The sequence below is a fragment of the Acomys minous genome (assembly GCF_964271855.1).
Source record: "Acomys minous genome assembly, chromosome: 17".
Lineage (NCBI taxonomy): Eukaryota > Metazoa > Chordata > Mammalia > Rodentia > Muridae > Acomys > Acomys minous.
Window position 1 is genome coordinate 17,158,256 of NC_140500.1, and position 119,860 is coordinate 17,278,115.

The following is a 119,860-nucleotide window of genomic DNA, read 5'->3' on the forward strand; positions in this document are numbered from 1 at the left end:
TCCAATGTCTTCACCTTGCGTCTCCTCCATGGTTGGGAGCCCTCCCTCTGGTTTCCCAAGTCCCACGCGCACCCCTCCCCTACCCCCAAGTCCAGGTGCTCCCATCTGCTGGGCTCCTGCCTCATTTCCCATAGACGCTTTCATCACTGTAGGCCACATACAGAAAATAATCTTCCTCATGGTTGTCCTACAAGAGGAGAAAAGAAGACAGTTCATAAAATATTAAACATTCGCATTATTCATCATCTCTATGATTCCGAGCCTTGAGCAATCTTGTTCACAGGAAGCGTGAAAGTCACTCTTAGTCTACTTTTTTAAAAAAATGGAACAGGGTTGGGGGTACAGCTCGGTGGTAGAGCACTAGCCTAGTATATGTAGAGCGGACCCTGGGGTCAAGTTTTAGCACTGGAAAAAAAGGGGAAAGTAGACGGACGAAGAACAAGGAGCGACATCAGCTACATGCTGAGCTCTGACTTCACAAACACAGGTTATTATAGAGAATATGTATGACCAACGGCAGAAAAATAACTCAGGTAAGCCTTACTCTTAAAAAAACAATCATTCTACAGTCAGCTTCAGTCAGGTATTTTCTTTTTGCAGTGATCAACAGTGACTAGAGTCTAGTAGTTGGTCAAAGTACTGATAACAAGTGATTGTTTAATGATTGGTCACGCGCACTTCATCTAAGTTGTGGCCCCCAAAAGCTCAGGGAAGAAGAAAGAGTGTTTAAGATCCCAAGGAAGGTGACGAGAGGTGTGGAGTGCTGATTTCCTTAGATAGGATGGCTGCTGCACTCTTGACCTCACATGCAGCGTTTATTATCTGCACCAGTTCTCCACAAAATTAGTCTTCTCAACACTCCATCATGACTGGGAAGAGGTTTCTGGGGCCTGACCCCTTCCTGATGATCTGTGTGTAATTAATGGTTGCTGGGGCCAGGGACTCATTTTCTGCAGTGATTTACACATAGGAAAGGTGACCATGCTTCCTTAAGCAAACCTTTACCACCCTCCTGTAAATAGCCCCAATGAAATTCATCTAGTTAACAAAAAATAGAAATAGGAGGTCCAACTGGTAAGATAAGGAAGAGTAGGAGAAGAAAAAGACAGCGTAAAGAGGGGGGGCGGTAAATGTGATTGAAATATGTTGTATATATAATACATAATACACATAATAAAACCCTATTATATAATGAATACATGCTAATAAAAGACACTGAAAGAAAAGCTGCTGGGTGTGATGGTATGTGTCTGTAATCCCAGCATGTGGGGGACTGAGAAAGAACATTAAAATTTGAAGTCAACCTGGGCTGTATGGTAAATTACAAGCCGGCCTGAGCTTCATGTCAAGATCCTATCTCAAAAAACCAAAATGAAACTAAACAAAAAGATCCTCTAAGCTCAACAGGGATGGATAAATTTAATAAATGTAAAAACAAAAACAAAACAAAAAAAGTACAGTACAAATTTTTGGCATGTTTTCAAAGTTTTCACAAACAAAATATTGGGAAATAATCCTTATCTTGGAAAAAAAATATTATTCTAGGGCAGGAGGGGGGCTGGGAAGATGGATCAATGAGTAAAGGCTTGCCTTGCAAGCCCAGAGGACCTGACTTCAATTCCCAGAACCCAGACAAAAATGGCCAGCCTACTGGCACACTCTAAGCCAATGGGAGACCTTGTCTCAAGGGAGACATACAATGTTCTTGAGCATGACACCGCAAGTGGTACTCTGACTGCCAACCATGTACACACATGCATGTACACTTGCAATCACACACACACACACACACAAATCAAGGAGAACACAGATATCACAAAACACATATGGACATGCACATTCATGGAGAATACATGCTGTGGCTGTAATCAGGACCAGGCCGAGGTTACTAGATGTGCACATGACTACCTAAGGGAGCACAGTGGGAAGGCAGCATCGTGTGTGACGTCGTTCAAGGGTAGTGCAGTCACGTCATGCGTATGTGAATTCCTTATTACGGTTTTTCTGAAATCCAGAGTCTACCTTAACTTTACATCTTAACTCATTCACTGTACTCAGATAATGGGAACTCTTCGAAGTCTAAAGAATGTTCTAGAAAGAGAGCTTCTGGACTAACTGTGAAGACAGGGTACGGGCTGTATGGGGACGATGGACAAGCAGGGAGCGGAGTGCACAGTTCACTAACGAATTGTGCTCGCAGAGGAAGGAATAGAACGGCATGCTCCCAGTGATGCCTTGCTATCAAGAACCACCGGAGCCAGCAAATAGAGCAGCACTACAGTCACCAAGGCTGCAAAGAGATTTCGAAAGATTAAACTGAGTAGGTGTGCTCCGTCCCTAAAGGACAAGGGGTATCTAATCTCCCAGCTTCACAGGGCGGCCGTGTAAGAGGATCCCCATAAATAACCTCCTGCCCTACTTCCCACCCAGGTGTTTAACAAACCCTGGAACCCGAACGAGGGGACACCAGGCTGCTCGAGACTGTGACCAAAGCCATTACCTCATACAGCTGGCCCATGGTAGCACTGGTGGGAGGGATAGTGTTGTTGACAAAGAAGAATAAGGCGTCCTCAGGTCTCAGGTGGATCCTCTTCCGGATCAAGAAGTAGAACTGGCCAACTACACAGAGGAAACAAAGTGCAGGGCAAGAAATGAAAAAAAGATGAGTAGAAGGAGAAGTGTCAGGGGGAAAACATTATTGTGTAAGTACAAGCTTTTCAGACCCAAATACTGTTCAAGAGACTTACTGGAAACTGAGGCCTGTGCAGTCCCTGACACAGCACAGTGGGGTTGCTTTCCTTCCTCCAACTGCAGGCTGCTGCTACCCAGACTGACAGCTACTGTGGGAGACTGTGAGGCAGACTGAAGCCTTCCCATCTAAAGCAGACCCCCATGCCTTCCAGCCCCATTTGCACCTTGAGAGCTAACAAAAGGAGGAGATCCACAGGACTCTGGCCATCCCAGCACCAGGAGGGCACATACTGGGGGCAATGAGTGCATTCAATGTTCAACGTCTCCCTGCAAGCAACGGTAAACTTCTGGAAGGCTGATAAATGCATGAACACTGGAGAAAGCATATCTAAAACAACCTTTTCAAGGTACTTGGTACTGTATTAAGAACAAGGCGAAGTCTAAATATACATATGACTCAAGACAGCAGATAGGCTAAGATCTGAAGCTTTCATCCCCTGAACAGAAATATTAAAACACAGAGCACTTTGATATAAATCTCTGACATGTGATCCTCCCAAGACACTGGAACAAACCGACCTCATGGCTGATTGGCAAAGTGGTGCAAATGACCGAACTATTAGTTTTCTATTCACAGAGTGCTGCTTTGCTGTGTCTCCACGAATAAGGCACGTGAGTACTGCATTGGGAAATACCAAACAGAGCTGGAAACAGGAGGACAGAGTGTGCCCTAGCTGCACTGGCAAGCTCCTGCAGGAACCCCATGCACGGTCACAACCCATGCACAGTCACCACCTTAGACTGGAAATAAAGACCAAGACTGCTTTTGCCTAGAATGAAGGGACAGAGGGAAAGACTATTACCGGTGAGGTCAGAGGGCACAAGGTACTTCCTCTTGTCCAGATCAGGGACCCTGGCTTTAGGAGCCTTCTCCACGATGACCTGGAAGAAGAACAAAAGGGTGGGGATGCAAACTGCAGGCCCTAGCATGGCCGTTTTCCTTCCACACCCTACATTCTCCCAAACTATCTAGGCTCAATGTAATTTTTCAGTACCCCCTTCCAACGCTCATTCATCTTAAGTAACCACGAATTACCTAGAAAGGACTGTAAAGGAAATTCACCTTATGATATTTTGTTAGAGAACTGAAATAAAGCTGTTGTGTTTCTAAGAAAGTCTGATGACCTCTTAGTATTATTTGATTTTTTTTTTCTCTAAAATAGTGCTTATGAGCCAAGGATATGGCACGGGGATAAAGCACTCTCTGTCGAAGTGTCAAGTCTGAGTCCTGACTCCTAAAATCTGCACGAATGCTGGGCCCAGTGTTGGGATCCCTGGGCCAAGCTGTCTGGCTAGAGACTAACTGAAGTGGGAAGCTCTGGGTTCTCAGTGAGTAATGAGAAGAGCAACCAAGAATTGAACCAGGCATCAACCTCTGGCCTCCACATGCATGCATACAATTACACACATGGCCCCCTCGCCTCACATGTGCACACTTACACAGAGGGGTAAATGCCTTCCAAAGGCCCCTATGTTAACAAAGTGCTCCTACTTTGGTGCTATGACCAAGTGATGGACACTTTAAGGGGTGGGGCATCATGGGAGTTTTAGGTCTGATCTCCCTCTGCCAATGCTCCTAGGTGCTTCCACCATGATAGGCTGACTCACCATGGGCCCAAAGAATGGGGCCGACTGAGCATGGACTGAGACGTCTGAAGCCAGGAGCCTCTTCTTGCCTTAAAGAAGTTGACTGTCTCAGCATTGCTATAGTAAGAACTAATACACACAGGTAATCCGGCTCAGATTTCAAACTTTGCAAAAAAGTGTTCACTGCTAAGTGAAAACTACTATGAATTTTTATAATGAGTGACACTTTACGAGGACAAAGCATTGAATCATCCAGCATTATTAACTATGTTAGGATTTTAAGGGATTTTCAATGTTTACATTAAATAACTTTTTTAAAATTTTAAAAGATTATGCATTTTTGCAAGAAGGAAAAAGAAAAAATATTAGATGGTGTTTATATATTTATTTAAAAAATAGAAAGCATCTTGCAAGAATATTAACATCAGATTCTTTGTTTTGAAAAAATCAGATATAAGAAATGGGAAATACCAAAAAAGCAAAGAATCAGAAAGAGACACTGGACAAGTATCCTTAGAAACTATGTAACTTTCCATGTTTTTTTTTTAACCTCTCTGAGCTTCTGCATCAAGTTACAACCCCTGCCTGTCCTCCCCCCCATACAAATAAGTACAAATAAATGCTTGGAACTGGTCAATACCGAGACCCGGCAGCTCCCACCAAGAGGAGAGGGAAACTGTTTTCTGCATCTGTGGCAGGTGGCTCATAAGCCATAGGGCTGGATATTTAAAAACCACGTGTACAGCAGTTCCTGATGTTACAGGTTTCCAGCACTGTTATTTCAAGATCCCATGACCCACTCTCCCAAGGCCCACACAGACCTCTTCTGAGGCCAAGCTTAAGGTGTGAGTCAGACTGCCTTAGACACTTAGTGGCTTTTCTGTCAGGCACAGGAACTTCTGTCACAAGGCTGAATCACCTCTGCAGCTAAGGTTAGCGATGGAGAAGCCACTGGGCAAGAGGTTCCAACTCCACCTTTGGTTCCAACCTCAACGCTCCTCCATTTAGCACAGTTCCATGTCACAGCCAGATGGCAAGCATACGGTGTGACCCTCTCGGGTTGGGAGGCATCATGGGAGGGGGAAAAACTAGAGTAGCCATGAGGTCTGGGTGACAGAAGTAAAATACTCAACATCAAGTCGTAAGCAGGAGAAACTGAAATTTTCTGGGTGAGCCCAGTAACCAACTGAATAAGAAAAGGTACTGTCTTGGTGAAATTTGGAGGTTTTAAGTTGGAAACAGGTATGCGTCACAGCTCGTATTTCTGTTAAAAGTTCTGAGTAACAGGTAGACATTGGCTTAAGTTTCCTGGCTGGCACTGGACTACGGCTGAAACTCCAGACGGCAGAAAGAGTTAACCTAGCACCAGGGCTCAACCGTGCAAGGTGTACACTTAATTCTGGTTAATGGAACTGTACTACAGTCTGGAAAAACAAAACAAAACAAAAAAACAAAAACAAAAACAAAAAAACAACAAAAGAAAAACAACCAAAAGGCAAGGGCTCTGGAAGCCTTCGGGCATGATAAGCAGGATTGGAATTTCCCCCCTCTGCCAGGCAGCAATGTCAAGCCTTTGAGTGGTGACTTCACTTCCCTGTGCTTTGGAGTATATACGTCAACGTCAACGTAGTACAGGGATTTTAATAGTGTGAAGAGCCAGTGACTATGCAGACAAGGCATTCACAGTGCTGCCAGCTGTGTAGTTTGTGTGTCATTTTAAAAACACCAAGGGGTGTGTGTGTGTGTGTGTGTGTGTGTGTGTGTGTGTGTGTGTGCGCGCGCGCAAATTTTGAAAGCAATCCTCCAAGGCCCAGAGCTCAAGGAAGGAACACATGAAGGGTTGTGCACTGAGAAGGCATGACTAGCATGTTTCCCAGCCTTTCTGGTAGTACCCTGTATGTTATCTCTGTACTTAGCATCAAGAAAAATATTCAGAAAATATTCAGGTCAGCCCAGCTCTTTTACCCTGCAAAGTTATATTGCTAATCTAATTTAATATCATTGCCTGTACAGATAAAGAGAACACTTTTAAAAGTCCCTGCTCAGCTACCCACCATATCCAACAGTAATGTCGCCCTTTGCTTCCAATTCTGCTGCGCAGCCTTCAAGAGGAGGGGGGGGGGGCGGGCGGGGGAGGAACAAGTGCGAGGGGGAGGAGGTAAAGTGAAAAACACCCGGATGCTGGAGACTCCCTTTAGTGTTTTTCTCCTCACTGCATGAACAAGGTTTTAGCTGCTTAAATCGGCTTATATTCATGGAGGAAATGGTTCTCAGTCCTGGCTCTTGGGGTCCAAGGGCCCACCCATCACAGTTTAGGGCAAGACATCCTTTCGCAGACAGACATGATGAAGAGGCAGGCTGACTGTGGCGCAGAGAGCGTGACCTTGTTTGCGGGGAAGGGGGGGGGGGCGGAGGGTGGTGTGGGCAGTGCCTGGTTGGAGCTCCCCGCCTCCTAATTCTAAGAAAAAGAAAGGCAGAATCTGCGGGCTTCTCTAGTGTTTTCTCTTTCTTTCTTTCTTTCTTTCTTTCTTTCTTTCTTTCTTTCTTTCTTTCTTCCTTCCTTCCTTCCTTTCTTTTTTCCTTTCCTCCTCCGCTCAAGGAAAAGAGAACGAAACTCGGATCCACCAAGAACCAAGTAAGACAGACCTGGACCGGCACAAGGCTCGTCTCTCCTGCCGCACCATGGTTAGTCGGCTTCTCTACAAACGCATCCAATCGGAAGCCCCCAATCAGTCGCCCCCCCGCACACACAGGCCGCGGCACGCGCCCATCCCCACCTCCACGAGTGCTGAGTGCTGAATCCTGCTGACTCACTCACCACGCACGCAGGCTGAGCTTTCCAGATGCCGAAGGTGGGCACAGGCCCTGAGGATATGGGTTTGTTGAAACAGGTCAGGGATACGTGATTCCGGAGACCCTCCATCGCCAGGGCTACGGATCAGCACCAAGCCACCCTGCAGCTCCAGGACAGCTCGCTCCTGAACTCTCCAGCTCGCCCTCCCCACCCCCCCTCCTTCGCCCCAACTCACCGGCACCCGGTCCGGGTATTTCTTCCTAATCTTTTCACCTTCTTTTTTCCGATACTCGAAGGGGTGGTCCTCCTTGTACTGGAACTTCATGATGGACCGCAGGATTTAGGAGTTCCCCGGACGGGGCCTGCTGCTCACGCTGGGGACTGCGTCTCTCGCCTGGCCACCCCCTAGTCAAATGTCAACCTTATCACAATCACTTCACTCGCGTCAGCTCCCACGAGCCCGTCGCCGTACTACCTGGCCAGAGGTCCAGAGAGGGACCTGGAGATCTCCCGGTATGAAGGAAAAGGACCACCAGGTAAAGAAATAGGGTAGCTTTTCCCAAGAGCAGGGAAACACAAAAACACTAGGGCGGTGCTGTGACATCACGACGCCCCGCCCCCGGCACAAAGGATCTGCCAAATGGGGGTGGACAAAAACATTGCTTATTTGTCTCTGTCTTCTTTATGCCTAAGCTTTTCCCAAATTACGCCAACAAAAAGAAACCTTTGTTGGTCTGATTTGTGTTGTTGTGAATTGATATCCAAGGTATTTTGTTAATCCAAAGAATGTTCTAACAAATGTCTTCTTCCCTCCCCTTCCTGTTGCTTGCTTGATGCCCAAAACAAACACACAGGAAGAAAATCCAGCTGTTTCCAGAGCAAAGGGGTTGGGAGTCGGCTGATGGAAAAACGCCAGGCCGTCACAAGCTCTGTAGCCCAGGCTGAAATGTCCTGTGCTTGCGTTTTGACCTTTGCTTGGCTCCCGTGGCTGGCCTGGCTTCTCCGCCTCAGCTCTTCTGTCCCCCTCTAGCGTCCTTTTGTTTGGATCGGTACTAGAATTAGTACTGAGACAACATAAACAGAGCATGACTCGGGGATTTGAAGAACATGAAGTCATCAAGGTTAGAATCAGCGATAAACACCAGACTTCATGCACGTTCAGAGAGAGATGATTCCACTCACTTTATCACCCAGAAGTGTGGTCCTAGGTTGTTGAAAATACAGAAGTCAAGCAATTTAGGTGTCTCTGGTTCCCCCAACAATACATTCCTGGGGGGCGAGTATTATCTACAGAAAAGCTGTCCTGATGAAAGGGCCTCATGAGAACCAAAAGCTCTGGCTGGTACACTGATGGAGGCAGTACAGAGAGTCCACCCAGGCCCCCCTTGGACACACCAAACACTACTGGGCCAGCCTACTACTGATCCTACTGGCACTGACTCCAGACCTGTATCTTGGGAGCATCAAAAATGGTAAAGAGAGAGAGAGAGAGAGAGAGAGAGAGAGAGAGAGAGAGAGAGAGAGAGAGAGAGAGAGAGAGAGAGGTCAAGAATGTTTTGCTCTGTGCAAATGGTACTGGCAAGCTGCCCCAGTTGCCTGCCTGATTTTTTTTTCCCCCGGACTCTCAGTGCCTTGGTCTTCAAAACCTCACAAAATAAAATGAACTAAATTTAACTGTCAAAACAAGAAAATCAAATGCATAGCCCACTTTTCCTTTTCTCCTAGGAATCTTTGAATTGTCCCAACATATAAAGACCAATAAGTTGATGCGCCACATTATTATGTTTACATTAACTATTTCAGGTTTTATTTTCAAATTGAAAACCTTGACTCAAATACAATGAAGTCTTTCAGAAGATAACTTTACAACCAGTTGAGACCAATCCGGGGATTAAAATGGTAATAGTGTTGTTCTCTGAGTGACCTTCAGGTTTTTATAGATGTATGCAATATAAAAATGAAATGTTTAATCAACTCTGAGGGTTTCCTAAATGGGAGTAGTTTACATTACAGTACAAAATGTATTGGGAGCTGGAGAGATGGTTCAGTATTTAAAAGCACTCACTGCCCTTCCAGAGGGCCAGGGTTTGATTTCCAGCTGAGGACTGCCTATAACTGCAGTTCCAGGGGATCTGATGCTCTCTCCCAGCCTTTCCTGTATACTGCATACCCATGGTGCACACATATACAGGTAGGCAGAAGACTCACACAAATAAATCATTTAAAACACATTACAAAATGTATGTATTTCCACAATTTTACTGTTTATTCTCAGAAGGCTCTCTAAAATGTTGTGCAGGGGTCCGTTTATAATAAATTTAAAATAAAATAAATAAATATAAAGCCCTCCATAAGAAGAACAATTCTATGTGGATCCAAGGTGGCTTTGTATTTGCCTGCTTCCCTTCACTCTCGCTGGCAAGTGCATCCGTGTTATAGTTGTTGCATTCCTTCTGTGGTATTAGAGCCAGCTTCTCCGGGCTTCCGATATAGACTAATCCAGGCCTCCAGTGCTGCATGGGGACTGCACAGACAGCCAGGCTCGTGGGCTGAACACCTGCCTGCCAGATTCTCAGCCTCCAGCGTGAGGTAACCACTGTTTGTTTGACTTTCTACACTACATCCTGTTGTCGAGTCTAATAAATCTCCTTTAAGTATAAAAAAAAATTACTTAGCATTCAATCAGATAAAAATAGTATAAGATTCCTTTCTTCAACTAGACCAAATGCAGTATGAAAAAGATCACATTTTCTCATATAGCCAGTCCAAAGGTTTCTTGTACTGTTCTGGTTTTTTATGTTTATAAGGTTGAAACTTCTTGGTTTTTTTATGTCTACTCAGCCATGTAGAAAATTTCAGACTAGTACAAGCAATATGCCCTTTGCTTCCATTGTTTTCTTTCTATTTGGAAGTAAACTGCCCTTCACCTTTGAAGGTGAACATGTCAGGCACCACGCTGCATCGTAAAAATTACCAGTACCCACACAATTAGGTAATGCTCTCCAAAGTTTATGGACAGAGTTGTATGCCTCTCAAACACATTTCATTATTTTCCCCAGTCAGGCATTAGAATTTGGAACTGAATATAAAGTTAAGTTTCATTTCTTTCATTTATGACCATTTCTATTATCATATATAAGCCAATAAATAAAATATTTAAAGTATTGATCTAGATGTAACTAGACATAACTTACTGCCAAACATCAGACATTTTACTTGTCATGCTTGGACTTTTTAAAGGAAGGGTTTCTTTGTTTTTAGTTTTTAAGTAAATGTTTACCTAAAACAAATACTAAAGCTCTTCTGACCAAGACTGGTTGGTGCCCATGCCAGGAACCTTTCTTGTATCTCATGTTCCCTTCTAGGACACTGAGTTGAACTCTCTGCCTCTCACTGACGTGTCCAGCATCATGTGGTAACTGCTTCATAGCTTTACACACAGTTCTGCTTAGATTCAGGACAGTATCTCAGTACAGGGTAGATGTCAGAAACTCATGGATGTGCCACCACTATTACCCACACTCATCCCTAATGCTGTGCAATCTTGTTTTCCTCCCTTGAGGGTGGAGCAAAGACAGACACAAGTGCCAAGATAATGTATTAAAGCTGAGTTTTCAGTGTCCTATCCCTTCACTTTATCCAGCTGTCAGCCGGTAGTCTTTTGAAGAAAGTCCAATTCCTTAGAAAAAAAAAGCTTAATTTTTCCATGGTGACAATAGTTTAATTCTCCGCTCTTCCATAGACGTTTTTCAGATTATGCTCCACGGTAGCTTTCGCAATCAAGGCTCAACGTATACTCGCGGACACATAAACACTCAATTCACAGCTGATGACTCTGTCTTGGGAGGCTGTAAGACATCCTGAAATTTAGGAGGCAGGCCCCAAGGAAATGAGAGGTCTCTGTGTGGCCCTCATGACTTGATCATCTTCCCCAAACCTTACTTCTCAATGCCACTATCTTGGTAAATAGCAGCAGGGGGTGGGGGTGGAGGTGGAGCTAGGGTTCTTCTGCAAGTGGATTTGAAGGGACCAGAGCAAATAGCCAGTGTTGTTTTAGTCTCAGGCAGACACCAGATAAAAGAGACCAACCTGTCAGTTAGACAGGGGTGGCGGGGGTGATGGGGGGGTGGGGGGGTGGGAGGGGAGACAGAGAGAGAGAGAGAGAGAGAGAGAGAGAGAGAGAGAGAGAGAGAGAGAGAGAGAGAGAGAGTCTGTCCTCAAGGCATTCAGGGTTCTGGATTCAGGTAGCACCCACTGCTGGAGAAGCTGTCCTTCACAGGCCCAGACATCTCTAGACATAGTAAAAGCTTCCGGCAGACCAGACTGATCCTCAGACCACCACAACCAGCGTTTGCCCTCTTTGAAGACTTGGATACCCCAGGTGGCAGCACCCCTCTGCCTTAATACTCCCAGAACACCCAGAGACCACCTCAGCAATGAGAATACACTGGAAACAGCCTGCCAGAAAGGAAGCTATTCTAAAGAATCTCTCAGTCTATCAGACTGTTGGAACAACTGGCCCCCCAAATGGAAATTTCCCCAGGAATCACATGCTGGGAGGAAGAAAATGCACCAATTAGAGGAGGAATTTTTAAGGTTGACAGATTTCAAATAGTTCCAATATCTTGTTTCATGACCTTCCAGCATGAGACTGAAATCCAGATAATGATGTTGGTGTGGGGACCGTACCTCAACTGTGACTCAGTAGATGGATATATTTTGGCCCTCTATGTAAACTTTGATCTCCCTTCAGGACCCTGAACACCAACTTGAGGGGTTCACTGGAGCTTTTTGTCCCCCTTTCCCAACATGGCCACATTGAATAAACCTCCGTTCTCTGCTTTCCACTGTTGAGTTGGCTGTTTGTATTGGCTGTTAAGAATGGGTTGCTGGACTTGTGCCCGCCAAGTTTGATGACAAAATGGCATCCAGGAAGGACCAAAGACACACTTTGGGGTGCCAGCCACCCAGTATGAGCTGACTCAAAGTAGAGAAGAGGCATGGATATTCCCACGGGCTGCTGGAGTAATTTCCAACAGGGATGATTTCCTCTTCTCATTTCATCATCAGGGCTTTTACCTTCACTTGGTGAACCGAGAAGCAACTTTTTCTTGAAAATCCTACAGTTGGTAAGTCTCCTCTTGATCAGTGAGTGCACTTCAGGCTTTGCTATGTTTGCCTTTGGACTCCTTTGAGCAATTTGGGGTTCTTATGAACCATTTGGGGAGTTACCAGGTAGTGACTGGCTTTGGCTTTACGTGTTCTGTTGAAATGTCCCACAGCGTTGTAAAGCAGAAGCACGGTGACAGTGCCTGAGGCAGCTGCCTTCCCCCTTTCACAGAGAAAGACAGGCATTGTACTGAGATTCTGCCTGTGAGTCCCTCTCTAACAGACATGGCCACATTGATGTTAGGATCACAGTTCCTGCTCCACAGCCCCTTCCTTGCCTCCTGTATGGGAATTAGAGGATTTAGCCAAGGGCATATCCTATGAAATCTCCCTGACTCCCCCAGAAAGCCATAAGTGCCATCACCATGTTGGCCCCATGGGCTCTCATTTCTCTTTTCCCAGAGCCCACCACTCTTCTCTCTGTGGTACTGTCTTCTGATGAGCATTGCTTCTTGTTCCCTGGTAGTCTGCCTTAGGCTTCTCTTGAGCCCCACCTGGCCCTATGCAAAAACTAACAAACTACCAGGTATTACACAAAAAGTGAAAAACAGCTTGGAAGATTATTTAAAGGGTCTACAGGAAGATTAGAACATTTTAAAAAAGTACTATTAGTAACCTCGAGAAACAAACAGAACCCAAAGTAACAGAAAATACTGTCTCCAGAAAACAAAAATAATTTATTGCAACTACAGAAAATTGGGGGAAATTTTACCTGACAAACATAAACGTATAAGCAGGGGAAAAGCCAGAAGTATTAGAAGAAAAGTAAGGAAAGAGCCTACAAAGTTAGCAATAGGAGAGAGTGGGTAAGGACGACAAAGAACCTCATCAAAGGTCTGACATGGATGAAAGGTCTCAGAAAGAGCCAAGAAGACAATAGACCCAGAGTTCATCTAAATCCACCCATGACTTTAAAATCTAAGCCAACCTAGTCTTTCAATGTGGAGGTATGAAGGAGAGAAACCTGCCCTTTAGGATCCCAAATGTGGGATCGGAATGGTCCGGTGAGAGAACAGGTGATGTTAATTCACTAGAAGAGCAACCACCTCGTGCAGAAGCTTAATTGCTACCAGGTGAGAAAGATCCCGTGAGCAGACTCTGGGTGGAGATATATCAACGAGCCCAGAACTGGTGGCAGGAGGATGGGAGACTTGGGATAGATTTGGCTGTTCATCGCTGCCCTTCAAGACGCTCCTAGAGAAAACCGCTGGAGGGAAGGCTTCAGCACTCCAGCTCCTGCTGAGGCTCTGGGGTCTGGTTACCCCTGGTTCCAGTGGAAGAAAATCCTGCAGCTCCTGACCAGAGAATCGTTCCTTGGGACTGATATCCTCAAGGTTTTGTTGTTGTGTCAATTAAGCCTCATTTCCTACTGTTTTGGTTAATCGGGTTATAATTGACGTAGGCTCGGTCACTAAGTTGTTAAAAAAAATATTTTGGTTAAGAAAATTGAGTCTACAGAGGTAAGTCAGGACACTGGTGACATGGAGGCCATCCAAGCGTTTCCTTCTCATGCACACACTTTCAGGAAATGGTCCCAGTATACAGAATACAGAGAAGAAAGGAAAAGACACCCGATAAAGGAAACAGAACTTAGAACGATGGGGGTTGAGGAGAGGAGGGGCGTCTACAGGATAATACAAGTGACTGTACAACTGAATAATATTATGGATGTATTAATAATCAGGCAGTTCTGTAGTTTGGATTTCCATTATGTTTCTGTGGCAGTGGTATGCAGGCATACTCAGTGTGTCACTATTCAGTCATCAAGGAAGACACTGGAGCCCAGAATGATGAAGCGGCTATCCCAACACTGGGACAGAAATGAAAGGACAGGGACAGAATTTTAACCCATCATGATCTTTTTCCTGCTCTCCACTATATTGATCTGATCAAAATTATTTGTCTCTTGATAAAAATTTGTCTCCTTCCAGTTGTACTCTCAATTTATCTATTTTTGTATATATTGCTGCCTGAAGGAGAGAACAGTTCAACTTGCCCATTTATGCAATCATCATGGTTAGTGCCACAGAGAGCGGGCCAGTAGTCAAGTGTAGGAAGACACACCCCTCCACCCCCAGGCAGAGACACTTGGTTTGTACATTGGAACTCCTGAGAAGTCGAGCTTCTTGGAGCACCAGGGCCATTAGTCAGAAAAAAGGACCATGTGAGCATTCAAGCCTGAACACCCAGAAACCGAAATGGAGCAAAGAGCCTTTAATTTGCTCTGCCAGATCTCAGAACATTGACCGTTCATTGTATAAGCTACAGCGGTGGTGCCGGGTGGTCCAGCAGCCCAGTGGCCGTGCCCCTTCTGTATCCCCTCCCTGTGTTCCCCTTGTCATAAGGAACATATCCAAAAATGTAATACCATCCCCTCTCCTTTTTCACATACTTCCAGAGGCTGTCGTCCAATGCAGGACAAAGTCCAAACTGCTTATCACATTTAATATCTTTATAAAAAATAACCACAACTCCTTTTTCATGATTCCTTCCAGGTATGTCTCTCAGATACTCTATTATTTTCTGTAATTCAATTTTTCTTTCTGTTGCTTATTTATTATTGTTATTAGTTTGTTTAGTCTTGTCACAGAAACTGTCCTTCTATTGCTCAGTTGTTATTTAAAATTCTATTATTTCTGTTCTTGAATTTTTGCTACTCATTTCCTGGTATGGTTTTCAAACATTAAAATTGTGAGGAATCCAGGGGTGAGGAGTGGTGAAATTCTGGGTTGTTCAAGGTGTGTGTGCCAATGGAAGAAGGATGGTGGCCAACATTACTCAGAGCAAGTCAAATATTTTCCAGAGTTAACACCTGATGCTTCGGGAACAACCCATAAATCAATGAAGTTATTTTCCCACTCTGCTTTCTCAAGGTCAGATTTTCCATCCTGGCCTCTTTATTCCCTTCTAGCGGATGCATTTTAACCAAAGAATGGGAAAGCAAAACTTGTGAGTTCCAGACTTTGCTAAACTGTGTGTTAAACTTTGACCTACAACCATCGTATCCATAAGGCTGACCTTCTGCTAAGGACCTTGGAGCCACATGAATAGGAGAAGAATATTCAATACAGTAGCTAGCCTAGGGCTGGACCAGAGGCAGGCCACAGCAGAATGTCCTGTGCTTCTGTTTGCTCCCCCTCCATGGAGAGCTGCTCACCACAACCCTATTTACCTCATACTCTCAGCTGCCCAAAAAGCAGTCTGTGAATGAGTTTCAAGGCCTCCACACACGTAAATATAAACCTCCTCACAGGAATAAGCTATTTTAAACAGACACTGTGTACTCCCTTTGACAACGACACTATTGACATGATGTACCCCCAAGAAATTGGAAATTTCCACAGAACCTCACGATGGGAAAGGAAAAGGCTAAGAAAGCCTAGGGCCAGCCAGAAGAAGATCTGGACTGCCACATAGGAAAGACAGGGTCCAATGATGATGGTTAGGCCTCCGTCGCTTAGCCACGCATACCTCTGGTCATCTATTTATACCGACATTCAGGTTAGGACCTGGAAGGAGGATTCGGGGTGGAAAGAAAAGAACCTGCTTGTCCCTCTTCCAATGTGTTCACATGAACACACATCCCCTCTTTGCTCTTCACTATCACATGTTTGTGTAACTGGCCTATGAAGGACACAATCTCAGCCTAGGCTGTTGTAGTCGTCAGGGCGTGGCTTCTCAACTACTGATGATTCCAGTACCATGAGGAGGAAGAGGAGGAGGAGGAGGAGGAGTCTTGAGCTGTCAGGATGACTTTGTCGTAGTGTTTCAACATGGACACTCTTTCACAAAGCATCACACTAGACGCAGTTCTGATTGTTGGCAGGAGTTGTAATTTTGACCAATATGAACTGAAGAAAAAGTGTAGTCATCCAATATACTCCAGAGTAAGCAGTAGAGGGTGTGTGGTAAAGCTGGGATGTGCTTGTGTGGGCTGAGAAAGAAAAGCTGGTGGATCCCCACTGAGTCAAATTAGAGGGGAGACACTGAGAACAGTCAACCTACCTCTTTGTTTCCCAACTCATTTCAACTTGGGCACAGCTAAGAATGCTGTTGAAAAAGAGAGATAATTACCACCATTTTGCATACATACACCATAGTCTTTCATCCTGTCTCTCTCTCTCTCTTTTTTAATCTAGGATTTTATGCTGCTCCATAGAATGAAAATCCCCTTTCCTTTGCATGTCACCTAAGGACTCAAATGTTCAGTACAACTCCTTTCTAAAACACTGATCATATCACAGAACTCCACTGCCAATTAGAGTTTAAGCAGTTCCTCATTGTCTTTGAGTTCAATGTCTAAATCAAGTTGCTTAGCACTATGCCTAACTATATGTCACTTTTCTTCTCCAATTCCATGCTTCCCTCTTTCCTTTCACAGCAATGTAGTTATATGCACAGTAATGCATTTATATACACCCTACGTGGAAGAAGCTACAAAGGAAGCAAAAGCAAAAAAGAAAGAAGACAGTGAGGATGAGAAATCACCTTATTTATACTATGCATAAAAACATGGCTGAGCACCATGGGACATGCCTTCAATTCCAGCACACATAAGGCAGACATTGGCAGATCTATGTGAGTCCAAGACCAACCTGGTTTGGGTGAGAATTTCTCAAAATGAGCAAACAAACAAAGCCTCTTAACTTGGGTGTCAAATGTATATCCTCCTCTCTACATCTCAAGAATTCAGAAGGATGTGCTTGCTGTATTGAGTCTTTCCTCTCAGTTGCAAAGAACACTGGTTTGTTGGATTAGTAGTTCATTTTAGTTTTTCTTATTTATTGGGGTCGTGGTGGAGTAAGTTTTGTATGTACTACACCAGCTAATGCTTTTTGTATATTAAAGAGTCCTGGGAAAAGCATATGTCTGCAAACGCTGATTGGCTGATTAAAAAGTCATGATGTGGAGAATCTAGAATGTTGTAGAACCAGAGCCTGAGTACAGTTTATCTAGTGTTAGATTGAGCTCCCAAATCATCATCATCTGCCTCCCCCACCCCAGGTGGATCTAACGTCTTGTCACTAACAGATAAGGCCAGGCCTAACATCTTGCCATCAGGTTAAAAAGCTTTTTAAAATGTATTAATCTAACAAACCACAGTTCTATCAATCAAAGGACTACACATGTTCTCTTCCACACACACATTTCTTTATCCAACTCATCAGCCTGTTGGGGTCATCCTGTCACTGGTGCAGTGCTCAAATCCCTGAATTTCTCTGCATTCCCACCTTTGTCATCTTGGGACCAGTTTTAGTTTGCACTCTTCCTTTTGAAGATTTGATGATGTTTTTGTAGACTTTTATGGTTGGTCTTAGGTGCCAGTTTGACTAGACTGAGATGCCTAGGCCTGTGTCTAGGTGGCGGTGTGATTCCTCAAAGGTCTGACAAGAGTGACAATGACTATATGGTGGAAGTAGACCTACTCTGTGTGTGGGCAGCACATCTCACTGGGCTGGCCGCCTGGATGAAAACAAATCCAGAAAGGCGGCAGAATGAACAGGCCCTCCCTTTCCTGAGTGTCTACATGTGGCCACCATCACCTGTTGGTGTTAGGCTTCAGGCATCTTAAGCCTTTCAACACGGCATTTTTTTTGTGTCCAGACCTTCAGGAAAGTCTCATCATAGTCACCAAAGACCTGAAGAACACTGTAAGTCACCAGTTTCCTTAAAGATGTAAAATAACATAGTATAAGCCAGGCATGGGTAGCACAGGTGTGTAACCCCAATTATTTGAGAGGATGAAGCAGGAATAGCATATAGTTAAGGCTCGCCTAACCTACAAAGTAAATTTAAGGTAAACCTGGTCAACTTTGTGAGACTATTTCTCAAATTAAATAAAGAAAAACAAAAAGATAAGAGATGAGAATCAAACTCTCTGTCCTACATATACTTCTCCTCTGGCTGGGTCTTTGCTGTTTTTGGCATGGTACCCCTTAAATGAGAGTTCTCACCCTTAGTCACTGGTCGTAGGAGAAAGTACACTGACTTTAATGTGAATGAACAAAAAAATGTTAGTTTTGGGGAGCTGTGGAATAGAAAGTTATATGATGACTTTTGTTCCTTCTCCTAACCAGGGCAAGAGCCTGCCTAGAATTAGTCTATTGACAGTGGGGTGTGGGGTAAAAAGAGAGAAAGTGATCTGAGCATGACCCAAAAGGAAGACAGCAGTTGCCATGGTATATTTGGAATTAGTGTTAGATGGACCAGGAGATATTGAAGGCTGTGACTCTGCCTTTGATGAGGGGAGCTGTGAGATCTTTCTCCAGCATCATTCAGCAGTGTAGGCATTAGGACAAAGTCACCTAATTTCACCAAACCAAGACTTAAGGTTTAAAAAATGGGTATGAAGCCATTTTAAAAAGGATTAAGAACTTGAAAACAATAATGAAAGTGACTGAGGTGGTTAGCATGTCTTGGTTTGAGCAAAGAGAGAAGCTGCAGGAATTTGAATACCCAGCACCCTCTTGTTCAAGTCTGTATCATCTTGAACAATGAAAAGCCAATGACACTGAATGGAGCATAGTGGCAAACCTCTGAAATCTCAGCACTTAATGCTTGCTCTTACGAGCTGGAGTTAGGGAGGAAGTTGGCAGTTCAAGGCAAGCCTTGGCTCTATAGAAACTGGGGACTACCCTAATCTATATGTTAAAGCACCGTCTCAAAAGAAAAGATGAATAAATGAAAGGAAAGAAAGTGAAGAATATTTTGCGGAATGCTTAATGACTGGGTGGCTTTCTTGGTGGTGGTAAAGTAAAGCCACAGTAGTTGGTGTTAAAAAGTCACACAGGTCAACAGCACTCTGGCTGGTGATTCAGGAGTCTCACCACTAGCAGGTTAGACTCATTACAATGCTCTTCCCTAGGGGCTTCAGTGAACATTGCGAGAATGTATTTAATGAGGCGCAGCACTAACCAGCATCCCTTCCCCCCCATCTGATTATCTCCCCAGAGCGCCCCAGCTAGGCACATACAAAACAACCAGTTTTCTCAATTACTCAAATGTTCAGAAGAATCATTAGATTATTTTTAGCTGTTTATCTCAATCAAGATATTTTTATTGATAAATTAAAGGCACTTTAGGCTTGGCTTTACAGTGACATAGCAGGCAGGCAGAAGGACAAACCAGAACACAATTCTCAGTGGAATCACCACAGGACACTGAAGAGCAGATGACAACAGGAGGAATACATACACTACTTTACAAATTGTGCCTTGTGCGTTTGTGTTCTTTGATGTGCATGTGCGCATGAGAAGAGCCTTCTTCCAAGATTTGAGTAACTTTCAAGATTTGAGGTTTTTTTTTTCAGGGTGCATCTCACTTCCTTGATGGTAATGACAGTAGTTTGGAAGGTAGTGCTTGATCAGGACAGGTTGGCACTTACTTTATAGGGTGCTACCTTCAAAAGACCCAGCCTTAGAGTAGCCCTGAGAACTGAGAACGGAAAAGGTGCAGATGAGTGCAAGGGAGTGAATGTATTTTCAACTATAGTTCCACTAGGTGGCAGCATCCATCAGATGAGTCACTCTAGACTTTACATGCTAAAAACAGGAACTTAAGAAGCAAAGCAATGCTTTTTCCTTAGAGTCTGAAAAGAGTGGGTACATGTGTGCCTGGTGTGTGTGTGTGTGTGTGTGTGTGTGTGTGTGTGTGTGTGTGTGTGTGTGTGTGTGTGTGTGTGTGTGTGTGTGCTTGCGCACGTGCACATGTGTATGTGTGCATGTGCAGGCCAAAGCATTGAAGAGTTGGTAGACCATTACTACACTCTCTACAATGTATCCTATTTGTGAGTAGGACCAACGTGATAGGAAGGTTTTGACACGTGGCACATACTCTATTATAGTCTCTTCACTCATATCAGTACTCGTAGCCCTGCAATCAGCAAATCCAGGTGGGGATTATATGGTGTACAAAGTGGCCATCGTTGCTCAGCGTAGTGATGATGGTTGTTTCCTCGAAGGAAAGATGCATGTGTTTTGGTGCACTGATGTCAATGGCTGTGCTTATGGTCTGTTTCCCTTCAAGGTTACCACAGTCAAGCAGAGGGAAGAGCAATTTGAAGTATCATGGGGTTAAAGTTGTTAAAGGAACATTATGGGCATGCCATAGTCGAAGGAATTTGAAACACCTTAATGTTCCCCTGTTTTGGTAGTGATCACTATAGCTAGAGGTGAGATGCAAACTTCTAACTGTGAATAAGGAGCGAGAGTTCCATTAGACATTGAAAAGGCAGATTGTTGTGAATGAAGAGTGAAAACTTGAACCTTCTTGTTGACAGAACAATGTCTAGATGGCATCCTGAACCTTTCTGTGTGGTACAACACAAAGCATTTCATGTATCTGGGGACCGTTCCAGACTCCCGAGGATGCCTTGGTTATTCGGAATACCATCAGCATCCCCATCAGTGTGGTGGGGCTTCTGTCTGAGGAGACTCCTTCCCTCTAGGAGGCAGTTGCTTTTCCTCTGGGACTGAGGGTAAGTCGGGAGCTTTCTGCCCACACCTTGCCACTGTGAAGCGGCTCATGCGGAGAGCCTCATCATAGCCTGGGAGTGTGTCCACAGAGGAGGGCAGCTGGCCCAGGGAGCTGTGTGCGTGAGCCACTGCCAGGATTCTCCGCGCCGCAGGACCAAACATGGACTGCAGAGCTGTAAAGGAAGACGGAACTGGTGTAGAGGTGATGAAGTCCAAAGATGATGTCCTCAGACATGAGAGATTTATATCTCACTTAATGCCATCTCTTTGCCTTTCACTCCTGTCCAAACTCATTGCCACAAACTTTGACACAGTTTACAAACACCTTGCAAAGATTATTTATGACTGCACACAGCCAGGAGAACCTGCCTTCCCCGCTGTTGAATAAACTGAGTTGCATTTCCACAGTTCATCCCTCCTTTCAGGTTTTTTTCCTATTTTGCTGTGCTAGGAAGCAAGCCCAAGGCCTCACACAAGCTAGTCAAGCACTGTTTTGCTGAGTTCTACCCTAGAGCCCTCTTTCAGATGTAGACCCCTACTAGCCTCCCAATACTACTAACCCCTTTCAAATACTTATTTCTGACTTATTTGTCATTTGTCAGTCACAGATGTTGCTCTTCTTTACTGTAAGTGCCACTGTAACTCATCACCTGTCTTTCCAGCTTGATTTTGTGCCTCAATTTAAGAAAAGCATAATTTCACAAAGAACAGAGGGAGCTATTCTCCTAGCTGGGCTGCTTTGTCTGGCCTCTGTGGGGGAGTTAGTCCTGCTGGGACTTGATGTGCCAGGGTGGGTTGGTACCCATGGGGAGTCTCCTCTTCCCTGAGAAGAAGGGAAGGACAGCATGGTGGAGGAGGTGAGGGTGGGACTGGGTGGAGAGGAGGGAGGTGGCTTCCATCAGGCTGTAAAATGATTAAATAAATTAATGGGGGAAAATAACAGAGGGAGAGCTAGGCATAGTGGAACATGTCTTTAATCTTAGCACTCAGGAAATAGAGGCATGTGATTCTCTGAGTTCAAAGCCAGCCTGGCCTACATGGCCTATATGGGGACAGCCAGTACTACATAGTGACCCTGACTCAAATAAATAAATAGAAGATAGGTAGGTAAATAGGTATATAGATGATAGATGGATAGATATAGAGATATATAGATGATACATGGTAGATATAGTAAAAAATAAATAGGTAAACACACAGAACAGAACAGAGGATGGTAAAGGAAAATGTCCTACTATAATCATCTAAGAGGTGTTGGGGCTATAATTTAGCATCCCAAGGGTTGAAGAATAACAAATTGAAAATGTAATCCACCAATTTCTTTGGACATATAAAATAATATAGTGCAATCCAGGCCTGGTAGTGCAGGTCTATAATCCCAGCCATTTTAGAGGCAGAGGTAGCAGGATTATATGCTTAAGGCCTGCCTGACCAATGGAGTAAATTTACGGCTAACCTGCAAAACCTGCTAACTTGGCAAAACAATTTCTTGAAATAAAAACCACTACAAGTCTAGAAGATCTCAGCACTAGCATAATTGTCCATCTTGTGTGCCATCCTGGGTTCCAGACCCAACATCACTGAAAAAATTTAAGAAAAACAGAAAGAATGTAGCTAGGTATGGTGGTGGTACCTTTAATTCCAGCACTCCTGCGGGGAAAGAGGGAAGCAGAAGAATAAGGGACCAGCCTGGGCTACATGAGACCCTGCTTTGGAAAAAAGGAAAGAAGAAAGCAAGGAAGGAAGGAGGGAAGGAAGGAAGAAACAAGGGAAGGAAGGAAGAAACGAAGGAAGGAAGGAAATCACGCAAACTTTTGCTCCAGTATTTTTCTTTGTTTATCCATTTATCATCAGCCCTAAACTTGAGAATACAGGCATCGGTGACAGCCCAGATTAAAATTACATTGAGTTCCCCAAAACTCAGGGCAGGTTGGCAGGTGGCCCTACACACCCAAACCTCCTAGATTGTCTTTAAACCTGAAGCCTCCATCTTGGTGTTCTAAGTTGAGTGCACTCACATGTGATGGTACTCTGGAGAGTGCTGTCGTGGTCAAAAGCAATGACGGTCACTTCATAAGGTGGTGGGACCCCATCATCTCCGTTTTCAGGATGGCTCAGACAGCAGCGGAGGCACACTGAAGTCAAGCCACACAGGAGCAGCAGTGCACCAACTACCACCAGCAACCTGCAGGAGCCCACCCGACAAGTCTGTGCTCTGGCCAACTGGTTTCCCGGCTGTGGCATAACTACCCATTACCCTCCCATCATGATCACTGTTCAGCTTTTAGAGAACACTAATAAACTTCAATTGCGTTTTCGTTTTGCATCTACCGGTCATTGATTTTTCCAGCAAAACGATGTCAGTCATGAGAGCAAACAACACTGAAGGTAATTTGGAGGGCTGGCTCTTACTTCACTGTGCAGAAGTATTTCTTAAGTACGTGCCGGGGAAGGGCTCTCTAATCTTTTTGATGTTGGCTGAAGAGACTGTACTGAAATAGGGAACTATGGAATATTGTCACACAGGCTAGAGATGAACTAAGGAAGCCTTACTTTGAAATACAGCTGTGTTTTCTATTCACACTAATAACTAACTGGCATATGAAAAACTTAAAAAGGGGTGCATGTGTGAAATGAAGTCTCTTTGAGGGTGTTATATGACTCAAACTTACCATATATACCAGAGGTGTACCCAGTCGGTGGTCAGGCAGCTATGGAGAAAGAATGAACTCCGTTAAAAATCAACAGTGTGAGTGGCAATTATCATGCTGCTATATTTAACACTATGTTATAATTAAAAACATTGTCTCGCTTGGTAGCCTTGGCTGGCCTGGAACTCACTGTGTAGATCAGGCCGGCCCATCTGCCTCTCTGCCCCCTCAGTGCTGGGATTAAAGGCAAACACTATTGTGTTTAGCTAAAATTTATTTTTTTAAAAACCCCAATGTAACAAGCTGAATAGTTCTATAACACAGGTGGCATTGCCGTGTAAAGCATTTTAATAGTAAAAAACTGCATTAAAAAGAGTGGCCCTGAAAAGAATTAAGAGTAGGGGGAGCAGCTAGGAAAGAAGAGGAGAGAAACAAATACAATGGATTTTGTTTGAAAAACTCCACAATGAAACCTAATTCTTTCCAAGTTCATAAAAAAAAAAAAAAAAAGGAAAAGGAAATGTCCCCATGACTATTGTGAGCTGCTGTGATACAGATCGTTAAGAATTAGCAGAAGGACTCAAATGGTATATACTCATTTATATCTGCATATTAGCCCAAGGGGCATGTCCCATGAAAGTCTTCACTTACCAGGAAAGTGGGACAAAGGGGGAGGACATCCTACTGGGACTCTAGGTGAGAGAAGTATGGGAGAGTGGGGGAAATAGAAGGATCCAGAGGGTCTTAGAAACCTACAAGAAGAACATTATGATGGGCGGATCTGGGCCCAGGGGTTCTGCCCAAGCTATGACACCATCCAAAGACAGTACATGCAGTAAACTTCGAACCCTTACCCAGATCTAGCCAATGGACAGGACTTTCTCCACAGTTGAGTGGAGAATGGGGACTGACTTTCACACGAACTCTGGTGCCCCATATTTAACCACATCCCCTTGATGGGGAGGCCTAGTGGCACTCAGAGGAAGGATAGCAGGCTACCAAGAAGAGACCTGATATCCTATGAGCATATACAGGGGGAGGCAGTCCCGCTCAATCACAGTCATAGGGGAGGGGAGTAAGGGGAAAATGGGAGGGAGGGAGGAATGGGAGGATACAAGCGATGGATAACATTGAAATGTAATATGAATAAATTAATTTTAAAAAGGAAAAAAAGAATTAGGCATGCAGCTGGGCTAGGTGGCTCACAACTACAATCCCAACACTTGGGGAGGCAGAGACAGGCAGATCTCTGTGAGTTTGAGGCCAGCCAGGTCTACAAAAAGTGAGCTCAGAACAGCTACACAGAGAAACCCTGGCTGAAGAAACAAACAAACAAATAAATGAAGAAGAACTAGGCTTAGAAATGTATAAAGAGTGGCTTTGAAAACAGACACGAACATTAAACTGGTGTATCTTTAAAGACACACGCCTTTCACGGTTTTAGGCTTCTCCCATGCAGTCCTCCTTGTGAAGCTCGCTTTTCCCCTTTCTCCCTTTCTGTCTGGTCTCATGTGAGGTCAATAAAATGTACACATCAGGAAAATTTCAGTTAAGGGCTTGAAAGAAGTCATGTTTGTAATGTGTATTTCACAAGTCCTTGCCACATCCTCTGCCTAAGAAGGGCCACACATTCACATCTAAGCTCAGAACTACTGGGCACGTCCACCAAGAGCAAACAGGAAGGGGGCAAAGGGAGAGGCCAGCCTCACAAGGAGGACTGTGTAGGAGAGACTAAAAGAGCAAGTCAGAGGTGGAAAGAAGAAATGCATGTGTCTCTAGAGATGGACCAGCTTTTCATTATAATAAATAAATAAATAAATAAATAAATAAATAAATAAACAAACTTACTACTTAATTTATACTCACTCCTATTTTTGCATTCCATCTTTGGTCACACTTTCATAGAAAATGCAGTTTGTATTTTCCCGGGAACAATGTATCATCTTATTCAAAGCCTTTCACTTCTATGTTAGATTCCAAGTGGTGACAGACATCTGAATCCTCAATGTCACCTAGCCAGTATCAGATATATGTATGCCAAGTAATTAAGGTGATCCTAACTACTTAATTCTCCTTACATCTAGCAGAGTTGGTTTCAGGAAAATGATTCTATGGCAAAGGGTGTGTTTTCTCTCAGCATGAGCTGGATTGTTGTCTGTCCTTACTTGAAACCAGAAAGTGCTTTGGAGTTGAAGTGGGCATGCTTTTGTGGGAATTCACCCAAATAGATAAGCCATTGACTGGCTCTTGAACCCAGTCTGTCCTGATGAATCACTGGAAAGCACAGCTAAGGAAGCCTGTTGCAAATCTCTCTGACTACACATATTTAATCTGATTGTGCTACGTTGATGGGGAGACTGGCTTGCAAAAAAAAAAAAGTGCTTCCTGTAGTGTTATTCTGAGTACTTAAGATGACACACATGTCTATAGTGGTAGGCGGTGCCCATTTAAGTAGAAAGGGAAGTCAGGGCTATCTGCTGACATTTTAGCCTATGTTTAGGTGTTGATGCTTTGTCTGTCTCTCCTTCTTCCCCGCTTGAACTCTCAGATACGTACTGTTCAGTGTTGGCACAGTTCTCTTCACATCTGGCCCCAGGAAGCTGTGGGAAGGAAACAATTTCAGCCATGGAAATTGTCGCAGCATCACAACTGGCTTTCACAGCTACACTTGGTCAGACCTACTTGCAAAGATGAGGACAAGGACACAGGGTTGGTCTGTATCGGACTGTGACATTGATCATTCTTTTGACTGATGACAGATGCTTCTGGAAGAGCAGGGATCTTATTTGTGGTTTTGGTAGTGACTGAACATCACTACCTTTGAGAATGATAGGCACCCCCCGTATCAGTTTGTGAGCCTAGAAATCTCCTGACTCGACCCCTGAGATGCTGTGGTTGTCTCTCTTCCTTGTCCCTACCCAGTTGAGAATTGAACTCAAGTCCCTACACTGTTCTTTTTCAGCCTTACTCACCACACAAGAAGAGCAATGGAGGGACATGACGTTCTAAAGAAAGAAGGGAAAAGAAGAGAAGGAAAAGAGGAAGTCAAGAGAACAAATAAGAAAAATGTATACTGGGTGTGGTGGGACACACCTGTAATCCCAGCACTTGGGGAGGCAGAGGAAGTTTGATCTCTGTGAGTTCAAGGCCAGCCTGGTTTACAAAGCAAGTCCAGGACAGCCAGGCTATACAGAGAAACTCTCTCTCTCTCTCTCTCTCTCTCTCTCTCTCTCTCTCTCTCTCTCTCTCTCTTTCTCTGTCTTGCTCTCTCTCCAGAGAGACAGAGAGCGAGACAGAGAGACAGAGACAGAGACAGAGAGATAGATACAAAGAGAGAGACAGAGAGAGAAGAGGAGAGGAGAGAAAAAAAGAGAAGAGAAAAGAAAGGAAAAATGTTCTTTCATATATTGTTAATTTTTGTAGGAAGTAAAGTAGACAACCAGCTCCCAGCACAGGAATGTGATACAGCCTAGTTTCTGCAATGTCTTTCCCTGCTAGTCTTCCTAGCTATGTGAACTTGGCCCTGGTGTTTGTCCAGAATGCCTCAGTCTGCTGACCCTTTTCTCAGCTAATGCATGACTCACAGGCTTCTCTTTCACAGAGGGGTAAAATAAAGTGTTTAGAGAGTCCTATGGTGCTAGAGAGATGCCTCAATGGATAAATACCAGCCCTCTTGTTAAAGCAAGGTGTAACAGCATGTAACATCTCTGATTGTCTTAAATTCTGTCGCTCTTTCCACCTTTCCACAGGCATCATTCAGTCACACACACACACATACACACACACACACACACACACACACACACACACACACACACACTTCTGTGAGACCCCTCCCCTACTACCAAGAGAACAGTGTGGCACTCTTTCCTCACTATCTTCTAGTTTCTGCAGGTGTTTTGTTTATTCCATCTATTTCCTCCCAGAGTCAATATAGCTAAAAGAAATAAGCAACAGAAAGATTCTCCTCACCTTTTCACAGTTGAACTTACCTGCATGAAATACACCAGGCCAGAGGCCACTGCCGCTCGGGCCTGGGTGGCCATTAGGCTGATCACCTGGCCCAGGGAGTCACACCGGGTGCATCTGCTGTGTATTTTCCATGCTCGTTGCCATGTGGAACGTCGTGGTCCAGAATTCCTAAGGAGAACTTTTTTTTCTCAGCAGTAAATCAGTCTCCCCCTCCCCTAATTTAGTCCCTTCGGCTTTATATAATAGGGTTTATGTTCCCTTTTCCCTCTCCGTTTCCTTCTCTTTCTCTATTTCTCGTCACATGGTCTCCACATTTGCTCCCGCTTCCTTTCCTTTCTGCTATCAAACTTTCCCCGTGTATTTAATCTTTCTCTTTCTGCTCCCAACAGAGAGGCGTTCAAGAAGAATGCATTCGTCCTCTGAATTAGAGTTTTCCAGTCTATAATGAGAGTCTTGCACTTGAAATGGGTTGAAGGCCGATTGCAAGTGACCAGATGGATTCCTGTGTTCATCAGTAAACTGGTTACACTCTTGGCTCCCGGGTGACCGCTCAAGTCTGAAAGTCACTCCGCCAATCTCCCTCCACCCCCGTCTCCGTGTGATTGGCATCCTCCCTCGTGCTCCTTGGAACCTTCCCCTCACTATGTTGATAATCAACCCTGTAGATCTGGACCATTTATTGCAGCCACTCGGTAGGACTGCAGGATTCCAAGTGAGCTACAGAGCCATCCCCTCTTTACAGTAGGACATAGGTTTTTGAAAACTACAAGTTCCAGGTGCTACCAATGGTGTCAGCCTCCGATCTACTTCAGTGTCAGTTAGACACAGGGGCATAGTTTTAACAACTGGTTTCCAAGATAGCCCCCCTGTTTCTCTGTCTCTCTCCCAGTCCCCACCACTCTCAACCATGCACTGTGTGTACAACTGTGCTTCTGTCTTCAGGAGGCTGAGGCAGGAGGATCATTTGGATCTAGTTCAGAAAAGCAAGACTACCCTAGGAAACAGCAAGACTGTCATCTCAAAAAAACATATTATCAACAATGAAATAAAACTTAAAGTCACATTTTTTAAAAAGCACACCATGCAGAAAGGATATAAAATGGCTATAAGGAAAAACATTGTGTGGAACCAATGAGTACCATACAAATGACCGACATTTAAGCAGGATTCCTTTACCCAGCGCAAAGTAGTAAGTAAGAACACTCAGTTTAGTTTACAGTGACATGTCCATTTCGCAAGATTGAGCAAAAACAGATTTCAGCTGCTTTCTAATTGATGAGGAAAGGCTGCGGGGGCAGTCCTGGTGAGGGGAGGCTGTGAGGGTGGGGTTCTGATGAGAGGAGGCTTAGGGGTGGCCTCCATCGTACTCAAGCCCCCCCCACCCCCACCCTGCACACCATGTGATCACACTGTGATGATGTGACATAGCAATGAAGAATATAAACACTTTCCTTTTCTTTGCTAAGGAAATCAAACAGTATGAGAACTCCCTGGTACAATGTTGCCCTTTCCAGGCCTATCTATTTCTTTTTAATAATATAGCCTCTTGAGTGAAAAATGTTTTTCAGATTTCAATAGAACTGCCTGGCATGGTGGCACATCCATTTAATCCCCACACTCGGAAGGCAGAGGCAGGTGAATCGCTGTGAGTTCAAGGCCAGCCTGGCCTACAAAGGGAGTCCAGGACAGCCAAGGCTACACAAAGAAACCCTGTCTCAAAACAAACAAATAAATAAACAAACAGATTTCAATAGAAAATGCAATGAGACAGAAGGTATTTTTGTAGGACCAAAGAGTAGGAATTTAGTTACAGCCTTTTTGCTAGGCCTGGTCCTTACTGCTCTTTCTTTTATGGTAGGAGCATAAGAAATGACCACTGAACTTGCATCAGCTGTTGTTTCATAGAAAAAGGAAAATCGGGGCCAAGGAAGCATCTTCTGTGGAATATTTCTCTTTAAACACCATGTAGTGGAAAATCTCATGAATGCCACCCTTTTCCTTTTCTTGTAGGAAATCCAGTAAACTGCCCTGGCTAAGAACATAGCTCAGGGACTTGGGGCAATGACCCGTTTGACCCCCATTAGGTGTGGGATCTTGGGCAATTCATTCCATCTCTCTGCCAACTTAGGTTGATTTGGTATAAAAAGCAGTTTGGTTCTCAGCACCCACATGGTGGCTCATGAACTGTAGCTTCAGTTCCAGGGGGATCTGATACCCTCTTCTGTCTTCCTCAGGCACCAGGCCAATAGGTGGTAAGCAATATATACACAAAGCGAAATGCTCATACAAGTAAACTAAAAAAAAATAATAATAATAATAATAATAAATCTTTATGATGCATACTACAGTTCTAATGGCGAGTATTTGATGCTAGTTAAGATGCTTTTAATTCAGCTCCGTCTTACATGTAATGGTTCCTTCCAATATGCCAGGTCATAAACGTCCACTCTGCCTGTTCTGTTTGTCTTTCTGCTAGAGCCCTCTAGATTGCAATATGCCTTTCTAAGACTCTTTTTTTCTTGAACCGTTCCCATGGCTAGCCAGGCCATTACTTTTCCTACCCTCACCAGTCTTCACCTGCATGAACAGGTTTCCCAATGACTCTACCCCCCTCCCCATGGCGATTTCTGGCCACATGATTGCAATCATCTTTCTTGCCCCCAAGCTTCTAAACAGGCCTGAACAAAACAGGCTTCTGTTAATGACTGCCTTGTTGTTTTTCTTTTTCAGAATCATTGCTACCGTTTCTGCTTTGTCCCCTAAGGAGATCAATCTTCATTTACTTATTCTAATGTGTCAGTGTCCTCTGATGGGTTCCACCACAGCCTTTAAGTAGGAAATGATGGTAGAGGATAGATCCTTCATAGGAGAAAGCTGAAGGTTTTCGTGGTATAAGGACAGAAGGGCACTGAGCTGGGGAAGTTGGGAATATTCTCATTACCAGTCAACATAACCCCGTTCCATTAAAGTTTGTGAATCATTAGCTTATACTCAGGTTGTGAAGGATGCACACATACACTGACCTCTTCGCCTATGCTTCAGGGACTTGTTATACAACCATCCTAACAAGTGTAGCCAAAGGATTGCTAACTTGTGGTTCCTTTGATTAGTCTCCTCTTGACCTTAGCTGTCAGGTAGCACCCCCAGGACTATTGGGACTCTGAGCCACCAACATCCAATTGTACATGGCTGAGCAGTGGGTTGAGCTATGACCACGGCTTCAAGAAGAGAGAAGGTTGCAGAATTCAATTTCATTCTGAAACTCCTGGGTGTTTCACTAGGAAGTTTCTGCGTTTTAAGAGCCAAGATCATAGCATAGATATTTAGACATTGAAAATTCCTAACAGGATTAAATAAGGTTTTTTTTTCCTTCCTTGAGAAAGGGTTTCCTGTCTGACCTCGAATTGTTTATGTAGGTAAAAGTGACTTTGACTTCTGGTCTTGCCTTACCTTCCAGTGCTGGGATTACAAGCATGTGCCACAACTTCCGCTTTGTGCAGTGTTGTTGATCAGAGCTTTGTACTAAACTCATGAAAGGTAAACAAGACAAAAGCATTCAGTTTATCAAAGATTATATGGTTTATATTCCGTGGAGCTCATTCTACATATTGTATGAACAATAGTTTAACACCAGTATGGAGGAAGCTTAGCTGGATCCATTGCTTGGGATTCTACAAGGCTGGGATCAAAGTGTCTCCATAGTAACATCCTTGCTGGAAGGCTGTCTTAGCAGAGAACACACTTGTAAGCTCTCTTAGGCAGAATGTATTTCTCAGTGATTGTAGGATTAATATAATCATATTTCTTTAAATCTTTTAATTAAAATATAATTACATAATTTACTCCTTTTCTTTTTTACCCTAACCATCCTTATATACCCACTTCTACTCTCTCTCAAATATAAGTCCTCTTTCTCTTTAATTGTTCTTTAAGTATATGTGTATACTTATCAAAGGATGTATGGCTTATATTCCATGTAGCTCATTCTACAAATTGTGTGAGCAACAGTTTAGGGCAACACAAATATGTGAAGCTTAGCTGGGTCCATTGCTTGGGATTCTGCAAGGCTAATACACACACATACACAGGGGGAGAGAGAGAGAGAGAGGGAGGGAGAGAGAGAGAGAGAGAGAGAGAGAGAGAGAGAGAGAGAGAGAGAGAGAGAGAGACCCTGCTAAGTTCATTTAGTGTTACTTGTAAGTACATGGTTTCAGGACTGACCACATGATATTGGATAACTGATGAGGGCCTCATCCCTGAAGATTATTTCTACCTCTCTCAGCATTAACATCACTCATGATACCTTAAAAATACAGTGTATAAACTAGACCTGAACAAGGACCACACCGAAAGACACGCTAACATGGAAATGGGAAGTCTCACAGTCCCCACTCCTAGACAAACTAACGAATGCTTCTTTAAGTCTTTATGATGAGCACAGAGATAGACATGAAAGAAGAAGGCTTTAGCAACTACTCACGTGCCTGCAATAATTCCTTGTGTATGAGATCATGTGTGCTGTGACCTTTCTACATTTTAAGTTATAGCTCTGAAAGCAGATGTTCAAAGACAAGCAGTTCTACTGAGGCATGAAACCAGGAGCATCCTGAATTCCTTTAAGTCTGTACAGTTTCCTGGAAATATTTCTGTAGATGTTTAAGAGCATGAGAAAAGTCCAGGTGTGGTGGTGCTGTGTCACCTTTAGTCACAGAACTTGGAAGACAGAGACAAGAAGATCTCTATGAGTATTAGTAAACCTGGTCTACCTAGTGAGTTGCAAGCCAGGACTACCCAATGAGACCCTGCCTCAAAAGAAAAACAAAGCAAACAGACAAGCAAAAATCCAAACAAACAAACAACAATAATAACAACAAGCCAACCATAAACTCATACGAACAGATGAAAAGATAAATAAAGTGTGTTATACACAAAGAAAAGGAATTCTAAGCTATTCTGTAATATGGAGGAAACTTGAAGACATGATGCTCAGTAAGATAAGTCTGGTGAGGCAGAGGCAGGTGGATTGCTCTGAATTCAAGTCCAGCCTGCTCTATAAAGTGAGTCCAAGACAGCCAAGGCTACAAAGAGAAACCTACTTTCTAAAAAAGTAAACAAATAAATAAAAGAATAAATACATCAAACATAAAATGAAAACTGGTGAATGCTTCCACTTACCTGAAATATGCTGTCTCAGAGAGTGAATATTCACTGAGGCTCGTGTGTTGAAGGGCTGCTTGCTGGCTTCTGCCCATTGTTAGGAGAGTGTGGAACCAACGAGAGGTCTTGGAAACAGGTTGTTGAGTGAGATTGCTTCCTTCCCTACTTACATGGACTGAGCATCTTTTTGTGCTGATGTTCTGTCGCACTAAGAGTGAAAGAGAGCTGACCGTAGTTTGATGAGATCTCTGAAACCATGAGCCAACAAAAACCTTTTCTCTTGAACAATGATTACCTCAGGTATTTTGTTAAGGATTTAGAAATCTGACAAAAAGTGCAGTATCAAAATTCATAAAAACAGAAAACATGTGGTTGACTTCCAGGAGAAACAGGAAGTGGTCAGTGGAATTACCAGGAAGTACTCAGTAGTGTTCTTTAGAGAAGCAGAATTGAGAGAAAGTGTAGATATAAAGACAGAAGTTTCTTAGGAAATATTGTCTCATGTGACTGTAGTGGCTGAGTAGTCTACATTTGTAGCACTACCCAGCAGACTGAGGAGACTGAAGAGACAAGTGGGGGAACAATTCCAGTGTAAAAGCCACTATGGAGACCAGAGGGAGAAGGTACGGAAGTGGAGGAGGAGAGTTGCTTCTATTCTTTTTGCCTTCAGATTTTGAATCTTACCCCGAATATAAATAGATGTCTTTACTGATTACTCTGCTTATCTGTTGTGTGATGTTTCACAGCAAGATGTGAACACAATTTATTCACCCCAGATAGGGCACAAGGACAGATAAAAGAATCACTTCCACCCAAGTCTAGCTGAGTAAACCAACGGATTACTGGGGTCACTTGCAGGAACATGAGTAATTTTCAGGCAGCTTTATCACTAAAAATCCCAACCCAGTATAGGTGTAGATTTGTGAAGCTAACCTTGAAGCTCTTTGCTCACCTCGAAGGCAGCCCTCCTCTGAAGAGTCTCCCTATAATATTTCAGTTGTTGATTGTGTTTATTACATTGCAAAGGGGGTGGAGGTCTTACAGATGTTATGACTTTGATCTTCTAGCACCACGAAGCTACGGTATCTTATGAGCTTCCCCATCTCATCCATAAAGAAATGTTTTTTAATTCAGAGGAAATAGCTGCATGACATAACCTCCGTCTCCACACACTCTGCCTAGGCACCCAAGTGGTCCGGGTAAGGCATGAGCCATCACAGTGAGAGTGTTTTCAGCTAGAAAAGATGGGAATATTGTGGAGGTGGCTCGTGGTGACAGCTGCATAACAATGTGAGGGTACTTAAAGCCACATCAAGCAGCACACTTAAAATAGTTAAAACATAAGTCACTGTGAAGTTCATTTTTTGTGATATTAATAATGTCTGAGGTAAGCGAGTCTGTAGAAATAATAAAGTGCCCTTACCATTATAGTGTGATTTCAGTATTTATGAATTCATCTTCATGAGAAATTTTCTGAGATTCTACTAAATCTCAGTGAAAGTAAAAGTGAAGAGATCGCTTTGGAAATTGAATTTATCCAATGATGATCCCATCTTTTTTTTCTCTCATTCACTCCTCATCTAAGAAACAATGGTAGGGAGTAAGTAGGTAAGAAAGGGAATTGGTTTTTTAAAATGCTGATCTTTGATAAGATTGTGTTGGCTCTGCGTTTGGGCTGTTTTATGAACTGTGTAGACAAAAACTTTAAATAGCAAATAAGTTGTTTTTATCTTGTGCTAGATATCCTACATAAGAAGAGGGAAAACAAAAACAATAGGTCATGGAAGAGGGATATGGAATCCTATATACCCTGTCAATATTGGTGGGTTTACCTGTGTAACTTCCTGGATACTTCACCCATTCTTCTTCTATCTAGCCCCTTTGTGTCTCCACTTTTTCTCTCAGTGCTTTAAAACAAAATTCAGCTATCATAGAGTCTTATACACACAAACTTCAGAAAACATGTCTAGTAGGTAGGGAGTTCCTTCTACAAAAGCATAAGCAAGGCCTGGGCCTAAGTTAGGCTCCTCAGAGCTCATATAAAACCCATCTGGTAACGCATCTGTCACCTCAGTACTCCTGCTGTGAGCTGGAGGGCAGAGATAGGAAGGAATCTGGAATCTGGCAGATCAGCTAGCCTGGAGCATGGATCAGCAAACAAAAGAGCTTTACTTAAACAGTGGAAGACCAGGGCCCATCAACACCTGGGTTGTCCTCTGATTCCATATACCCCTGTGTTTTATATGCATACAAACAAACATGCATGGATTTTTAGGCACAAAAAGCCCAGGAAGCATGGGTCAGAATAAAACATTCTTTTCTGATCATCTTAACTATCCTGGATATTACAATTAATATGAACTTTAACTATATTTCTTAGTTTTATGTTTCAAGTACAAAACATTTTTTGTCTTTTTTTTTTTTTTACTATATCTCTTAAGTTCCTATTGAAACATTACCTACCCCATGTTCTGGATTTAAAAGATCATGTTACTGCACCTGGCTATTAAGACATTACCAGATATACATTATACACAAACTACAGACATACATAGATTCAATATAAGTATTTCCCCAAGATGACAGACCCAGGAAAAAAATCCAAGACTGTCTCATCTATTTCTAGTGGTCTCATGCTGCTGTTTAAAGTCACTGTATGCAGGGCTGTCCTACTGAGTCCAGTAGCCAGGTCAGCATAGCTAGAAGTGAGAATCTTACATGACTTATGTTACATTTCTAATTGCCAATTAAGACAATTAAAAGTAAAACGTACTACTTATAAAAAAAGACTTATAAAAAAGCGACAATCTGCCTTGGTGAATCAGCAAACAGATAAACATGGACAACGGAAGCAAATCATCTTGTGCAGGAACATTCCTTTCTGTGAACGTAGCTTGAAGTATGTGCTTCTTTGGGTGTCAAGCCCTTATCTGGTCCATCTACAGGGTCTTTCCTATAACTGTTATGAACAGTGCGCTTTTCCCTACTGTCTGTTTCTTGCTGAGAAGTCATGAAACACAACTGGGGTTACCACCGTCTCCACCCACGACTGGAGCCAACCTAAGAATTGGTGTTAGCCAACTTTCCAATATGAAGCAAAGCTCCCTTTCCTCCTGTGGCGATTGAGTCATCCTCGGCTAGATAAGAGCGGCTATTTAAACTGCCTCAGAGACTCGCTCACTGGCAGTCGGTTGAGCTCCTTGACTGCTTCAGTTTCCCATTTTTGGCATGAATTTGGAAATGACTTTCGATGACAGGATGAAGCCCGTGAATGACCAGCCTGATCAGAAGTCACTTGGCGAGAAGGCTAAAGGTACCAGGGGTGGGTGGGTGCTTATAGAAACAGAAAGCCAGGCTTAGCTCGGAGATGCAAATTAAATGTACTGTAGGATGAGGCTAGACAGCAAAAACGTTCAGAGAACAGGAAATACAAGAGACCAATACCTTTTCCTTAGAAGAAAAGGAAGTAGAATTCGAGAGACGAACCAGCTGCCCCTACATCTTTCCTCTAAGCTGTTCTCCGTGCTAAGGCTTTCAGTTAATGGCTTCTCCAAATCTTTACACTGAAGGCTTCAAGAGTGGTACTGATAGCATCTTCCTTCTACAGAAAGCTACCCCACAATCAGGAGGATTAATAAAGTCACTCAGTTTAATTGAACCATAGACAGAAGAGCCAAAATAGTACTACAGGTTCCCATTTGTGCGGAGCCCAGTCAATGAAACACGGCAGGAAATGCATTCCTTCATAGCACACAGTGATTATTTGTTTTTATAAGTGCTATTGAAGTACTGAAAAAATCTTAAGTGCCTTATGAATTACCTAAAGCAAATTAAGTATATTTGGCATGGCTGGGTAAACATTAGACTTTGTTGTCTATCGTTACTTTAAGAATTATAATTTATTTTTGGCCAATACAATAAGGTGAAATATTTAGGTTTAATTGATAAGCTTAAAATGTCTATTCTTCTATAAAATTAAGAGGAAAAAGTCCAGGTGATGGTGGTACACATCTTTAATCTCAGCATTTAGGAGGCAGAAATAGGTCAGTCTGTTTTATAGAGTGAGTTCCAGGACAGCCAGTGCTACACAGAGAAACTATGTCCCAGAAAAAAGGGAACAAAATGTAAGAAGGGGAAGAAAGTTAAACTTTGTTTCTTTAAGCAAGATTGGAATCTTTCAATGGGTAGCATACTGGTGAGTGTTTTGTGATTTAACATCTGAGCGGCTGAACTAGCTCAGAGTGAAAATAGTGCTGGTGTTTAGTAGTAGATTTAGAAGCTGATGTCAGTCATTGGTTTGTTCAACCATTCATTCATTTTTGTGTGTGTGTGTGCAATTAATGTTGTTTGCCTGACTTTCACCATAAATATGATTTGAGAGCCCTGCTTAGATTAGTTACCAACTGTGAATGGTATAAAGTAGGTACTAAAGTCAGTGAAGAAATATTTATTGATTGACTGAAGGTTATTTTGTGACTAGAAAGCCATGCTGAGTGAATTAGACCAATTATCTCTCTGTACCACAGAGATGGGATGAAGGTGCCTTATAGATAATAGGAGCTTGTGTCGTCTTTTAACATAGTGGCTCCTGGGATTGGAGTTTCCATTTAAAAGTTGTACACATACAATGTGAGATGAATACTGGGGTTGGCTGCAGGGGGGCGGGGGCGGAAATGTTTTACACACAAATACATGATGCCAGGTGTCAGGATAAGGCAACTACTTCTAAAAGATATTTCTGTCTTCTGTTGTCTGCCAGCTCACCACTAGTGTGGAGACAGAAATGATTCTGCCAGAGAATGAGCTATGTCTCTCCATGTCATATTTCCTATCTTTTGTTTTTGGTATCATCTGTAGAGTCTGACAAAGATTGTTAACGCATGAGAACTCTCAGTATATTTGACTGTTTGTTGACTTGGAGCCAGATTCACACTAAAAGCTTGGTACTCTAAGACATTGTAGCTTATGAGCATTGGATTAATGATCCATGTTTGGAGCCATATATCGTATTCCATGCCTGCTATTCCAGCGCTAGGGATGTTAGGGCAAGAAGACTCACCAGTCTGAGACCAGCCTTGGCTATTTAGTGAGTTCCAGGCTAGCCTGGGCTACCAAGTAAGCATTGTCTCAAACAAAAACAACATAAAACCCAAAGACCTATGTTTTAAGTTTTGGTACATGTGTGTTTTCAAGCTAGTGACTGGGGCTTTTAGTTTCTTCTGTACATGGAAAGGAGAATAACATCAATGTTCTGTTTATCTTACAAGGGAAGCAAACCACATACATGCTGTGTGATGGTTTTTCTCCAGGATTGGTAATGTCTGCCATTATTCAGTGCTGGGACAAGTCACAACATTCACAGGCCTGAGAACTGCATGACTCATTTCCATAAAAAAAAAAAGTCGACTTTTCCTCTGGGGATAAATAGCCACACCTAACATAAGTGTAAGGCAGCTATTATGATAACTCAAGTGCTTAGCAAGGTTTTTGTCCTAGTATCCTTTTGTCATTAGCTCAAGTTTTAAGAAGTACCTTTAGTGGAATAAGCATTGAATGGTAATATTACACACAGAGTTTCTTGAGGAAATCTCAGGTGACTCACAAAAATACTTTGCTTGACATCTGGCATTTGTTTGCATAATGTTTCTTACTATGTGTATTTCTGTATGTACACATCAGGCTTTCTGCACAATGGATGAAATTGTTTTGAGAGCACCTAGAAGGTCATTGTGTATAGAATCAATAATGCACAAGCTTTCAGAATCATGTATTTAGTGCCTCATACCTTGTACTCAGTCGCAGCTGTTTGCTTGTTTGTGCTTTCACGTGAGCCCATGAGTAATTTACTTCAGTTCGAGGTAAAACCATCAGCTGTCTTATCTGCACAGCTGCAGAGCCCGTGGGGTTGGGGAGGGGCTGAGGGGTTGCGGAGCACAGAGAAAGCAGCACAGATAGGATCTAGGGCCTGGCTCGATGACCTTCTTCGTCTTTGGCAATTTTCTGATTCTCCTTCCCTGCAGGCTTGCATCTTCTTTCCTCACAATGGTGGTGCCCTGTTGCTATGACTCTGGCCATCGTCTGCCTGGGGCTCTCAGTGACCCTTATTATACAATGGAAGCAAGGTAAGTGCTGAAATAGGGAACTGGAGTGAGCAGTGAGGGTTATGAGCACAGCTCGTACCAACTCAGGTCAGCCTAGATGTAGCATCATTTTAGGCTAACTGCTTTGAGAATAAGCCAAGCATTGAATGGGTATATTGTGGTTCATCCCTCCACCGGAGAGGGGGATGGAACGCAGATTATTCACAGTAGAGTGTTTTTGTTCCCCCCCCCCCCGCCCCATAATTTCGTGGAGGATCCTACTTATATCCTAGATTAATTTGGTAATAACTTGAAGTTCCCAATACAGAGGGTCATCTGAGCAACCCCAAAGCGAAGGAAATCCCGTTTAGTTCTGTTTTGATCTGATTAAATGTTAAGAATCATAATGGCCCCCTTAGTATAAGTAAAACATTGTCGGCCAAATGTACTTTGAGTTTATAGCATGTAGGAAAGTGGAGATACTATGAGGGAAAAGTAAGGGGTGAGGAAAAGGACTAGAGCACCTAAGAAGGAAAAAGTATTTTCCACGCAGCAGCCTGGGTGAGCGGGTTGCCGGGCTGAGTTATTCCACCAGCCAGGGCTAAGAAATAAGGCTTCAGAGGCACCATCTGCTTCCCAGGATCTAACACCGGGTGATTTGGGGTCATTTTCTTTAATGATCTGTGACCACCTGAGGCCTCTCCTAATGATAGGGTGGGGGAATCACACTCTGCAGAGGGTAGAAGAACCTTCCTTGGAGGTGTTGATAACTTTTCCGCATGCTCAGATTTGGCCCAGAGGCAAAGGATTTGCAGCCCCTTGCACTGAAACAGAGCTGAGTTTCAAGCACAGAGTTCTTCAACCTCACAATTGCACAACATTCCTTTCGTCTCCACCCTTTTAGACACTTCTATGGCTAAAACGAAATTAAGTTTAATGCCACTATACAAAAATTTACGTATTTCCTGGGTGGTTGCCTCAAAAATAAGCAAATGTCAGAGCTCCTAAATAAAATTAGGAAGTCTGGCAGTGTAGACAAAGTGGGAGCTACAAAGAAATTGAGTTGAAAAACAAAAAGTGCTAATGACACTTCCTTCTATGAGTCAGAGTCCAGGGGATAAGTGACTAATATAGATTGCCAGTATTTTATTTACTACATTATACTATTTCTTACCTTATCATTTCTTTAATTTTTTTTATTTTACCTTTTTAATGTTGAGAAATTCATACATGTATATGCATTTTGATCAAACACATGACCACTTTCTTCCCTCTCAATTCCTTCGCACAACCACACTTTTTCTCTGAATTTCATGTACTCTGTTTTTCATTGTAAAACCCATTGAGTCCACCTAATGCTGCCTGTTCATACATGGATGTGGGGCCATCTGCTGGAGCATAGGTAGCCTCACCAGGGTCAAAAAGCTGACTCTCTCTTTCTCATAGCCATCAACTGCCAGTAGTTCCTCAACTAGGAGTGAACCCACAACCATTCTCTGTTTTTTTCCTTTTTATTTCCAAGCTAGATATGAAACCGAGGACCCTTTGGATGCTGACCACATCCTCTGACACTGAGCATCATCCCCTCACCCCTCTGCCACTGAATTTCTAGATTACCACTCTTCATTATTACTTTGTGTGTAAATCTCAACTAAAACTGAACTCTGGCAATTTTTATTCAGAAATATCTGCATGATTGCTAATAAAAATTAAAATGAAATGGCAATTACAAAAATGCAGCTGAGTAACTTCTAATCCTGTAAATTTGGACAATATCCCAGAAGTCTTTGAAGTGTATTTATTCTTCCATCATTGTTCAAGTTAGTAAACTATTTGTGTCAACACTCATCTGTTGTCAAGATAGACTATTTGGGTCTGTGTTTTCATGTCCAGGGCATGCAGTGACAGCTTTTGTAATGGAGAGGTGAGGCTGGCACTTAATTCTCTATGATTTAGTTCTCCAGGCATCCAACCTCCTGAAGCAATACCAAGCAAACCTTACTCACCAAGACAGTGTCCTGGAAGGGCAAATATTAGCTCAGAAGGCAGCAGAAAACTCTTCCCGGCAGTCACAGCGAGAACTGAGGGAAATGATAGACACTCTCACCCAGAAGCTGAAGGAGAAATCCAGGGAGCAGGAGGAGCTTCTGCAGCAGAACCAGAGCCTCCAAGATGCCCTGCAGAGAGCAGCCAACTCCTCAGGTACAGGGGAGGGCAGTGAAGAGCAGTGGTGGGTGCTCTGCTCAGTCTTAATTAGGTTTAACAAAAGCACCGCACCTCACCCATGCCAGGCGCTCAGAGTGGCCTGCACAAGCTCTCTGTTGGTGCCATTTCCACTCCAGCCTGTGACAAGCCTTGTAGGCATCGGATCTGCGGGTGCTCTCCTTTCTCATGGCCTGGAAGGTTCTTTTCCTTCTTTCTTTCATATTCTAGCTCTGAGGTTTGTGCCGCTGTGCCCTCCTGTCCCATTGTCGCCTCTTGCCATAGATATGTTATTGTTCCATCCAAATGCACCTTAGTCACTATCTTCTTTTTCCTTTGCCATCTTCCTGTCATTGCACTTCTTTACCCCAGCTTCCGTATTAGCTTCATTCTGTCTCTGTTTCCTAAATGTGCACTACGTCTGTCTAAGCACAACCAGTGGAGGCCAGCTGACCAGAGACTTTGGTAGATACTTCAGGTCAAATGAAAGTAAGAGGTCTAGAAAGTGAGCTTATATAGAGACTGAGGTGACTTCATTTGTCTAAGGGATTCAGAATCTAAGGGATAGAGATAAGAACAGATCATGATGTCAACTTTTGTGCAATAGAGAATGTAATTGCATTTTGAGCTTTTTCTGCAGTGTGATCAGTGATTTATGTGCTTCTAAGTACAGAACTAGGTGTGGCAGAGTCTTTTTTACTATGATGTCCTTCCTAGGAAGTGCATATATGGAGGACTCTATTCTCAGAATTAGCAATTAGTTGTCACTCATAAACAAATTTCTTTAATCTGTTGCTTGTGTGGCTAACAGTTTAACTGTGTGCCTTTTTCGAATGCAGATTATAAAATATTATATAAATAGTTCACTGTATAGAGGGAAATACTGAGAGCAGGATGAGGAGTGGTTTGATGTAAAGTTATTCAGTTTATAAGTCTTTTCAGCCCCAGTATGGTGGGACACACCTTTATTCCTATTTATTCCTAAATAGGGATATGGATGCAGGCAGATCTCTGAGTTCAAGGTTAGCCTGGTCTACATGACAAATTCCTGCCAGGATCACATAGAGAAATTAAAGAAACAAAGAAGAAAATGAAAAGAGAAAGAAGGAAAGAAAGAAAGAAAGAAGAGAGGAGACTTTTTCGTATGAAAGGAATAATTTAAATTTGCAAAAATTAACAGAAATTTTTAGAAAATTCAGTTTCAACTAGTATCAAACATACATTTAATATTCATAGGGAGGGAATCTATCAATAAATCAAAGGGACCCAAAACTTCAAACCGTGTTTAAGGGAAGGAGGCTTAAATATCAAGGGCGGAAGTGTTTACATTCAGAGACAGTCATAATCCCAGCCTCTGCTTTGTTTCCAAGATGCAGCAGTAAAACAGTTTACATTAATTAGCTATGTATTGTGTGGGATTGTATCTGTGTCAGGACCCTAAAGAAGCCCTGTAAGAGATGCCAGAGATGACGAGTGGGTGGTTCAGACACAGAACTGGAATGCCCCTTTCTGACAAATATACCAGGCCTTGTGTTCCTTGACTTCTAATGTTAGATATTACCAATCAGTAGAGAACCCCATATGAAAGCTTTGACCATATGGCTTCCAGAAGAGCCTCATAAACATATCATAATACTGAAATCCTGTGTGTAAAATGACTCTAGTTTTCTCAAATTTGAGGAAAGTTTTATCTGTCCTACTAAACAGATCCTGTATGATTTATTGTAAGCTAAGGTGATGCGATGCCTTCAAATGAATAGATTTTTACATTTAGCACCAGAATTGGTCATCTTTCTTAATTTTTATCTATGAAAATTTATTAATGGAAATGGCAGGTTCCTTGTAGGCCCTCAAATCCTGAATCAACGTGTCTAAAGCCCACAGAGGGATATTTTTTTCAATTAGTTCATCCTCAAAGACTTTCAAGAGGGAGTGTGCTACAGTGGCTGTATTGGGTTTTCGGGAGGAACAGAACCAACAGGATGACTATATATTAAAGAGGATTTGTCAGTCTGGTTGACATCCTATATCCTATGTCTGAGGAATCCAATGATGACTATATCGCACTGGATGGGTGGAGAATTTGGCAGTCCATTAGTCAGTGAGCCTGCATGTCTTGGCTGTTGATGTCTGGCACTGAAGGTCTGGAGTATCCCTGAAGAGCTACTGATCTTCAGTTTGTTTCCGGAGCCAGAGGAAGAAGAAGAAGAAGAAGAAGAAGAAGAAGAAGAAGAAGAAGAAGAAGAAGAAGAAGAAGAAGAAGAAGAAGAAGAAGAAGAAGTTCTCCTATCAAGGAGGGGATGCAGATATGGGATGGATAAACTTGCATGCAGAGTAAATGCACATAGGCACAAAGCAAAAGTCCCTTCTCCCTGCTTGTCTTTGTGATGCTTCAGGACGGGGTCACCCATACTTAGGGGAGGTCTTCCTGCTTCACATAACCTGATTATGAAAACCCTTCACAGGCATGCCCAGCAGCCTGGCTTTTAGTCCATTCCAGATCCAAACAGGTTGACAAACAAGGTTTATCCATGGACATTAAATACATACTTTTAGCTCAAATTCCTGACTTCTTGATCTGTGAAATGAAAACAATTAGTGGAGTCTATCTGAGTTCTTGTATGCTAAGTACTTCCAACAGTCTGTGCACTTGGTAAATAATATTAGTGTTTATTAAGTGTTGTATGTAGTAATAGATATTGCTATATGCAAAATAGTATTTTACACAGACACACAGACACACAAACACATAGTTGATTTTAATACCACTTAAATGGTATGGACTTTTCACTTAGCCATAATAGAGCCATAATGAGCCACTAGATCAACTACTTAGTTTACCAAAACCTGATTTGTGTACATTTACAGACTAGGATGGTGCTAGGCAAATAATAGTGAAAATGGGACCTCTTGCCTTAGTTTTCTCTCTGCCCTTTCTACTTTACTCTGATTTAATTATTCTAGGATCTTCCTACTTTATCCTTTACCTATGTATTTTCATTTTCTGTATTTTTGATTAATTTTCTTTTTTGGTTGTTGTAGATAGATTCTCACTCTGTAGTCCATATTAGCCTGGGTCTCATTATTTAGACCAGATTGGCCTTGAACTTATGGAAGTCCCCCTGCCTCAGTCTCCTGAGTGCTGGAGTTGCAGGCAAGAACCACATTCTTAGTCCTACATTTGTCTTTCAGATGAACTTGCTTCTATCATATTATCAGGTGTGTTTGTGCCACAGTGAAGCTGCAATCCTACTGTAACTCTTCTTAAGGGTATTTTCCCACCTTGTCCATACTGTAGAGGAGTCACAGCGAGAACTGAGGGAAATGATAGACACGCTCACCCGGAAGCTGAAGGAGAAATCCAGGGAGCAGGAGGAGCTTCTGCAGCAGAACCAGAGCCTCCAAGACGCCCTGCAGAGAGCAGCCAACTCCTCAGGTACAGGGGAGGGCAGGGAAGAGCAGTGGTGGGTGCTCTGCTCAGTCTTAATTGGGTTTAACAAAACCACTGCACCTCACCCATGCCAGGCGCTCAGAGTGGCCTGCACAAGCTCTCTGTTGGTGCCATTTCCACTCCAGCCTGTGACAAGCCTCGTAGGCATTGGATCTGCGGGTGCTCTCCTTTCTCATGGCCTGGAAGGTTCTTTTCCTTCTTTCTTTCATATTCTAGTTCTGAGGTTTGTGTTGCTGTACTCTCTTGTCCCATAGTTGCCTGTGTTATTTTTTCCATCCAAATGCACCTTAGTCACTGTATCCCCTTTTCTTTGGCATCTTCTTATAATTGCAATTCTTCACCCCAACTTCCATATTACCTTCATTTTGCCCCTGTTTCTTTTAATTTTATTTTATTAGTTCTTTCAGATTACATCTAAATTGTTATCCCATCACTTGTATCCTCCCATTCTTCCCTCCCTCCCACTTTCACCCTATTCCCCTCCCCTAGGTCTATGATAGAGTTGCCCCTGTTTCTTCCTTTTTTTTTTCTTTTTTCTTTTGGCCCTGTTTCTTAAAGGGGCACTACATCTGCATAAATACAACCAGTGGAGTCAGCTGACAGGAGACTTAAGGAGATACTTTAGGTTGAACAAAAGTAAGAGGTCTGGGAATTGGGATTATACAGGAATTGAGGTGACTTCATTTGTCTAGGGGATTGAGAATCTAGAGGGTACAGAAAGAACACATAATGCCCCCAACTTTCATGCAATAAGAATGTAATTACATTTCTACACTCTTGAGCTTTTCTGCAATGTACTCAGTGACTTTTGTGCTTCTGAGTACAGAATTGCGTGTGGCAGAACCTCTTTAACTATGATGTCCTTCCTAGAAACTGCATATATGAGGACTCTATTCTCAGGGTTAGCAATTAAGTACCACTCAAAAGCAAAATTCTTCCATTTGCTGCTTGTGTGGCTAATAGTTTAACTGTGCGCCTTCTTTGAGTGCAGATTATAAAATACGACATAGATAGCCATCAGCTCATTGTATAAGCAGAAATACTGAGAGCAGGACAGAGTTTAACAAAATGATGAGGAGTGGTTTTATATAAAATTATTCAGTTTATAAGTCTTTTCAGGACCAGCATAGCAGGGTACACCTTCAATCCTAACTGGGGAGACAGAGGCATGTAGGGCTCTGAATTCAAGGCCAGTGTGGTTTACTCAGCAAGTTCTAGCCATCATTACACAAAGCAATTAAGTGAATACATAAGTAATAAATCCTTTCTGTATAAAAGGGCTAGTTTATATTTGCAAAAATAAAAATGTTTAGACAAATTGACCTTTGATTGGGTCAGACATATGTTTAATTTTACTAGGGAAGGACCTATAAATAAAATGAAGTGATCCAACACTTGAGACCAGATTTAAGGCAAGGAGGCTTAAATATCAAGGATGGAAGTGTTTATATACACAGACAACCAAAATTCCAGCCTATGGATTGTTTCCCAAATGCAGCAGTAAAAAAATTTGCATTTTGTGGGATTCAATGTGTGTCAGGACCAGGAAGAAGCCTCTCTGATAGATGCCAGAGATGTAGGACTCATTATTTAGACCAGATTGGCCTTGAACTTATGGAAGTCCCCCTACTTTAGTCTCCTGAGTGCTGGAGTTGCAGGCAAGAACCACATTCTTAGTCCTACACTTGTCTTTCAGATGAAGCTTGCTTCTATCATATTATCAGGTGTGTTTGTGCCACAGTGAAGCTGCAATCCTACTGTAACTCTTCTTAAGGGTATTTTCCCACCTTGTCCACACTGTAGAGGAGTCACAGCGAGAACTGAGGGAAATGATAGACACGCTCACCCGGAAGCTGAAGGAGAAATCCAGGGAGCAGGAGGAGCTTCTGCAGCAGAACCAGAGCCTCCAAGACGCCCTGCAGAGAGCAGCCAACTCCTCAGGTACAGGGGAGGGCAGTGAAGAGCAGTGGTGGGTGCTCTGCTCAGTCTTAATTGGGTTTAACAAAAGCACCGCACCACACCCATGCCAGGCGCTCAGAGTGGCCTGCACAAGCTCTCTGTTGGTGCCATTTCCACTCCAGCCTGTGACAAGCCTCGTAGGCATCGGATCTTTTGATGATCTCTTTCCTAATAGCACTGGCTGCTCTTCTAGAGGACCTAGGTTGGGTTCCCAGCACCCACACAGCAGCGCATCACTGTCTGCAGCTCCAGTTCCAGTGGATCTTAATGCCTCATCCAGCCTCTGAAAGTCCTGCATACTCATGGTGAACACACAGATACACAGATACACAGACAAAACACCACACACGTAAACGTTATTTTTGTTAAAAAGGGAAATAAAGACCCTGCCCATTCTAGTGTCTGTAGAATCTGGGTATCATTCTAATGAAGAACTGATGAAATGCTTTAACTCAGAACTCATCTGTTCTATGCTAATACTTCCTAGGTCCTTGTCCGCAAGCCTGGATCTGGCATCAAGAAAACTGTTACCTGTTCGCTGGGCAGCTTAACTGGGCAAATAGTCAGAAGAACTGTCTGTCTTTGGATGCCAAGTTGCTGCATATTAATAGCACAGATGACCTGGTGAGTTGCTTGGGGCAATAGTGGGATGGATTATGGGTTAGTAAAAAAAAAATGAATCAGGCTTAGAAGTTTGGGGGAGTGTTTTAGTTAGGGTTTTATTCCTAGGAATGGTTGCCATGGCCATGGAAACTCTTCTAAAGGAAAGCATTTATTTGGGGCGTGCTTACAGTTTCAGAGGTTTAGTCCATTTTCATCTTATTGGAAGCATGGCAAAACACAGGCAGACATGGTGCTGGAGAGCAGCTGAAAAGTCTACATCTGGATCTGCAGACAGCAGGGAGAGAGTGACACTGGGCTTGACTTGAGCTTCTAAAAATCTCAAAGCCCACCCCCCTGTTACACGCTTCCTCCAACAGGGCACACCATCATTAATGTCACTCCCTATAAGTGTATGAGGGCCATTTTCATTCAAACCACCACAGGAAGGAAACATTTGAGAGAGAAAAATAGCTGTTTTTCACCCGATTGCATAATTGGCCTTGAACACACAGGATGTAAAGTCTCCATAAGACTCTATAAATATTTTTATTAAACCACCAAGTGATGTTGAAGAGCTCCTTTATATTTGGTTTGCTGAATCTAAAAAGTCAGAGTGGTGTCTTTCCACAGCAATTTGTCATACAAGCAACCTCTCACTCCACCGCCCCATTCTGGATGGGATTGCATCGGAAGAAAGCCAACCAGCCTTGGCTCTGGGAGAACGGCTCCCCTTTGAGTCTTAAAATGTAAGTTCACCCACCGGTCCACCTGGTGGCCATTTTGAGTGTCTTAGTCCTGTCTGGACCTGCTTTGAAGTCACTGTCACATCCCACTTACATCTTCTTGTCAGAGCAAGGAGTGTGGACTCCATAAAAATCACAATAGGGTTTGCCATTGGCTCCTTCAGACGTTGCTGGCATTTCCTTTCGCATTATTGATTTCAAGCTTTGAGATGAGGTTGATTTCTAACACAATGACAATATATGTATTTGCTTTTTTTTTTTTTTTCTCTCTACCTGCAGATTTAAGATCAGGGGTGTTTCTTTCCAGATGTATCCAGCAGGCACCTGCGCATATATTCAACAGGGGTCTGTATTTGCTGAAAACTGCATTTTAACTGCATTTAGCATATGCCAGAAGAAGGCAAATCTACTGCCAATGCAGCGAATCTAAAGATTCTGGAGAAGAGCAGAAGAGCTTTGACTGTTGTTCTGAAATTTAAGCTCCTCTTCTTTACTTGAGCATACAGCATGATGACCCTGACAGCTGTCAGTTCCCTGCTAGCTGCAGCTCACCTCAGCAGAGACAAGAACCGGAAGCAAAAACTGGGAATCCAGCTGTTTGCCGTCTTTGTATCAAAACCTGTGCGTTCAGTTGTTTATCCACCTACGTTGGCCTTGCCCCTCCCACGCCACCCAACCAACCTGCAATCCTTCTTCCTTTTGGTCTTTTGAGCGATGACTCCTGGCTGACCGGGAGAGTGTTTTCACTCACTCCTCTACCTCAGTGGGCGCTCTGGTGCTGCATAGAAGAGAAAATGTGGAGAACCTGCCCGAGTGCAGGCAGAGGGCTCAGAGGGGAAGCATGCCCAAGAAATAGCGCGCCAAGAAACAGACCGGCGGGAGAGCTGCACTACAAGCAGGAACTCAAGCTCTCTAAAACGCCATGGCTAGATCTTTGTGTCTGTGGCTCATCTCCAGACCGCACCATTTACACAGTTTTTTTTATTTTATTTTATGTTTATGGGTGGTTTGCCTACATGTATGTCTGTGCACCACATGAGTGCCTGATGCCATTGGGGGTCAAAGGGAGGCATAAGATTTCCTGGGACTGGAATTACAGATGGTCATGAGCTGTGACATAAGTGCTAGAAATTGAACTCAGTGCCCTCTGGAAGGGCAGCTGGGGCTCTTAACCATGAGCTGTCTCTTCTGTCCCTGGGATTAATTCTTGTACCAGTTATTTCCTGATCTTTTCTCTACCAAAAAGAAGTGTTGTAAATTTAGCCATTTAAAACAGTATTTCTTAGAGTCATAGAATATATGGCTCATCAAAAAACAAAAACAAAAACAAAACAAAACAAAAAAAACCCAGAATTTTCTTCCTCAATTGCATACCCTTTGTAGACAGCCTCTCCTTGACACTGTCATGCAATGCTATGATTCAGAAGCATACATGACCAAAACGGAAGAAACTGAGTTGCAGAACATGTTCTTAGAGCAAACTGAACTGGATATAAAAATACTGCTCCATTGGAACAGACAGATTTAGATACTTTTGTTCTCAGAGCCTCCACTCTCCACACACCTCAGGCTCTTCAACTTTCAAAGGGAGCTTTCCATTGTTCTAGAGATAATATAGCAGGTGTGTGTGTGTGTGTGTGTGTGTGTGTGTGTGTGTGTGTGTGTTCGTTCATATGCTAGATACATTCTGGCGAAGATGAGACATTGGTAGTTTTGTGTGTAATGAACTTGTTATAGACCAAATTTGTAAGTCTTTCCCGTGGTTCCCTGTGATGATCATATCGCCACAGCCAAAACGATGACTATATCTGTCACTTTGGCCCTTTCCCAATGCCTGCTCCCTAGAACAAACACCAATCTGCTTTCATTTTGTATTTCATAGAATATATATATATATATATATATATATATATATATATATATATATATATATTTTAAGACAAGGTCTCGCTGTGAGGCTCTGGCTGGCCTAGAACTCACTACATAGACCAGGCTGGTATCCAACTCGCAGAGTTCCTCCTGCCTCTCCCTCCCAAGTTCTAAGATTAAAGGAATACACTGCCACACATGGCTCATACAGTTTGTGTGAATGGAAGTACATGATACGTCTTTTTTCTTTTTCTTTTTTAATCCAGCTTCTTCCACTTGGTGCTATTTCTTGGGTTCTCATACATCTCCAGCTCAGGGTTTCTATCCGTTCTTCATTCTTTTTAAATGTTGAGTATTTCCCTGTGGGCCCATACTACCGATTGTTTATCTCTGTACTTGTTGATGCCATTTGGGTTGTCTGGGTTTGGGGTCACCTACAAATAAAGCTGCTATAAATATCCATGGGCAAATCTTTCTTTAAACCCAGGATCTGATTTTGCAGGTAAGCACCTAGGAGTGTGACGTTTGGATCATGTGGTATGTGAATATATGCTCAGTGACCTGAGAAACTGCTAAGCATGATCCCAGAGTTAAGGAACTTCGCCTTCCCGCCAGCAATGTAGACAGGAACTAGTTCCTTTTCATCCACACCACAATTTGGTATGGTCAATCTCATTATTTTAACCACAGTTTTCCTTCTCTTCTCTTCTCCTAGCCCTTCCTTTTACCTTCCCCTCCCCCTTTCGGCTCCTCCTCCTCCTTTTCTTTTCAGAAAATGGGAGGCCTCACAAGGCATGGATGTCAACCAGTCTTGGCATGTCAAGTTGCAGTAAGACTAGGAACATCTTCTCCTATGAAAATCTTAATTTTTAGATTTATGTATTTTTTTATGTAATAGTGCTTTGCTTGAAAGTATGTGTGGATATTATGTGAAGGCCTGGTGCCGGTGGAAGTCAGAAGAGGGCATTGTATCTTTTGGAACTGGAATTACAAATGATTGTGAGCCATCCTGTCAGTCCTGGGAACTGAACCCAGGTCCCCTGGAAGGACAGGTAGTGCTCTTAATCACTGAGCCATCTCTCTAGGCCCTTTAGGTAATCTTATAGATATGTAGCTGTGTGTAGTTACAGTTTTAATTTAAAGTTCTTAAATGGCAATTTGTCTTGGATTTATTTTTATGTTATCCTTAACTCTCTGTACATTTTCTATGATGAAATAACTGAACATTTTGAGAATTTTGTTTTCTTAAATTCTAAATCTGAAGGATATACATACTTGAGAATTAAAAGCAGCCTGTTGTGGAACAAGGGTGTTTTTGTTTGTTTCTTTGCTTGCTTGCTTGCTTGTTTGCTTGTTTTGGTTACAGCTCTTTTTTTGTAGTTGGTTCTTTGAACAGAACATTCACAAAACAGACCTTTTAAACTTTGATGAAGTTTGTTTTCATATTTCATCTATTATTTCTAAGAACTCTCTGCCTAATTCAACATTATAAAACTTTTCTCTTATGTCTTTTGGTCCAAAAAAAATTGTAGTTTACCTTGGGTTTACCTTGAGGTCTATGACTGGTTCCAATGCTTTGCAGGTTATGCCTTGAAGCTCTTGGTTTTCCATGTGGACACTCAATTGCTTCAGCAACCTCAAGGAGTTGCAATTGCCCTTTAAAAGCCCTTTACTATTTCCACGGGCTTTCTCCCTCTGACTTCTCTGTGCATTTTTCTACCACAGCCACAGCACTATCTTGAATACTATAGTTCTATAACAAACACTGAAATCATGCAATGATGACACTTGAGATATATTATTGTCCAAAGCTGTTTCCGTTGGTTTGTGCTACTGTTTCCATATGCAGTTTTGAACTGGCTCATCAACTCTACAAAACCCCTTTGGGAATTTTGATTTTAGCTATATTGAATCTACAGATAGATTTTAAGAAATCTAAAACCTTTAAAATGCTAATTAACAGCCAGGGATGGTGGCACACATCTTTAATTCCAGCACTTAGGAGGCAGAAGCAAGTGTATCTTTATGAGTTCAAGGCCTGCCATAACTACATAGTGAGATCCTATCTCAAAATAAAACAAAATAATGCTGGTTCCCAAACAAAAAATAATCATTTATGCATTCTTTGAGCTCTCTGGACAATGTTTTGTATTTCCTCTGTGCAGGTATATTGCTATAATTGTATACTTCATACTTTCCAAGTTACTATAGATGGAATGGCCGCCTACAATTTTAATTTGTAAGTATTTGTTGTTAGTGTACAGAAAAGCAATGGATTTTGTATTAGTCTTGTACTCTAAGGTCTTGGTAAGCTCATTCTGTTTTTCTTGCAGCTTTTCTTCCATTTGCTGCTGGATTTTTGGCACAAGTAATCTAAACATAATCAAATAAAAATACTTCACATTTCTGTGAAAGTCTGTATTTTGACTTTTACCTAAAGTTTTTTTTTTTAACCTGTATTATTTAACCTGTGTCGGTGATGAGCATGTGAGAATACACAGACAGAGAACAACTCTGGGGAGTTGGTTTTCTCTTCCCATTACTTACTTCAGGGCATGAGACTCTCAGGTCATCCGGTGTGGCGGCAAGTGTCCTGATCTGCTGAGCCATCTTGCTAGACCAGACTTTTCCCTTTCCTATGGTGAGAGTTTGCAGGGAACGAATTCCTATTGCTTGTGTATGACTGATACCATTATTTCACAACCATTTGTGAAAGTCTTTTCCATGACTATAGCAGCCTAGCCCAACAGCCTTTTTTTTCCCTGTACTTTAGTTGTTTTGTTCTCAGTCCACTCATTGCTATTCTTTGTGTGTGTTAGGCGTAGAAGGTGCTCACGCATGCAGGCACACGTGGATGGAGACCTGAGGTGGAGGTTGGATATCTTCAGAGACTTCCCTACCTTATTTTTGCACACGGTTTCTTGCACTGAACCTGGGACTTCACTTTTGGCTAAACTGCCTGACCAGGAAACTCCAGGAATCCTCCTGTTTCCCCACACCTACACCAGAGATACAGGCTGGTGACATCTGCTCAGGATGGGATCCAAACTCTGGTTCTTAGGCTTTCATAGCAAACACCTTATCATCACAGTCACCTCCCAGCCTCCACTGCTGTAGTTTCTGTGACAAATAATTTATTATTCTCACCTCACCTTGATATTACTTCTTCTACTGGGGAGATGACAAACCAATACAAAAATCTCCTGTACTCTCCGCCTGGGACATCTTCATATCTTTGTTTTCCCAAATGCCTCAGCTCAAGGAGTTCCCCAGCACCCCCTTAACTCTCCTGCCCTCCCAGTGGCTTGGCTCCGTTTTAAACGTGCTATGCTTGGGCAATCAACAGAGCTTACTTTGTTTCTTTTCCAACTTACTGTCTTTGCAGTTCGCTATCCACTGTTTTGAAACTGAATGCTTTGTGGGTCATGTCCATCACTCCTCCATCCTGGCTCTAGGCAAAAATCCAAAGTTAACTATTGTTTTTTTTAAAGCTGGGGAGTTAGCACTGAACAAAGATGCATCCAGCTCAAAACATACATAACCTAAAACAAAATAAAACAAAACAAAAACAAACAGGGTCTAAGACTCAAGGTGCAATTCTTATCTGGCTGGTGCAGTTGCTGTTTCAAAGCTGATGACAGAGCTAACTTTTAGATGTTATATATTCATACCTTTTAGATGTAATATATTCATATGCAGGCAGTGTATGAATCCTCACTCCTGTTCCCTGAAGTTTTCAGGGAGCCTGGAGCCTCACTGCCTGAACCTGTGTTCTGAAGTGTCTTCTCTGACCTGGGCTCTCCTGGGTTTATCTGTTCGTTCATACACAGAATACCAATCCCAATGCTTGTCTATGTTGCTATTCTTGACATTATTTTAATCAGGTCCCAACTACACACAGCTCTTTCCCTGTGGTTTGTTTATGCCCAGTGTGCTGAGACTATTCTTTTACAATTTAAAAGTGGAACAAAAATACATATGCAGTGAGGTGTAGGTGACTTGCAATTTTTTTAACATTTGTTCTCAGGGTTTTTTTTTTTCAGAGAAAGTTTCCTGATTGCTGTATAAATTTGCTGACTTTACTCATGCATTTCTTTCATGAGAACTGAGCATGCTGATTTAGCATGAGGGCTTTGAGGTCAGCCTGAGTTCAAACTCAGCTGCTGACTTTCCCAGTTATCAAGGGCAATTTGCTGGCCACCATGTGTTTCCATTTCTTCAGATGAAACATAAAGAATAACATCACTTGCTATAGCTCACAGCTACCTGAGAATCTGTCAAGTTTAAAGAGTACTTTTAGTAACTGTTCTTTGTCCTTTTTAACACCCTAAGATGTTCTTGCTTGCTTAGCAGACTCTAAAACTTTTATGTGTAGTGAATGAACAGCCTAAAGAAATCAACTTGGCCTCAACTCTATGTGTGTTATCTAGAAGTCTGTGTTGAAGCATCGTGGCCCAGAACATACTGTCTGGCACATAAAAATGAGTGGCATGCTTTTTGTCTTTCATCATAGAAGTTTCTGGTGGGATTTCTCAGGGCTCTACAGGACATTCAGCTCGACAGAGGAGCAGATGTAGAAGAGCATACGTTTTCAAAGACTGGATTTCATCAGAGAACTTCCTCTAACAAAGCTGTGTTGCTCTGGCTGGTAACATGAGCACAGAAGATGCTTTTTTCCCCCTGTATGTACTGCTAATTTATTTTTTTTTATAGCTTATCAAGTAACTTGAATACACTGAAAATATTTCATCTTGAATCTAGACTTGGGAGTCTAAGGCAGGAAGATTGCTGTGAGTTTCAGGCAAGCCTGAATCACTTACTGAATTCTAGGCCAGCCTGGGCTACGGACTCAGACTCTGTCCCAACAAACCACAATAAATAAAAAGTATCTAATATGTATATCTTAGTATCAAAGCTACTTAAAATTTTTTATTTATATCTATATATTGTGTGTGTGTGGTTTTGTTTATATGTGGCCACGTGTACCATGGCATCCATGGTAGTCTGAGGACAACTTGTGGGAGTCAGTCTGCTTCTTCTATCCTGAGATCGAATTCAGGCCATCAGATTTGGCAGCTGACCCATCACTCCTCAAATTTACTGTCTTTACACCTGAACCTACTTTGTCAGTCCTCTCAAACTCCACCCATGCACATCAGCTTTCTCCTTGATGGGCAAAGCATTACTCCTGGGTGATGTCATGAGCCAGAAAACCTACAGAGCCCCAGTTTCCTTGGAGCAAATAGAAAACTTTGGGAGAAAAATGGGGTTTGACTTGTAAGGAATGATATGACTGGATTATCAATTGACTTGTGTGTGAACTTCGAGCAATCTGGGCTTTTACAGTTATTAAGCTGGCTTTCAGTTACAACGTATTGAAACTTAATGGTCTATGTCATGGTTCAGCCAACAGCTACCACATGCCTCAGCTGTTTCTTGGTTGCCTAACTTTATTATGAGTACACCCAGCGGTTCATTTATTATTTAACACTTACAGAATAAGCAAATCAATTGCAGTATGAATAATTTAAGCCCAATAAAAACATCTCATAGCACTGGCAACAGAAATCTAGCTCAGTATATTCATAAATGTCAAACCATCTGTTTTTTTTTTTTTTTTTTTTTTTTGCTAAGCTATTTGTTAAGATTGCTTGTAAAGCGCTCTCTCACTTGGTAGCAATTTCAAAGTTAAGTAGTTTTCCTATGAGTGTATGTCCACCTAATAAACAACGTTTTAGAAATGATACAGAGTGTTTAATATGTGGTTTTTTAAAAAAAAATCTGTCCAGAACAGGATATGGAAGGACATACCTGCAATGTCTAAATTCAGGGGATTGAAGCAGCAAAAATGCTGTGTTCAAGGCCCATCTGGGCTACATGTTTCCAGGCCAGTCTGAGTGTCCTGGCTAGCTTTAACTGTCAACTTCATGGAACCTAAATTTATTTTTGGGGAAAAAAACCTTTACTGAGGAATTGCTAAATCAGATTGGGGCGAGCGGTGAGGGTGGGGGTGGGGTGTTACTTGATGCAGGAGAGACTCCTCCTCCCTGTGCACTCCTCCCTCCCCCCATTCACAGTGGGTAGTACCATCTCTGGGCAGGGGTTTCTGAGGGGCAGCAGGATACATTTGTCTCTCTCTGCCCTTGACTATGGCTGTGAAGTGGACTGGCTGCATAAGTTCCCGCCTTAGCTTCCACTCAATGAAGGTCAGTAGCCTGAAACTACAAGCTTAATAAACCTTTTCTTCCCCTATGTCACCCCAACAGGCACAGAAATAAAACTGCAGTGTAAGGCCCTGTCTCAGCAACAACAGAAATAGCATTTGGGATGCAGAGGCAGGTGGAAATCTGTGAGTTTGAGTCTGTTCTGGTCTAAACACCATGAGTTCTAGGCCAGCCTCGGCCTATATATGAGATCCTGTCTAAACAAACAAACAAACAAACAAACAGAAACAAAACACAGTACCTCAACTGACTACATGCTTCAGTAACTTAGATGACGAAGTAATTGTATCAAATATTTTTTATTTTCCATTATTCTAATTAGCCTTGACAGAGAAATATGAATTCTTTAATTTTTTAAAGTTCATTTATTCATTCACTCACTAAATGATTGTTCAGTGAGAATTAATGCTAAAGAGAATCTCTCTATAACGGAAAGTGTGGAGAGGACAATTAAAGGAACACAGAGGTCATTCCCATGATGCTCAGGGGCTGTGTTGAGGAAGAAAAAGAATTTAAAGCAACTACATGTATATAATTGCATTAATTTAACACAAGGAAGTGGTTAGCTTAGAATTCGTAATAAATAAAGCAAGTATAGGCAGGGTGTTTTTTTTCAGTCTGCTAAGTTGTAAATTTGTAGCAGATATTAAAAATTAGAAATAAAATAGGCAAACATGACTATGAGTAAGCCACATGAGCCTGAAGAAAAAAAAAAAACAACTTTTAAAAACCACAGTTGTAGAATAGGGAACAGCAACCTTTAGCAGCATTTCCACCCTGATAAGTCTGCAACTTAACCATGGTGAGATATGTCTAATTTGCCATGAAGTCCCTAAAACAAGGCTGTAGATGGCGCCATCACTTTGTCCATTTGCAGTGTGATTTTTGTTTGTGTGATTTTCGTTTATTCCTGCCAGCCTGGCTTAGATCACACACTGTAGGATATTTATTCTCATTCAGCAGTTTTGCCTCTTTTCACCGGATCTCAGTAGGCGTTTTCGCAGAAGGAAACCAGCTCGGGAAGCACACTTTTTTTTTCTCCTTTATTAATTTATTCTTGTTACATCTCAATGGTTATCCCATCCCTTGTATCCTCCCATTCTTCCCTCCCGCCCATTTTCCCCTTATTCCCCTCCCCTATGACTGTTCCTGAGGGGGATTACCTCCCCCTGTATATATTCATAGGGTATCAAGTCTCTTCTTGGTAACCTGCTGTCCTTCCTCTGAGTGCCACCAGATCTCCCCCTCCAGGGGACATGGTCAAAGGTGAGGCACCAGAGTATGTGAGAAAGTAATATCCCACTCTCCACTCTACTGTGGAGAGTGTTCTGTCCATTGGCTAGATCTGGGTAGGGGTTTAAGGTTTACCCCCTGTCATTCAGTTGCTCTGAGGCATCAAAGGAGAAAGGACACCATCACCTGCTGTGTCCCTGGATCCTGAATTTAGAAGCAGCACTAGTGATTTATTTACAGTGATCTGATGCCTGCTTCTCTCTGTAAGAACACCATATGAATTGCTTCCAATAGGTTAGGCTCAGTTACTTTATTCTAAATAAAACTGTGTATGCATTGTGAATGCAGTGGGAAAAAAAAAGAAAAGAAAAGAGCCACCGTGAGTAGAAGAATGAAGGACAAAGTATAGGTCACCCAAAGCACACAAATAAATATGGAAGAAAAAAAAAACCACCAACAACACACACTCCACAGAGATACCCAAACATTACGCCATATTTGATACATTAACAATTACGACTTTCAATTAAATGTAAGACAAACTTTTAAATTAAATAAATTACATGTATATTGTCACTAAAACAAAACAAAAAATAAATTAATAAAATTCTTCCTCCTTGAAAATAGCGCTTACCATTTTTTTTCTTCATTTCTTTGTACCTTCCCAGGGCAATTTAGAGACAACCCAGTTGTGGCATGGGGCTAGAGGTTGGAATTGCAGATAGTTCAGCGTGATGAGTACCGTCAGAAGCATGGGCGCTTTCCTGTCTGGCTCCAATCACCACGCTGGGCATTGAACTCAGCGTATCTGGAAAGATAGGATGCTCTTCCTTTTCAGGGTTTGAGACTGAACCATACATATGCTGCATTGACTGTAACATAAGAGATTGTAACATAATTGACTGTAACATAAGAGATTACGTATGCTTTTGAAGCATTATCGTTCATCTTTATATCAGGTATAGATGGATGATCTTTTTCATTTATTTGTTTAATCGTCTTACAGCCTGATCCCAGACCCCTCCCTTCTCTTCTCTCAGTTCCATCCTTATCCCCACCCCCATCCCCATTTCCTCCTCTCCTTCTTCTCAGAGAAGCGGGGGATGGGGGGGGAGTGGGGGGGATGGGGGGAAGTGGGGGGGATGGGGGGGAGTGGGGGGGATGGGGGGAAGTGGGGGGGATGGGGGGGGAAGGGACCTCCAAGGGGTGCTAACCCACCCTGGCATCTCAAGTAGCAGATTTTTAAAGGTGGTATCTCATGTAGCCTAGGATTGCAATTGCTTACGTTAGTCTCCCGTGTGCTGTGAGAGACACCACGCCCAGGTTCCTAATGAGAGGGCAGTAGGAAGGGGAAGACAGGAGGATATAGCGTAATGACACATATGGTTGGAAATGTAGTTATGCAGCCCATTGTTTCATATGATAACCTAAAAACAAGAAAAAAGAGAATCATCAACTGAATAATAATAATTGTTATTGATTTTAAAGTACATTTTCCTTGGTATTTATAGACACATAAATGCCTAAGTATGTTTACACATTGAGTCAATGTGTATTCATTGAAAACACATTTTTCTTTGGGTTGAATAAAAATTTCTTAGGACATATTAGTGTGACTAATACACATAAGATTCTTTTTTAAAAATTAATTTATTGAGATTACATCCCAATTGTAATCCCATTAATTATCCTTCCATTCCCCCTCCCTCCTTCTTTCACCCTATTCCCTTCCCCTAGACCTGTGATAGAAGGAGCCCTCCCTCGTCCTCCATCATATGATCACAGCCTAACAGGTCTCTTCTTCATAGCATGATTCTTAACTAATAGAAGCAGTTTTTTATTCCTTTGATTGATTATATATATATATATAATTTAGTTATTTTCATGCCCCATACTCCTCTCTCACCCCCAGGGGCCATCGTCTCAACAACCCTCTCATACTTCCATGTCTTCTCACGTGTGACCCACTGAGTTTAATTGACTAGCGAGGACTGAGGGGAACTTGGCAGCACTGCCTTACATCCCGTTGTCTGTGTCGTCTCATAAATTAAGAGCGCTCCTTTCCTCTAGACACTGAAAGAGGATCTTTCCCTCCTTCTCTCGGTCACATGGCCTGTGTCAGGGTGGATCTTCCTCTTTGCCTTGTTTTCTCAGAATTTTCAAAATGCCTTACTGAACATTCTGGGGAGGCCTCCCTGTTAAAGCCCGGCTGCGGCTCTGAAGAGGTCCAGGGTACGGTCCTGGGGCTGGATGCAGATGCCCTTCCAGTTCGCTTTATCTCTTGGGTCGCCAAAGTTGATGGCTCAGGCAACTGATCAGGATTGAAAGAAGAAAGAGGCAAGGGAGCCCAGGGTTCCTTCTCTAGAGACTGGCTGTAGGAAAAAAATTTAAATTGACCACAATTTTCTTAGGGCTGAGGTTGTAAAAGTGGTTTTAGCCACAAACTGTATGAGGGTGGTAGAAATAGGCTCTTTGATCTGTAGATAGGCCTCTTTGTGGAGGCCTATGAATCCTAAGAGGCTGATGATAAAGCTCTGGAACTGGTAATATATTTGTGAATCTATAGGGAAATAAGATAAGAGAGAGATAGAAACCCCCCCCCACACACATACATTCAAGAGAAAAGGTGGATGAAATTAGACATCTCAATTTCATCTGAAGTCAAGTTTCCAATTTTCAACAAATACATTCTAGAGAAAAGGTGGATGAAGTCAGGCATCATGACTTCAACTGAAGTTAAGCTTCCCAATTGCGATGTCGTTTATTGTTGGTGACCATACTTATACTTCTGAGAAAAGGGAATTACCTCATAGTCGAAAAGGGGCAATCAATCACGAAAACAGACGAATTCTAAAATACAACAGGTTACATGTTTTAAAGATAAACATTTCTTACTTAAGTATCCATTACATAAATTCACAGTGAGTTCAGAGTGACAAGGCCTAAAAGTTACAAGAATATATGATTTATCATAATGAGTCCAGGACAATAATTTTATCTGTCTTTCAGTCTAAGAAACAGAGTAAATTCAGACATCTCTACGTAGCTTCATTCCAGTTTGGGGCCATGGGAAGTTTAAGCCAACTTGCCTATATTTATGGTGAAATGCCAGGATTCCTGGTACCATCTGGAGTGGAGGCTTATCTGAGCTCATAAATCTTCCACAAGGCTATCCCTAGTGAGGCATCTGGAGGTCCACAAAGGTATTTATTTCAGCCACAAACTCTCTAAAATGTTTTAGAATATCTAAAACAATTTAGTTTTAAAACCATCTGAATCAAATCAGAAATTCTATAATCAGGGATTAATTCTCATCTGAATGACAAACAGTATATCCTCAAACAAGATCCTGTAGGAAGTTTTTTCAATCAGAGCTGGTCGATACCCAGAAAGTAACAGTTCACACCAATATCAGATGTTTTTTTCTTTTTGTTTTTTCGAGACAGGATCTCTCTGTGTAACCTTGACTGTCCTGGACTCACTTTGTAGACCAGGCTGCCCTTGAATGTAGCCTTGGCTGTCCAGGACTTGCTTTGTAGACCAAGCTGGCCTTAGACTCATAGTGATCCACCTGCCTCTGCCTCTCTGGGTGCTGGGATTAAAGGCATGCCCCGCCATGCCCAACTCTAATGCCAGGTTTTAGAGAGATGGAAGCAATTCTGGGGTGCATCACAGTACAAACTTTGCAAAAATACCAGATCCCTTCCAGAGATCTCTCATGCCTACTGAACTTCCCCAAATCAATGGCTCCTGACAGCATGTCAGGGGCTGGAAGCAGTTCTTGGGGCGCATCATGGTACAAGACCTTGCAAATACCAGATCACCTCCTAGACAGCCCACATGCTTAGTGAGGTCCCTTAACAATGTGGCTCTTGGCACCTCTCCTTCTCTACATTTCACCCTGCTGCTTTGCAAAGATTCTATCATTGGATTGAACAGCTAGTGGATATTTAGAATAGATAGACATGGCCCTTCTATGGCACATCCGGGAAAAGTCACTAAGACTTGTGTGGCAGAGGATGTAAGAAGGGAAGAAGAATCTCACTTACTCTCTGCTAAGCGCTCACTTACCCTCTCCATCCACACTAGACTTTGAGAACTACATACTCATTTTCATATAACAGCCCTCCCACCTTCACCAGCACATCTGGCAGACCTACCATGGCTTCCAAATAACTGAAGGCTTCGTTTCTAAGGACTGATGGGTCCAATAGACTGAGCTGCCTACACAAGCTTGATGCGCACAGTGCTACCAGCTTCTCAAGTCAGAGCTGAGTCTGATATTTCATGATCGGGAAGAATGAGGAGTTTTTGAGACCCTGTCTGTAAAAAAACAGGCAAAAAAAATCCAAGTTGGTAGCAGGTGGTAGGTAAATCCACCCTTGTAATATATGTTTGGAATTTCCAACACAGTATCTTCTCTCTGCTCTTGGTATAAGAAGTCCAGTACCCTGACCAGTTTCCTCAAGGGCAAGGATTCAAAGAGATCACTCTTGCTATCTCTCGGTCTCTGAGGGTTGCAGGTGCGTATGTTGCTTTAGAGTGTGCCACTGCCTCCTGTCATAAAGATGGGAAGTTTCTTAATGAAAAAGTGTCAACAGACAAGTCCAGATGAAGACTCACTCTGGCTGCCCCTTTACTTCCACAGTTTCTTTCCATTAGCACACTCCAGCTTTGAAAAAAGGCTTTAGATTTTGTTCTGTGGACTCTGACATCCGTTCACATTAAACCTACTACTTCTCCATCCCCAGACATTTTAGACTTCTGGTTCAGTCTATGACATGCATCTCAAGAGCCCAGAAGAATGAAGCTACTGGAGAAGAAAACAATTCCAAATCTTGTTCTTTGATCAAACTTTTATTTATTTATTTTTATTCATTTTACAGCCTGATCACAGACCCTTCCCTCCTCAACTCCTGGTCCCACCCTCACACCCCCTTCTACATCTCCCTATTTCCTTATCCTCAGAGAAGGGGAGGCCGCCCCCCATGGGATCAACCCATCCTGGTACATCAAGTCACAGCAAGACTAGGCTCATCCTCTCTCGCCGAAGCCAGAGAAGGCAGCCCAGCTATACAAAAGGAATGCAAAGGTAGGCAACAGAGTCAGTGACAGCCATGCTCTGATTGTTAGGGGACCCACAATTTGAGGATGCTGCAATCCGCTCCATTTGTATAGAGGATCTAGGTCCAGCCCATGCATGTTCTTTGGTTTGTGCTTCAGTCTCTGTGAGCCCCCAGACTCTGTAGGTCTTCTGCAGTGTTCTGATCTCTCTGTCCCACTCAATCCTGCCTTACCCCCTTTCTACATGTCTCCTCCAGCTCCTCACACTGTTTGGATGTGGGTCTTTGCATCTGTTTCCATCATATTCTGGATGAACTCTCTCAGAAGACAGTTATGCTAGACTCCTGTCTGCGAACATAATAGAGTACCATTAATCATGTGAGGGGTTGGCTTTCTCCAGTGAGGTGGTTCTCAAGTGTGGCCAGTCATTGACTGGCCATTCCCTGTATTGCTGTTCCTTCTTCATCTCTGCAATACTTATAGGGAGGAAATTTTTGGGTCAAAGGTTCTGTGTGTGGATTGGTGCCTCCCTCCCTCATCTGGAAGTCCTACCTAGCTATAAGAGGTAGCCTCTTCAGGCTCTATAGTTCCCCCTCTGGTAGAAGTCTCAGAGAGGGTCACTGCCATAGACTTCCAGAGGCTTCCCTGACCGAGAGAAGCCCTCTCATTGGTTTCAGTTCTCTTTCCCAGCCTTCTCCCTCTACACTCCTGATCCTAACCCTTGTTTCCCTCCCTACTCCTTTCCCACCCAGATCCCTCTCTCTGTCTACTCCAATGTCTCCTTATTTCCCCCTCTGAATGAGACTCAAGTATCCTCCCTTGAGCTCTCCTTGTTACTTGGCATCTTTGGGTCTGTGGATTGTAGCCTGGTTATCCTGTACTTTATGGCTAATATCCAATTATAAGTGAGTGCATACCATGTGTTTATTTCTGGGTCTGTGTTACCTTACTTGGGATGATCTTTTCTAGTTCCATCCATTTGCCTGCAAATTTTATAAATTTTTTTTGTTGATGTTGAGTAGTACACCATTGTGTAAATGTACCACATTTTCTTTATCCATTCTTCAGTTGAGGGACATCTAGCTTGTTTCCAGTTTCCAGCTATTCCAAATAAAGCTGCTATGAACATAGTTGAGCAAGTGTCTTTGTGATACAAGGCACATACCTAAACATAATAAAGGCAATATACAGCAAGGCTATAGCTAACATCAAATTCTCCATATCTATTCAATTCAATATGTACTTGAAGTGCTAGCTATAGCAATAAGGCAACTAAAGGAGATCAAGAGGATACAAATTGGAAAGGAAAAAGTCAAAATATTGCTATTCGCATATGATATGACAGCAAGTGATCCCAAAATTCTACTAGGGAACTCCTATAGCTGAGAAACACCTTCAGTAAAGTGGATGGATAAGAAATTAACTAAAATAAATCAGGAGCCCTCTTTTATACAAATAATAAATAGGCAGATAAAGAATTTAGAAAAACAACACCCTTCACACAGAGCCAAAATATTATAAAATATCTTGGTGTAACTCTCACCAAGCAAGCGAAAGACCTGCATGACAAAAACTTCAAGTTTCTGAAGAAAGAAATTGAAGAAGATATCAGAAGATGGAGAGATCTTTCACGCTCATGGCTCAGTAAGATTAACATAATAAAAATGGCCATCTTACCAAACACAATTCAAAGTCTTAAAAGCATATTAGATTTTGTTTCAGTTACTTGTTCTAGTTTTAAATTTTGCATTTTTGGGGCCTGGAGAGACAGTTCAGAGGTTAAGAGCACTGCCTGCTTTTCCAAAGGTCCTGAGTTCAATTCTCAGCAATCACATGGTAGCTCACAACCATCTGTAAAGAGATCTGGTGTCTTCTTCTGGCTTGCAGGTGTACTTTCAGGCAAAACATTGTATACATAATAAATAGATCCAAATTTTTTTTCCATTTTCTGAGTATTGATGTCTTTTTCTCCTCATTTGATAATAGTAAATGTAATTTCTGCTCAGGTAGAATTCTTGGAGGGTTGAGACAGAATGAGAAAGCACAGATGCTGTGTAGGACCAAGGCAAAGTAATCACCAACAAGTGTTTACTCCTGTGTATTTCTAGTCCATGACAAGTCCCAAAGAGAATAATCCACTTTGTGTTGCTGGAGTAAACGTGGTTCTGCTACTCACCTGTGCTTCCTCCACTAGGTATTGCGTTTCTCAGTGGCTAGCCTCCTTGCAAGTGTTGCCAACTCCTGGCAGTTGTGGCGGTATTTAATGCATATTTATGGGACGCACACATGCAAGGATGTGGGCACGCAAACAGAATTCTAACAAACTAATGGTGAATTCAAGGTGCCCAAACTACTCAGCAGTTTACATAAGCCACACCAGTTAGTTATGACAACTTCAGTGGGGAGTGTAACGAAAACCTTTTAAGACTAATCTATGCACCAGTTGTAGAGTTGATGTGTAACACCACCTGAGCACTATGTAACCCTGCAGTTTTCTTCAGAACTCGCAACCTCAGAAACAGGATCTAGAGGCAAAAGATGGGAAATTACTCCGACGTGGTTTTCATTTCCTGCTTTGCGCACTGTCTAGACTACTTAAGCTGAGCTCCGTAAACTTCAGCAAAGGACTGTGCCAGGCTTTGGTTTCAAGACCATCACCCTGGCAGTTATTTTAATTAGAAAGAACATCCAGGTGCTCTACCTACCTAGGACCCAGTGAAACAAGGAAATATCACTCGCATATAGAGAATATGGATGAAGATGGGTATACTCAATTAGACTTCAGCACTCGAGATATCCACAAAAGACCCATGGGATCAGAGAAAGGTATCTATTTTCATTCTGCTTATAAAACCTTCATTCTCGTTAACTAAATAACAAAGGGAGAGACTCTTAAATTGTAGGATTTCCTACAAAAACTATATACCAATATAGTTTTTGATGTGTGTGTGTGTACCATATATATATGTATATATATATACATATACATATACACATTCATATATATGGTATATCATTTTAAAGGCTGCTGGAAGTCATTATAGATCTTTTGAATGTTCACTAAGCCTCTTTTCCTGAAAAGTACTCAGCAACTTCCACAAATTGCTTTTGATTTGTGGCAGGAAGCAGGACTGCTCCACTCCACAGAGGCTTCATCAGTAGGAGATGGGACTAGTAACATGAGTAATAGACAAAGATGAAGGGATATAATAAAACGTCTTTTGTTGTGTGCCTCATAGTAAGTGGTGAGGGGGAGGGCAGGAGACAGGTAAATGAGCAACATGTACAGCCATACAACATTCAGTGCTAAAATGGCACGGGATGAAATCATAGAAGACTGTATGGCAAGCAAAAATGAATACATCTTTGGTTAAACCCTAAGTGAGTTCAGGAGTCAGATGCTTCCAAGTCCCAAATTTGATGTACTTTTGTAATAAGAGATGAATTTGAACTTTTAAAAATGAGATGGTGGTATATTGGTGATGGGAAACATATGCTAGATAAAAATGTTCCATTAGTGGGAGATAGATCTTAAAATAGAAACAATACAAGATATAGAGGACTTTAAAGGATCTTTCTTCTCACAGAGTGTTTTAGTCTCTTTCTGGGTCACCTATTGGGCAGCTCTGTAGGTTGGGTTTCTGGTTATGGTATTGTAAGCTTAAAACAAAAGCAGTTCACTGTTAACTTGAAGGAAGAGTAGGCTCACAGGTCCTGACATCACAGTTTGCTTTCTTCTGCTTTTTGGTGTGCACATTATGCAATTATTTTCCTCTTTTAACCACTTACACAACTCCTTTCTTGTGCAATTTGCTTGGAAAATAGTAGAAATTGAGCGGGGGAAGGGGCAAGGCATATGTGTTTATGCCACCATGTAAACCAGAGTGCCCATAATTCCTACCAGGGTTATTTCTGTGTATTTTAGCTCACTTCCAATAACAGTATTTGAAGGTGTTATTGATCCAATTTCACAACCGTAAAGTAAAAAAAAATATTATTAAGGAGGGTGTAGCAAAAATAGTTTGCTCAAGCCATGCATCGAATAAATGAATAGAGAAATCTAGCCTTAGTAATTGGTACTATTTCTCCTATGGAAAGCTGTTTGCTCTATGAACAAGTAGGGCTTCAGGGAACGAATAATGCCTAAACCTATAGACTATCCTGTGAGCCTGCAATCGAGGAGTGTACAGATGGTAAGGCAATGATACCACAGTTGAAGCAACTGAAGAAGAGACATCCTGAAACAGGCAGACAATGAAGATTCATACTAAAGACTAGACTCTCAAGCCCCTAGAGCCTAGTGACTGGTGATCTCTTTAGATCCATCCACTTTTCAGTGAGATGAGAAATTAAAGGGTTCCATAGACTTCCCTTACTCTCTTTTTTTATCTCTCGGTTTCCCAGGAAGCCGGGCTCCATCTTCTCCTTGGCGGCCCATTGCGGTGGCTTTGGGAATCCTGTGCTTGGTCGCAGTAGTAGTTGCTGCAGTCCTGGGTATCCTAGGTGAGTATAAGTGAGGGAGGTTGATGCAGCTGCACACGATGATTATGCAATTAATTCATGCTAGGCACTCTCTCAAGGGCTTGGCACACATAGCCACATTTAATCTGTACATTAAACCCATTGAGTTTATGCTATTAATTTCCATTTCATTTATAGGAGAATGGAGAGGCTGGAAGATTGAGTATTCCACAGTTATAAGCTAGTTAGTGCTGAGATCCTTAGTAGAAATGTAGACAATATGCTTAATAAAAAAATTCTTAAGGATATTGCTCTAGTATTCTACATGGATAGCTGATTTTTTTAATGGAATGTAAATAAAGTGTAAGTTAGTGGATGTAAACTTGCAGAGTTAGAGAAGGAAATACAATATGCTGTTACTTTCCCTAGGAGATTTTAATGAGTTGCATGTAATTTTTGTGAGCCTAGTGATACATAGAAATTAATTTACACATGGTATTTAATAAAAAAAAAACCTTGACTCTGCTAAGTATTGCCTGAGGCACCTCAATATTACTAAGGAAATATTTTGTAAAGAATGAATATATCTCTTTCTATATTTCTATATAGGTTTCTATATTTCATGGATCTTGTAGCAATAAAGTTGAATGATATTTTCAGAGTCTTCATAGCTCAAAATTAGTCAAATGCTTATTGAGTGAAATGGTATTCTATGAATTACATACTGGATAATTCTCAAAGAGCTGCTGTTCAAAAATAATAAAAGAAAGCAAAGGAGTATTATTGTTATTAAATTATCATTTCCCATCTTTTACAATTGCAGTTAGATCTATATCATTTTCTTCTTGCTACTTTCTTCATAGAAGTTACTTATTCCTTTCCATGTATTTGATATATCATCTATGTATCAACTATCTGCTTGTCTTTTTTATCAGCAACGTACCATTTATTATTATTAGTTATAGACATGCCCTATGTGCTTCCATAAAATATGGCTGATGGCATTTCAATTTTCAAACACAGTAGAATGACTTTCTTTTTCTCCTGTCACTATTGTTCGTGATATACGAAGCATTTTGGAGATTCAATTCAGGGAGAAATCCAGAGGAGAAAGACAACAACCTGTCAAGAACTAAAGAGAACCACAAGCCCACAAAATCATCTTTAGATGAGAAGGTGGCTCCCTCCAAGGCACCCCAAACTACAGGCAAGGGCAGAACTGAAGGAGCAGGGGGACCCTGGATTCCAGAGGTTCTGTTCCTGGTGCTGAGGGGTGGGCTGGGGGAATAAGCTTACATCCAATGACAGCACATTCAAGGCAAGTAGGACTAACAGCAATTCCTTAGCAAAACACATCCCATCAGACACCTGATAAAGTGACAGCACAAGTCCACAGCTCTTGCACTTATTAAGAGGATCAGTAACTGCTTTGGTGCTGAGACCTACAAGATATGATATAACTGATGCAATGGAAAGCACAGTGCTCAGTACCTTTACGGAACTGATATTTCTGCACTGATACAAGTAAGGGAAACAGAATGTCAGGACAAAGTGAGGAAGGGATACTGAGGACAAGAGTGTAAATGCTCATAAGAATATGCAGAAGAAATGGACTTAATACACAAATCACTGAGAACTCTGGTTAAATATATTCAATCATAGCATTTAGTTGATTTAATAACATTTTTTCCATACCCAGTCTGTGTTTCTGGTTGCATCATAATGACTGACGGATATTTTTTCCTCCAGCATTCCATCTCTGGATTTATCTCCCCATTGTTTTTAGTTAATGAAACACAAAAGAGTCTTTAAAATATAAATAATCACATATCCCCTCTATAGGATGAAGCAAGTGTAATTACTATGTGTACCAATTGACTGTGAGTGTTTTTGTTTTAGGGAGGATCAGTAGAGAAAGAGAATGTGGGCTTAAACTTGAAGTAATGGAAGAGATAAATCTAGTTTTCTGTGTAAAACACTGTAATTACTCAACTGACTTTAAATGTAATTTTATTTATGTGTATGAGTATCTTGCTTGCATTTTTGTCTGTGTACCACTTGCATGCCTGGTACCCTAAGAGACCAAAAGAGGGTTCAGATCCCCTAAAACTGGAGTTATAAATGTTGTGAACTGTCATGAAGGTGCTAGTAATAACCAAGGTCCCCTGGAAGAGCAGCCAGTGTTCTTCAGCACTGGACCAACTCTTTATACCTTACTTTTAATTTTTTAAACGAACTTAAAGAGTTTAATATATTCTGTAAAAAAAAAAAGCAGAGTCTAATTGTGTCAAAAATTAAGTATGTGTTATTGTAATACATTAATGAAAACTCATTATTAGATATGTGTGAAATGCACTAAAAGAATTAATCTGTGTACTGTGAACTTCATGATATTAATTTTCTTTCCAGGACTTTTTTCTGGGCCTTGCCCCCCTAATTGGATCACACATGAGAAAAGCTGTTATCTATTTAGCATGTCACAAAATTCCTGGTATGGAAGTAAGAGACGCTGCTCCGAGCTACATGCTCATCTACTGAAGATAGACAACTTAAAAGAATTTGTAAGCACAAACTTCTGCTGTATTTACCTGTGGTCTATATTCAACAGGGCAAGGGCGACTCCAGGACTCACAATGTTAATATCAATGTTCTATGTAACTGCAAAATCATATAGTAGGCATGTAAAGTACATAATACATGGTTTTATTTTTAGTTAATTGATTTAAAAAGGAATCACGTTTTACTTTAAAATAAATAATGTCAGGGATTGCAAGGTAGCATTTGCCAATAAGCTTGACCTGAATTTGATCCCTAGAACCGATAGAAGAGAAGAAATGCCTTCTACAAATTGCCCTTTGACCACATGAGCACTGTGGCATGCCACACAACATACACTAACAAAACAAACAAGTATATGTAAAAATATGAAAACAAATCATTTAAAACAAACTTTATGATTGTTTGGATATAGTGGTAAGAGCCCTTAATTTTTGTATATTTGTACTGCAGTTTTCTGCGTTGAAATATAGGAGAAAAACTGCCCACTTGCTACTTTAAGTACCATGAAAGATATCAGCAATATTATATATTTATGAATTGTTTATTCTTTGCAAAATACTGAGAAAGACAAAGAAGTAGGTTTTTGATTTTGTTTTATTTTTAGACATAGTTTCTGTATTATCCCAGACAGACCTGGAGCTCACTACGCAGCTCTAATCTGTACATTCTATCTTCACCATTCTGTTTTTATCCATCTGCAATCCCATACCCAGTAGCTGCAGTTCTTGTTAAGGTTAATTAAAGCAGGACTACAGACAAGAAAGAGTCATATTAGAAATCCATGTGGCCTTTGATATCAACCTGTAACTGGCAAAGAATCATTCCATTTCTGTGACAAATTCAAGAGTCTTCATTGAAACCTGAGTTATTTAATCATAAAACATGCAGAGGAGGGTGGCATGTAGATCTGGAGTAGAGCACTTATCTGGCACCTGCCAGGCTCTGCCATAGCATTGTGTTCCTTGGCAAAGGTATTAGGAATTTATATTTGCAACTTGTACAAAAACTAATGGCCCATTTCCCATGAAGCTGCCTGGGAATTGGACATTGCTGGATTTTGTGTAGTTTGTTGAATGAGGGAGAATATTGATAAGATAAGCCTATTTTTCTCCCCTTTGGTTTGTATGAGTGCTTCTGTGTGTGTGTGTGTGTGTGTGTGTGTGTGTGTGTGTGTGTGTGTGTATGTGTGCATGTTTGTGTGTGTATGTGTATGTATGTGTGTGTTTGTATGTGTGTGTGTGTGCGTGTGCATGTGTGTGTGTGTGTGTGTGTGTGTGTGTGTGTGTGTATGTGTGCATGTGTACTGAACCTGGAGAGTAGGCTCATAACTAGCAAACCCCAGGATTCTCCTGTTTTTACCCTCTACAGTACAGGAGTTAAAGACATGCAAGGATACATCCAGGTTTTTAACATGGATGCTGGGAATTCAAACCCAGGTCCTCACGTGTTGGCAGCAAGCACTCTTACCCACTGAGCCATCTTCTTAGCCTACATTCTTTATTGACATTATGAATCTGCTATTGCTGGGAAAATTGACAAGGGCTCTAAAATGAGGAACTTCACCTCTCTAGACATTCAATGATATTCAAAGATTGACAATTTTCTCTAAATTATTATCTTATACAAATATCCTTCTTTAAAAGTATCTGTTTGTCTCCGAATGCCTACAGCATTGTCTCAGGGTCCCCGCTGATGTGTGTTTGTATTTTTGTTTTACCTCAGGAGTTCATTGAAAGCCACACTTCTTCTCACCCTGTTAGTTCATTTTGGATAGGCCTCTCCCGGAATCAGACTGAAGGCCCGTGGTTCTGGGAGGATGGATCAGTATTCACTCCCAACGTGTAAGTTCCTGTAGAGGCATGGAGAGGTGGAAGCCGGCCATGCAGTTCAGACCTGCTTCCCTGTTCACGGATGAGAAACAGGGCAAGTCATGGTGGAGGGAGAGGGAGAAAGGGATAAAGAGAAAAGGATGGAGGAAGCCTGTAGGGGATGGCCACCTGGTGCTGCCGACACAGGCGTTCCCCTGGCATCTGGTCCAGGTGAGAGAGGTGCTGCTGTTCACTGCAGTTCTGTGGCTAAGAACATGCATGGGCTTGGGAGTCAGGTCTCAGCTTAAGGTAATGATTAGCCTACTCATTGGACACGAGGCATTAGACACACCGTGGTTATTTCTTTTAGAGCCATGTTCTTTATCCAAAATGGAGAACAGAAAGAGTAGCTATCCCTTAGAATGAAGTAAAGGGCATAAAAGTAAAACCATTATCATAAGTGTTTTGTTCACAGCCAATGGGAAATGATATCTTACGATGTTATTTTAAGTGCACATTACAATTGTGAGATTATAGTTTTTTCCTCATTGTGTATTGAAGACTTTGTAATTTCTATTTATCTGTTTACTAATATTTGTAATATGAAATTGCGTCTCCCTTTCAATATGTATGTGTGTATGTATCTTTTCCCCATTATATCTATCTATCTATCTAATTCACTTCAATTAATTTTTTTAAATCTTTTGATTTTTATGATGTTCCCTTTCTCTCTTATCACTTCTTCAGTTAATGTTGATTCTCATATTTACTATTACATTCCATCTAGTTTTTTCGTGTCAAATTGAATTTTTTCTCTAAATTCTTGTGATGCTTAGCTCACCCTCTCCTGTCTCTCTTCGGCTTTGTGATCATCTGGATCAAATGCTTTCCTCTATGAGTTGTTCTTTGATCCACAACTTACTTTGAAATAGATTTTTCAATTTTCATACATGCCCATGCGTCTTATATTCCTACTTACCCTTTAGACTTTAGGCTTAGTTCCTCTGTGGTCAGAAAACACACTTCACATGATGGTGATTCCCTCTTCCAGTACAGAGATTAGTAATAACAACACCCACACAGGTTTTCTTGTGTTTCTTTAAAAGTTTCACTTGGCATTTTGGAGACATATTAACAGGCATATGTAGAGTTACAATTGTTGCATCTTCTTATTTGGTGTTACTTTTCTTCCTTTCTTCCTATTTTACTGATTCTTGCTTTGATCTTTGTTTCTCTCTCTCTCTCTCTCTCTCTCTCTCTCTCTCTCTCTCTCTCTCTCTCTCTGTTTTTTCACTTGCAGCTCATGTTAAATTTTGTTTGTAATTTTAGTTTGGTCCGTTTACAGAGTGATCAGTCACCACTTTGAAACTCATATCTTGCTTATTATATCTCAATCCTGTCTATTGACTCCTGGAGTCCACTCAGCACAGTCGTTTTAAGATCTGTACCTGAAAACTCTGTGTGTATATTTTTCTTATGTCCTTTATTCAGGTTGATTTGTTTTCATAAATACCTAATTGTGTTTGATAAGTGCTTCTTATCAACATTGCATCATGAATTGTTTAGGGCTTTTTTTGTATCAACCTGAAGTTCACCGAGTAGCCTCTCATTTGCTTCCTGCAGGCACTGGTGAGAATAAAAGGCCCACTTCCCCATCCCAACCCAGGGTCACATCATCAGCACTCAGTTACCACATCTCTACTAACGCGATCCAAATGAATTCATTCACAATCCATAGAACATGCTCCCTGCTCTTCTACAGCATTTGTTAATCTTGATTTGTTTTCTGACTGTAACCATGCAGTTAGATGATTCTCTGTAAATTCACAAAATGCGCTGAACATGTTACTACGCCTTGGGTTTCAGGGTGGTAGTGACTTAACTCATGCTCCTCAACCACTTGGGTGTCAGGGAAATTTTCAGAAAATACTAGTCAAAATTCTCTGAGGCCTGAGTCAAGGTGCTTGATTGTAGCCTCTGCCCTTTCTAGAGCAGATGCTTTCAGTCTACCAACCACAAGGTCAAGAAAAGATGGCCATTCAGGTGGTAACTTTTGTACTATGGCCCAGTGGGTCCTTTAAGTGTGACTAATTGGTATTTTTTTTTAATTTCATGCAACTGATAATAGTAGTATTTCTTTTTGTTTTAAGTAATTTTCTTACCTTAATTATAAAGACAAGTTTATTACCACTTGAGGATTAATACAATCTAAATTAAAGATTCCTTTTCTTTTTTTTTATTTGATTTATACAGATTACATCTCAGTTGTTATCCCCTCACTTGTATCCTCCCATTCCTCCCTCCCTCCCTCTTTCACCCTATTCCCCTCCCCTAGGTCTGTGACAGAAGGGGACATCCTCCCCCACCATATGGTCACAGCCTGTCAAGTCCTATCCTGGTAGCCTGCTTATCCTTTCTCTGAGTGCCTCCAGGCCTCCTTAGCAAGCGGAAGTGGTCAAATATGGGGCACCAGAGTTCATGTCAGAGTCAGTCCCCACTCTCCACACAGCCGTGGAGAATGTCCTGTCCATTGGCTAGATCTGAATAGGGGTTCAATGCTTACAGCATGTATTGTCTTTGATTGGTGCAATAGTTTGAGCAGACACCCCTGGGTCTAGATCCTCCTATCATGATGTTCTTCTTGTAGATTTCTAGGACCTTCTGGGTCCTTCTATTTCCCCACTTCCTATTGGGACTCTAAGTGAGAGAAGTCTGAAATATTCCTTTTTAAATAACGTACATACCTCAAAACTATTTTTACCAATGTCCTTAACCTTTCTATCTCCATTAAAGTCCTTGCTGGGTCTCCGATTGTTTGAATTGACTCATTGTATTTCCTTTTAACAGGTTTGAAATCAGAAATACAGGCTCCAAGGAAAGCTTACTACACAACTGTGTATGGATTCATGGGTCAGAAGTCTACAACCAAATCTGTAATATTTCCTCACTGAGCATCTGTGAGAAGCAGCTGTAAATGTAATGTGTGTAAAGGAAGGTGTAAGGATGGCATAGCAGCAGCAGCAGCAGCAGCAACAACAACAACAACAACAACAACAACAACAACAACAGCAACAGAACAGAAAAGGAAAGGTGACTATTGAAAATCAAAGAAAATGCTAAGATGCTAGGTGTGGGCCATGTGAACTGTGCCACCAGGAAACTGGCATGGAGCTAGAGCAAGGTTGAGATGTGTTCAAACTCTCAATCTTGAGACCAGCAGCAGCAAGGATCTCTCCCTCCCTGTTCTGTGCCTGCACATCCCAGAACTCATAGCCTTGTGACTTCCACCCTTGCAATTCTTGAAGTAGTCACATAGCCTAGCACCTGGAATTCCTCTCCAGGAAAATAAAGCATCCACAGCATCTCAACCACAGCCAATGATACATACCAACCAGGAAAACCGTTTCCCACTCCCCACGGTTCATATAGCCCTTGTTCACCAGAATAAAGTGTACACACTCAGTTTTGCTGAATATCGCCTTAGAGAGCTGTAGCACTAAACTCTTTGGAGAAAGCCTTCTCCCCTCTGCCCCTCGTTGGGCCTGGATATTTCAGATCTACCCATTCCAGCTCTGTTTCATCCCTCCCAGCTCAGTGCCCAACAGCGCCTGGATATCCCAAGGGAAGAAACGTAGCTCCAAGACCAAAGCTAGACCTTGACCAACTTTAACTTTAGCCGATACCTTGGATGAGGAAGCTGAGACTCCTGTGCTTGTCAGTTCATAAAGAAGGCAGCACCATCTTTAGGGTAGTAAGCTACTCACCATGGACTGAAGGAAGCTCAGAAATACTGAGAGTGAATGAACATGAGGTACCCAGATCCAAATAGTACAACCAGAACATAAGCCCTACAGTACTCAGGGAACACTAAGAGGAGGGGAGCTGAAGACAGTAAGAGCTGAAGGCCCAGGACGCCTACTGCTAGTGTCTTCTAGACAGGATACTGAAGGTGTATCTAGGAACTACCAATGATACAGTCCATTAAACAAGACCTGCATAACGACAATGTTAGTTAGCATGCCAACACGGATGTATAATTTTCACAAGGTCCCCATACATGAGGAACTACAGGCAATTAATGATGCTCAAATAGGGAAAGATCTTTCTCCAAGAACAAGCCTCCTGATGTGTTACTGAATCCCAAGTAGTCCACACTAAACACATGTACAGACCAGCAACACTAAGTGGACTAGTAGGATACACACACACACACACACACACACACACACACACACACACACACACACACACTCACCCCCACCCCAAACACAAATATTACTGGAGTATACACTGTGTTTGTGTGATTTCCTTAGAGTCTAGCAGCACATCAGACATAGGTAGAAGGCAAAATACACTCCTAAATTAATAAGTGAAAAAATGAGGGAAGAAAATCTTCACTACAAATAAAGCTTTTATTTTCATCCACATGATCACTATTAAAATAATCATCACCCAAAAGCAGTGGCCCCAACTTCTTCCTCAATTAGATAACCCAGAGCATCTGTCCACCTTGTGTCCTATACGTGGTATAACAGAGGTGCTGCTCTTACAGGAAGCATGTCCTTAAGTATTATAATTTGACAGATAAATCAGATATGATAATGAGTATTTTAAAAAACATCTAGTCAGGATTAGTGTTTTGGGGCACAGAACATATTTTATTTTTTAATGCCTACTATTTTGCAGTTAACAACTAAATCTTTAGTCATTTCTTTACAAAAGCATGATGGAAATGTGACTGTTTTCCAGTGTGATTTGTCTTGTTAGCTTCTAAGATCCTCCATTAAATCCACCTGTATTTCCAGTGGGGATTTCCAAATTGCTGGGAAACTGTTTGTAGCTTCCTTAGATTGATTAATATGTGGACAGAAATTGTGCTAAGTCCATTGTATTGTTCACTTGAAAATGATTGATTTTATGTCACTGTCACCTCAATTGAAAACCTGCTTAATAAAATATCGTTGGTCTCTGAATAACCCGCCTATGTGGGTTTGCCTTCTCTCTAAAAGGGTTGCTTGGTTTGATACTAGTTAGGGATTGTGTATACTCGACAGCATTTCGCCGAAGCGTAAACTCGGATTCTTAAAGATTTTTAACAGTCTTGGAGGAAAAATTTAAATTGTCAACATCTGAAAATACTACAGAGAGGACAGTGATAAGTGTGAGGGAAGTATGACTAATTAGCTCAAGTAGGTAAAGCACAGGATGGGATTTTGGGAAGACATGAATGTTGTGTATGTGTACACATGACTTCCTGTGTGTATATGTGTGTGAGTGTGTTCACTTACCTGTGCGTATGTGGAGATAAGAGGTTGACATTCAGTGTTGTCCCGCCATCACTTGCCACATCTTCTTTGTTGGGACAGGGTCTTCCACTGAACTAGAACTCACTGTTTCCTTATGCAGCCTGGCCAGGCCATTCCCAGATCCCTCTGTTTCTCCCTTTCATCCAGTCCTGGCAGATACAGGCCACTGTAAATGGCTTCTCTGTGGGAAGTGAGAATCCCAAATTGGACTTGCATGCTTACTCAACAGCTACTGAGCCACCTCTCTAGCCTCGGGTGCAAGTAGTTTAGTTTTAGTTTTGGCTTGATTGGCTCTTTCTGGGTTCCCAGAATTGAAGAGAAATGTTCAAGAAACCATCATCATCAAAGAAAAAATAAGTCTGGGTGCTGAAATCAAGATTTCCTTCCAAGAAAAGGCAGCTGAGAAGCCTCTCAGTATGTAGGCAACGGATCAAATGGAATCAAAGTGACGTGCAGAGGGAACTGCTCCGGGTGGTCCAGGGTGCCCTGTCACCTGGCATGCTGACTGCCAGTTTACATGGCAGCTTACATGGAAATGTACATGTAAACAGAAACACACACGTTTGTCCAATGCTGCTGGCTGAACTCAAGTCTGAAGGATACATTTAAAGAAACACCTCCCGAGGGACTCCTGTATTCACTTGCCTTGGGCAGCACAGTAATGTTGGGAGTTGTCCCTAATCTTTATCTCTGTCCCTCTACAGTGTGTTTCAATCTTAGCAGAGTAGCTCTGTTAAATTCAAATGCAGCCATGCCAGGTCTCTACTGAAAGCTGTCACTGACTTCTTAACATGTTTCAGAATAAAAGCCAAATCTTATAACAAAAACAAAAGCCTTTATAATTGCATTTAAGACCTCATGTGCTTAAGTCCCTTCATCCTTTGAGGTACCCCTGGCCTTTCTACTTATCCAGTGAGGATGCTGGCTTCTCTGTAGTGTCTTGGCCCCAGCTGCATATTTCTACCTCAAAGGCTTAGTGATTTCTCTTCCCTCTTTAAATAGGCCTCACTGAGACAGCTGCAGAGCCTTCTGTCTTATCTCCCAAGTCTGGACACACATCACCTCTTAAACAAATGAGGCATATTTCCGGGTGTTCTATTTTCAAAGCACCAGCCTTACTTTCCTTGGAATCCTTGGCCAAATTTTCTCCATAGGAGATAGGGTTTTAAAAAAATCGAAATACTTTTGTACCCAAAAGACTTTGTCCCTATAGCACAGCATGCTTAAAAAAGTATCCTCATTGTTGTTGTAATGAATAAATTTAAGGAACATGGTACAAATGTGCATGAGTGTGGTCAAAGCATTAGCTAGAGTCTATTTGAATAACTGCAGCATGACAAGCAGTTCTGGGTACTGTTTTATTTTTGCTTGAGAAACTATTTTTCTGCTCTGTTTGTAATTTCTTTCCTCTTCTCGCACACTCCTCACACTTCCCTCTCCCACTGCCTTGTTTTCCTCCTCCCTCTCTCCCTTCCTCCCTCCCTCCCTCTCTCCCTTCCTCCCCACCCCTCTCTCTTTCTTTCTTTCTCTCAGAAGCTTTCTACATAGTACAGGCTGTCTTTGAACCTGGTATCTACCTGCTCAGCCCTGTCAGTGCTAGGATCACAACTGTGTACTCCCACAGCTGCTCTGTAATTTTTTTTTAAACATTCTATCTTTTTGGTACTTCACCACACTCTGTGGTTCACATACCTTGACCTTCACCCTTCTCACTGTCTGCCTCCCTCTACGGCATTCTAATACTCATGCCAGTGCAAACAGACAGAAATATTTTTATTTTCATTTTTTTTAACAAGTCATTATTCAATAAGTGGTTCCCATTATCACCCACCTCAAATTTATAATAATTGGGTGAACAACATTCAACTTGAAACACATATGCATTCACAGTCTGTGGTTTTGGTAGTCTTGTATATGCTCGGGTTACTCTAACCCTGTTTTTACACTAATTGATGTTTAGTGTGCTTATTTTAACCAGCCATTACTTATGTAGAATACCCATGGTAGAGTGATAAGAGTACAATAACTCATTTGTATAAAGATGTATGTACATGCATATATATACATATACATACATACATACATACATACGTACATACATACATATATACATATGCCTGATGTCACACCTTCCAACATAGGATGGTACAGTATCTCCCTTAGAAGATGCATCCCTCACTTCACCACTGAATTTGCCAACATCTTGATTTTGAACCAGAATTATGGGAAATGCATTTTTTATTATGTATGAATTATCTGGTCTCAGGTATTCAGCTATCGTAACACACCACACACAACAAATAATAGAGTTATATTGTACTGATTCAGGAGAAACTTCTGAGTAAAGAATGAGACTATTTTTTTTCTCTCATTTATTATCGTAACAAGTGTAGGCACACCTAGCCAGTTGTCTTCACAAAGTTGCACAGTGGTTAGTAGCAGGATTGCAAGGCAGGACTCCTATTAGAGCTCGTGATCACAATGTGCCCGGTGTGTTATAAAATGAGGTCCAGATACTGTGAGAAGAAAGAGCATAAAGTTGACAACAGGAAAGAACTTTCAGAACTAAACAGACCCTAGCCATCTATGTGACCTCTAACGAAATCACTCCGTCTAGATAGCCTTCAATTTCTTTTAGATTAAAGTCGAAGAATGAAATTGATTGGATGCTCTCAGGGGGGCCTCCTGTGGGGGCGTCCAGTAAATGATGCTTTGCACTCTGCCCTTGGAGAGTGGAAGAGTCTCCCCTTCTTCCGCCTGTGATGCATGCTGGGTAAGACGTGATCCAGCTCTGATTATGCTTTAGTGTCAGAGAGGCCCTCGGTGCTCCTGGGAGGGCTCATCATCCCCACCCTGCATTTCTGAAAGACTTGTAAACAGATACACACGGGGTCTGAAAATAGGAGGATATTGTAATAACTGCTCGGGGGACCGCCCAGCCAGAAAACACATGCAATTTCCCCTCAGCCAGAACAACTTGGCATTCTGAATACAGGCTCACAGGGGAGGGGCCGGGCCTTTCCACGCAGGAACTGGAGTCAGAGGCTTCCCCTGCAGCCTGCAGGGAGAGACCATTAAGAATGCCTCTCAGTGCCTGGTTTCCTGAGGTATCTGAAGGTAGGCAGGCAGCCTGGAGCAATCTGAGCACTTCTCACCCGCAGCTCTGCAGGAATCGGGATGCAGGCCAAATACAGCAGCACACGGGACATGCTGGATGATGATGACACCACCGTAAGCCTGTATTCTGGAGCCTCCACTGTCACCAGACGGCCAGAGCCCAGGCATTCAGGTACTTACTCCTGCCTTTTAGAGTCCACGCAGAATAGAGCCCTGTTGAAATGCGTAAGATGAAGCACTTTTCCTGGGCATGTGCAAGGCAGAGGGAAGGCGGGAGGGGGGGGCGAATCCTTCCCTCCACCTTGCAGTGAGGGATAACTGCACTTTCCACAACTTGTCTACATGCATGGAACATTTGGAAAATGGAAACAGCATATACACAGAGGTCTGATTCTCTAATATTCTATCGCTGGCTCGGCAGTTTGCAAGGAGGGAACGTGGGCTTTCTGATTAGATATAGCAGGAAAAGAGAGATAAGATTGTGTATACCTTAAAGCAACATCAGTTTCCTTTTTCCTTTTCCACAAAGGCCTAATGAGGTCAGCTTGTTGTTGTTGTCTATGAGGATTGTTCACTGTGACGTGATTTGGAAATTTAGGTTAATAAAAATGACCATATTATTTTTGCCAGTTTCGAACTCTTGACTTTAAGGGAGAGATTTCCTAGCAGGCTAATTCACTGGGTTATCTGTTAAATTTCTGCATCCTGAATCTGCAAGACCTTGGAGGAATCATGTCAGCGCCAGGTATTGCTTTTACCCTCTGTGATCTCAAGGGTGTTGGAAGTAAATCCTTCTTAATGAGTCCCCTTAGGTCTGAAGTTCCATGGTTTTGGTAATCTACATAGGGAGAGCAGATTCATTTACATCAGATTCCTAGTCCCTCCCACAAGCCTTTTCTTTAGGGTCTTCCTCAAGGTAGGCAACAGTATACCATTGAGCTACGTTGTAGACTCCTTTTAATTCAGTGTGAGAGAGTATCTCACTAAGTTGCCCACTGGCCTTAGATCTGCAACCTTCCTATATCTCTGTCTCCTCAGTAGCTGGGTTCTAAGTGCGCGCCACCATAATCTGTCCCCACACCTTTGCTCTGTTGATTTCAGAATATTAAAATGATTGGATCATATTTAGAAGATGTTTAACTTAGCTATGTCCTACAGTTCTCTTTACCATTATCTGCTTTACAACAGAGTAAAAAGTTCCAGTTCTACTCATTTCCACAATCCACACACATAGAGGGAACTTCCCTGTTTGGTCTACAGCAGACACGGGGCTTGGTTCTAGAGCAAAGACCTCACCGCACAGTTCAGATACCGAGCCATATGGTTAGGTTCTGTTATCAAGTAGGCCACTTGCCTACTTGACCTTAGTGTCTTGGGATTTTTATTTCACTGCTTATAAAGCTTTAGTGATGGAAGGTGGGTATCAATGCATATGCTACGGCTGGCGTTGCTTTAAGTACTTTATGCACATTTGTTCATATTAACTTCATCTAACTGTAAGCAGAAGTAACAAAACCCCATTATAAAGCATCCAAGGCTATCAAGGCCTACAAAAACAGACATTCTGAAAGTGTTTTTCTCCACATCCCATCCTTTGTGAATTCCAAGAGTGTTCTGTTTAACACTTTCATGTCAGTCTCTATCAGCAGTAACTACGCCCCACCTGGGTCTTCAAGTCAGATACTTTCCCTTGCGACCAGATCCAGGGTCTTTTCACATCCGTGAGTCAGGACATATTTTCATACTCTTCTCTCTTTCTTTCATTAAATAAATTTCAGGCTCCCCCTTTCCCTCCATAAAGCTATTCCAGCCGTTCCGTATACTTTCTATTTATAAGTGACCGTGCACTTGAGGCCGGATGATATGGTTTCTTGTTTTCCCACTAAACTACCAGGAGGTCTGTTTAAAGGATGTTGGGGATTTCCAGTTTCCTCCACCTGGAACTAAGTGCCTATAGGAGGGAGGAAATGACGCAGGGTGTTGGTGATACAGTTGGGAAAAGGCCTTCGTCCAGTGAGTCTCATGGGCTAGCAGCTCGCAGGACTGTGGTTTCAAGAGGAGAGTGTGTGATTTTGTTTTTTAACCTCTGCCTACAAACTGGCGAATGATCTGCGCAAGCAGGAACAGTGTGTACAAATGAGTGCCTCGGAGATTGAAGGGTGGAGGCAGAGGTGGGGCAAGATGAAGCCCTTGGTCCAACTTTCGGCAGCCTCCTTGAGAGAAATGGAAGTTGGAACAGAGGGAGAGAAGGCTATAAGGAAGTGACTCAGAGGCAAACATCTGGAAAAGGTTTCCTCAGCCTGCCTTTGCAGTATCTTGGTTTCATCTTCTGATACATCAATATTTAGAGGAATGTCATAATTTTCTTTCCTTTTTCTGATATACCTCTACTGTAGAAACATCAATAGAAATCAGAATTTTTGGCAATTTCAGACTCAATTTGAAGGTTTGAACTAATACAAATAAACCCTACAGGTATTTTTTGAGATTTTAATGTTATCCATTTAACAATCATGCTTGTATAAAAATACCAAACAGTTAAGAAGACAGAAAGTCAAAAATAAAAGAAATAGCCATACACAAAATTTTCACAAATTGAGATCAAGTATGCCAAGGACTGGGCACACTGTGCCAAATACAGTAGATGCTCTGGGGTGAGCTATGAGGGAGGCTGGTTCCCAGCTCAGCTTTATTTATAATAACATATTACCTTGGAAGATATGCAAGATAAAGAACCAGAGGTGGGAGTGTGCAGGGCTGAGGATGCTCCGCAGAGAGACTTATGAGAGGAAAATAAGGGGGACCTTAAGGACCTCTGTGTTTTCAGAGAACTCTGGCATGATAAATGAATAAATAATTGAAGTAATATGAATAGGAAATTAAAATTTAAGTGAGCTAATCAGATCACCAATGGAGGGAATAGAGTACTAGAAATCTACAAAACAAAACGGACTGGTAGGAATGAACCCAGGAAACAGCATCCTCAAGGCCTGGAGAGGAAGACTCTCGGAGGCCACTAGAAAGGAGCAGCAGAAAAGGTAGAAGCAGGATGCTGGCAGAAAGAAGCATCCTTAGCATTGGGAGAGTTAACTCAATAATGGCAAAGACAACGAATGGCAACAGTGGAATATTAAAAATAATAATAAATACCACAGAGCATTTAAACATAATTTACTATTTCAGCAATATGGAGAAAATACAAGTTTATTATCATCATAGTCATCATTTTTAAAGGCTGAAACTCCGTCCACAGTTCAGAATGCTCCTCAATTTAAAAATCTTCCCCTCTTTGTCTCTCAAGAGCCAAGATCACTGCTGTATGCAATCACCCAAGGTCAGGTTATTGGTTATTTTATAGCAATGTATCAAAAAAAGGCACCTGATGAAGTGAAACTATTATTTTTTTCTCTTTTCATTTCTTCCTATTATTTTTAGAAAATATAATATGTTATTGCTCAGGTGCCACATGATTGAATGAGGACATCTTAAATTTGATTTTTAAGATGAGAGAGACCCAAACCACACTGTAAATTTAAAAGAAACCCAGGATGGCCAGCTCACCTGAACAATATCAAGAGTAGTGGAATCCTGTCACAGAGGGACCAAGATTCCTGCTGAAGTGCAACTCCTATCCTATCAAAATGATATGAAAAAAATCCCACTTTCATTAGTAATAATTTGCAAAACACACTTAAAAGTTAATTCGAGTTCTGTTTTGCCTTACTCTTGTTATCTCAATGTTGTTGCATTTTTCTGCCAGCTTTTTAGTTTCATTTCTAAACATCTATCATTGCAGCGATAAGGCATAAGTCACATTTCCATGATATCATAAATCTTTCAGACATACCCACTAAATATTAAACACCATGGTAGGCACTGAGGAGGCCCTATTTTTGAGGCATTAGAAAACACAGAATAATCTCAATCAACGGTTAAAAGAAATGTCCTTAGTGTTGTTGAAGTCATGTCGGAGACCACAGAGGGCACGTAGGACTGAACTGATGACTAGTTTTGTGCATCCTAAGAGAAGGTATCAGTTGTACCAGATCTACAAGGCTCAGCCTAGATTTGCCAGAAAAGCAAGCTGGAGCACCAGATGATTTTTCCACTCTGTGGATAGCAGTGTGGAGAGGACATCAAGCCTGGTGTACAATGTCAGAGACAGAATGTATTATGAGGGAAATTAAGACAAGAATTTGGAGGGAAAACAAGGTGCTAATCTTGGATTAGGATTTAGATCAGGATAAACTGGCTTTTGGAGTTACTAGAACTTATTACGAAGGGTCACAGGGGACTCTTCCTAGGAAGAAATGGAGCGCTAAGCATTATGAGTGCATCCTAGCTCTGCCGTGAGTATCCAGCATGGCCTTGCACAAATTGCTGAAGCTCTGCTTCTGGTCTAGGTTCTAAGATCACCTGCCCTTCAGGGCTTTCCTGGTAGCCCTTATTTAGGGTTGTCTGTTTCGTGTCTGGCGTGCTCTTGGCTTGGGGGAGTGTAGAGGTTTCCTCTGCTGCCCAATGAAGAATAACTAGTCACTTATGACAATATTCTTCATCTGCCAAGTTTCCTGTAATAACAAAAGGGTTTGTACCCAAAACTTTATGCTGGCACTCCAGTGTTTTAGAGCAGAGTGGTTTTAAGAGGACACAGGAAGATGATGGTCTCTTCTGTATATATCTCAGCATTCCTGGGGATGTTATATCATTCTTTGGCCTACCCATGCCTCTCTCTAAACATGCCTCAGGAGATAGCATAGGGCTCTCCTTCAAGACCCAAAATGACAAGGAATCCAAGCCAAAATTAAGCACCTCCCAAGCAGCTTATTTTTGTGAAAAATCTCTTACTAAGGTGGAGGTGGTCCCTAGAGAGACGGTTCAGCATTGTTAGGAATACTTGGGGCGGAATTAAAAAACTCTAAACTCATAACAACAACAAAAAGCAGCCAGAAGGGGAAAACAGCATCCAGGAAAAAAGGGCTGTGAAGTTCATCTCTGTTCTCTCGTGGGAGCTTGGTTGCAGAAGCAGAGGCCGGGAGAACACAAAGAACTGCGGTAGAGTTAAGTTTGAGGGCTGCAACGACGTAGCAGAAGGGTTTTATGAGTAGAGCATTAGAACATCAGTGTTGTTGAGAAATTAAGAAAAAAAGCAGGGTATTCTGGGACTTTTGTCTCAAATGCAATTCAAGTTACTGGAAGTCATTAAATCAGGTGGTGTAACAATAAAATTGCTATAATCAATGAAAAGGGCTTTGTAATGCTTCTAACTACTGAGACGATTGTTAAGAAAGTGAATCATATTTTAAAATATAAATAAATTACACTCATGTGTGTCCTCTATGAATTTTGATTTATTTTCCTGTAAGTTCAGGGGGATAGGCATCATATGTCCTTTGTCTCTGCTATCTTTCCTTCTTCTCTATGGCAATAGTGGCCAGTTCACATCATTGTGCCTATAATATATAATATAAAGGGTCTCTCTAGGAGGCAGTGTTTTTATTAGATTTTATTAAAAATAGATTTTTCTCATACAATATATTCTGGTTAGTTTCCCCTCCTCCAACTCCTCTGACATTCTTCTTCCCTCCCCTCCCATCTGAATCCACATCCTCTCTGTCTCTCATTAGAAAACAAATAGGAATCTAGATAAAAATGATAAAATAAATTGAATAGGACAAAACAAGTAGAAGAAAAGGAGACAAACAAAAACCACAAGATATTCGCATTCACACACACACACACATACACACACACACACACAGAGCAATCCCATAAAAACACAGAATTGGAATCTGTAATCTATATGCAAAGGATCTGTAAGCTAAAGAGTAGTAGTAGTAGTAGTAGTAGTAGCAGTAACAATAAAAGTAAAATTAAATAAGTGTCCTGACTAAACATTATGAGACAAAGAAAACCCAAAGTTGCCATTGAATTCGTTTTGTGTTGTCTATCTACTGCTGGCCATGGGGCCTGCTCCTAAGAGTGCGTTGTTTCTCCAATGAGCTTCCATTGGAGAAAACTAAGTTTTCATCTGCAAGTGGTTACCAACTAGAGACAGCTTCTAGGTTAGGAATGGAGGCATGTATTCACTTCTCATTTTGGTGTTGGAATCCTATCTGATGCAGACTCATGCAGGCCCTGTGCATGCTGCCTGCCAGTCTGTGAGTTCATAGGTAGGTGCATTGGTCCAGCTGTGTTGATACATCCTTATTTCCCTGGTGTTTTTCCATCCCCTCTGGTGGTTACACTCATCCTGGCTCCTCTTTGGCAAGATTCTCTGACCCCGAGGGGAGGGATTTGATGGAGGCATACCATTTAGGACTGAGTGTTCCAAGGTTTCATTCTCAGCACATTAGCTGTGATTCTCTGTTGCTGGAAGAAGCTTCTCTGTCAAGACATCCTGTTACTCAGTTGAGTGGAGAGTGGGGACTGACTCTGACATGAACTCTGGTGCCCCATATTTGACCACTTCTCCTTGGTGGGGAGGTCTGGCGGCACTCAGAGAAAGGATAAGCAGGCTACCAAGATGAGACTTGATAGGCTATGATCATATAATGGGGAAGGAGGTCCCCCTCAGTCACCAGACATAGGGGAGAGGAATAAGGTGAAAGCGGGAGGGAGGGAGGAACTGGAAGTTACAAAGGATGGGCTAACAATTGAGGTGTAATCTGAATAAACTAATTAAAAAAGAGTCATCCTGTTAAAGACAGCATGTGGGCTGTCTAGGAGGTGATCTGGTATTCACAAGGTCTGTACTGTGATGCACTCCCTCCCGGTACTGTTTTCAGCCTCTGACATGCTGTCAGGAGCCATTTGGGGAAGTTCAGTAGGCATGAGAGATCTCTGGAAGGGATCCAGTATTTTGCAAAGTCTGTACTGTGATGCACCTCAGAATTGCTTCCAACCCCTGAGTACCCTGTCAGTTGTGCACTGCTGCATCTCTCTAAAATTTGGCATTAGAGCCAGGCATGGTGGGGCATGCCTTTAATCCCAGCACCCAGGGAGGCATAGGCAGGTGGATCACTGTGAGTCTAAAGTCAGCTTGATCTACAAAGCAAGTCCAGGACAATCAAGGCTACATTCAAGGCCAGTCTGGTCTACAAAGTGAGTCCAGGACAGCCAAGGTTACACAGAGAAACCCTGTCACGAAAAACCAAAAAGAAAAAACACCTGGCATTGGTTTGAGCTGTTACTTTCTAGGTATTGACCAGCTCTGATTGAACAAACTTCCTACAGGATCTTGTTGGAGGATGTACTCTTTGCTGTTCAAATGAATTAATCCCTGATTATGGAATTCCTGATTTGATTCAAATAGGTTTAATAGTTAAATTGTTTTAGATCTTCTAAAACAATTTTAGAGAGTTTATGGCTGCAATAAATACTTTTGTGGATCTCCAGATGCCTCACTAGGGGATAGCCTTGAAACAGATTTGTGGCTTTAAATAAGCCTCCACTCCAGATGGTACCATGAATCCTGGCACTTCACCATAATTATAGGATAGTTGGTTTACACTTCCCATGAACCCAAGATAGTGTTTCATTCTCTGTTTTTATTTAGTATTTGACTGGTGTGAAGCTTGATATAGGTAAACCCATCTCTGAGAAACTGATGGTCGTGTTCCTCTATATTTTACTTTCAAGAAGATATAAATCTAGTAAATGAATATATAACATTCCTACCAATTGCAACTGTCATGTAAGAACCTTCCCCCCCCCACACACACACATACACACAAAACAATAAAACCATCATTTCTGATGATAAACACGTCATTTACTTTCCTAAAGACACATAGGTGGAACACTGGGGGCATGGCATATTATGCAAAATTAAGAACAAATTAATTGCATGGTTTTCCTGATGGCGTGAAAAGTTGAACCTTGGTAAGGTTTGGGATTCTTTGGGGTTTTTGTTTGTTTCTTTGTTTGTGTCAACACTGGTTGCTTTCTAACTCTCTACCATAGTTAAAGATGACCTTGAACTCCTAGTGCCCCTACCTCTGCCTGTGCCGCTGGGATTACAGGTGTGTAGCACCGTGTCTAGTTTCATGTCAGACATATGCAATGATCTTTCACATTCAATTTGTTGGTTTTGTTTTGTGAGACAGGGTCTCACAATGCAGCCTTGGATGGCTTGGAACTTACTATTAGACCAGGCTGGCATCCAACCCACAGAGAACAGCTTATCTCTGCCTCCCTAATGCTAGGAGTGGAGGTGTGTATCACACCTGGCGTACACAGTCAGAATTCTGACAAGCCTAAGTTCTAAAACAACCATTTAAATGTCACGGTAATGCATAATGTGTGCCTCAAGGAAAGGATAGAAATGGTGGGACTTGTGAATGAACTAGATGTAAAAGTGAGACTTAAATGGGTTTTGTGGTAAAGATTGTGAGGACAGAAGGCAAAGCCCTGACTGCCTTCATTTTGCATCTACATGGTGCTCCAGCCTCTGTGCCTGATGATGGCTGACTTTAATCCAAGAGAAAGAAAAGGCAACCTTACTTTCTCTTTGTTCCCTGCAGAGAATGGGACACCCTCATCAGTTTGGCGCCCAGTGGCCCTGACCTTGCTGACCTTGTGTTTGGTGCTGCTCATCGGCCTGGCAGCCCTGGGCCTTGTGTGTAAGTCTGCACTTTACCCTGGCAGAGGTTCCTGGTTCCTTGCTTTGTCTAGGAGGAGACTTCCTATTAGTTTTTAAAAACCTTAATTCTGGAACCTTGTCCTCTTTCTTTTCTTTCTTCCTTCCTTCCTTTCTTTCTTTCTTTCTTTCTTTCTTTCTTTCTTTCTTTCTTTCTCCCCTTCTTCCTTGCTTTCTTTCTTTATTCATTTATTAATTCACTTTACATCCCATTTCTCCTCCCTCCTTCTAAAGGCAACTGTTTAATTGACTAGGAGTTGATACGTCTTGAAATACAGCAAGCATTTTTCAGTCAGCAGAAATCATTCTGCTTGAGATAAGTACTGTGTCTGTTTACATTTTGGTATGTAAATTGCCACTTTAGAGAGCATGAATGGCAGGGGGAAGTTATTTTTGCACACATCCACCTTCTCTACACAGGGAGCATAGAAGTGCTAAGTCACATTTGTGGGGAAAAAAAAAGCTGGGAAGTGATACAGTTGTTTTGAAAAACAGTGTAAAAAATCAAATAAAGAAGATTGCTTGTGTAATAACTTTGATTTCAAAGTCCCAATGTTATGTTCCTTAATAGATTTGGGTAAATTTGCTTCATTAGGGTAAGAATGCACAGGCCCTTCCTGAACTTCTGAAGGTGACTACAGGCAAATGCCACACAGGAAAGTGGATCAAAGGTCATAAGTTGATTTTGTCTGAAGTAAAAGTTGAATTGATGAACTTCAATTAAAAAATTAAAAAGAGAGCCTGTTACTTCTCTCTTCTGCAACATTTGCATAATCTTGATATAGCACTGTTTTGTAATCACCTTTTTTTCTAAGGATGCAAAGTAACTCTCATGACTCATGACACATTTCTTGAGATTTAGAAAAGTGAAGGTCAAATCTGTGTTGAAATGCTTTTAGTTGAGTGACACTAAAGAAGTTAGTTATCCTCATGGACACTAACTGCCCATCTACAAAAATGCAGAAATGAGATCTGAATATTTTAATAATGGAATGAATAATAGCATATACCATATTTCCAATATTCAATATAATAAATAGTCAATAAATGAAGAGATTTATAGTTTTAGATTGGTTCAGCTGTGCATAAAATATTTATTGAGCAGGAAAATAGTTTGGGATTGGATTCTTCACTTCTAAAGTTAAGAACCACTATTATGACTTCACATTTTTTCAACAGCGGGAGAAATGCAAATTTGCCTGAGATAATGCAATTAACTATGCCATTCCATGTGGCAATATGATCTCTCAGTACTAAGCTGATAAACTTTATGCTTTATTGCCCCCCCCCCCATGTGTGGAAAATAGAAGCAGGCATAAGATCATCATATGAGGAGTCTGACTTGGTCACATGGCTTAGTCTTTCAGTTCTACCAGCTCTCCAATATCCAGCAAGACAGCATCACTGAAAAGGATGAAAGGCTGGGGAACATCTCCCGACAACTGCAGTCTCTCCAGACACAGAACAGGAAGCTCATGGGAACTCTGCAGCAGGTGGCTGTAAAACTGTGTCAGGAACTTTACAACAAAAGTGGAGGTGAGCATGTCCCTCTTACTCTGGCCTCTGGCAACTGTTCTATCTAAACCTCAGTTTTGCATCCGCATAACTAGAACCATGTATTTTTTTTAGAAGTATTTTTTTCCTGCTACCTCAATAAACAGTTTGAGCTGCGTAATCATAATCAGACATTGGAATATAGTTGCTTATACATGTTTGTGCCATGATACAGAAAAGGAATCTTCAAATGTGAGAATTTAACACAAGAGAGGTAGTTCATTTAGAGTGATCAAAGCAGCACCACCAGCAAATAAACACAGGAATGTGGCTCACTTAGAGTGGCTTACTAATCTAGCACAATGAAAGTCATAACTGCCATTTTCAGCGTTTTAGACTCATGCAGGGGTTGCTTCAAACTTCAGAGAACATGAAATAAGTCACAGATGTTTTAGTTCCCTGTGGCTTGTTTCTCTTTCAAATTGTGAATCTTACAAAGGATCAAGGGTAGTGACAATGACAATAATGAGCAAACCAAACCTATCACTGGTTATAACTGTAAACATCACTTCAGCCCTTGCCCCCCCCCCAACAATCTCACTATTCTCCTCTCTAGAAAGTTTCATCGTAGAACATATATCCAAGTCTGCCCTCTCTATAACCCAAGCATAGGAAGCAACCTACATTTTTCACTCCTCGTTGGTTTCTTCTTTGGAAACTCTAAAACACCACAGTTGCATCGTCGTCCCTCCCACACCACTTCCCCCGTAAGCAGACTAGTCAGTGATTTTCTTGGTAAACAGTGTCTCAAGGCACACTTCTCTAAGTCGTTGTTTTCCACATGACTAGTAGCCTCATTTACCATAACTCACTCTTTTCTTGTTTCTCTGACAGCCCAGTGGAGTGTTTTTTTTTCTTTATAGGATTCAAAATAATCAAAAAGATAATTCAGGATTCTCATCCAGCTGACTACAAAACAAAAACAAAAACAAAAGCAGAAACAAAACAACAATAACAAAACAAAACCTTGAAAAAAACCTATGCGAACCATATTCAATTTAAATATGAGGTGACATATAAAAGTCAGGAACTAAAAATGAATGCTGTGTGAGGAGTTTAATATGCAGGAAAGAAAGCCTGAGTCATAGATACAAACTGAGTAATATCCTGTATGTTCAAAATCTAGTGAAAAAAAAAAGAAAAATGACCACATATTTTGGGACAATGTAGTTTCCGTGCATCATAAAACTGATTGACCTGCCTTAGAGTGTTGCCTTGCTGAACATTTTTGCTGCATTTACCATGGGGTAGATATTGCCACCTGGGACTTTCTACATAGACAGGGACTTTGTACGAGGAGCTCAAAGTGAGTACACATGTTCAACTTGGGAACTCTATGGCCATTGTTTCACCAGTTCTATATGTCATGAGCTAAACGTAGGAAAGCAGTACATTTCATGATATACATTCATATAGCTCATCAAAAATATGCATTTCCCCTGAAACATGTCAATGTTTATGTGCTTGCTCATATAACATTCATGGGTGTGCTGTGTCTTGGGGAATTTTTTTTTTTTCTGTCATTGGTCTGGTCAATTTATAAGTCCCTGTCTCAAAGCAAAATGTTAACAGAAAGCACGGTATATGTCTCAGTATGCAGCCCAAATGTATAGTAAACAGTGTCCAAATCTCCATCCACTCCAGAAGTAGATAGTGATGCAACCATGGACAGGTAAAAGAGATAATACGCCTGAGAGTACCTAATAAACCACTTGAAAGGAGGAAAGACTCTGCTTAGCTTCAGCTTCAGACATTCCAGCCCATGGCGGCAGTGAAGGCCACTGCATCGAGCCACACTTGAAACAGAGAGAAGGGCATACACAGAGAGTGCTATGCACGATGCAGCCCCAAGAACATGCTCTGGTGACTGACTTCTTAACTTAGCTCCTATTTCCATCACCTTCCACTATCTTCTGAGTCAATCAAGAAATCAGGCCATTAATGATACCAAAGCTACCTGGGTCCAATCTCTTGTCCAAAGCCCACCAGGTCAAAACTATAGCCCCAGTGCTCATGAGCCTGTGGAAGAATTTCATATCCAAACCACAGCATAGTTACATGAGGCCCCTCATGAAGGGATGTTCTGTCCACATTCCGTGTGACAAAGGCAAGGATGTTTCAGTCATTCATCACCAAATCCAATACTGCACTGTCTGCTTTGACTTTCACTGACTCACCACCAATTATACCATCATCCCTAGTGCTGAGTGGGTGGGTAGCACAGGTGTTCATTCAAATATCTAAGAGCTATAAGCCACTTCATGGAATATCAAATATAGTTTATTTCCAAAAGAGGAAACAGCAGATCCATGAAGAAATAACTAAACAAAGTGTGTTTGCTTTCTTCCAAGGACACAGATGCAGTCCTTGCCCGGAAAAATGGAAGTGGCATGGGGACAAATGCTACCAGTTCTATAAAGAGAGTAAAAACTGGCAGGGCTGTGAATACTTCTGCCTCACTGACAATGCCACCATGCTGAAGATAAGCACACAGGAAGAGCTGGTGAGTTCCTGAGCCTTAGTATTTGAAGAAATTCCACAAAAGAACAGGGCAAGAACATTGTAGGAGTCAAGCTTGTGACCCACAGATTTCTACATTTGCTAACAGCTCAAATCTTACTCCTATCAATTCAAATGATCCTTGAAGAAGGTAAAAGCTGTGTTCTACCGAAATACTTACTGCACACATATATGAGAAATAGTTCAACTACCCCTTCAATCAATGGGCACATAGAAAATGTCCTAATTTATCTGTTTGGGATGGGGTGGAAAGAACATAAATATTGGTGCTATCTCAGAAAAGTGATATAGTATTGCTTGCCTTTTCATTATAAATGTTATACAGTTTTGAATTGAAAAATATTCTGTCCCTGCCCCTAGACCTGTTGCAGGTGTGGCTGCTGTGTCACATGTCCCTCTGTAGGTGGCAGAGCAGAGAGAGGCTATTTTCAGTGTTCTGACCTATGCACATCTGAATAGTTAGTAGCCTAGCATTCCCTGGAAAAAAGTGAGCCCCAGACTACCATCAGTACCGTGCGAGGGCACTCGGACATGGAGGTCACTTGAGACAATGACCAGTGCCAGGCAGGTCCTGATGGCTCCCAGGATCAGAAGCAAGCCAGAGATTAGAAGAACCCCACCTGAGACTGAGGGCCCTAGGCAGGAGTGAACCCAAGACAGGTGTGACATGCTGAGATGCCCACCAGACTGTCTCCATGAGACAGGGAGCTAACCTGAGATGACCACTGTGGTGTTGTACAGGCCTGGGAGGAGGGGGTGGGAGCTGGGAGGGGCAGACCATGCCTATCATGTCCCCTGCCCAGAGTTGTAATGCACAAGGGGACACGACACTCTTGAGACAGATTCTGAGATGACCTCAGACACTCAGAGCCTGGGGCACCTCTAAGAGGAATAAGTAAGTGGTGGAGAAATGGAAGAGAAAGAGAAGCAGAGGGATGTGTGCACAATAAAGAGAGGCAGAACCAGAGACTTGAGGGGAGTGAGGAACAGCCTGATGTCAGTAGCCAGCGCATGATGCCATCTGGAACCATGGTGGTGTCCTGGCCTGTGCTGCCACTAGGATCCACATCCAAGTCCATGGCCTTGAAGCAGCAAGGATCTGTTACCACCAAAGGCCAGGCAGATGTCACTGGTCTGGGCTGTGGCCCAGGGACATAATGACATCTGAGGGCTATGCAGAACTGGCCTCACGCCTCAACCGGGCCTTATGGGAGGGCTGACCCTGGAGGCATGAGAGCAGAAGAGCTGATGCCTCCCCTAGCCAGCTGTGGGAGAGCAGACCCTGCACCTCACCTGGGCCTTACAGGAGAGCTGTCCCTGGATGTGGGGGTTGCAGATGGGCCGGCTCTGAGGGCATAATGGTGGAAAATCGAGGCCTGCTTCTCGTTTGCTGGCTGGTGGTAAGAGTGAGGGGAGATGGCCTTCTCTCTTCTCTCATCCCTCACCGTCTATGAAAAGAGCTGGCCCGAGGGTCATGAGAGTGGGAGAACTGGCCATGTCCCTCAACAGCTGCAACAATTGCGAGAACAGGACCTGTCCCAGGATAGAGCTGGCTCTGGTAATGAGGGTTGGTGGTAAGCTGGCCCCAAGGGCATGGAAATGGGAGAGCCGGCAGGCTGACCAGCTCAGATACCTGTTAGGCACAGATTTGGTACTTTGATTTGGCTAACTCCAACATCTACTCCATTGATGAACTGCTAGAACGCATGAAGGAACCAGCCCTATAGATCCAAAACTACAGAATCTCCATGACACTGGGCATCAATACGATGTCCAGGAGGGGTCCAGTGAGATTCCAGTATTGATGAGTCATCACAATGAACATTTGCAAAGAAGTGCGGATTAAAGGGTATTCAGTGGGACACACTGTGACACATTACAGCTTCCGCAATGAGATTTTTTTTTTCTCTGTTGAGGGGAAGGTTGCAAGGGTGGAGGGTAGATACAAGGAGAGGGGGAGATGAGTAGAAATGAGGGACATGATGTAAAATTCAGAGAAACAATAAAAAGTTAGAAAAAGAAAATTTACTCCACCAAATAATTGTAATCAAATATGTATGTATGTGTGTATGTATATATGTATATGTGCGCCCCATTTCTCCCTTCCTGCTCCATTTCTTGCCTTCATACCACTTTCATTTCCTTTTTCTTGAAATCTACATGAGCTCGTACTACTTTCTTGCCTTTTGATTGCCCCAATTTAAACACACATATATAAATATTCAAAGCCAGGCTAGCAGCCCAATATAAAAGAAAGATTACAATGCTTGCTTTTACAGTGAACTACTGGAAAAGGAATTGTCATATATTAGTGTATGACTCTATGTGTATGTAAGAAACACATATGTGTATACAGAAGTTTACATTTTTTCCCTTCTGCCTAGTGTGAGATTCATGTCTTCTTTCTAAATTCTCTTCTCTTTTCTTTGCTCCATAATCGTGTTCTCACTCATAATTTTTCCCTGGTATTTATAGCAATTACTTCTCCATTTTTGTACTTTCAATTTTTTTCATTTTCTAGAATAATTTCACTTTATTTTGTAAATCCTTCTTCCACTTGCTTTTGCTTTGTTTTAATTCATTAACCAAGTGTAATGGCAATAACTGTCTGTCTTGTCTCTCCCTCATTTGTATTTTGAGACACAGTCTCACTATATACTGGCTATCTTAGAGCCAATGGGCCTCTGCTTTTTGAATGCTGAGATCAAAGGCATGCACCATCACATTCAGTTCCTTTCATATTTTATACCAATTTTGTGTTTAATCTTATTCCTTAAGAATAGGTATTTACTGGACAAATCTCTAAAGGGCTTCATGGCATGTGTCTTTCCCTCTTGACTCTGCTGTGTGTGTGTGTGTGTGTGTGTGTGTGTGTGTGTGTGTGTGTGTGTATCACATATGAAGTCTCCGTATTATTCTTTTAGAATCTGTTCTAGGGCCACATGTCCCTGTATTCCTCATTGAAACATCTCAAAGCTAACGGTTTTCTTGTGTGCCTTTCACAGGATTTTGCCATGCCTCAGAGCTACTCTGAGTTTTTCTACTCTTATTGGACAGGTCTCTCCCGCAATGGCAGTGGTAAGGCCTGGCTGTGGACAGATGGCACGCCTTATTCCTTTGAACTGTAAGCCTTTAGAACATTCTGTGGGAGAGGCATTTGATATAGAGATTTGCAGTGAGATTCAGTAGTAATTAGGGAGCATCTGTTTTGGATTGGAGAGTGTGCTTGCAGGAGGATGTCCAGGGGTGCTTGTGTTGAGATGGCTTAGAAAACGTGGTGGGAGAGATGATGAAGAAAGTTATCAAATAATCAGCAGATGTTTTCCTGACTGATTTCAGCAATGGGTGAGTAAGAAGGAGAAAGAAAAAGAAAAGGAAGAAAAGATTTCTTTTGGACAAATAATTAAAGAGACACCCAGGAGACTTAGATGTAATAATGGTCAGCCAAGGACATATAATCTGTCAATAGCCAGGATAGGCTATGGTCTCAGATATGTCTTGGCTCTCCACACTGTAAAATTTAAATTTAAAATATTATTTACTACAGAAGCATTCAGATGAGCCATGCATGGAGTTCTATTATGGGAGTAAATCTACTTTTTAATGAAAGTTTATTATATTTAAAGCTTTGTTAGAGCAGATTCCATTTTCTTTCTATGAGACAACAGGACATAGTAATGTAATCATATTTTTAGTTAAGTAAACTGAGCCCTAGAAAAGGTAGATAACTTTAAATTAGCAGTAAAATCAGAGTGAGTATCTGCTTTAAGAACAGTTCTTGTTGTTCTGCGTGGTCTGTGACTTCTAAAAATGAGATGGAGACAGAGGGGCTGAAAATAGAGTTAATTGGCCCCATCTCCTCAGCAAAAACATCCTGGGGATATAGATTATGATGTTTGTCACAAGAAGAATGCTTTTTTGTTGTTTCTTCATATTCCACTTAATAAACTGATTACATTAATTTTTTTTTCTTTCTTAAGGTTTGAGATTATAATAGATCCCACCAACCTAAGAAGCCGGGACTGTATGACCATCCTCAATGGGAAGGCTTACTCAAAAGACTGCAAAGAGCTGAGGAGGTGTGCCTGTGAGAGGACAGCAGGGAGAGTGGTACCCGAGGTCCTCCTGTAGGTGACATGAACGTTGGGTGGAAGGGGTCAACGGGTCATCATCAACCACCAGCAAAAGAACTGAATCAAGTGAGGCCAATGCAAAGGACATGCAAAACTTTGGAAAACAAGAGAGGCAGCTGCTGGAACCAGTATTTGAGAGGTTCTCCTGGTTCCAGTTCAACATCATCCATGCCTGAGCTTTACTTCTTGCACACGTTTAGCGGTCACAAAGGTTCTTACCCATGAACCACCCCGGGAAGCCATACAGTTGTCCTTGATTTACAGAAGACTTTAAGCCTTCTCCTTCTCAGTGTCTGTTACCAGCCTCTGTTTCATGTCTTCCTTACACTTGGAAAAGTGAGAAACATAAGAGAACAGAGGAGTTGATACAAAGCCACTAACTGGGTGTGGTGGTGTTTTACAAGTCTCAGAAATTGGAAGGTGGAGGCAAGACGTGAAAAGTTTAAGGAGAGCCTCAGTTACATAGCAAGTTGGAGGCTATTCCTGAGCTACAAGAGGACATCTTCTCAAGTGACAGAGAGAAGGCACAAAAAACAAGGGAGAGAGACAGAGAGAGAGAGAGAGAGAGAGAGAGAGAGAGAGAGAGAGAGAGAGAGAGAGAGAGAGAGAGAGAGAGAAGAAATGTGAAAAGGAAAGCAAAAGAAAGAACAGAGGAAGAAAGCGGCGTCCTTTTGTCCTGACAGGCAGTTCAAGAGAAACTAGTGGATGTCTCCACTCCTGTGCTGCTCTACACAGAGCCAATTATTTTTATTTCCAGTTCACACTTTGCCTTTCAAAAAATGACTTCCCCCGCTATGCCCGTGGCCAGCTTTCCAACTGAGATGGTTCTCATTTTGTCAATCCCCACTTCTTCAATTGTGTCTTTCCCTTAATTATGTCTCCTAGGAAAGAGGCCACCTCACCCCTGATCTTAGTTAGAATCAATGTCCCGGTACTCCACACACAGAAAAACAAACAAACAAATAACAAAACCCCAAACAATTAGTCTCTTAACAAGCACAGATAATAGTTTGATGTTTGAACCATGTTTATACTTCTCAGGTACTGAATATTTAATAATAATAATAATAAGTGTAAATAGTATAAAGTGGATGTGGTTTTAGGACGGATTTGTGATTTGAGTGACAGTCAACAAGGGAATGCTTTTTACAATATGGTAGCAATCACTCTGAATACCTGTGCACTGACAATTGGTGAGGCCACTATAAAGATACTGTTTATGAGATTATTTGAGGATAAGAAAGTGTACAAAGCATATTGTCTTTTAAAAAGAAGGCTTTAAAAGATCCTTAAAGTGAAATGTTTGAGACAAATTACAACATCGAGGTCGGTATGTTGACTAACTGAGGTGTGGTAGACATCATGATTTCCAAACAGTCGTGGGAGGAAAAAGAGAAGCTGTGATGTCTACACAGCCAGACTCTTGACTACACATAAGTTTCTCTGGGTGATGACATTCAAAGCTACAACAGGGGTCTTTGTGAATAGTGCCATGTCAACTGGCTTCATCAGTTATAGATGAACCAGCATTAGGGGTTCGCTGTACAAGCATCAGACTTTACACTCTTACTTTTCAACAGTAAAAAATGGGAAACCTCTGCTTTGTGGTGGAGTTACAATTACATTATCACTTAGCGGTGAAAACCAATTCTGTATTAATTTTCATACTATTTAGTTTGCTGACTGTCACTTACCTAAACATTGCTGGCAAGCTGCTCAAGTGTTCTCTCAGATTTCCTTCTGACTAGCTAGCGTGTTCTTCCGATAATGAGTGTGTTCTGTTCAGGTTTACTGCATCAAGCAATCAAAAGCACAACTGTGGTTTTAAAACTTGCGTGATTTAAGTCTCTCTTGATTTGATTTGTTAACTGAACAAGTCACCTTGCTTCAGGTAGCTTATCAAAAAGAAATATTCATAATTTCCCTATGATGCTACTTAAAATGAGTTAAGTGTGAATTTAGTCTCATCACCTAGGTTGTAATAAAAATGTATTGGAAATTAAGAAAATATTTAAAAGGGTTTAGTGATTCTTATTTAAATATAAAGTAATACAAATGCAGCATCTGTATTCATTAAAGAGGAAAAATATTCTCAAATATTTTGCATAATTAACAAAATGATAACTATTTCCTCTGCTTGGATAAAGTGTCTAATACAATATTGCAAAATAAGAAATAAAGATCAAGTTTATCATTAAGCAATTGTTGTATAAACCTTCTGCAGAAGGAAATGGTACTCGGCAAGAGAAAGTCAGCAAGTTTTTGTACTTAAATGTAAACTAGGGCCATGGTTCTCATTTAAGTTTTGGCTCCTGGCATTCTGGGCTTCAGGAGTGATGGCATGTGTGTGCCTCTAACTACCACTGATTGGAGGAGTCTAGCCAATCCAGAAGATGAAGAGCATTCTCATTTGCAATCTGAGACCTCAAGCAACATGACATTTCAGCTGGAAAAAGAGAAAAATTGTATTTGTTTGATATATTTTCTTTTCTTGAGCTTATTCTTCATCATTGCCCTTAATCTGTATCCAAACCTCATAATACTGCTAACGTCATAGACAAATGTTTCAAAAGATTAGAAAGGAGGGTTGGTACATTATTGTCTCCACAGTGTTTATGACATAAGAAATGATCATAAAATAAATTTTAAGAAAAAGCTTGCTGATTAAAAAGTAAAGGAAACCCAGGAACTGGGTCACCCAGAAGTAGAGGGATGAGAAGACGTCTTTCTAGTCTCTGCTGCGTAGGTAATTGTGAAGAAAATACAGGAAGAGTCACGCAGAGAATGTGGCTTTTCCCATAGAGTGAGCTCCCTCGGGTACACAATGAGCTATTTCTTTTCCTGAGGATATTGAACACACTCAGGACTTATCAGCAGGAAGCAGGTCAGGAGCCTGGTGACAGCAGGAAGTTTGAGAAGGGTGTTGGGCAGCCTTTTACTTGAGGAATACAAACAGATGACAAACTAGGTGCAAGAGTTAAGTGCTTGTCCCGGAGCCAGCCTTAATGTTTCAGTGTTTGAGAGATACAAACACAAAAGTACCATGTGACTTAAGATGCACAAAACCCACTGTATGAATAGATCTTTGGACTCTAACAACAAGCTTACTATTCTACCACTATTATTTCTGTATTTTATTGATGCATTCAGCGTGAAGTAATCTGTTTATGTAGCAGAATCTGTTTCTAATTGTAGAGGAATTGTTATTTTTCTCTCTTTTTAAAAAGCTCACTCAATGAGATGGATTAAAGGGACCTAGTCATCATTGGTAGGGATTAGGACACGAAACTGTCCTCTCATGGCTAATTACCACAAAAAAGGACAGGTGTCCTGGATCACTAGCAAGCAACCCTCAATGAGAAGTCTCCCACCTGCCTCATCTCTGTTGGTGCAGCCATGTTGCCTGGGATACTGTAAGTGATAAATCTGTGGCTTGTAAACACAGCATTGTATATTTACAAGCCGGATGATGTCAGCAGGAGGATGTTTGAATTTCGTTTCCTTGTGCTTTTTTTTTTTTAAAGAAGAATTGTCAGTGCTTCCCATCCTTTCTGTAAACATAGCTTTACGACATGCCTTTGAAGAACCTCAGAGACAGTCTTTACTGTTAAATTCACCATTGTTTCTGTTTTCGAGATTAGTATACTTAGCTACCAGCTGTCAGCTGGGAGAAAACCAAGAAGCCTACAACTTTTATGGTCTGTGGGCTATTTATTTTCTCAGCATCAGCAGAAAATTAGAGAAATTTCTTTTCCCTGTGTGTTTGTGTGTGTGTGTGTGTGTGTGTGTGTGTGTGTATGTGTGTGTGTGTGTGTGTGTGTGTGTGTGTGTGTGTGTGTGTGTTGGTTCCATCTTTTATATACCATGTGAAGTAAATAAACAAAAGCAAGGCAAAGGCATGATCTTCTCATTGCTCCAGGACTATGGCCACTGAGAAATGACCTACAGGTTTAAAAGAAGCTTAGTTTCATTTAAATAATTTCTGCTGCCTCAGTAAATTAGTTTTCTTTAAATTATTTGTCTAAGATGTACCTTTTTTAATGGGAAGGGAATTATGAAATTCTCGTACCACTCGGCTTCTTTTTGTCAGAATGAAAAAGGGAATACAATCAAATTGAATCCAGCAAATATTTATTGATAGCATGCTATGTAGTAAGATTTAGGAATACAATAAAATTTGCACATTTTCCTTCCTGTAAATGGGAAGCATTTTCATTTTCTATAGTTTGCATGTAACATAAGGATGGCATTCTTAAGCAGGATTTTGAAGTAAATCATATTGCAATTTTATATCAGGGAAGTTGAGGCATGAAGACAGGCAGTTGAGAATGCTAGGTTGTTAATCTGGGTAGTGCAGTGAGCTGCTTGATTTGTAAGCAGTAGGATGGGAGGTCCCACATACACTGTAGGACACACTGATACTGGTGTCCTGACTGTTCTTTCACCTACATGAAGTTCTAAGAGGTTCTTTCCCACCAAAACTCTGCAGTCCAATGCCACAGACAGAAGGAGGCCTGCATTCCTTGTGAGACAAGCCAGAGGGATTCAATGACTCTTACAGCTTTTGGGATGTATTATTAAGTACTGTTAAGTGCTATTAGAACTGTAATATAGTGAGGTCTTATTAAGTCTTTATTGTAAATATGCTTTTAATGTTTGTGAAGGACTAATTCAAGCAGCCTTTTTACTAACAACTGGCCAGACTTCCTTTATGACAGGCTAGCAGTATGGGCACCTTACTTTGAGGACACTCTAGTATGGCCAGACTGTCTTGACCCATCAGCCACCCAAGTAATGACACGGAGACTATGCCATATGAAAGCTTGGCCTTGGCTTAGGCTTGTTCCTAACTAGCTCTTATAACTTAAATTAACCTGCTTACCTAAGTTCTATTTTTTCCTCTGTGTCTGAATTCCTCATGCTTGATTCTTTCCCAGAGTTCCTATCTCTGCCTTAAAGTCCTGCCTATCCTCTCCTGCCTTACTATAGGCCATGCAGCTTTTTACTAAGCCAGGCAGAATGTTATGGAGAAGAATGTTTACAAAGCCCTAAGACAGGTGTTGCCACATAAAAATAAGGATACCAAAGTCTGGCCTCTTCTCAACTCTCTCCCCTTACAGAAGTCAGCATTTGAATAATACAAGATTATCTATTGCAACACTCTAGCTTCTGAAGAATACCATCAACCCATGGCTGAAGACAGGCTCCAGTTGTGGCTGCTCCCATAGCTGGAACAACCTATGGAAGGCAGCATTCTAACTAAGCAAGCCAAGTGTTGGCAAACAGTGGATGGCTCAGCTTATCATACAGCTGTTCTCATTCAGCCCAGAGAGGGAGCACTTCTAACCTGAGGACCTCAGGAAGACCAGAGGCTGCCTAAACACAAGTCTGTGCTGTGACTGGTGCAAACACAGTTTCTCAAGGGCAGCTGTAACTGGTGCAGGCACCCTCACCTCACTCATTTCACTGTCTATTAAGTGGGCTCTTTGGTTTTGTGTTAGAGTCGGCCAAGAGACACCCCCTTCCCTGACACTCCTGAGGTTGCAACAATAGGAGCAATAAAAGACTTCCTGGGTGGTCCTCTCTCACCTCCTTTGCTCATCATTAGAGAAGTGGGCTGAGCTGGTAATGCAATAGCAAGAGCAAGCAGCACCAGAAGCAACTCCTGCTCTGGTGGAGACAGCAGTCACCCAGGCAGTAGGGATGGAAAAGAGACCAGCTGAAGAATTCCATACAGTAGCCACGGCAGAAAGGATGGGCAGCAGAAGGAAAGAGACACTGAGGAATGGTAGAGTCAGAGACAATAAGAGAAGGCAGAAAGGCAAGGCTGGGTAAAGACAGAAGAAGGATGTGGCAAACCAGAGAGGAGAAACAGTGGGCTCGGGGAACTGGAAGAACGCCGTGGAGCTCCTGGTCTTTAGCATCAAGGATCACAGACCACCTATGCTGAGAGCTTTAACACGAACACTCAACAGGGGCTGGTGGGATAGTTCTACATCCTAGACCCGGAGACTGTGATAGTCACTGTGGGGTTGAGTGCCCCACCATCCTACAGCCGTGCAAGAACTGTAACACTAGTGGGAGGTGCCTGCTGCTATTGACTGCTGTGTAATGCTGCTGCCAAAGATCAAGGATTGTAAAAGCTGTCTTGAGCTGGGGCTGAAAGTGATAAAAACCCAGAGGTAGAAGCCTTCAACCTGAGCACCCAAATCCTACAGCAATAGACCCTTAGCTCCAAGGGTTAGCAACTGCAAACTTCTATATCTGAGGGGTCTGACTCTAGGCCTTGGCTCTCAGAGGAAGATTATAAACACTGGAGGTCACCATGTTGCTCATTTTTATCTAGGGCCAAAGTCCCCCTGGCATATGACTGGTGGTAATACTACAGTTTGGAAATCCATCTCCCTCCTCTCAGTGTGTGATCTTATGATATATAATTATTAGAACCTGATCTGAAGAAAATTCTGTCAGTTGTAAGTATGGTAGGTAGATTTCTTTATTAAAAAACAAATCAGGGATTACTGCAAGAACTCCCATAAGGACAGCTAGATTCCTGTGTAGTATGCATAGTCACTTTGGACTTTTAAACAGACAGGAAATCATTTTCTCTTCTTTGTTCTCAATGAATCAGGTTTTATGTAGCTCTAAATCAATTTTCTCCTTGGTACCGTGGGCAGAGTCAACGGAAATCTGAAAAGCATTGAAGAATATTGCCAAGTGTAAATCTAAAGCAAATTAGCTTTCATAGGCCACACACCAATGTTCACCTCTATTTGCTCTTTGACCTCTTTCAAACACTCATGTCACAGAGGTGGCTTTGCGTTGTATCTTTCAGTTGCAGGATCCAAACACAGTCTTCTCACAGATAAAATATTTCAAGCTGCTGCACTCATCTGAGATGAGGCTATGGTCTTTGAGGTACCCACAGATCTGGATGGCTGATAGCTGTCTCACTGTTGGCAACCTGAAAAAGTAAGTTAGGTTACCAGGTTAGATGTTAGATTGGAAGATAACAGTGGTATTTGGGTATGAAACCCTCAGAGATGCTGTTGGATTTATTTTAATTTGCTTTAATGTGGCACCCTCCTGTGGTGGTTTTATCCTCCTTCAAATAACAGCTATTACATTTTACTAAAATATGTCATTATAATTAGAAAAAACATTTTATTAAAAAAAATGAACCATGTTTACTTAAAGGTAGGCGATAATGGGTTTCTTTGACTCCATCCTCAAAATACTAAGCCACCTGATTGGGTCCAACAATCTCCATTCCCATCTGAAAAGCTCAATATAGAAATTGCTCAATAGTTATTATAGTCCCTTGACCAGAAGGCTCTCTCAGCATTAAGTTATACGAAGAATGTTCTTGATACTTGTATTTTACTGCCTGCTTAGAAACTTGGAATAAGATAAGAATTTTCTAGAGAATAATCATAGGAGGGCTGATAAGAAGGAAGATTTAGAAGCTGTATACAGGATAGTTACATGTCAACTTGACACAAACTAAAGTCATCTGAGATGAGGGAATCTCAATTAAGAAAATTCCTCCATAAGATAAGGTTGTAAGCAAGCCTGTAAAGTATTTTCTCAGTTAGTGATTGATAGGAGAGGGCTCAGTCCATTGTGGTGATCCTGGGTTCTATAAGAAAGCAGGCCGAGCAAGTCCACGAGGAAAAACCAGTAAACAGCATCCACCGATAGCCTCTGTATCAGTTCCTGCCTCCAGCTTCCTGTCTGGTTTGTGTTTCTGTCCTGACTTCCTGTGGTGATGAACAGCAACTTTGCCACTAAACAAAATAAACCCTTTCCTCTCCAACTTGCTTTTTTGGTCACTATGTTTCATCACAGCAGTAGAAACTCTAAAAGGAAGCAAGAAAACCAAGTCTTAAGTATGTTGGTTATAAATTCAATCAGAAGCCTGTAAAAGTCTTCTGGAGGAAATACAAGGTACAAGGTAAACTTTAAAAATTTCTTCCTAAAAAAAAATTCTTCCTATTCCTAGTTTTGCTTGTAATGTCTCCTTTATAAACTTACAAGTCAGAGAGAGGAGAGGATCCATCTTGCCAGAACCAAGATCCACTGAGTCCGTCCTGAAATACTCCCACCCAGTATTCATCCCCTCCTTTGAGCTTGCTGTTGATAATAAAGTCCTATTAAAAACAAGACACAAACTGTGAATGAAGAAAAGTAAATAACAACCCAAACTACTATGTAGTATAAAGTCTGATATTTTGCCTAGTCAAAGACTAATGAGAACTTGAGTGTTGAAGAAAAAGAGGAGGTGTTAAAGTGAAGAGGGGACATATGCACACATGCACACACACACACACACACACACACACATGCACACACACACACACATGCACACACACACACACACACACACACATGCACACACACACACACACACACACACACACACACACATGCACACACACACACACGGGGGGATACTTTTTCATTATAGTTAGTATGGTGTGTTAAATACTATGCAAAATATAGACACCTGATATTAAGGTTTTAATAGATTCAGAGTCTGTCAGATAGTGTATGTTAAACAAAGTAAGTCTTATATTGACCCTTCATAATGGAAAGTAAATGGTTACCTACTTCATTCACCATATGAATCCTCCTCCTCCCTTTAGCATTTTTGAATTTTAAAGCTTCTTGCTTTATTGCATATTCTTAACATTTCCCATTGTTCTTATGTTCAGTTACTAACCTTTTTTTTTTTAGGTTAAGAAAGGTCTAACTATGAATTCCACTTCAGATATTCCGTTTAAGGGAAGAATGTCTTCAAGAAACATTGTACTATTTATTTATCAAGATTCTAGTAAACCGGGTTAGTAAAGTTGACATTTCACTGAGAAAACGCTTACTCCTATTAAGCCAATTCATTTCATGATATCAGCCCAGGTTTTATTCTTTGTAACTTTTGTTTGTTTTTGAGACAGAATCTTGATACATGCTCCTCAAACTCAACATTCTCCCGACTCAGCCTTCCATGTCCTGTATTTACATGCATGTGTACATGCAGAATAGGACTTCAGTTTTCATGCTCCTATTTCTCCCTATGCATTATAGATTATTTTGTTTTGTGTAGCATTGAATATAATAAATACATTTAAGAGCATCTACAGTTGGGATGTCCATGTATGTGGGGAGCATGTAACAGCTCAGTAATCCTCTTTCTTTTTCCTTCGGGTTAATTAAGAGATAAACAGTCTGTGTTCCTCACTTTCTGGAAAACCAACCTCATTTTCATTTCTCCAATTGAAGGGACAATAAATTATATGAAACTCTACTTTGTTTCTTTAATTTTTATATTAAAAATATACCACTGCTGTGAAAAATTTAGGAATCTTATGAGAATCTGTACTTCATTTTAATGAGTAACATGGTATTTTCAGAATGACATGAAATCATAGAACAGTCTTTACCATTTCTTCTTTGCTGTCTATTTGAAGAAGATTAGCACCCTCTTTTAAACAATTCTCTTTACTGCTGCTCCATATTTCCCTACGTTCAAAGGCATGGTAACAATTTTTTCCATTCTGAATCCAGTTGTGTGGACAAGGACTGCAGTTACTACCTTCAAAATAGAAACATTTCCTTAATTGTTATCAATCTGCAAATTAGCATCCAACTCTGTCAAAATAATTCAATGGTACCCATGAAGAAGCACCTACCCATTCAGCTTCTCTGAGGCTAGACACAACAAGATTTTTGTAATGTCCATCTGAAATACCTCCTTAATAAACTACAATAGCTGGAACTTATTAGCTTTTGAATTGAGCACTATGAAGGTCACATGTAAAAAATAAACCTTTTTTTTTTAAGAAAAATGGTAGATTTTTCTTTTCACATAATTTCATATGATTCCCTTTCTCACAATTCAAAGGGTATTTTCTAGATGAACTTTAATATTCTAAATATTCTAATATTCTAAATAATTGTTGAATATTTAACAGACTGTAATTTACTTGAGAACTTTTAATTACAAGAGCAAATAACTGTTTCAGTTAAAATCAGTATGGAGATGGCTTTACCCAAATCTTTCCTCCTATATCAAAATGTGATCTTGTTTTTATACTGAGCCATCGATAGGGCTGAGAAGTAAGCTTTGAATTAATGTTTTAATTCTGAGACTTAAGCAAGAAAATATTTCATGTTTAAAGGAAAGATCAATCAATGCACAAAAAGAGTGGCTTGAAACAAGTGGGTGTGAACTGGGCATGTAAAGAAAGAACATTTTAGGACTTCATGATAGCTAAGAATCAGATTTTATTATTAATGTGTTTCTTTAAGGAACATGTCTTAGGAAAGACTATACTCAAAACAGCACAAATGTGACTGGGAGGTTCTACCATAGCTTTAAGGAAGAAGACAGAGAAACTCATAGAACACTGGCTGCTAAAGAGTAGCATTCCATGTCGGTTAAGAAACACTTCATGAGCAGTTTTCAAGATTGAATCCTGTGTCCTTCAAGGCTTCTCAGTAGCCAGTGTTTGGAACCAGTGCCAGGATGCTGAGCCTGTGAAAGTCACAGCAGGGTTAGTGTTGAAATGGTCTTTGGAAGGTTGGAAAGCCACAATGGATTAGCAGATCTCCAAAGCAGGTTATTACTTGTTCAGGGTTTGTAGCTCAGAGGTGGGCCTAACTCATGCTTACCATAACTTGTCATATATATATGAACACTAGTGTAGAATAACCATACTATAATTCACAGACTCAAAGGAGGTCAGTAACAAAGAGGGCCCAAGGAAGGGTGCATGAATCACACCAAGAAGAGGAAATAGAGTAGACAGACGACGTGCGCTAAGAGAGGGAACAGGATAGGAGAGAGAGAGAGAGAGAGAGTGCTGAGGAAAATGAAGGAAGGGATCTGATAAGGAGAGAGCAAGGCAGTGGGGTAGGATAGAGGGCTTGCAGAAAGAAGAGAAACTGTGGCCTGGGGCATCTCTGAGACAGACTGGCGACCTATGACAGCGTAGGCTCCTGGGGGGATATAGGGGTGACTCTAGCTGAGATCTCTACTAGTGCAGGACATGAAGACTAAAGAGGACACCACCTGACCAGACAGGACTCCTAGTAGAGGGAGGGGAACACCAACCCACTCACAAAAACTCATTCAACCCAAATTTTACCCTGCCTACAAGATGTGCAGGGATCAAGAAAGAGCAGAGATTGAGGGAACGTCCAACTAATGCCTGGCCACACTGTCCAAGAGAGCCAATACCTGACACTATTAACGACACTTCGCTCTGCTTGCACATGGGAGACTAGCATAGCTGTCCTCTGAGAGGCCTCCCTCATCCAGCCATGTATTGAAACAGATGCTGAGACTCACAGTCAAACACTGGGCAGGGCACAGAGAGCCTTGTGGAAGAGTGGGAGAAAGGATAAAAGGACCTGGAGGGGACAAGAGCTCTACAAGAAGTCCAACAGAGCCAACTAAACTAGGCCCAGGGGGGGGGGGTTTGCAGAGACTGAAACAACAACCAAGGACCATATGTGGACTGGATCTAGGCCCCATACATATATGCATTTGATGGGCTGCTTGGTCTTTTTGTGGGTCCCCTAGTAAAGGGAGCAAGGGCTGTCTCTGACAAGGACTTTTGTGCATGTTTTTTTTTTATTACTTCCCCCTTAGTGGAGCTCCCTTGCCAGGCCTTGGTAGAGGATTACTCAGTCCTGATGCACTTGATGTGCTGAGATGGATAGATGAGGGGTGTGGCTCCCTTTTTCTGAGGGGGAGGGGAGGGGGGATACAGGGAAGAGGGAAGGAGGATGGGACTGGGAGGAGAGGAGGGAAGGTTCTATGATTGAGACAGAAAGTGAATAATTAATTATTATTACTATAAATTAATTAATTTTAAAAGAACACTGGTTATACTCAGTGACTCTGCAAGCATTTTTTTTTACTTAAATGTTCAATTACAATGAACAATGAGGACTGTAGTGATGACTCAGAAGTTAAAAGCACACACCTCCTCTTACAAAGCACACACCTCCTCTTACAAAGCACACACCTCCTTTTACAAAGCACACACCTCCTCTTACAAAGCACACACCTGCTCTTACAAAGCACACACCTCCTCTTACAAAGCACACACCTCCTCTTACAAAGCACACACCTCCTCTTACAAAGCACACACCTCCTCTTACAAAGCACACACCTCCTCTTACAAAGGGTCCAAGTTAGGGTCCCAACACCTAAGTTGGGTGGCTCACAACTACCTATAAATCCAGCTATAGGAAGATCTGATGTCTCTGGCTTCCTCTGGCATTGCACTCACATGTCCATACCCCTGCACAGAGACCCTCTCACACATACATATTACTAAAAATTGGACCTTATTTCTTAAGGAAAAATATTGTAGAATTTTCATTTCATATAACTCAAAGTTCAAATGGTATGCTCTAGAGGAAATTTAACTTTCTAAATAAGTATTAAGACACCACAGAATATTTAACAAACTGTAAAACAGGTAGTAATACAAATTTAAGTTAAAAAATGCCCATAAAAAGCAAAACTCAATTAACTCTATAAACTTTTTAGAAGTGAGTCTTGCATGTTATAATTTTATGATGAATAGTCTAATTTCCAAGATCAAGTTTTGTGCTTAGTTACCTACAGTAATAGTCTAAAGAGTCAAATTAAGTGAACTGCACAGTTTGGAGCTAGAATTGAAAATAGGCCTCGATTTGAGTGACTGGGTAGAATATATTGTTGATTCTTAAAAGCCTAAGAAACACACACATTTCACTTGATCCGGCTATTAGATTGGGTTAACTGAATGTTTTAGGAATGTCATCAGACTTTTCAGCATCTCCCTGAAAAATATGGAAGAGGCTGAACTGGAGAGCAACTAAAATTGTGTCCCACTTGTCAACTGCGAAGGCCAGAGACAACGCTAGCCTGCAGTACATGAAGTGCTCAGCTAATCTTTCAGAGACCTGAAGCCTGGACAAACTGGATTATTTTTCTTTTAAATTTCACACAGAAAAGGATTTCAAGACAGTTTGAAACAAAGCAAGAGATTATGAAGGATATTTTATTATAGACTTTAATAAGCATGAGGGCTAGATGTAAGAGAGACACTGGGGAAAAAGCAAGAGCCGCTTAAAAGCATGGCTGTGGGCTTCCCTAAGGCTGAGTTGCTGAAACTAAGACACATCCAACTCTGGGTCCTGGCTCCTGAAAGAGATCCAGGATCAACTCTTCTCACATTGGTCCTGTCTGCCTCTCTGCTGGCTCTCCAGAATTACAACCTAAAACATTTCTAAGAACCATTTCATCTTGATAAAGGAGACTATCAGGAGAGGCTCTGCAGAGGCCTGGGCTGGAATTACTATCTAATAAAGCGAAACCAGGAGACACCAGGGTTGCACAAGGAGTTTGCTCCATGTCCTTTCCCTGTAAGTAAGATTTCTGGTTAGGTTCCTAGAAAAAATGCAGGTTCACAGCTGAGGAGAGAAAAGAGGTAGTTAATGGCCTTGGAATCTCTCTTCCCTCAGGTTGAGAGTTTATAACCAGACCCTGGGTAAGGACCTCTTCTATCTTTTCATGTCTTCCTTATTTTCTATCTTTCAGACATATCTCAGCACTCACTCTAAACCTTAATAATCCATAGAGAATAGAATACACAGAATTATTTCTTTTGATCAGTTGCTGCAACTGTTTGGGTCTCTACTGAGTTCAACTCTTCTTAGCTGGGCCTGTTGTCTCTCTGCCTGTCATCCCAGCACTGAGGAGGCTGAGGCAAGAAAGTCATTTTCACACGTGGGGAAACAGCCACCATGAGTTCTGGCCAGCCGAGGCTAAATGACAAGCAATGCAAAAATCACACTGATCCTCTGTCAGTTACCTGAATGGAGAGATCTTTGTAGCAAGGCTTGGCAGGTTTCCAGCTGCAGAGTTTGCTCTCTCTGCGACTGTGTGAGGTTCAGCAAGGCTCTGTCCTGCTGCATGAGCTTTTCCTGATGACTCATTACAAGAGAGGACACCTGGAAAACTGTGACAACACACACACTTTATCAACTACTGACATTTCACAATAAAGTAATCCCCCAAGACGGATCAAAGAAAACAGGGTGTAATTTGCCTGGCTTTGGTTCTTTGTATAAAAGTTACATTATTTAAGAATCAAATGCCACCAAAATACATAGCAAAACCAAAACAAATAAACAACACCCCCCTCAAAAAAACCTTCCTTTGCTCACCCAGTCTCACTCGCAAGAACAAATAAATTGATCAAGTTCCTTATCAAATTAATCGAGATAAAATTTCTGTTCAATCTTTTTTTCAAAGCATGGGAGGCTGTTTATATGATCTTGAACATTTTACTTTTTAACACTTAAGTATATTTTAGTATTCATTTCTGTAAGTAGACAAAACTCTCTCACCCACTGACTCATTATAATGGAGTAGAAATCCACTGTGTGGATGCATCATGATTTCCTTCAGCAGTACTTTGGTGCCATTTTAAAAATTAATTGGATGATTGATTTGTTTATTTTTTCAGGGTTGGAATCTGAACCTAGTATTAGGATTTTCCCCCAGTCTGCCTAGCAACCTGTGATGTCATTTCATACTTGCCAGTGGGCGTGTCCCTGCCCAGGAGTACATAAAAGGAGAAACCCACTTACCTCTTGCTCTTGCTCTCCCTCCTCCACTCTCTTACCCATCTCCTCTCTTGTCCTTTTCTTGGTCTCCTCTTCCATTCTTGCTGTCTCCGTCTCCCTATGTCTCTGGGGTACCTGTCTCACTTCCCTGCTCTCCCACACTCATATAATGAACCTCTCTATATAATATCTGTTACCTGGCACCTTCTTTTCTAATCATTAAAATCCAGGGCCTCATTGATGTTGGACACGAGCACTAAGGCTTAATTGTCAAATGGCTCATCCTCTTGTATGACAAGGGGGGACTCTTTAAAGAATTTTAGTCTTGGTGCTTTCTGTTCTAGTTTGAGGACCTTTATTCCCAGAACCCATGAGCTGGGCATGGTGGTGCAGATTTGTATTCCCAACACTAGAGAGATGGAAATGTTGGATCTCTGGAATGCCCTAACTGGCTAGTACACTCTTCCTGCAGGCCAGGAAGAGACATGTGGCAGCAAACAAGGTTGGAGCTCCTAAGTAGTGATACCCAAGGCTATTTATTCTATGTCACACACACACACACACACACACACACACACACACACACACACACACACACAGAGCCACATCTGCATGAGCTTGTAAGAGCATACACACACACACAGATGTTAGGTCCTGCTGCAAAGTATAGGCAGTGTGCCCTTCCCTCTACCTAGGGCCAGGGCTTCCCCGTGCCTAGAGACCCTTCACTATATAATCTAGACATTTTGGTTCTGCCATCTCTTCCTGCTTTTCCCCTCCCTGCTCTCACCCTCCTATCCTCCTTTTCCCTCCCCCTCCCATGCTGCTCCAGTCAACCTGCACTTACATAACATAGCTTCTTCTCTGTTAGCTTATTTCCTTTTAATCAATCATCTGGTGGCGTGACTTGGATTCGAATCGTGGACATTTAAATTCCATTCGGTATTTCTAAGTAACCCTCCATATATGCCTTTGTAGAGTGTTTCAAGGTTATCTACAATTACAGCTCTTTCTGTTTGTGACTGAAATTTTCCTCACAGATGTGAATAGGTTGGTTGTATTTTCTTGTCTGTGAAATGTGATTAGAGCGCTTGTAAACAGCACACCCTCCAGTGGCTTTCAAGTAGTTTCCTTTGCTTCCTTGTGTTGTGAGGAATTAGCTAGCAAACCTGGAGTCAGGCTGGGTAGTGCAACTGAAGTTCACACAAGACACTGATCTTCAGACAAAACATGGTACATGCTAGTTAATGGAGTAGCTTGTAACAATGGGTCTGAGAATTTGGAGACCAGAATGTGACTCACTTGTCAGCATTGTTTATTGATGGCAGCATGCTGGATGATTTGCCCTTGGTTTTAATGAGACCCTGAGAGATGCCTTCTGCTAAGGCAGGTTGCCTAGTCTCAGCAAAATTTTGTCTTTATGATCAGCAAAACATAACAATCCCCAAGCAAGACTCTGGGGCTCCTTAATACTGCAACATCGTGTGCAAACATCAGCAGTTCTCGAAACAACAGAAAACTCATAGTGGAAACTGAGTCAGGCAAAGGTAACTGCCTTGTCTGTCCAGATCCACACACACACTCTCTTTTCCCCTCTATTTATCTTGAGACAGCATCTCATGTATCCTAGGCTGGCCTCAAACTTATCATGTAGCCAAAGATGGACTTGCAGTCCTGATCTTCCATCTTCCTCCTCTCATTTGCTGGGAATACAGGTCTGGGTCAGCACTACTCCTGGCTCCGTTCAGATTCTTCTGATGAGATACTTTGCTGGCAAATCCTTACTTCAGTATTGTTAAGTTGCACTCTTATTGTGTAATAAATCAAACTCCTTAAGTTTCAAGAAACTACCATGCTAAGGACTGCTGTTTAGGTCCTATGAGTCTCTGTTACCAATCAGCTGTGTGCCTAGAGATATTTGTTGGCATATCACATGCTTCAAAACTTGATTTTGGTGAGCTGTAAGCTACTGTGTATGTTTCGTTCCATATTTGGCTTGGTTTATGGTGATTTATTTGCATAGCTGAAAATTTTTTGTCATTTTTTGAAACACCACCATTTTATATTTTAGGTTATACATTCTAGATAAGAGACTAAAAAGGATATATGTTGTGCCATAGGAGTTAAATTGGAAAAAAACAATGGGATTATTGGCAAAGATATTAGTGTATATCTAGCCAGCACTATTAACTTAAATATTATAAATAGGTATCATTATGCTAAGATTCCTAGTAATGTTGGTTTTGCATGTGAAACTATAATCTCATGACTATATTGGTACATTTACATTTTGACATATTTGGGATTAATGTCATTGTAACTACAAAGAATGATGTTAACATTTTTCCAGATGTCTATACAGTTTTCCTCTGAGATTTAATGAGTAACTCCCACCCACACTCTCTTAGTCGCCACTTAAAAGTGGCACAGTAAACTTAACTCATAGTAAATGACTAATGAATTGACCTAAGGGACAGTATGCAGCAACAGAATTGATTTCATCAAAGCAGCCAGAAAGGGCAGAGAGCGCTGACACTGGGAGGCTCTCTTCTCTTTTACCCATGCTTTCAGACGAGGTGACATAGCTTCCCACATAGAGAACTCCCACTTAGTAAATCCTCTTGGTCTCAGTCTAAAAAAGTGGACAAAATTAAACATCACAGCACATAGCCTAGTCTTTTTGTGTGTGTGTGTGTGTGTGTATAGCTGTCTTTAACTTGTGTTTCTATACTTTGCAATCATCTTTTCCACTTTTTAAAAAATGTGTATCCCACTTTATCTTCTGGTTCATTGGATTTTTTTTTGTTATTGTTGTTGGTGGTTTTCAGTGCTATGTTCAAAACCCAGAGCCCTGTGCTCCCCTAGCAAGCTCTACCAATGAGCTAAAGTCCCAACCCTTCGTCTATTTTTCAGTTAGGTGGATATATTAAAATCTTGGGTGTGGGGAGGGGAGGTGGCTTCTCTTGCAGGTTGTTAAAACACACAGGCAAAAGAATAGCAGCCACACATCTCAATGATTTGAATGGCACAAACAGATACACTCCATGCATACATTCATATAATAAGCCATCTCTACAATGGAGAAAATGGATATACCCAGCACAGAGGCTTCCTGTCTTAATATTTAACTGGAATTTTATTCTGAGGCAGTTGAAGATTTGTATGTAGCCTATAAGAAATAATAGATCCCATCAACCCTTAGTCCACTTTCCACCACATGGAACCATGCTGAAAACTGAAGTTCAGTGTCATAACACCATGGTACACCATTTCTCCATCACTGGAGATGAGGATCCAGCGCATTGCCCTTTCAGGAAGGTAGGCATTCCCCGCACCCCCTCTTCCTGCTTTTTAACACTATTCTCTAGTCCAGTGATTTTTGTCATTACAATGATATTATAGAAATAAGATCTTACATCTGTAAGGTCTCACCCCCTCCAACTCAGGATTCTTTCCTGAAGGTTTACCTGGATAGTGGATAAACTAATAGCCATTGTTGAAATGGTTTCTTTCATATTAGTTCCCTCATTTGTTTAACTATTCGTTCACAAAAGGAGCTCTCGGCTGTGTTCTTGTTTAGTTCTTACAAATATACAAGTGTGTTCAGATTTTAGTGAAGGAAAGCTTCCACTTTCTGAGGTGAGTGTTTGGGGGTGCAATTGCTGGGTTGTAGAAAGGTCATGATTTAATGAAACCACTGCCCTGGTCTCCCAGGGACTCTATCACTGTACCGTCCTACGAGGGATGACTAATGATTCTGCTACACAGACCCATCAAATATGTGCTGTCGCTGGCTTGTGCTCTCAGTTTTCTGGTGTATGTAATGTGCCTCACTGTGGTTTTAGTTTTTTTTTTTTCAAATGGCTAAAGATATTGAATCCTGCTTTCAGGCTTGCTTGACACTTTCTTAAGTTCTTTGGAGAAAGGTGTTGCCACGTTTTTTTCCCTTTTACAGTTGAATGGCTTGGTTTTCTGTTGAGTTTTTAGTCTTTTATCCACTTTGGGTTCAAGTTTATGGTATATCGTTGGGTATGTGGTTTGCAAGTATCTTCTCCTTCTGCCTTGTGCGTTTGGCCAGTCTTATGTTGAAGTAGGTGCATCTTATCAGCCTTATCTTTTACTAATAACTTGCTAGGTGTTAGAGCAAGAAATCCTTATATACTTGGGGAATTTATTTATTTCTTTCTTTTTTCTACTTCGTTTGGGCACTACCTCGAGTTAGGCAAAGAAAACTAATATTCTTTGCTATATTATATTAATAACATGGTATATATAGGGATTGAAATATAATCTTATTTTTAGAAAATAGAGATATACTTTTCATATGTGATGAACTTTACTGGATGAGCTGTGTTTTAAGTCATTTCTATTTTGTTTTTTGTTTGTTTGTTTGTTTGTTTGCTTTTTGTTTGTTTGTTTTGGTTTTTGAGATTATTTTTTTCTGTGTAGCCTTGGCTGTCCTGGTCTCATTATGTAGACCAGGCTGGCCTGGAACTCAAAGAGATCTACCTGTGTCTGCCTCCCTGAGTGCTGGGATTAAAGGCATGTGCCACAACGCCTGGCTTCAAGTCAGTTCTGCTTTGCTTATTACAGTCTACATGGCTTGGTCTGCGTGGTAGTAAGACAGGAGAAAGGGAAAGGAGACATCTCTGTAGAGTTTCATTCTACATGGGAAGCAAATGCTTGACCTTTATTGATGTTTGAATTGTAATTAATTTGCAACAAGTTAGGAATAATGACTGAACAATGTGGTTTTCTGGGGAAGTGTATCAAAATACTCCTAGATCTCCCAAACAAAATTACTGGTTATTAGATGCAACACACTGTACTTAAATAATGAGTTGGAAAAATGAAGATAAACAGAATAAGCACAAAGAAAACTGATCTCTATGGAAATATTTTTGTAGTATAAAGTTTTCAAATTAATACTTAAGTAGCATATGACATTAAAGAAAACCCAGGAACACAAAAGGATGAAAGGAAAATTAAAAGTCAACAAACCTTGCAAATGACTATGCAAGCAGTGATGGCTAACATTCAGATTATATTTGTTGAAATTCTTGTGTACACATGTGCAGAGCACATGTACGTATATGAATCTAGTTTGCATATTATTTTTTTAAAAAATATAAATTTTTTAGACTCTAGAAAAGATTTGTTAACCTTCTGCTTTCATGGGAAACATCACATAAACACAGCTCTACATCTATACGAGTGCTTTTAGTCAGTTTTTAATTAATTAATTGCATTCTTTTAGGTGATTAATTTTATCAGATTCATCTATCTCACTATGTAAACTTCTTCTTAATATAAATCAAGGTGCCTTTATAGCATTTATATGCACTCAAAGAGTTCTTAATTCATTTATTCACCCATTTACCTATGTGGATTTTTTACATAACAATGCAGCTATACACAATTTCTACCCATTTATGTTAGCAGGTAATGTTGAAGATATGCCTTTGTACTTACACTTGATGCCCAAGAAAATGGATGTTGCTAATAAGCCCACACAGATCACACAGGAAATCATTGTCACAACACACCATGTTCCTAAATGTGGAATCAGAACAATGCCGTGAGTTACATAACACAGTTGGAAGGGTGACATTGGGATGAGTGGAAGAAGGTTGTCCTTCCTATGGGAGAGATGCAAAGATTTGAAACTCTAATAGGAAAAGGAAAATCTCTGCTTAGATTCTCTCAAGTGAATCTTATAGCTTGGTATACATCTCACCTGGAAAATACCGAATCCAATAGATTTAATAGCATCTCTCTTCAATCCTAATGTACAATAATATGGTTTTAATAAACAATTACATCTAGCTAGCTAGCTATTTAGCTTTCATTTATCTATCATTTATCTATCTACCTACCTACCTAGTCTTTTTCAAAAATCTCAATTATACCAACCAGACAACCTTGAATTCTTAACAGCATGTCTCTCCTACAAAGAGAGAGGGAGGGAGAGAGAGAGAGAGAGAGAGAGAGAGAGAGAGAGAGAGAGAGAGAGAGAGAGAGAGAGACTCCTATCTGTTTTTAACATCTGTTGGACATGATTGATTAAAGTATTTTTAGAAAATGAACAAAAAATTCCAGCTAATTTTACAACTATTCCAGGAAGTAAAATGAATAATGTGGCTTATTAATTCTTCATACTAATAAAAATAAGGCTTATCCTTACATATTCTGATAAGTCAGATAATGTCTTGCCTGTGATGGTTGTGGGTCATCCCTGGGACCTTGAAGTGGTGCTTTATGTGACAAAGGAGATTATGAAGCCATTATTATATTAGAGATCTGAGATGGGAAAGCTAGCTTCACTTAATTAATTTGTAACAAGTCAGAGTTTAAAAACTAAATAATGTAATTACTCAGGAAAATATAATAAAACACTTTCAAAGCCCATTCAATTATATGTTGTAAATTATTATGCATGACATCTAGTTGATGAATTAAAGAAATGACAAAAATACATAAAAACTAATTTATTTGAAAATATTTTGTGCTGTAGAATTTTAAAAATAGAAAGTAGCATAAAATGTAGAAACAGGTATTAAACAGTGAAAACACAACTGCATCAGCATAAATTTTTTTCTATTTTTTCAATTTTTCTACATTTCTTAGTATTTGTCAGATAAGTCATTGTTTTATTTAAAAAACTAAAGTGATTTAAATTGTATGATATCTTTTACTTTTTTCAAATTTGAAAGCGAGAATATATCACATTTTCCAAGCCCCATGCTCTTAACTCATTCCTCCATGTCACTGACCATAACTAGCATACTAGAAGAGTCTAATGAGGTTATCTCAGATTAGAAGAAACACCTTACGTTCATCGCAGAGCAACAACAGCAAAAATTCTAGTTTTGCATTATGCATTTGTATTTTATTACCTGAGCATTTGCTAGGAGACAGACACTTCTGAGAGGCCTCTGAGGTTGGACTGTCCCACTGAACAGAGGTATATATTTCTTCCTCATGCATGCTGAAGGTGAGCGCGGAGACAAAGCAGTCTACATAGGAGCCTGACACGAAGGACTCTTGTGATAAGAAGTAAGTTGGAACAGGAATTGGAACCAGCTACTGGTCCACACTGGTGAAATACACAGGGGATTAAGGTAAAGGGTAGGTGCGGCATCATCCAGACAGTGGAACTTTTAAAGCTGGAACTGAAACACAATCCACAAAGGAAGAAACGTGATTGTACTGAACTCAAAATGGCTATGGTGAAACTATACTGGTACTCAGATTTCCACATGGTAGCAGATGCTGAAGATGACATACAGAGGGTGAATTTCTATCAAGCGTACACAAAGGGTAACCAGGGAATAAAGACAGACACGGTCGAGCCTAGGCAAACCAATCAGTGCATAGCTTTTGGAGTTTCAAATAAGAGAGCTTGGAAGAAATTTCATTCCTAAATTCATTTCCAAACAGTCTATTGATTAGGGCAATACTGACTGCTAAGATAAGTAAGTTTCAAAAGGCCAGTCGACACTATAAATGTTTAGGTCTCCCTCGTAATTTGTTCCCAGGAATCCTAGTTTTAATAGAGCTTTGTCCCAAAAGTGGCCTGGGTTTCTCTCATCTACTGGAACATTAGAGCCATGATGGAAAAGGAAAATAAAAGATGTAAAGCCCACACTTTCTTCTTGAAATCCATAACCTCAAAGTGTTGTGAATCACATTTGCATATTTGACAAGAAGATTGGGTTTGTTTGGGCAGTGGCATGCAGAGGTGACTTTACTCTTGGAGGAGTAATCAATTATTTAGTGGATAGATGCCCACTTTCATCACATCCTGTGACTACTACAACATTGGCACTGAGACATTGTTTTACCTCTAGGCCACTTGCCCTTATGTCCAAAGGCCCTTTCTCAATAATTTAGAGCTCATACAACTTGCAGAATTGCATGTTCTCTTTTTATTTTAGAATCTCACTGGATCAATGATTCCTCATCACAAATGGCACACTCAGGAGATAATGTAAGGGAACTCAAGAAGAAAACTACCATTTTGGAAATGGTTAATAGGAGAGCCAAAGGGGAGTGGTGACGAAACATGCACTGCAGAGCTGAAATTACCCCACGGCCTAAAACACAAAGGAGGGTGCTCACTGGGACTTGGTAGTCTACCTCGCCAGATCCAAGGGCTGGAAAGCACATCAGGCTTTACCAACAAAGACATTTAGCTAACTGGAATTATACTTCATGGAGGAGGAGTGAGTAAAGGGCACCAGGCTTGGCAAATGTGATACATTCTCTCGCTGAGACTTGAAATGTATCTCAAGAGGCTGAGTTTATCCAGAAAAAATGTATTTACTTGAGTTTAGCTTCCTGAGACACAAGGAATAGATGGTGGGGTTGTTAAGGAGAAAAACAACTGGCACATTCTGACATGAACACTGGGTGACTCAATTCCAGATAGTGCGGACATGCTAAGCTCTACCAGGAGGAGGAAAGAGGAAGAAAGCACAACACCAAACAATATTGCAACTAACCTCAGGAGCCAGAACTCAATCAGCTGCTGCTTGTTTCTAGTTTCTCTTCTCATTTCATCAGCTCCGAAAACCCACGCTAGGGTAGATCCACCATTTCCCAGGACAATCTACTCTCTGGGGGATTTCTGGGAGGGAGCCATTGGTTTCTTCCAACAGAAGATCCATTTGGCGCTGCAGCTCTTGTTTGCTTAAAATACTTACTGTTTATCCTTCATTGAGTTCCTGACAACCACTTTAAAGCCAGATGGCAGGCATTTCTTCCTCACTACAGCTCTGTGAAGCAGAAGGGTAAGCTAGCTATAACGGGGAGCACACAGAAGTCCATTCAGCTCGTGCTGGGCTGAGTGTTGGGAGTGGAGCCCCCTGACCCTAGAATCTGGCTTGTTCTCATTTCACCAGATGCTTCAGGCATGGGCACAGGGGGGGAAAGAGGCTTTGTGGGTACAGTTTGGTTGCTTTCACTTTCCATGTGTGTTTCTCTGGGCATTGAACACAATCACTCTAAACCTGTGTGTCTTGTAGTAGTGTATAAATATGTCACTCCCCACACTGAAGAGATGAAAACCACTGAAGTCCAGGCATAACTTTGAGGTTTGCATAGTTTCTTAGAATTAGTTCCCTCTTGGAACTAATCACAATTCCGCAAGTA

The 119,860-nt window shown here is 41.5% G+C and overlaps 6 protein-coding genes across 11 annotated transcripts in view; 3 read left to right on the top strand and 3 right to left on the bottom strand.

The window, feature by feature from the left end:
- The window catches only part of GABARAPL1 (GABA type A receptor associated protein like 1), an 8,794-nt gene extending 1,069 nt beyond the window's left edge, over positions 1 to 7,725 (bottom strand). Inside the window, exons 1-4 of the mRNA XM_084766495.1 lie at positions 7,368 to 7,725; positions 3,555 to 3,633; positions 2,501 to 2,619; positions 1 to 187 (exon numbers count right to left, since the gene is read on the bottom strand). The exon at positions 1 to 187 is cut by the window's left edge and continues 1,069 nt beyond it. Coding sequence (XP_084622621.1) covers positions 122 to 187; positions 2,501 to 2,619; positions 3,555 to 3,633; positions 7,368 to 7,457 — 354 coding nt within the window. The 5' untranslated portion in view covers positions 7,458 to 7,725 and the 3' untranslated portion in view covers positions 1 to 121. The remainder of the gene's footprint in view (positions 188 to 2,500; positions 2,620 to 3,554; positions 3,634 to 7,367) is intronic.
- An 11,598-nt stretch (positions 7,726 to 19,323) lies between these two features.
- TMEM52B (transmembrane protein 52B) lies at positions 19,324 to 28,004 on the bottom strand. 2 transcript variants are annotated; one of them, XM_084765038.1, is made up of 5 exons: positions 27,419 to 28,004; positions 25,983 to 26,026; positions 23,448 to 23,486; positions 22,794 to 22,960; positions 19,324 to 20,948 (listed from the first exon to the last, which is right to left on the bottom strand). In XM_084765038.1, the coding sequence occupies exons 1-5, from the start codon at positions 27,470 to 27,472 to the stop codon at positions 20,704 to 20,706; spliced, it is 549 nt and encodes a 182-aa protein (XP_084621164.1). In that variant the 5' UTR covers positions 27,473 to 28,004; the 3' UTR covers positions 19,324 to 20,703. The 2 variants fall into 2 exon arrangements, with proteins under 2 accessions (XP_084621164.1, XP_084621165.1); XM_084765039.1 differs by lacking the exons at positions 25,983 to 26,026; positions 27,419 to 28,004 and adding an exon at positions 24,281 to 24,378.
- A 7,739-nt stretch (positions 28,005 to 35,743) lies between these two features.
- On the top strand, positions 35,744 to 49,477 carry OLR1 (oxidized low density lipoprotein receptor 1). Of its 2 annotated transcripts, none has more exons than XM_084766600.1 (8): positions 35,744 to 35,868; positions 38,576 to 38,677; positions 40,592 to 40,837; positions 44,136 to 44,273; positions 46,092 to 46,229; positions 46,735 to 46,871; positions 47,481 to 47,596; positions 47,873 to 49,477. In XM_084766600.1, exons 1-8 carry the CDS (start codon positions 35,784 to 35,786, stop codon positions 48,021 to 48,023), a joined length of 1,113 nt encoding a protein of 370 aa, XP_084622726.1. In that variant the 5' UTR covers positions 35,744 to 35,783; the 3' UTR covers positions 48,024 to 49,477. The 2 variants fall into 2 exon arrangements, with proteins under 2 accessions (XP_084622726.1, XP_084622727.1); XM_084766601.1 differs by having other exon boundaries at positions 47,901 to 49,477.
- Positions 49,478 to 64,585: 15,108 nt separating this feature from the next.
- On the top strand, positions 64,586 to 75,787 carry CLEC7A (C-type lectin domain containing 7A). 2 transcript variants are annotated; one of them, XM_084766606.1, is made up of 6 exons: positions 64,586 to 64,809; positions 66,388 to 66,486; positions 67,517 to 67,651; positions 68,854 to 69,005; positions 70,726 to 70,844; positions 73,659 to 75,787. In XM_084766606.1, exons 1-6 carry the CDS (start codon positions 64,734 to 64,736, stop codon positions 73,783 to 73,785), a joined length of 708 nt encoding a protein of 235 aa, XP_084622732.1. In that variant the 5' UTR covers positions 64,586 to 64,733; the 3' UTR covers positions 73,786 to 75,787. The 2 variants fall into 2 exon arrangements, with proteins under 2 accessions (XP_084622732.1, XP_084622733.1); XM_084766607.1 differs by lacking the exon at positions 67,517 to 67,651 and having other exon boundaries at positions 64,590 to 64,809.
- A 3,328-nt stretch (positions 75,788 to 79,115) lies between these two features.
- On the top strand, positions 79,116 to 96,701 carry CLEC1A (C-type lectin domain family 1 member A). Of its 2 annotated transcripts, none has more exons than XM_084766602.1 (6): positions 79,116 to 79,406; positions 87,757 to 87,855; positions 89,232 to 89,408; positions 91,778 to 91,929; positions 94,952 to 95,070; positions 95,927 to 96,701. In XM_084766602.1, the coding sequence occupies exons 1-6, from the start codon at positions 79,295 to 79,297 to the stop codon at positions 96,075 to 96,077; spliced, it is 810 nt and encodes a 269-aa protein (XP_084622728.1). In that variant the 5' UTR covers positions 79,116 to 79,294; the 3' UTR covers positions 96,078 to 96,701. The 2 variants fall into 2 exon arrangements, with proteins under 2 accessions (XP_084622728.1, XP_084622729.1); XM_084766603.1 differs by having other exon boundaries at positions 95,004 to 95,070; positions 95,927 to 96,077.
- A 5,856-nt stretch (positions 96,702 to 102,557) lies between these two features.
- On the bottom strand, positions 102,558 to 117,820 carry CLEC9A (C-type lectin domain containing 9A). 2 transcript variants are annotated; one of them, XM_084766604.1, is made up of 6 exons: positions 117,604 to 117,820; positions 116,180 to 116,260; positions 109,951 to 110,097; positions 105,520 to 105,671; positions 104,114 to 104,229; positions 102,558 to 103,043 (listed from the first exon to the last, which is right to left on the bottom strand). In XM_084766604.1, exons 1-6 carry the CDS (start codon positions 117,692 to 117,694, stop codon positions 102,911 to 102,913), a joined length of 720 nt encoding a protein of 239 aa, XP_084622730.1. In that variant the 5' UTR covers positions 117,695 to 117,820; the 3' UTR covers positions 102,558 to 102,910. The 2 variants fall into 2 exon arrangements, with proteins under 2 accessions (XP_084622730.1, XP_084622731.1); XM_084766605.1 differs by having other exon boundaries at positions 105,520 to 105,667; positions 117,604 to 117,790.
- Between the last annotated feature and the right edge of the window lie 2,040 nt (positions 117,821 to 119,860).

What these genes read in the sequence shown, in the direction of transcription:
- TMEM52B (XM_084765038.1), bottom strand. Translation starts at nt 27,472, where the DNA reads ATGGCCACCCAGGCCCGAGCGGCAGTGGCCTCTGGCCTGGTGTATTTC. An exon ending in GCCTGGTGTATTTCATGCAG is followed by an intron (nt 26,027 to 27,418) that starts GTAAGTTCAACT and finishes TCCTTCCCACAG; the next exon opens with CTTCCTGGGGCCAGATGTGA. An exon ending in TCTCCAGAGTACCATCACAT is followed by an intron (nt 20,949 to 22,793) that starts GTGAGTGCACTC and finishes CTTCCTTTACAG; the next exon opens with CTCTGCAGTCCATGTTTGGT.
- OLR1 (XM_084766600.1), top strand. Translation starts at nt 35,784, where the DNA reads ATGAATTTGGAAATGACTTTCGATGACAGGATGAAGCCCGTGAATGAC. An exon ending in TTAATAGCACAGATGACCTG is followed by an intron (nt 46,872 to 47,480) that starts GTGAGTTGCTTG and finishes GTCTTTCCACAG; the next exon opens with CAATTTGTCATACAAGCAAC. An exon ending in TCCCCTTTGAGTCTTAAAAT is followed by an intron (nt 47,597 to 47,872) that starts GTAAGTTCACCC and finishes CTCTACCTGCAG; the next exon opens with ATTTAAGATCAGGGGTGTTT.
- CLEC7A (XM_084766606.1), top strand. Translation starts at nt 64,734, where the DNA reads ATGGATGAAGATGGGTATACTCAATTAGACTTCAGCACTCGAGATATC. An exon ending in ACCCATGGGATCAGAGAAAG is followed by an intron (nt 64,810 to 66,387) that starts GTATCTATTTTC and finishes TCGGTTTCCCAG; the next exon opens with GAAGCCGGGCTCCATCTTCT. An exon ending in TGCAGTCCTGGGTATCCTAG is followed by an intron (nt 66,487 to 67,516) that starts GTGAGTATAAGT and finishes TGATATACGAAG; the next exon opens with CATTTTGGAGATTCAATTCA.
- CLEC1A (XM_084766602.1), top strand. Translation starts at nt 79,295, where the DNA reads ATGCAGGCCAAATACAGCAGCACACGGGACATGCTGGATGATGATGAC. An exon ending in TAAGCACACAGGAAGAGCTG is followed by an intron (nt 91,930 to 94,951) that starts GTGAGTTCCTGA and finishes TGCCTTTCACAG; the next exon opens with GATTTTGCCATGCCTCAGAG. An exon ending in ACGCCTTATTCCTTTGAACT is followed by an intron (nt 95,071 to 95,926) that starts GTAAGCCTTTAG and finishes TTCTTTCTTAAG; the next exon opens with GTTTGAGATTATAATAGATC.
- CLEC9A (XM_084766604.1), bottom strand. Translation starts at nt 117,694, where the DNA reads ATGCATGAGGAAGAAATATATACCTCTGTTCAGTGGGACAGTCCAACC. An exon ending in TAGACAGCAAAGAAGAAATG is followed by an intron (nt 104,230 to 105,519) that starts GTAAAGACTGTT and finishes TGTTTTTAATAG; the next exon opens with GACTTTATTATCAACAGCAA. An exon ending in TCCTCTCCTCTCTCTGACTT is followed by an intron (nt 103,044 to 104,113) that starts GTAAGTTTATAA and finishes TTACTTTTTCAG; the next exon opens with GTTGCCAACAGTGAGACAGC.